This window comes from Ahaetulla prasina, chromosome 1 (genome assembly GCF_028640845.1).
Source record: "Ahaetulla prasina isolate Xishuangbanna chromosome 1, ASM2864084v1, whole genome shotgun sequence".
Classification (NCBI taxonomy): Eukaryota; Metazoa; Chordata; class Lepidosauria; order Squamata; family Colubridae; genus Ahaetulla; species Ahaetulla prasina.
The window spans coordinates 307,058,800-307,165,134 of NC_080539.1; the positions used below are offsets into that span (position 1 = coordinate 307,058,800).

The following is a 106,335-nucleotide window of genomic DNA, read 5'->3' on the forward strand; positions in this document are numbered from 1 at the left end:
TCACAAAAAGGCAACTGCCATTGTTAAGTGCACCGATGAAAATGTAAGGTGTTAGACATTTTATCAGCAAACCCAGCATTGAGCACAAAGTAAACTTCATCAGGAATGGCATTGTAACCTGAAAATGTCAGACAAAAGCATTCAGCAAAACCCAGGGCTGACCTTGGACCTCTTTGCTGCTCTTGCTAAGACTCTGCCCTTTCTTTGAGGAAGTTCATGGCCCCGAGCTTCTTAATAAGGGAATTCCTATTTTAGTGTATTTCTGCTTCATTAAGCAACCTATTATACACCAGACAAGCCACATAGAGGATAGCTTGTTAAAGGTTTAATGAGTAAACACAATCCCACCCCCCAACCCCTTCAGCCTTATCTACAGGCATTCAGCCTTAAAGGAGACTCTGGTAGGAAGCTGAAGGATCTCCTGTTCTTGTTTCTAACGTACAAGAGAGACTCTGATGAATCTTGCTCTTTGAACTGGAACGGCCTCAAGGAGACTTTGTGATTTTATGCATGTGACAATCAGTCAGCCAAAGTCAAATGAACTCATTACAACAAACAGAATTGAGAGTGTGTTATATAGCCATGTGAGTTCATCATATGAAAATGGCATCTGCCATAACATCATTGTGAAGGGAACCAGTAGCTTTTCTCCCCCACAAAGCCTTTCCCTTACTACTACCACCGCTATTTTTTTTTTTTAAGAATAGAACTGCTCCTATAGGACACACTTTGCTTTTGTGCAGTCCCTTCATGTAAGAAGCTGCTCTTTTGGAAACTCTTTGACTTCATACAATTGTTCCTAAAAACAAGCCATCAAGGCAGTGGTGAAATCCAAATGTTTTTACTACCGGTTCTGTGGGTGTGGCTTGGTGGGTGCAGTCTGGCTTGGTAGGTGTGGCTTGGTGGGCGTGGCAGGGGAAGGATACTGCAAAATCTCCACTCCCACCCCACTCCAGGGGAAGGATACTGTAAAATCTCCATTCCAGGGGGAAGGATATTGCAAAATCTCCATTCCCACCCACCTCTGGGGCCAGCCGATTTTTCAAACTACTCAAAATTTCCGCTACCGGTTTTCCAGACCCTGTCAGAACCTGCTGGATTTCACCCCTGCATCAAGGTAATATCTGAGTGCTATTGATTGGGATCTTAAGGAAAACTCCATTCATCTCTAAAATCTTGCCCTTTCTTTCTTCAAGTCACACTGTCATCCTTGCAATGAATCCGCCCATTACACACAAATTTGATTAATAAGTAATGCGTAAATATTACTTAAATATACAAGAATGTAAAAATCCCAGAAATATTTTCAACTCCAGATTGTTTTCTAAATATTGGATGTTGATTGTTTTGCTACTAGTTATCTGTAGATGTCTAAGTGTAATCCAAGGTACTGGTTATCATTTATAAAGTGATAGTCTCTGTTCTGGAATTTCTGATTCTGGATATTGTTCTTTCCCAAACTGATATGCTCTTTTTAAATGCCCTCTTCTTGTTGGACTTGATTTAATAACAAAGCATTATTTCTCTGTTTTCAAATTTTATATATTTGTAGTGGGTAAACAACTTTTCTTCCAGTATCCTGCAGTTATTGCCCCTGGTTGTTCAGCCAACAGTAGCACACTTGTCACCAAAGATCCAAGAACTTCAACACCAAGAGGTGGCCTTATTGAACTGGGCAATAAATGATCCAGTATGTCTTACCTTATTGTTTATGTGGGAGACATTCTTTGTCTGGCTCCTCTGATGAAACATCTCCAGTATGGTTGAACTCTGGCATAGCTTTCATCTTCTTTAGAACACACAAGCTCCACAACCACATCAAAGTAAGGCCTCCCTGGAGATTTTATTATTTTGGTTTGTTGCACAGTCAGCCAGATGTTTATATATATATAAAAAGTTTTTATTGGTCAAAAAAGATTTATGCAAATACATATCAGGTATGGTAAATTTTCATTTTTCTTATACATGATAAGAATTTTACTCAAAATTTTAAACACATACAACAGCCATATGGCAAGCAGGTGATACGAAGTAGCTAAGTTTCAATCTTACATACACAATAAGGAAGGGTCAAGAATAATCAGAATATCATACAAAAGAGAATAAGGAAAACCAACACAATACCAAATATCTTTGTCACTTCCTAGTTTTGGATCTCAGAACTCTGGGTTCAGCCTGACCCAACTCCAGGGCCGCAACAGCGGCAGCCGCCTCCGCCCCATGGTCTATAACCTCCCCTTCTTCAATTCCTGGGTCATCTAAATCCAGGAGGGCTTTGTGTTCCTCCACGTAGGCCGCAGCCTCCGCAATTGTACTAATTTTTTTCGTAATGCCCTCCCGGAAAATCATCAATCCCTCTGGCATCAGCCATCTGAAGCCCACTCCCTTCTGGTACAATTTGCTTGATAAAAAGTAATATTTCTTTCTCATTTCACGTACCTGTCTGGGAATCTGCCTCAGAATGGCTATCTCCCTGCCCCTATAAGTCAGTGCCCCACTCCTATGTTTTCTAAGAATTTCATCTCGCCTCTTTTCACAAATTTGACATGAACCTCTCTAGGAACTGCATGCGTGCGTGCATATTGTGAATTAACTCTATAAACTCGATCCACATCCCAATTCATAAAATCAACACCTCTCCCAAGAAATTCTCCCAACAGTTTAGTCACAACATCTCTCAAGTCTTCTTGGTCCACTTCTTCCAAATTTTGAAACCTAAGGAAATAAGACATTTTATCCATCTGTAGTCCAAGCACAGCATTGCTTGTCGTCTCCCCTCTTTTCTGCACTGCCGCATCTCACCCTCCAGACCTTCCACTTTCTGCTTATTTTCTGCTGAGACTTGTTGAGTATCCTTTAAATCCTTTTGGATAGTCACAATTTCTGCTCTTATTTCATCCAGTTTCTTGTCCATATTAGATAACTTTTCCAGAATTCTCTCCATTTCTCCAGCAGTTGGTCTCTGACCTTTTGCCATTTAAAAAAATTTTTTCAAAATCCTCAGGCAAGCACAGTATCCTTATAATTTCCTCCGGATCCACCAGGGGGCACTCACAGGAGCAACGAGTCCAGAGTACAGTTAATCAACCAGGAAGTCGAAGGGAAGTGATGTCATCAAGATTCTCATAGTGAAGGCGGAAGCTGGACGCCACCATTGTTCCCCAGAGGAGGGGCCTCAAACCTCCCTCCTAAATTTCTCCATCACCTCTTCTCTCCAGAGCTCCACAAAACCGTAATCTTGTTATTTTAAGTTCTCCTCTCTCCAGAGTGATTCGTACTCCTTCCAGTCGCAGGGGAGAAAAAACCCCCCCGCACTCCGGAATACTCCACTCACGATTGCCGATATTCCCTTCCCTTCTTCATTCCTCAATTCTCCTCCGTTCCCTGTTCACCACCAGGCTGCTGCAATTATAAATCCAAAGCCCCGGTGTCACCGGGCACAGCGGCCCAGGCGACGACCAAATTAATGGCCGCGGCCTGTAGCCTCCGAACCCCGCCGAGCCTAGGACGCGCCAGCATCGGTCCCCCCAGTCCTGTATATCGGCTGGGAGACCCCTGGCGAGCCGTCCGTGCGGCAGGTGTCCTTTTCGGAACACCTGGCCCCTAAGGGCCTCGGCGGAGTCAGCCAGATGTTTAGACCAGATTTGATATTTTTATCCACATATCGGGTCTCTCCCAAGTACCTGGAATCAGCAGAGGGAGGTGTTCTTGGTATTAAAGATATTGTTGCAGGTAAAACTGCATTTTTCAATTGACTGGTGGTGATTTTTGTCGATGCTGATGGTGTTCAAGTAGTGTTTCAGTTGTTTTGGGATTGTCACTATTTCTACTTTCTTTTGCAACCATCATTCTATCACTACTTGTAGGTCTTTGTATTTTGTGATTTTCTCCTTTTTTCTTCTGCTGTCTTCAGGTATTGCCATGACTACTGTTGAGACTTTTTAATCTTTCACATTGTCAATTGTTATTATTATCATTATTTGTGTGTATCCCTTTATTTTGTACAATATGGGACAGTGTACTTAACATTCCCTACTCCCATTTCCCCCCCCAAACAACCATCTTATGATGTGAGAGAGAATGGCTATAATCTGGGAGAGAATGGTTAGTCCCAAGTCACCCAGATGGTTTCTGTCTCCATAAACTGGAACTTATGGTTTTCCAGTTTCTCGTCCAGCACTTTAACTATTGCACTAAATAACTTTAACAGCACTTTAACTATTGTACTAAATAATAACTGAATTGGGGACTGGATTTTAAGAAAAGACTTTCAAAGTAAAGCCACCTATCTAGTTACAAAATTTGCTTCTGAATCAAACATAAACTTGATCCTCAAAATCATTATATTTTACAGCATAGTCTAACCATGGTTTCAGTTCACAAAAATCTAGCTTAAAATTTTACTTAAAATAAAAAGGCAAAAAAAGAAAGGGAAGCTTTAGAAAAGAGTATATTAAGGCAGGTTTGCAAAGAAGCAGGGCATCCATCTCAAAGGTTCATACCCTTCCTGAGACTAAGCTTCCATTCTAAACACCGCTCTATTGACCACTCAGATGTAGGAGAGTATTCATATCCCAGAGGTGTCATTAATTTCCTTTCCTCCTTAAACCATGCACATGATCTCATTTTAAAGAGGAATGTCTAGTCTAATGAAGAGAAGGACTGAAGTGATATGACAGCAGTCTTCCAATATTCAAGGGGCTGCCACAGAGATGAAGAGGTCAACCTATTCTCAAAAGTACCTGAAGGCAAGACAAAAAGTAATGGATGGAAGCCTAACAAAGAGAGATCCAACCTAGAATTAATGAGAAAATTCCTGTTAGAGAGAACAGTTAATCAGTGGAACAGCTTGCCTCCAGAAGTTATGGGTGCTCCAACAGTGGAAGTTTTTAAGAAGAAATTGGACCATCATTTTTCTAGAATGATATAGGGCAGTGATGGCTAACCTTTTTGCCATCACGTGCCAGGAGCAGGGGCGGGGAGAGGGATCGTGCATGCGCATGTCCACATCCATAAATCTATGTACCCTGCCCCACACATGTGCATGCAACCCCTCCCCCCCGCTCCTGGCAGTCTCCTAGAGAGGCTCTGGAGGCTGGGGACAGCAAAAAAAATCACTTCCTATGCAACCAGAAGTCGGTAAATGGGCTGTTTCTGGCCTCCGGAGGGCCTGGAGTGGGTGGGATGGGGAAGGCCATTTTTGCCCTCCCCAGACTCATAGAGAGGCTCTGGAGCCAGGTGAGAGAGAAAAATGGGCCTTCCCCACCACCACCCAGGCCCTCCAGAGGCAGGAAACAGCCTGTTTCCCTACTTCTGGTGGGCCCAAAAATCAGCTGGCCAGCGTGCACATGGGCGCCAGTGCCATAGGTTCGCCATCACGGATATAGGGTCTTCTGCTTGAGCAGGAGGTTGGACTAGAAGACCTCCAAGGTGCCTTCCAATGCTATTATTCTGTAAAGCTTGGCCATCCCAATCTCATTTGCTGCAGCCTTGAGTTGGGTTAAGGGGAACAGTTTGTTCCCCACGAACAAGGAAGCCCCACCTCACAAAGCACCCCATCTTTGGAAGTTCTTTGTCGATTACAATGAAACGGGCTTGCAAATTTAGTACCTTTCAACACAGTCCCAATGTTTCTTTATAAATGATAGTAAAGCATCTACAATCTCAACAACACAATAATCTTTTATCATTTGCAGTGAAAAAGGACCATGAGTTAAGCATCTGCACGACTTTGGTATGCGACATGGTAAGATTTATTATGGTATGAGATTTATTAGAGTCACAGATTGATGGGGTAGGTGAAAAGTGTGACAACCAGATGGTGGCTTGCCTGCCTTGTCCAAAAATTTGAACAGCCTAGTAGATAGTCCTAGGGAACAACTATTGGTTGTGGTGCAAATTGGCATCAATAATGTGAAGAAAATTGATTGAGAGTTTCTGAAAACAAAATTTAAGTTGCAGAGAGGGTTCCTGATACTTAGGGCTGACAAACTAAGAAACTCAGGCAAACAGAGCCGAGTAATCGTGCCAGAAGGAGATAGAGGTGCCAGATGAAGGGGTTTAGATTTGTGAGGTTTAGGCAAATGTGTGTAGCCAATTAAGAAAGCCACAAGGATTTTAGCACATGCCAGAGAAAATCCAAAGATTAAACTGTGCAAAGGTGTTTATATGTAAATGTCAGGAATCTTTAAACCAAAATGAGCAATTTGGTGTTCTCATTATTAGAAGAAATCATAGATATAGCAAGCTTTGCAGAAACCTAGCGGAATGGAAATAACCAATGAGATTCAGTTGATTCTGGAAGGAAAGTTGCCATTTATAGCAAAAAGAACATAGGGCCCCATGAAGTAGAATTTAAAAATGAAACCAAATCTTTTACTAAATCGGAGTAGGTTATATGTCAGCTCTAGAAAGCAAGTTAAGACTAGAGCTGTGCTATTGCTCCCTGATCAAGAAACTAAAGCTGGTGTACATATGGAAACATTTATGTATTTATTTAACAGCGAGGCATCTAAAAAGGAAACAATACCAAAGGATGGTATTGGTCATCTTCATTTAGAATGGAAAAATGCATATCCTGATGATAGATAAATGATAGATAGATAGATAGATAGATAGATCAAATTTGAATAAATTTGAATAAATAAATAAATAGATAGATAGATAGATAGATAGATAGATAGATAGATAGATAGATAGATAGATAGATAGATAGATAGATAGATAATAGAGGTAGAGGTGAAAAGAAGGAACATTTCAGGCTAAAAATTATTCAAAAGTAAAATTATAGAATCTCAGAAAGTATAACTCAGTTCAGGAAATATACTATAAGATTCAAAAGGAATAATCGGCAGAACTAGATATTAAAGGCAAGAGGGTTTGTTTGGTGTTTTTTTAAAAAATTGAAGTTCTAATAATATGATAAACAACATAAACCCTGTTAAAAAATGTAAGCAGATTCTGTGAGTGACATGGGCAGTATCTGAATTTGACAAATTAATAAAAAACTGACAATAAAATACAAAAAAAAAATCTTCAAGGTATACACTACATCATAAAGAACATTAAGACAAGCCATAAAAATATCTTTAAAGGTAGGTAGAATAGAAAATTGATTACATTTTTGAGGAGAAAGATTGAATATATTGACACAAACACGGGCAATAGAAAATGAAATTATAAGGCAAATAAAAAATAATTAAATACATAAACAAATCGCTGTTCTGATGGATTCATCCAAGAATTCTCAAGTTATAAACGAAAATGTCAGACTTTTAAACAAAATCATGCAGGTTGTCTTTAACATCAACGTCAATACTATATTCAAAAATAGCCAGGGTGACCCTGATTTTTAAAGGATTGTGAGAGAATAAAGAAAATCATAAGCCAGCTTCACATTTCCTTCAGTGAAAATGGTTGCAAATATTTTAAAGAGAAAATAAGCAAGGATAATCCCTGCTGAATAAAGAAACAAGATGATTCTCTTACTATATATTTAGGAGGTCAACAATAGAGACAATTCCCCAGCCAGCAATGGGTCCCAAACAAAATTTAAGTCATTATTATAATATGCTATTGTAACACAGAAGAAGAAATGGAAGTCTTAATACAGGTAGTCCTCGACTTACAACAGTTCATTTAGTGACTGCTCGAAGTTACAATGGCACTGAAAAAAGTGACATGACTGATCAAAATTCAGACACTTGGCAGCCTACATATTTTATGACGGTTGCAGTGTCCCAGGTTCATGTAATCACCTTTTGCAACCCTCTGACAAGCAAAGTCAATGTGGAAGCCAAGTTCACTTAACAACCATGTTACTAACATAACAGCTGCAGTGATTCACTTAACAAATGTGTCAAGAAAGATCACAAAATGGGGCAAAACTCACTTCACAGATGTCTCGCTTAGCAATAGAAATTCTGGGGTCAGTTATGGCCATAAGTCGAGGACTACCTGTAATACGGGAGTTCAGATGAAGCAATGGCTCAATTGAAGGGATGGTCTTTGTCGTGCAAAGTAACCAATGAACTGCTGACTTTAGCCTACAGCCATCTCTGATGCTCTGGAGCCAGCATAGGTAAGAAAGTTGTGACTTGGCAGCAGAGCCGAGCAGAGGAGAGGAGACGAGGCGCAATGGGTGTAAAGGCTGTGCTCAGGGGAAGCAAAGATTTGATAGACAGGCAGATAGTCTCTTTCTGCCTTCCAGAAATAGTTGCCTGTGGAGCAAAAAAATATAAGGGAGAAATGTCCAGCTCTATAAAATATTAATCTCTTTGGTTCTAAAACAAAACAAAAGCACAGCATGATGCTGTGCCAGCTGCTCCAAGATTGATAGAGCTGCTGGTTGCTGACTGATAAGCCTGGCTGGCTAGCTGAATGTGAGTTGCCACAACTGGGGTACACCAACCACCATCCTGCACATGCTTTGCACTAAGTCTAGCTTAATATGGCAGGCAAAGATTTATTTATTTATTTATTTGTCACAACAATATATGTAACTATCATACAGAAAGGTTATATAGTATATAAAGATATAAGTATATATATATATATATATGTATGTATATATATGAAGAAGAAAAGAAAAACAATAGGACAGGAACGGTAGGCACGTTTGTGCGCTTATGCACGCCCCTTATGGTCCTCTTAGGAATGGGGTGAGGTCAATAGTAGAAAGTTTTTGGTTAAAGCTTTTAGGATTATGAGAAGAGACCACAGAGTCAGGTAAAGTATTCCAAGCACTGATGATTCTGTTACAGAAGTCATATTTTCTGCAATCTAGATTAAAGCGGTTGACATTAAGTTTAAATCTATTGGTTGCTCTTGTATTATTGCAATTAAAGCTGAAGTAGTCTTTGACAGGAAGGACATTACAATAGATGATTCTATGAGTTAAACTTAGATCTTGTCGAAGGCGACGGAGTTCCAAGTTTTCCAAGCCCAGGATTTCAAGTCTAGATGTCTCTTGTGTGATTAAGGCAGGCTTCCCCAAAAATCTTGGGGATGAAGGTTTGCCTGCTGTGTAGTGACTACTAGTGCAGTTAATGTTTAATATTACCTCATCTTCCTGGAGAGACCTTTGCAGAATAACAAACTGATGACAGGCCCCTGATACTTCTGAAGAGATAGGAACCCAAGCCTGAGGTAATGGATGGATGTAACTTCCCTTCCCCCTTTGTTTTGATTTCCTACTCATTACTCCAGAGCTTAGGCTGGGCATGACCTCTGGCTGCTTTTTCCGTCATTCTACTCCTGCCAGATTTTATGTGGAAGTTAATGTCTGTTGCAGCCAAGTCAGCCTTTGCTGCTACATCTAGACATTAACCCCTGCCTTCCATGAGAGGCTGATGCCACAGGCCGGGCCAGGAGATAGCCTGGAGGAGAAAGAGTCAAGACAAAGTTGTTATATCATTGACAAAGGTGGTGCTGAAGTGTTGCTGACACTTCTGTGAAGGGGATTACTGAGTAATTGCATGCTGAAGACTCTTTTCCAAAGATTAAAATCACATGAAGTATTAGTACCACTTTATAAAGCCTTAATATGACCACACCTGGAATACTGCATCCAGTTTTGGTCACCACATTACAAAAAAGATGTTGAGACTTTGGAAAAAGTGCAGAGAAGAGCAACTAAGATGATTAAAGGCCTGGAGGCTAAAACATATGAAGAACGGTTGGAGGATTTGGATTTGGCTAGTCTAGAGAAAAGAAGGACCGGAAGAGGGGCACAATAGAAGTATTTCAGTAGGCTGCAGAAAGAAGAGGGGGTCAATTTAGTTTCCAAAGCACCAGAGGGCAGGACAAGAAACAATGGATGGAAACTAATCAAGGAGAGAAGCAACCTGGAATTGAGGAGAAACTTCCTAACAGTAAGGAGAATTAACCAATGGAATAGCTTGCCTTCAGATGTTGTGGGTGCTTCATCACTGGATGTTTTTAAGAAGAGACTGGACAGTCACTCGTCTGAAATGTTATAGGATCTTCCGCTTGAGCAGGGGTCTGGACTAGAAGACCTCCAAGGTCTCTTCCAGCTCTATTCTGATTCTGGTTATGATTCTGAATCGCAATATCCCAAGTAATGATCAGAATGGTTGGAAACAAAGAACAAAACTTGATATTTCAAATCAGTGGACTCTATTATTCCCCGTATCACATTTGTGTGAAGTTGCTTTCCAAAATGCTAACTACACCACAACAATTTTCTTCTAACTGATGAAAAAGCCCTCACTCTGCTAAACAAATAATTCTCTCAACACTGTCAAACTATTTATTAAATCTGCACTACTATAATCTTCTCATCATTCCCATCACCCATCACCCATCTCCTCCCACTTATGACTGTATGACTGTAACTTTGTTGTTTGTATCCTTATGATTTATATTGATATTGATTGTTTCCTGATTACTTATTTGTACCCTATGATTATCATTGTTGTTTGTTCCAAGAACCAGGTCTTTGGGGGATAGAGTGGTTGGGGCCAACTGAAAAAAATTGGAAGAATGAGGTTCCATAAGGCAGGTTTTCAACAGAGAAGACATGGCTCCTTGGACCCATAAAATGATACTGTTTCAAGGAAGTAATCCAAAATGTCCACACTTCTGCTTGATCTCTGTTAGATGAGAGACAGATACAGGTGGTACTAAAAATAGTAAAAATAACATAGCCCTAGGCCATGAAGGACTTCAGAGATGATAATCTGCACCTTGAATGCAATTGTGGTGCATTCATGTCTACTTGTGCCAATACATTATGGACCAAGTGTAGCTTTGGATCATTTTCGAGAACATTATCATGTATAGTGTGCTGCAGTAGTGTAGATGGTAGATGAGCAAGGCAGGATTCATTGTGAATAGAGTCTCATAATCCAGAATAGGCACAATTGGCATGATAGATTTGTGTAAAGACCCTCCTCGATTTGGTGGCCATTCACTCTTCTAACAGCATCTGAGACTCTGGATCTCCAAATTGCACACCAGTATAACCCCGTCCAGAATCAAAGATAGACCCCATACGTATGAGCTGGGGTAGTGTGGTGGTTAGAATGCAGTATTGCAGACTATCTCTGCCCATAGCCTGGAATTCAATCCTGATGGGCTCAAGGTTGACTCAGCCTTCCATCCTTCCAAATTTGGTAAAATGGGGACCTAGATTGTTGGGGACAATATGATGACAGTGTAAACTGCCCAGAGAATGCTGTAAAGCACTATGGGGCAGTATATAAGTCTAAGTGTTATTGCTATTATTGACCTCACCCAGAGATATCATGTAGGCATTAAATAGGCATGGAGAGAGAAAAGAGCTGCAGAATAGAGGCCTTAGGCTAAATCTATTTCCTTCATTCTCCCAAAATTGATTTGAAATTACTATAGAAAAAGATAAAAGATCCTCCACTCCTAAACCTCAAAGCCAATCCAGAAGTATATTATGATTGATGTATTGAAAACAGTTTCAAGATCAAGATGATAATACGGTTCTTTGTCCATACAGAACATTTTAGATAGTGCTTTATGATATTTATATATTGTCCAAGTAGATAAAGTTCTCTGGACAATTCCAAATTTTACTAGTAATTATTACCCGCATGTACCAAAATAATTTCTAAAATGAAGCTGGCTTTGTAAACTCAAAAAGCTCACATTCTATTGCAAAGCTTTTTTTTGGTAGGATTTCTTTCTTTAAGTGAGGCACTAAAAATGACCCAGTGATAAGGTTAAAGATGTTTGCTAGAAATAAAGGCTTTTGGAAGTTTATGATGTTAATTTTTGATCCTGAGCTTACATTCAGAGGTTGATTTGAGAAATATATTAGTTTTGATTCTCTTGTGATTGTTATAAACAAAGGCAGTGACTTATACTAGAGGCACTAAACATGATTTAAATGATTTTGTCTGGGCATCAAGCCAACTAACAACTTGGTAGTGGAGCACTCTCCTCCTTCTCCTGGTGAAAGAAATATTATCATGTAAGATTCTTAAAAGTTACCAATTTGGTTTCCTTTCACTTTTATAACAAGCCACAGCTCCAAATGGACAGTTGACCATTGCTTCCTTTGATGTCACTTTTTATCTTCTGGGCTGTGGTGGGTTTTTTTCCCTCTCTCTCTCTTTCTTTCTCTCTCCCTTGCCTAAGGCAATATTCCGTGGAGTCTCTAGGGAAATTTGTCTTTCACATGCATTTAAAAAGGATTGGAAGGCTGGTACAATGGCTCTACTGTTTGATCTTTCACCTTTCCCAATTATGAGAGGCAGTAAAATGCAGAATGCAAGAAACAAGGTTGGTGTCTAGGGCAGATCACAGCACTAGACACAGATCAAGTTTCTTGGGATTATTTTCATCAAATGTAGGCAAGAGATTGGATGAATTGATATCTTCGTTGCTTTTGGCATTATCACCCCTTGTAGTTGATGAAAATGGTGACAGTATAAGTAAACTCTTCTTTGTTATGTGTGGTGGACATGGTGTTCTTTTATCCTGGACCCCTTTAAGACTCCTTAAATAAGTTTGTGTGAGCAAGGACAACAAAATCATCAATTCCAGACAAAATTTTGTTTACATTTGGAGGGGGCATAAAAGTTGGATTTGAAATCCATAATCTAACCCGCTTAGTGAGGTCATATTTATCATTAGCATTTCTAGGTTGCCTGGTCTGCATACCGTATAATAAAATCATACACATCAAGAAAAACTAGAAATGAAAATAGAATATATACATTGTTCAAAATCTAAACTTTAAAATAAATCTCACATACACCTATGGCCAATCTAACTTAAACTACACTAAACCTATGACTAAAGTAACTGTTTACTACTGAACAGGACTGCCACCTCCTGTGCCCCAGGAGTCTGGCTGGTACATTTATACCAGATGAATTTCTAGGTTATCTCCAAGGCTGTATCATGTGGAATAAGTAATTCAGCCAAGTGAAGCATTATGACATGGTATTTGACAGGACATCTTGATCCTGCTAAAGTCAAAACTGGTAAATCAACCATGTGCCAAGTTAGAAATTCTTAGAGAGAACATGATCCTGTGCAGTGTCAGTATTACTAGATTACCTCAATATCTTTTGACAACCTGTTCTCCATCTTGGATGGACAATCTGTTTAACTTTTGCAGAAAATAATTTAGGTTCTCAACATCATCTATCTCTGTCTTTATCTTTTATCTCCATCTACACACACACACACACACACACGTACCCACACACATTTATATGCATATACTCTTGACTTCAGCAACCTTTGACTCCATATGTGCACAGAACATTCCATAATTTAATTGAATTAACTTTATCATGTGCTTTCACTAAATCAAAATTTCTCACATTTTTTCATGAACTGCTAAGGAAATAGTATGTCAGCAATTCTCTGTCCAGCATTGTACTTCCCAAATTTTCAAGAGGTCACCTTTTACAGCTTTCAGTTAAAATTCTGCCAAATGCCTTCCCAAGCACACCTAACAATCTAATCCTCCTATAGGTTTTGCACTCATTCTTTCTATCTCCCTCATTATAGTGGGACAATAATAGTATTCTTCCAATTATCCGGCACAGATGCAGTCTTCACACACGCAGTAGAATAAGTTGCACAAGTGGTTCCATAGCAAGGTTCTATCCAGATTTAAACTCTTCACTTAAACTATTTACTCCTGAAGCCTTATTATTTTTAGACATTCCCCCTATATTTATGTCTTCTTTTTCATCATTTCAAGGGGGCCACGTTTATATTTTTTCAACTCCTTTTTGGAAAGTTCATTCTTACATTGAGCTCTAAATCAGGGGTCTCCAACCTTGGCAACTTTAAGACTTGTGGACTTCAACGTCCTAGAAGTCCACAAGTCTTAAAGTTGCCAAGGTTGGAGACCCCTGCTCTAAATCACTATTTCCAGCACTTCCTCATATCAATATAATTGTTATTATATTATTTATTCCACTATTTATTTATTTTTTAATTCTACTTATTCTACTTTTATTCTATTTATTCTACTCCTTGGGCTAGGTATTATTTATTCTACTCCCTATTATTTATTCAGCTATTATGATATAACTTTACAGAAATAAGTTAACATGTAATTGTACTTATAACTGCTGTGAAGGAGATCAGAAGCCACTTCTCTATAGTTTTCTCTTTTTTCTACTCTTTTATTATTGCACTTCAGCATTTTCTCTCTTTCTCTTTCATTTTCGTTGTTCTATTTGTATTAGTTATTGTTCCTATTAAAACCTTCAATAATATATATATATTTATAAAAAAAATAAAAGGAAATATTTGTTAAAGAGACAATCCTGTTCATGCATCTTTACAATATTTAGTTTAGCCTTCTCCAACTTGCTACTTTCCACATGTTTTGACTGTGCCTCCCTATATACTGCACGAATCAAGAAGAGGGCCGTGAAAATATTTGCAGATCCCTCGCATCCTGGACATAAACTGTTTCAACTCCTACCCTCAAAACGACGCTATAGAGCACTGCACACCAGAACAACTAGACACAAGAACAGTTTTTTCCCGAAGGCCATCACTCTGCTAAACAAATAATTCCCTCAACACTGTCAGACTATTTACTGAATCTGCACTACTATTAATCGTTTCATAGTTCCCATCACCAATCTCTTTCCACTTATGACTGTATGACTATAACTTGTTGCTGGCAATCCTTATGATTTATATTGATATATTGATCATCAATTGTGTTGTAAATGTTGTACCTTGATGAACGTATCTTTTCTTTTATGTACACTGAGAGCATATGCACCAAGACAAATTCCTTGTGTGTCCAATCACACTTGGCCAATAAAAAATTCTATTCTATTCTATTCTATTCTATTCTAGATTCCTCTACAGCATGATTAGTAGTAGTCACATCTGAAATATACCACAGCAGGGAAAACTAGTTTAGCTTGATTTTTATGTGTCTTCAAAATGCCACTGGTTAGTCTCAAAACAAAATATTACTTTTCAAGATTCTTAGTGTACTTGTAACCGACTTGCAAACATGTCTGGGCAACATCTCTTTTCTGCCATGTCCCCATGATGTGGTCTTCATTTCTTTCCCAGTTCCTTGGTTATACTTATCTTAAACTAGTGTTTGACCTCTTAAGTGGCATTTTCACTCTTATTTAGACACAGGGCAGCCTTAGGGAACATAAAACCGGTTAGACTTTGTCACCCATCATCTTGAAGTCAAGTAGTCAGCAGTGACTGAAAACAGAAGCAGTAGGAACAGCAAATGTCACGCTAATATAGTTTTCTGCTGGCTAAAAATATCGGTGAAGAATTGTTCATTCAACAATGAGGAAATGTCCAGTATGACATTTGGCGCACATTTGGTATGGAGGGCACCAAACAATGAGAAGAGTAGTCTAGTGCTGTAACATAGAATGCCAGTTTGAAGAAATAACTTACTACTCCTTGCATGCACTAGAAGAAAAAGGAGAAAAAAGTGATAGGAAACACTATTCTCCCCATTTTTGTGAGGTAAAAAGGACTGGGCCCAGAAGAGGCTGGGAGGGGACAGAACACGTCTTTTTTTCCATAGCAGCCATATAGAGTGTGTGAAAGGGAAGAATATATAGCCATATAGTGTGAAAGGAAAGAATATATAGCCATATATTCTTCCCTTTCACACTAGGTTGGTTACAGCCTTCTGGAAATTGGTTAAAACTGAAGGGTTTTTTAGAGGATGATAGAGTTGGATTCATCTGTAATTTATAGTTATTGGTTGATGGTTTGACTGTTCATGCTTTTATGAGTTTTATATGCCTTGGTCTTGTTTGTTTATGATTCTACAATTTAAACACCAGGAGGCTGTCACTGGTTATGGTAATATACATAACTAATTTTTATACTATTTTTTATTTCCTGATCACTGTTTTTCACCAATGTGTCCCAAAGCTATCCTTCCTAGCTGACTCTTCTCCATCGTTCCATAGATAGATAGATAGATAGATAGATAGATAGATAGATAGATAGATAGATAGATAGATAGATAGATAGATAGATAGATAGATGGATGGATGGATGGATAGAGTTATATAGACAGAGTGCTATAGATAGAGCTATGGTAGAAACAAGTAGTCCTTGTTTAATGCATGTTCACGATTATGATGATGATGAAAAATCTTCACATTTATGAACTCCACAGGTTTGTAAACCAAAGGAAAGTTGAAATAAGATTATAAGCATCAATGTGGTTTCACTTAACAACCTTTTTGCTTAATTACTGAGTCGCCCCTCCCAATTGTGGTCTCTAAATGAGGAGTAGTATAAATAACTGATAGGCAATCGAGCTGTTGATCAAAGAACTAGCCCAATAATTAACTCTAAAAAGGAATAAATAAAACTTTACTAAAATACTGCATCTTGTTCATTTCCTGGTATAATACATGTGCCCTCTTAGTTTGCAGGATGCCAGCAATCGTGGTGGTTTGCAAGGTAGCCTCTATTTTAGAGATCTTAACTTGTATAATTTAATGTGAGCATGTAAGATAAAACTTTATCCCAAAAGGGAATAGCATGATGGCTATGTATGTTTGTAAAAGATTCTGGTATCATCTAGTCAATAAAGATCTGCGGGGTGGTTGAGAGGAAATATATTCTGTTCTTAAATGGAAATGTTTTCTTTGTGGCCAGTAGTTTGATAAGATCTGAGAAGTGTATTTTAGTCAAAATGACTAAAATGTACAAAACTTCGTTTCTGTGATGACAGAGGTTTCTCCCCCCATCCACCCCACTATAGGAATTAGCCTTTAGGCATTTTAGCACTAGAGTGTCATGTCATAAACTTCTATTTAGAGTTCTACTCCCTGTCTGTCACCTGCAGAATCACAGATGTGTTTGGCAAAAGAAACTACACACCACAAATGTGCAGGTGTGCCTGGGCCCTGTGGGGAAGAATATTCCCATTAAACTGAACATAGACACACAATTCCAATACAAGGACAAAGTTTGCAGGAAACCCTACTTTGGAGTGGTCTTTTATTTTCCCAGCATCCTGTAATGTGTTAGAACTACTTTATGGTGACCTAAAATTCTGGGAATTATAGTCCAAACACATCTGGCGAGAGTACCAATTGGAGGAAGTGTTGTAAAGCCATGAGGCCATATTTCAAACTTTTAGGGAGGCAATAATTCCAATAATTCGGAAGTGCCAACAAAGACATTACAGGCTGAGTTGATTGCCCTCATTATAAGGCAGATATTTAAGGGATGTCCCATTTATGGAGGATATTGGCTTATACTCATTCTGAATTTAAAAATAAATACTCTGAGCACGTGCCATTATACATGGTAATCTTACTTAAATGGGAGAATAAACATGACCACAGAAATAAAATGAAGTTTGCATCTGCTTCCTCGATGCTAAATATATGCATTTCAGAATAAGAAATATTTAAAGAAAATTGTATAGTTTAAAGTGAAAAATAGTAAGTGTTTGTATCTGGGTTTTATTTTTGGACTGCTTGTTCTGACTAGAGGAGCATGCGGCCATAGGGCTGAAGCCTCTCTCGTGCCTTTTTAATTTTAATTATTATATTCTTGTTTTTAATTGTTTTTGTTTTATTTACATCTGACTTTTATGTTTTTATGTCTATTTGTGTATCACTCAAAATTGCTCTGTGAGAGAGAGAGGTGGTTTATAAATATAACATAACATAACATAACAACAGAGTTGGAAGGGACCTTGGAGGCCTTCTAGTCCAACCCCCTGCCTAGGCAGGAACCCTACACCATCTCAGTCAGATGGTTATCCAACATTTTCTTAAAAATTTCCAGTGTTGGAGCATTCACAACTTCTGCAGGCAAGTCGTTCCACTTATTAATTGTTCTAACTGTCAGGAAATTTCTCCTTAGTTCTAAGTTGCTTCTTTCTTTGATCAGTTTCCACCCATTGCTTCTTGTTCTACCCTCAGGTGCTTTGGAGAACAGCCCGACTCCCTCTTCTTTGTGGCAACCCCTGATGTTAAGTTTGGGCAGTAACGAGGCTGGAGACCAGGGTAGTGACAACAGCTCTTTAATATAGGGTGAACCCAGCAACCGGGCTGGGGAAAAACCTCTCCTTATATACAGTTTAACCGGCGGCTTCAACCAATCAGCAACGTGCTTGTTTCCCGCCAAAACATTTAAAGATACATTACACTCCTTCCCTCCCAGAAAACACTTTACCAATATTTACATGATATTTACATATTATTTTTCAACGTAATCACGCAAATAGACTGGGCGTCTCCTGACTCTTTCGGACCTGCGCAGTTCATTCCCTGGGAGTGGGTCGAGCTGACCGGAGGGGCTGTTTGCTCCTCTCAGCTCCTCCTCTAGGCCATCCGGCCCTGGATTATTTGCAGAGTCGTCCCTGCTGTTTTCTAATGGAACCTGTTGGCGTCGCTGGACCTCCGGGAATTCAGATAAGTCCTGCGATTTTCCCGGGTTTGAGTCAGCTGTGGGTTCAAACATTGTATAGTCAGGGCCTGTTTCGTCTAACTCGGATTGTTCGGCTATTCGTTTTCTTATTTGATCTATGTGGCGCCTCCATACTCGGCCGTCCTCTAACTCCACCAAGTATGATTTTGGACCTGTTATGTTTAGGATTTTTCCTGCTACCCAGATCGGGCCTTCACCATAGTTGTGTGCCCACACTCGGTCGCCTATTTCCATCCCTCTTGTTTTTTCGAGTCCCCCCTTGTAACCCTCCGGTGTATAGTTTGGATTTAAACGGTCTAGTGGGCACCTGAGCTTTCGGCCCATTAATAATTCTGCTGGGCTTCTGCCGGTTGTGGCACAGGGGGTTCTGTGTTGGACGGCCAGGAAAACATCTATTTTTGTTTGCCAGTCGCCTGGCTTGAGTCTGGACAATGCCTCTTTTGCGCTCCGGACGAAACGCTCTGCAAGGCCATTCGTCGCAGGGTGGAAAGGCGCCGAGAGGGCATGCCGGATGCCCTCTTCTGCCAAGTATTCCTCAAACTGGGTTGCCGTGAATTGCGGGCCGTTATCGGATACTAACGTGTCGGGCAACCCATGGGTTACAAATAGGTGCCGTAGGACTGAGATCACGGCCTCGGCTGTCATGGATCTCATGAGAATGATTTCCAGCCATTTGGAGTAGGCATCGACTACTACCAGGAAGGTTTGGCCGTGGAAGGGGCCGGCAAAATCAATGTGGATTCTAGACCAGGGCCCTTGGGGTCTTTCCCATTCCCGAACCGGGGCCGTTGGGGGTAGAGGTCTGGACTCCTGGCAGGCCTGGCATTTCCCTACCCTTTCAGCAATTTCTGAGTCCATTAAGGGCCACCACACATAGCTTCTCGCTAGACCCTTCATCCTAACGATCCCTGGGTGACCCTCGTGGAGGAGGTCCAACACCCTTTTCCTCAATTTTTCTGGGATCACCACTCGATCCCCCCATAGCAGGCACCCCCCTTGAGCCGAAAGTTCCCCACGTTTCTTTACAAATTCTTTAAAACGCTCGCCCGGCGCAGCGGGCCACCCTCTTTGTACCCAACCAAGTACAGTTCTCAAAGTAATGTCCCGGTATGACGCCCGAGCCACCTCCTTAGACGTGACTGGGCCAGAGTCCAGAGAGTCAATTAACAGTATGGGCGTCCCCGGAGTGGGGTCCTCGATCGCCCCTGGTAGTGGGCATCTGCTTAATGCGTCCGCATGCCCCAACTCTTTTCCTGGCCGATGCTGCAGTTTGTAGGAGTAGGCGGCTAAAAAGATAGTCCATCGGGTCAATCGGGGCGAAAGTGCCACAGGCGTTGGGCGGTCGCCAGCCAGTAACCCTAACAGTGGTCTATGGTCTGTCACAATTTCAAAGTCTCTACCAAAGACGTATTCGTGAAACTTTTTTACCCCTGACACTATAGCTAGAGCTTCCTTATCCAACTGGCTATAGTTCCTCTCTGTCGAGGACATCGTTCTGGAGTAGAAGGCTATTGGGGCTTCTGTGCCATTTGGAAGCCTGTGGCTGAGCACAGCCCCCACCCCGTAAGGGGAAGCATCGCAAACTAATACCAATGGCATTTTGCTATGATACTGAATCAGTAAGCTATCGCTCGAGAGTAGGTTTTTTACTGCTTCGAAAGCCCTAGCTTCCGACTTTCCCCAAGACCAAGCAGTATTCTTTCCCAGTAACTTATGTAGCGGCTCGGCAACGGTTGCCTTATTTTTCAAAAAGACCGCGTAAAAATTCACTAGACCCAGGAATGCCTGTAGCTCTGTTTTGTTTTTGGGCGCTGGAGCCTTTCTTATTGCCTTGACCTTGCTCTCAGTGGGGTGAATTCCCTCCTTGTCTATTCTGTAGCCCAAGAACTCTACGGATTCTACCCCTATTTGGCATTTGTTCACTTTAACCTTTAGACCGGCTGACCGGAAAATGCCCAGAACTTTTCTCAAACGCTCCCCCAATTCTTCTAAATTTTCGGCTGATACCAACACATCATCAAAATAGGGGACTACCCCCGGGAGCCCTTGCAGAAGTCGCTCCATTAAATTTTGGAATAGACCAGGTGCCACGCTCACCCCAAACTGTAACTGGGTACACTTGAAAGCACCTCTGTGAGTCACAATTGTCTGGGCTTCGGCTGTGTTGGCGTCTACAGGCAGTTGTTGATAGGCTTGGGCCAAATCTAATTTGGCAAAAACATGCCCTTGCCCCAGCGAGTGCAGCAAGTGTTGTACCACGGGGACCGGGTAAGCGCTTTTTTGCAAGGCTTTGTTTAACGTTGCCTTGTAGTCAGCGCAGATTCTAACTGACCCATCTGATTTCACTGGGGTGACGATTGGCGTCTCCCACTTTGCATGATCGACTGGCACTAGTATCCCCTGACTGATGAGCTTGTCTATCTCCTTGTCAATCTTGGGTTTAAGGGCAAAAGGGACCCTCCTTGCTTTTAACCGTATGGGGGCTACCTGGGGGTCTAAATTGAAGGAAATAGGGGTCCCCTTGTACTTGCCCAGGCAGTCCTTGAACACATCTTCGAATTCGTCCATGAGTGTGTCCTTTAGGTTAAAGTCATTTCTGTAGATGCCAGTCACTCCCATGCCCAACGCACGGAACCAGTCTAGTCCCAACAAACTTGGCAGGGTCCCTTCGACTATCGTGATGGGCAGGGTCTTCTTGTGTGGTCCGTACTCGACGCGGACGGAGGTGGTCCCTCGAACAGGGATGCGATTCCCTTGGTAGTCGTGAACTCTTAGCCGCTGTGTTTGCAGTTTGCGTTTGGCGATTTTCGGCAAAGCTTTCGCAAGAGTGTCCCAGGACATGATTGTGATCGCTGACCCTGTGTCCACTTCTAGTCGGCACGGCACTCCTTCGATTTTCGGTTTTGTGAAGATTTTCTTCTCTACACGGGTTGCTGCACGGCCTACTATCACGGTCGTTCGATTTGAGTTCGCGCCCTTTTTGTTTTGACCAATCACGGGTCGCCTAGCCGATCCCGCGCTCTGATTGGTTGGTTTGAATTTTCGGCGGGAAGGTTGGGGTGCTCGACAGACTTGAGCCAGGTGCCCCTTCTTCTCGCACCGCCGACATGTAGCGTCCTTGAACTTGCATTGTTGACGCTGGTGTTGCCCTCCGCAACTTCCGCATTCATCCCGGTCTTCTTTGCCCCTTCTCCCGGTGAGGCAAACTCCTTCCTCATCCTCGCCGTCTGATTCGGTCTGGATTTCTTCGTTGTGGACCGGGGTTGATTTCGTGCTCGCCGTTGGCGTGAGTGGCTTTTGTAGGGTTTCCGCCGCTTGGGTGGACATCTCATGAGCTCTGGCTTCGTCCAGAGCGTTTGCCAGCGTTAGATTGCTTTTTGATAGCAGCCGCCTCCGCAAACGAATGTCTCTGACCCCACGGATGAGTTGCTCTAACAGCTCCTCATCCAAGTCTCGGTACCCACAATCTTTGGAGGCTTTCCTCAGGGCGGCCATGTAATCGCTGATGGATTCGCCCTCTTGCTGTCTGCGCTCTCCAAATTCAAAACGCCGTACATATTTGGACGGTGTTGGCGCGAAATGGTTCTTCAATAGATTTTGCAGAGTTTGCCACGATACCGATTGTACCGGCGTTGGCTCTGCCAGGGCTTCCGCAATGTCGATGACCTCGGGACCGCAGTGGCTCAGGAAATACGCCCTTTTGCGGTTGTCTGGAACTCCTTGCAGTTCGTTTGCCTCGAGGAAGCTCTCGAAACGGGTCATGTACGTTCCCCATTTCTCCCTGGATGGGTCAAACGGCGCGGGCGGAGTGTAGCTGGCCATCGCTGCGTTTCTGCCCTGAGCTTTGCTGGGTTCGGTTCTTTCGTGCGTTCAGCTCGTTCCTGGTGCTCTTAACCTCGAAATCCCACCTTCGTCGCCAGTGTTAAGTTTGGGCAGTAACGAGGCTGGAGACCAGGGTAGTGACAACAGCTCTTTAATATAGGGTGAACCCAGCAACCGGGCTGGGGAAAAACCTCTCCTTATATACAGTTTAACCGGCGGCTTCAACCAATCAGCAACGTGCTTGTTTCCCGCCAAAACATTTAAAGATACATTATACCTGATATGATTAAAAGCAGGGCTGAAATCTAGCAGGTTCTGACAGGTTCTGGAGAACCGACAGTGGAAATTTTGACTAGTTTGGAGAACTGGCAAATATCACCTCTGGCTGGCCCCAGAGTGGGCTGGGAATGGTGATCTTGCAATATACCCTCCCCAGGAGTGGGGTGGAAATGGGGATTTTGCAGTATCCTTCCCCTGCCACGCCGACCAAGCCACACCACACCCACCAAGCCACACCCATAGAACCAGCAATAAAAAAGTTTGGATTTCACCACTGATTAAAAGTAAATAAAATATATAAGAGGAGGGAACCTGTGACGACCACTGTTAACTTTGGTGATCCTAGCACACATGTTAACTTAGAAGTGGCTACTACTCTTTTTTCTTTATTATTTCTGAAGATTTATTTGAATGTCTATTTAAAGACTATGACTTATGTCACCCTGAACTTTGACACAAAAATCACCTTCTGATAACACTGCTGGTTTCAAAGTGAGCTGAAAAAAAGCAGGTAGAATGAGGTGGCCAAACTCAGTTGAAAAAAAAAATGGAATAATTATAGGTTCTGCCTGTAAAAACCGTGGAGTGACCACTCCATTCCACCTGGAGCACTACAAGTAAATAAGAATGAGCTAAGATTCACAGGAATATTTTGTCTAGAACACTGTATGTGTTTGACAGCTGTATATAAACACCTCATTGACCTTCTCTAATTTGTTTGTTCAGCATAATATCTTGCTGGAATTGGAAGCCATGGCTGTTTCTCTTGGTTTGTTTAACTGACAAGTGGGAGAGGCAGAAATATAGCAGGTGAAGCTTTTCCTGGCATAGAGACAAGAAAAATTAAAGCTAAAAGTTTCACCTGCTAAATTTCTTCTTATTAGGTTGAGACAACTATAAAAGGGCAGAAGCCAGCCAGTTGGCAGCTTTAGCTTGGGCAAACTCTGATGTCATGATGGCACTGACAAAATGGCTCATTTGATAAATAATAGAGGGCCACATTTTCAGTAAATGGCTTGTGTTTACATTTAGCTGACAAACTGTTTTGTTAACTGAGACTATCCAGGATTCTGGTCTTAGCTCACAGGCTTGGCAAATGGTATGTGTGACATAAACAGATAAAATATTTGCCTTCTGGGGGTTATTTCTTGGCTATGGACAGGCTCTAAGGGCGATTCATGATGAGGCTTATATCACGTAATCCCTCTGCTTTCTTCATAGAATTTTATAGGTAGCCCAGACAATGTTATTTTCCACTAGCAATCCTATCCTCTTCCCTCCATTGCTTGAGTTGTCTTTCCATGCCAAAAAAAAAAAAGTTAGAACATATATGTCACTTTGACTGAAAGTACAAAGAACTGGGCACACCCTCAATCTGCAGCTGCAGAAGACATTTTTACTTTCCAAGGTAGAGGAGGCTTCTAAGCAGCTTCTCCTGCCATTCAAAAAGCCCAGTGCAGCTGTTGTAGCTTATCTTCCTCAATAGATGTTAACCTTTTTTTTAAAAAAAAGAACTAGTGGGAAAACACAGGCAGATTAGATATGGAATACAGCAACATCTGGATCTCCCAAAATTTTGTGCATTGGGCAGGGTAATTATACAAATTTTGTTTGCAACTATCTAAAAGATATATATTCAATAAGGACAATATAATAAACTGTTAATACAGCAATAGAGTCAAGAATATGCATGAAGTGAACTTCCATTAGTACCACATTCTGAAGATTGGATAATCAGGCATCACTTTTCTTAACTGAGGTCCCCAGGAAAGATACTAATTTCTGGAGAAAATTTCCTTTATCTTTCTGTGTGTTGTACAATATTTTAAAACTAAGCTGCATATCTACATGTGTTGGAATAATTCAACTGATCACCTGTTCACTGAATGTAATTTCTAACCTCTTTAATTGGAGTTCACAATGAATACACATGTCTACCAAATACTCTTTAAGTAGTTTTCAGAATAGAAACAGGTGAAAAAGCTTAATTACATATCCAAAGATCCACTCATTGAAAATGCACATTACTCAGATTAGTCTATTCTGTTCCTGTATAGAGATTATATAGTGATTGTAATTTGGAAACAAGAAAAATAATCATTTTTTTAAAAAAATAGTATTGATTGTAGCCAAGTTGCCCTGTCCTCTGATATATTTTGTGGTTCATTCTCCCTTGATGTTGTTACATTTAATGCAGAGGTCAGCACCTTCTCAAGTGCCTGGTACCACCTCAAACAGGTGAAATTCTTCCAGTAGGCAAATAGAGTTTTCAGTGATTTCACCCATAAAATCTTCCCTTGTATAATATCTGGCCTGCTTTTAATAACATTCAATCAGGTGAGCTGTAGAAGAAACTCTTAAAAAGCATATTTTAAAAAGTTTTCAGAGCTTTGTTTTGCTATTCTGTGAATTTTTAAAGGAGTATATGTACAAGAATAAAATGAGGTCCTCAGGATGCAACATGTAATTGTTTACTAATTTTGCTAAAATGGAACTGAACGCTATCATCTTTCTCTGATCAAAATACATGTATACAAAGATAGAAATCAAATTTACCTTGTTTGTACAAGCCTTTTGAGGGATGCAAATTAAAAGTGGTTTTCTTGAACCAAATTTGCTTGATGTCATTCTTCTTTAGATCTATTTCCAAGTACAGGTTTTTAAACTAGAAAATTAAACCTTTAAAAATAGCTTAAATACCCCACCCCTGTTCTTTGGGGTGGGGGAGGCCAGGAGAAATACAATGTAGATGAAATGAAGCATTTGGTGAAGCATTTCCCATCTTTTCCATGAGAAATATGGGACAGGAAAGATAACTCTCAAAGATCCATCTAAGTGAATACAGCATCTCACAAGCTGGGATGATGTCAATATTACAGCATACATGTCATGACAACATCGTGCAAATAATGCATTAAAGTAATGATGTGATGACATCTGATGCAACTACACAAGTCACATCAGTTGCATGATAAGTTGCATGATAGGTCATTCTTTGCTCTTTCTTCCTTCTGTGCAAATATCTATCCCAGGGGAGCTCCGAGCACCCATTGTTCATCTTGAAAAATAGGAGCTTGCAGATGGGAAAAGGCACGGTTCCCACCCCTAAAATACAGCCTACCCATTAGCTTTGCAGAATGGTAGTGATCTAAACCAGGGGTCTCCAACCTTGGTCCCTTTAAGACTTGTGGACTTCAATTCCCAGAGTCCCTCAGCCAGCAAAGCTGGCTGAGGAACTCTGGGAGTTGAAGTCCACAAGTCTTAAAGGGACCAAGTTTGGAGACCCCTGATCTAAACAAATTCCTCTGCAGTAATTTCAAACATGGTGCTTCTGGGACAGAAATTAATGGATGAGATCAGTTCTCAAACACATCTGATATCATCAGATCTTTTGCACCAGTCCAGAATGAGCTCTATGTCTTGCACAAAAAAAATCCCAGACACCTGCTGGCTGCCACGGGAGGCAGACATTTAATCTAAATAGGAGTGGGGGAGACCTTTGGTCCTCCAGATGTTGTTGGACTAAATTCCCATGACCCCTTGCCATTACTAAAATGGCTGGGGCTGATGGGAATTGATGTCCAACACAGCACAGGGGACAACGCTTCCAGGGAGGTTCCTTTAAATAAGGTAGAAATAAGGAGGGAAAAAGCAATTGGTTATAAACACAGTCATAAAACCCTTTTGAAAGAACAGTTGTCCTGGATCTCTCAGCTGTACGCTCTGCTCTTTCACCTTTCTGTAACAGTAAACTCTTGACAAAGTTTAGAGAGCTTTCTCTTTAAGAAGGGGTATACCATGCCTAGCTGTTGACTTGCCTGAAGGTGAGACCTCTGCTTAAATTCATGGCTTCAGCTGTCAAAAGCAAAGAAAAGCAGCTTTTCCTTGGCGGCTCATTGCTTTGGGTAGAGTTTGACATCTTCCTCTGTCAGCAGAATTTAATCAGCAGTGAGTACCCACAGCCTCTGAGCTCCACCACAATTCATTTGCAAAGGGGTGGAGGTTGGGGACAAATGCACGGGTAATAGAAGGGGAAGGGAACTCGAGGCACAATATGCCTGAAGGCACATGATCTCACCAGAGCCTGGAGGAAATCTCAAGCTTTGTCAGCCTCATTACACTGTTTGACTCAGGGATTTCTGTTTTTATTAACCGCAAAGCTGAACTCCTGTCTCTTTTAAAGGTACCTGTCTCTTGCAAGGAACTGGTGAGGTTTTGATCTCCGCTTTAAGTGGTTCACATAATAGTGTTTTAGTTTGCAGATTCTGATGATAATAATTCAGCTATTATAAAAGTCTTCTTAGAACAAAGGGCTGTAGAAGAAGAACAAGGCATAATATATCTGATTTCTAAAAGCTGGATGAATCTCTGAAGGAGTCCTCCTTATAACCAACTAAGTTAAGGAAAGGACTTTCCCTTACTACTTTCCCTCACTCGGTGTGAATGATCTCATTTTTCACCCTTTCTCCCCTCCTCCTCTTCTTTCTTATCAACTCACGTAAGTAGGGGAGTATATTACCCGAGTTTAAATAATTCACAGTAAGCATTTGTTCATTTATAGAATTTGCTCCTGTTCTAATTTGATCATAAGTAAGGAATCCTCTGCAGCTCGATGGACTAGTGATCATAGGATTCGCTCTTTTGTCTGTAGCACATCTGGTGGCTTATGGTTTCACTTGTACAATGACGCTGTTCTATAAACAATATCCCTAGTTAGTTAGTTTGATTTAGGGCTATGTGCTCCAAATGCTTCCACATTGTGTGTTTTGGTGTAAAATTGTTCTATTTTATTCATTCATTTTCTACAGGGGCTTCTTGCAATCCAGTAATAGAAGCTCCCCCCCCCCGCATTGATTCTTTTATTTTATTTTTCTCAAACAGCAGAAACAATTGACTTTTCCTTTTTCCTTTGGAACAAATGGAAAAATAAGATAAACTTTTACTATATTTCTGTAATATTTCTGATATTTTAACAGCTACATTTTTTGCTATGGGCAGTGTGCATTGTTGTACACTATATATTTATTGTGAGAGATTGAAACAGCATTGCATGGATAGCCTGTGAAAAACTAATGAATAAAATGGCAATTTCAGAATAAATACCTAATGTGGAAGCACTCTCCAAAATCCAATTTTTCTTAATATGAAAAGGTAAAGACGTAAAGTTCAATATTTATTGGGTAATTCCGTGCCAGTGTTATTTAAAATAGTTTTAATTTCACCTGAATAAAAAATGATTTTGAACAATTTGCTTGATAAAGCAAGAACTGGTCCACTCTCTGAATGGATTGTAAAGTCATCAGTTTACAATATATCTTCTCAAACTTGTAATGATTGATGTAAACAAGCTACTTTTCTGCTACGGTCTATTATATAAGGATACCAGCCACTTTATGGGGCTGTTATAAACCCTATATTTTGTGTAAAATGTTTTCCATTAAATATGGAAAGTGCTATATGGTACATACCTACAAGTAGCCCTCGATTTACAACAATGGCGCTGAAAAAGGGACTTATGACCATTTTTCACACTTATGACTGTTGCAGCATCCCTGTGGTCATGTGATCAAAATTCAGACACTTGGCAATTGGCTTATATTTATGACAGTGATAGTGTCCCAGGGTCATGGGATCAACTTTTGCAGCCTTCTGACAGGCAAAGTCAATGGGGAAGCCAGATTCACTTAACAACCGTGTTACTAATTTAACTACTGCAGTGATTCACTTAACAACTGCGGCAAGAAAGTTCCTAGAATGGGGAAAACTCACTTGACTGTCTTGTTTAGCAACATAAATGTTGGACTTAATTGTAGGCGTAAGTCGAGGACTTCCTGTATTATCATTTGGACCCGACTGGCAGTTTTAATAGAATGGATGGGATAAACTAGGTCTGAAGATGATTGGGTGGCTGTTGATCAAAACCAAGGGACAAATTGAATGCACCCAAACAATAACCTGATACTGTAATGACTGATGAGTCATATGTATGCCTGGGAGATACTATAGATTACATCCTAAAGATCTGTACAGTATTGGAAGATACGCTATTATTTACTTACAGCATGATATATACACTAAAGCCAACATCTGGATGTATATTTAAATCTCTCAGGCCATCAATTATATAATATAGGGGGGATATACCATAATCAGCTCAATTCCATTAGACCCCCTTCTGACTCATCTGCAGCTGTCCTTCTTCCTTCCTGGAGCAACAGTGTTCTGCAGCATACTAGTCTTGGCAGGAGCAGTCACCATAAAGTAAGCTTCAACTTGCTCATGAGTTATACTGTCAGCCAAAGTGCTCTTCACTCCAACCCACGAGAGACAAATGCAGCTTGTTAAATACATAGAACAGACACGAGCCACAAGAGTTCTACCGCGATTCCAAGCAACACCCCGTAAAAGAATTATATGCAGGGGGCTCTCATGAATCAAGTCTTATGCTTCAAGTGCAGTTGCAAATATATGTAGCATATAGCAAGCAAGATTTTGTTAATGTTGAGAAAAAATAGACTTGAGCCTGGCAAGAGTTTTGCCTGCATCTTGTTCTCTCCACAAGGAACTAACTAGCGGAAAAGGCCCTGCTAGATATTTTTTACCTTCCCTTTCTGGAGGGAATGAGGAGATTTTGCTGCAACCAAATCTCACAGCAGCATAGAGCAGGATGGTGTTTTTATTTCCTTGTTTTTGGCGCTTTGCCTGCTGGCTGGTCTCCTGCAGAACGAAACAGGGAAGTTAACAAACTCCGCCATGCTGGTTTTTTAATGAGCCTAACTAAGGAAGACCTGCTAGGAGGCAGGATTGAGTTGGGTCAGATTCTGGCAATCCTAGGAGGACTTCTGGACTAGAGTGGAAGTTGAGGGTTTTGTGAAAATTATTTGCAAAACATTGAATGCATTTGCAAAAATTTAAAATAATGTCACTTTTCCCCTTATTATTTTTATTTCTTAAAAATGTAAAGTTAAAAATGAAAAGTATTTAATGGGTTTAACATTGTTTTTAACATGATTCAGTAAATATTCTCTGAATGCATCGATTTTAATTTTTAATGTGGTATCAATACATATAACTTATACCCGTGATGGCAAACCTATGGCACACGTGCCACAGGTGGCACACGGAGCCATATAGTCGGGCACACAAGCTCAGCTCCGGCGTGCATGTGAGTGCTGGCCAGCTGATTTTCGGGCCTTCTGGGCCCACCGAAAGTCAGGAAACAGGCTGTTTCCGGCCTCTGGAGAGCCTCCAGTGGGGTGGGGAAGGCTCATTTTTCGCTCTCCCCAGGCTCCAGAGCCTTTCTAGGAGCCTGGGGAGGGCAAAAACAGCCTTCCCCACCCCCCCTTGGAGGTCCTTCAGAGGCTGGAAATGGCCCATTTGCCGACTTTCGGTGGGATCGGAAGGCCTGTGTTTTGCTCTCCCCCAGGCTCTAGAGCCTTTCTAGGAGCCTGGGGAGGGCAAAAACTACCTTCCCCACCCCCTGGAGGCCCTCAGGAAGCCAGACACAGCCCATTTTACCCCAAAATTGTGAACAAACTCTGAAGGGAGAATATAACTCTGAATCGAAAATGGCATTTCCTGGAATAGTTTGCCTCACCAACCCAAAACTATTCTTCTTCCTTCCCTCAGAAAATCTGTCAGTCCCTAGGCACTGAGTCAGCATTTATGTTAAATTTACTGTTTGGCTTGAGATTGAGATGCATAGCTAGGTATCCTGAATATCTGTAATAATGTGGGGAACAGAAGATCCAAAACCAAGACAATGATTCAAATAAAATCTGACTCCAAAGCAGAAATATAATTTGAGACAATTTCTCAGATCTGACCCTCCCTGGATCCCTTGAAGATAAAGGTGGGGAAGAGAGAGGCGCATTCAGACTTATAATAACATATAAAACATGCTCGGGTAAAACAGGAGAGCAACAATAGGTAGTGCCACATGAGTTCTTTAAAAGATTGGTGTGCAATAATTAAAATGACTCTGCCCACAAGGTGCCTTTTAATGCAAAAACTTTTCCCACCATGATAAAATCCTACAATTGGAAAGGCCATTAGAGCCCAATTCCCTGTTTTGTGTAGGAAACTAAATGGATGGCAGTTTAATCTTTGCTTTGATGCAACCAATATAAGGCAGCCTGAGTGATTGGTTCCACTATTAAACAATTCTTATTATTAGGATTTTTGTCATATAAACATTTGGAATCTATCTTCCTGCAACTTGAATCTATTGTTTTCTGTCCTGCACTCTGGAACAGTGAAGGCCTTTCAAATCATAAGGGATATATGTGGAAGATAATTTACCTGCCCATATCGGCCACAGCAGCCACTTTGTGACTGCATCCATCACATATTCTTACAATTCCAAAGAAACTCCTCACAATGAAAAGTAACAAATTTTTATGGAACCCTAAGGATCACTGCAACTTGATCCCTAGAAGTTATTCTGAAAAATAACAGCAAGGTTGTAAAATTTTGAAATTCTTTCATGTATTAAGCTTATTTTATTACATACTCCTATCATTTCTTTACATATGCAAAACAGAGTATTGTATTTAATGATAATATAACCCCAGTAAAAAAAAAGTATATTATTTTGGATCTAAAGCCAAATGTATAAAAGTTGAAAGGCGTCATGGCGGCATGATATGGAAATTTGGATACAGGTAATTGTACTGAGCAATGAGGAACAGCAGCACTTTAAAGAGGAATCTTTGATGGCCTTTCCTGTTGCACTCTAACATCTATAGCAACTTTCCCCAAATGGGGTGTTTGCCAACTCTGTGGATTCAACTTCCAAGATTCTTGGTAATATTAAGGGCTCCCAACTGGGGAAAACAAACACAGAAGTTTTTTTTTGTTTTGTTTTTTTTGTGGTAAGAATGTATGTGAAGTCATGTTAGACTCTGGTTTGTGGTAGGCACGCAAATCAAGAACCAGCCATCTGACACAGAGACTTGAGAAAATCATGGGATATGAACAGGTTTTATGATTCCTGTTTACAAACCAAAACTTGGACAGACTTAAAACTAATAGATTGGGTATGAGTCAGCCTGTCCTTGACATGGTCTTTTTCTTCCCTTGTTGTGTCACTTTAACCTAAGCCAAAGAGCTCTGAGAATATCAGGACTATCTGCCTTCTCTGCAGTTTGGCATTCCTGTTCCATCATGACGTAACACCTTCTCAGTTTCTACAAGAGAATAAGAGGTTGCGCAAGATGAATATAAGCCAAACAGAATATTTGTAGTGATGCTTAGTTGCTTTATTGGGAATATTTGAAAAATTAAATTACTCTTACAATCGTGGCCTTACCTTTTAACTTTTGTAAATAGAAATGATTTAGGTACTCTTTAAATTGCAGGTTGGATAATAGTCTACGCTATGAAATAGTCTACGCTATAAGAATTTTCAAATTCTTGGATATCTTTTTCTGTCTGATACATATTTATGAAATATATTCAATAAAGCTAAGGTGTTATTAAAAGGAAATGCACAGAGTTAACAAATAAATCATCTTCCTATGTATCTATGTATGTTTGCTTTTGTAAATCCATAGTTTTGATAATAAGAGTGGCACTATTATAATTGCTACCAACCTGCCTTCCATTGAGGACCTGTATACTGCACGAATCAAGAAGAGGGCCGTGAAAATATTTACAGATCCCTCACATCCAGGACATAAACTGTTTCAACTCCTACCCTCAAAACAATGCTATAGAGCACTGCACACCAGAACAACTAGACACAAGAACAGCTTTTTCCCGAAGGCCATCAATCTGCTAAACAAATAATTCCTTCAACACTGTCAAACTATTTACTAAATCTGCACTACTATTAATCTTTTCATCGTTCCCATCACCAATCTCCTTCCACTTATGACTGTATGACTGTAACTTTGTTGCTGGCAATCCTTATGATTTATATTGATATATTGACCATCAATTGTGTTGTAAATGTTGTACCTTGATGAACGTATCTTTTCTTTTATGTACACTGAGAGAATATGCACCAAGACAAATTCCTTGTGTGTCCAATCACACTTGGCCAATAAAAAATACTATTCTATTCTATTCTATTCTATTCTATTCTATTCTATTCTATTCTATTCTATTCTATTCTATTCTATTCTATTAGCATTAACAGAATAACAGAATTGGAAGGGACCTCAGAGGTCTTCTAGTCTAACCTTCTAAATGTCTGATAGACATTGACCACCTCCCAAAAATCACATTAGCCAGTCAGCCACTAGCTTATTCACCACACTGTGTGAAAAATGACCATTCCGGGAACAGAAACCCTACCCAATTTCCCCAGAGTTGGCCTAATATCCCACAAGCTGTTGCACTGGAAAAATACTGACATTATTCGAATACTGTATAGGCGTTCACTGTCAGTATCTGATCAGTAGAGTTGGCTTCAGGGTGGACTGCAATCTGGATGACAGATTTCCTGATATTACACAGGTGTCCTGATGAGAGCATCATTAGCGCTTCTCCATAACCAGAGAGTACAGTACTGTAGGTGTGATTTCTGCTTTCAGTCCTTGACACTGCATTTTGTAACAGGCTTGACTCTTCAGCTGCTCTTTTGCTTCATTTCTTTTTCTGAGAGACGAGCTCTGCACTGTGAGTCAGTGGACTGGGTTAAGTATTCCCACTGAAGAATCTCCCTGGAATCCTTTTTCTGAGGGTGGGCGGGGGGGGGATGCAAAAGGCAGCTGCTTGGGAAGAAGGTTCTTATTTTATTTGGGTCAGAAACGGTACACCGCTTGTTTCTGGGACAGCTGACAACACACTGGCACATCAGTAAGGTTTATATACAATTTTTAGCCTTTGGTGTGAGTGAAATGTGCTTTTATGAGGATGAGAAAGCAGGAAATACAGCTTTTATGATTAGAGTAAATATTCTGTTTATCTTCTTTATCAGCAGAGATCTTCCTGGCTAGGCAGAGGTGTAAGAGCATGGGTACAAGTATTAAAACTCCCTTGCCTTTTAAATCAGTGGTGGGTTGCTCCTAGTTCGGTCCGGTTCTATAGAACTGGTAGTAAAACTGGCAGGAGGCTCTGCCTACCCGCCACGTCATAATGGGTGATCTGCGCATGCGTGCGCACTCCTGCTGCGAAACGGTAGTAAAGGTAAGTAGAACCCACCCGTTTTAAATATTGATTGATTCCAAGTCTGCCTGTCAGCATTCTATTGCCTTTAAGAAAACACTGTATTTTATTAGTGGAGATGGGTTTCTCTCATTCAGATCAGAAGGCTGTCAAAAGAGGGGGGTGCAGATCAAAGGCTATCCCCACAATACGATTGACTGGTGGGGTTAATTTAACTATGGCTGCAAGAACCAGGCTGCAAACATTCCAATGACCACTGTATGACAATTCTGAATTAAAAATTTATGTTACCATCTTTTTTACAGCCTTCTTGTGGTCACTGTTGCAACTCAGATCTGGTAGTATAATGACAGTGAAGAAGACCATTGTTATTCCAAGGCGTTTAATGACATGTTTTTATTTCTCTTTCGTATTAAGAAAAGTCTAGAAGTTTAGAGCTCATTCTGAAGAAAACATAACTGAATTTCTCCATTTTTTTAAACAAATGTAGACTGGTATTGAATTTGCCAATCCAGGCCCTTCAACTGTATGATCATTGTAGTCAATAGACTTGTCATATGTTTCTATTGTAAAATTTAAAAAGTTCATTGTGGATTCTATATTATCACTAGGATATGTTCTTGAAAATATTTATTGGAAAAGTATTTTGATTGAAAAATCGTCTTTCTGATACTGGAAAAAATTACACACACACACACACACATACCTCTAATGATGTTTTTTTCAGATTTTTGCTGTAATGTTTGTTGATCCAAAATATTTCTGGATCTGTCTTCCTTCCCTTTCCCCCACACTTTTCCTTTTTTAAAGAAATTGCTGTGGGCTGACTTCCTTGGGATTGTGTGGTATAAAAAGTGTTTAGATCAGTTTCCTCCAGTAGAAGTTCCTAATACTGATGTGTAAGGCAGATCTCAATGAGGTCTTCTTTCTCACGAGCCTGGGTCTCAATCTATATCTGCTGTTTAATGTCAGAATGTTCCATGAAAATCATAATATCTCATTTAATTTGAACCTCATAATCTATTATGATTGACTTTGCTTTCCTCCCATCCAGTTTCTTCATAATAGTGTCTTGTTCCTGGACATAATGATCAAAGAGCTTTACTCAAATGAGTCATGAACTACGAGCCATTATCTGTTATTAACTCATATAATATTCTGGCAAGCAATCCATGAGCTCTGATGCTTTATAGTCTGTCCAATGCTATACTCTCCCTTTGAAAAAGAGTCCGTGACCCAGTTTGAAAAAATAATTTTCTACCATTCAATCTTCACATTTTTAGAAATATTAATTGACTTTTTACTTGATTATTTTTAGAAACTTGAACTTTCATGTTGCATAATATATATATATATACAGAGAGAGAGAGAGAGATTCTCATGTTATCAGTATGAGGATGGTATGTAATGCGTCCTTGTCCTTTTTAAAGATAATCCCGACACTGAATATGTTGGAAGGAATTTCCATAATTATTTGATTATTTGACTATCTCCCATGGCTCAACCTATTTTACCCTGCAGGGTTGGTGTGCTCTGCAAATCTTTGATTAAACAATGTGATTTCTCATGACCCTAAAAGCCCGCCTTCTCTGTAGCAGCCCTGATCTTGTTGGATCATGCTTATTGTCATCTTTTATTTGTTTATGTTGCATATTTTATTGCAGTTTCTTTGATTGTTTTGAGCCACCCAAAGTTGTTGAGAGTCGGTGGCAATCAAACCAACTAACGTATACCATGGCTGCAGATGTCATTGAATATATTGAATGCCAAATCAACCAACAAGAAAAAAAGACAAACAACGCATCACCAAAATGGAACATCAGGCTGGAAAATGAGTCAGAATACTAAGATAAGATGCAAGCAAGCTACAAATAAAGGAAGATGAAGAACAAGAATACCCCAAGCAAAAAAGATCCTCAATCTTTTTAGCAATTGCTTCAGAGTCTTTTAAAGGACGCTAAGTTCATAAACCTCACTTTCTAATCACATTTGGAAATTACCCATTAACTATTTTTAAACTATTATAATTCTCAGAATAATATGTTTGAAAACACCAGGTTAGTGTGTCTTCAATGAATGAATGAAAGAAGAAAATAATAATCATAAGCTTAAGGGTTTAAAGAATCTAAAATGAACAGCAAAATGCTAAATAAGATTTTGATCTTATAAAATTATAAATGAGCTAAGGGTTCAGATAAAATTGTGATATTGACATTTTTACTGTAAGATTTTGGAATTAAGAACAAATAGCTTCTTGTGGGAAATAGATTTATTATTATTATTATTATTATTATTATTATTATTATTATTATTATTATTATTATTATTATTATTATTATTATTATTTATTCGATTTTTATACCGCCCTTCTCCCGAAGGACTCAGGGCGGTGTACAGCCAAAAGTAAAAACAGATAATACAATATACAATTAAAATACAAATTAAAAAACTTATTTTATAATTGGCCTAAAAAAACTTTAAAATATATAAAACTAAAACCCCTTAAAATTAATAATAGAAAATTTAAAATCAATAAAATTTAAGCCAGCCCCGCACGAATGAAAAGATATGTCTTCAGTTCGCAGCGGAAGGTCCGAAGGTCAGGTATTTGGCGTAAACCCAGGGGAAGCTCGTTCCAGAGTGTGGGAGCCCCCACAGAGAAGGACCTTCCCCTGGGGGCCGCCAGCCGACATTGCTTGGCGGACGGCACCCTGAGAAGTCCCTCTCTGTGAGAGCGTACGGGTCGGTGGGAGGCATGCGGTAACAGCAGGCGGTCCCGTAAGTACCCAGGCCCTAAGCCATGGAGCGCTTTAAAGGTAGTGACCAAAACCTTAAAGTGCACTCGAAAGGCCACAGGTAGCCAGTGCAGTCTGCGCAGGAGCGGTGTTACATGGGAGCTACGCAAAGCTCCCTCTATCACCCGCGCAGCTGCATTCTGGACTAACTGAAGCCTCCGAGTGCACCTCAAGGGGAGCCCCATGTAGAGAGCATTACAATAATCCAAGCGAGAGGTAACGAGCGCATGAGTGACTGTGCACAAGGCATCCCGATCAAGGAAGGGGTGCAACTGCCGAACCAGGCGAACCTGGTGGAAGGCCCTCCTGGAGACGGCCGTCAAATGATCTTCAAACGACAGCCTCTCATCCAGGAGGACACCTAAGTTGCGCACCCTATCCTTTGGGGCCAGTAACTCGCCTCCAACAGTCAGCTGCGGCTGCAGCTGACTGAATCGGGGTGCCGGCATCCACAGCCACTCCGTCTTGGAGGGATTAAGCTTGAGCCTGTTTCTCCCCATCCAGACCCATACGGCTTCCAAACACCGGGACAGCACTTCAACAGCTTCATTGGGGTGGCCTGGGGTGGAAAAGTACAGCTGGGTGTCATCAGCGTACAGCTGGTATCTTACCCCAAAGCCACTGATGATCTCACCCAACGGCTTCATATAGATGTTGAACAGAAGGGGCGAGAGGATCGACCCCTGCGGCACCCCACAAGTGAGGCACCTCGCGGTCGACCTCTGCCCCCCTGTCAACACCGTCTGCGACCGGTCAGAGAGATAGGAGGAGAACCACCGATACACGGTGCCTCCCACTCCCAATCCCCCCAACCGGCGCAGCAAGATACCATGGTCGATGGTATCAAAAGCCGCTGAGAGGTCTAATAGGACCAGGGCAGAGGAATAACCCCTGTCCCTGGCCCTCCAGAGATCATCCACCAATGCGACCAAAGCTGTTTCCGTGCTGTATCCGGGTCGGAAGCCGGACTGGAACGGGTCTAGATAGACGGCTTCATCCAGGTATTGGGGTAGCTGTCGCGTCACAGCACTCTCTACAACCTTTGCAACGAAGCGAAGGTTGGAGACTGGACGATAATTACCCAAAATAGCTGGGTCCAGAGAGGGCTTCTTGAGGAGGGGTCTCGCCACCGCCTCTTTCAAGGCGGCAGGGAAAACCCCTTCCAACAAAGAAGCGTTGATAATCCCCTGGAGCCAGCCTCGTGTCACCTCCTGAGTGGCCAGTACCAGCCAGGAAGGACACGGGTCCAGTAAACATGTAGTGGCGTGAAGCCTCCCCAACAACCTGTCCACGTCCTCGGGAGCCACAGGGTCAAACTCATCCCAAACAGACTCGACAAGACGTGCCTCCTCTCCCTCGCTTGGATCATCCCAATTTCGGTCCAGACCATCCGGAGCTGAGCGATTTTATCGTATAGATAACCACTAAACTCCTCGGCATGTCCCTGCAAAGGGTCATCCCGCACCTCCTGATGAAGGAGGGAGCGGGTCACCCGAAACAGGGCGGCCGGGCGGTTATCTGCCGACGCAATGAGGGTGGAAGCGTAGGAGCGCCTCGCCTCCCTCATTGCCACTAGGTAGGTCCTAGAATAGGACCTAACTAGTGTCCAATCAGCTTCGGAACGACTAGACCTCCAGGTGCTCTCTAGGCGTCTTCTCCGGCGTTTCATCTCCCTCAGCCCCTCGGAGAACCAAGGGGCCGGGCAAGACCTGCGCCGGGTCAGAGGCCGCAAAGGCACGACCCGGTCCATGGCCCCAGCCGTGGCCTGTTCCCAGGCCGTAACTAGTTCCTCAGTCGAGCCGTGGGCCAGATCCTCAGGAAATGGCCCAAGCTCCGTCAGGAAATGGCCCAAGCTCCGTCAGGAACCTCTCAGGGTCCATCAGGCGCCTGGGACGGAACCACTGTATAGGTTCTGTCTCCCTGCGATGGTGGGTGGCGGTTTTGTTTTGGTTTTTATAAGACAAAAGATTTGTTTTGGTTTTTATAAGACAAAACAAAGATAAGCATTTTATGCTTTCAAAAACTGGACACTAAAGAACACTGAATTTTTTAGGCAGAGGGTAGATTTACAATCTGGAAAACTGCTGTAAATTTTATAGCAATAAAAATATTGATGGAGTCTTTTAAAGAATAGAATCAGTAAATAGTAACCACAGTATTATTATATTCTTACTTTTCTCTGTCTTTTCATTTTTTTCTTGCAGTTTTTACTCCTTTTCCATTGCCATCATGGAAAGTTGCTGTTGCTGAACAAGAACTACTTGTATTAGCTGTTTTTAGAATAGAATAGAATAGAATAGAATAGAATAGAATAGAATAGAATAGAATAGAATAGAATAGAATTCTTTAATGGCCAAGTGTGATTGTACACACAAGGAATTTGTCTTGGTGCATATACTCTCAGTGTACATAAAAGAAAAGATACATTCGTCAAGAATCATAAGGCACAATACTTAATGATAATCATAGGGAAACAGTCAATATAAATCTTAAGGATACCAGCAACAAGTTTACAGTCATACAGTCATAAGTGGGTGGAGATGGGTGATAGGAATGATGAGAAGATTGATAGTAATGCAGACTTAGTAACTAGTTTGACAGTGTTGAGGGAATTATTTGTTTAGGAGAGTCATGGCGTTTGGGAAAAAACTGTTCTTGTGTCTAGTTGTTCTGGTGTGCAGTGCTCTATAGCATCGTTTTGAGGGTAGGAGTTGAAACAGTTTATGTCCAGGATGTGAGGGGTCTGTAAATATTTTCACAGCCCTCTTTTTGACTAGTGCTGTTGTGTCTTGTCCGCTCTCACCGCAGCCGGGGAGCTTATCTGCTCCCGAACACGGAGGAATGTATGCCTCCTGGCCCCAGTCCTGGCTCCATGCCCAGACAAGCTGCAGAGGAGGGGGCACCTCCCGGTCCCAGCCCTGGCTCCATGCCCAAGCAGGCTGCAGAGGAGGGAGCATCCCCCGGCCTCAGCCCTGGCTCCATGCCCAGGCAAACGGAGCAGCTAGATCCCTCCCCCTCCTCCACAGCATGTGAGCCTGAGGAAAGTTTACTTCCAACAGCTGATTGGAGTGACCCTCGCATCAGAAGATTGGATAGGCGGAGGCAACAGAAGGAAGGGAGGGGCAGGCCTTAATGAGTGCTGAGTCATGGAGCCACACCCCATGGCCTATATAAAGGATCTGCTTTCTGGCAGTCTCTGAGTCAGGCAAAGTCGAACTTATCTTGCTGAAGTCACTTACTGGTCTCCTGCCTGCTCTGAGGACTTTGCTAGGACTTTGGGCAGAGCTGCAGAGGCAAGCCTGATTCGGATTTCCCTGACCCGGCCGTCAGCGGAGGAGTGGGACACGACAAGTGCAGTATACAGGTCCTCAATGGAAGGTAGGTTGGTAGTAATTGTTTTTTCTGCAGTTCTAATTATCCTCTGAAGTCTGTGTCTGTCTTGTTGGGTTGCAGAACCAAACCAGACAATTATAGAGGTGCAGATGACAGACTAAATAATTCCTCTGTAGAACTGGATCAGCAGCTCCTTGGGCAGTTTGAGCTTTCTGAGTTGGCGCAGAAAGAACATTCTTTGTTGTGCTTTTTTGATGCTGTTTTGATGTTAGTTGTCTATTTTAGATCTTCCAATATGGTAGAACCTAGAAATTTGAAAGTCTCTACTGTTGATACTGTGTTGTCTAGTATTGTAAGAGGTGGAAGTATGGAAGGGTTTCTCCTGAAGTTTACTACCATTTCTACGGTTTTAAGTGTGTTCAGTTCCAGATTGTTCTGGTCGCAACACGAGGCTAGTTGTTCAACTTCCCATCTGTATGCGGATTCATCATTGTCTCCGAATGAGACCTATCACTGTTGTGTCATCTGCAAACTTCAGTAGTTTAACAGACTTGATTGTCATTGGTATATAGAGAGAAGTGGAGAGAGCACACAGCCTTGTGGGGCCAATGTGCTAATTGTACAGGTTTCTGATGTGATTCTGCTTAGTTTCACCTGCTGCTTCCTGTCTGTTAAGAAGCTTATGATCCACTTACAAGTGTGTTCAGGTACCGCTAGCTGGTTTAGCTTAGTTAGAAGAATGTCTGGAATGATGGTGTTGAATGCTGAACTAAAGTCTACAAAGAGGACCCTTGTGTAGGTCTTTGGAGATTCAAGGTGTTGTAGAATGTAGTGCAAAGCCATATTAACAGTATCATCTGTTGATCTATTTGCTCAGTATGCAAATTGCAGGGGGTCTAACAGTGGATCTGTGATGGTTTTCAAGTGGGACAGCACTAACCTTTCAAAGGTTTTCATAACTACAGATGTTAGAGCAACTGGTCTGTAGTCATTCAGTTCCTTGATGGTGGGCTTCTTTGGCATTGGGATGATAGTAGAGCATTTGAAGCAAGAAGGAACATCGCACATCTCTAGTGATTTACTGAAGATACAGGTGAAGATGGGGGCCAATTGGTCAGCACAGACTTTTAAGCAAGAAGGAGTTATCTTGTCTGGTCCTGGAGCGTTTCCTGGCTTTTGTCTGTGAACTAGGTTTTGCACTTCCTTTTCTGTGATCACTAGGGATTGTAAACTAAGGGTGAAATGCTTCTGGTTCGGACCGGATCGCCTGATCCAGTAGTGATGGCGGTTCGGAGAACCGGTAGCAAAAATCCCCACCCCCACCCCAGCTGAGCCGTGCGATCATCAGAGGGGTTTTTTGGCCAGAAAAATGCTTTTAAAAGTAAAAAAAAAAAGCCTCTGATGATCGTGCAGCTCACCTGGGATTGTCAGAACTCTTTAAAAGGCCGAAGAGGTTGTAAAAAAAAAGCTTTTAAAAGGTTTCTCTGGTGATCCCAGCTGAGTTTCCTGATCATCAAAACCTTTTAAAAGCATGTTTTCTACAAACTCTTTGGTCAAAGAGGTTGTAGAAAAGATGTTTTTAAAAGGTTCTGGCAATCAGGCAACTTAGCTGGGATTGTCAGAACCCTTTAAAAGCTTTTTTTCCTCTGGCGATCCCAGCTGAATTGGCTGATCATCACAGGCTTTTAAAAACATTTTTTTACAACCTCTTCAGCCGAAGAGGTTGTAGAAAAAATGCTTTTAAACGTAAAAAAAAAAAAAAGTTGGCCACGCCCACAGAACCAGTAGTAACAAATTTTACATTTCACCCCTGTTGTGAACCCAATGGGATGGGGTCAGTTTTAGGAGGTTTGGCTGTTGCTGGTGTGTCTCAGATGGGATTTAATTTCTGCTTCAGTTAAAATAACCTTGTCTTTAATGCTGAATAATTTTACAGTCTAATCCTGCAGCGGTATATTGAAATGGAGGGAAATCAGTTTGTCACCTCTGTTTTAAGGTTGCACTGTGAGAAATTCAGGCCTTAGTGGAAACACAATATACATCTATAAATTTATAATACGCATGGAATAAATAAATAAAATGTCATTTCTTGAATCTTCTACAGATTTTCTCTTAAGCTGTGGGTTAAGAAATTTTGCTGCCTGTCACAAAAATAAAGAGAATGTCCAAGCAAGTCAACTAGACTTGTTTCATTTTTGGCGATAGAATATCAGCTTCTGTTACAGCAGAAGGCAGGCTAATTCAGGGGACACTGAGCATGTATGATGCAGAGAGTTCTGCCTTCTCAAACCTCACATCTGTTCCCTTCCACATATCTACATGCTGAGAGGCCAATTCACAGTCACGCTCATTGATGGGGCCAGCCAGACTTGTTTATCTTCTTTTCAGTAGCAAAAACTACAACTATTTGGATTTGCCCAGTGTTATATTGGATGCAGTTCCTGCAATCTTTTATTTTCTCAGGAGCTTGTGAGAACAACAGTCTCCAAATATCTGTCTCTCACGAACCAAAGAATTCTGGCTTTTCTAGGATCCATTACAAAGAGTGACCTAGAAATACTCTTTGCTGCTTTGTATTATGCAATTCCCCAGTGTAAACTTCTAATTCAGTCTTGCCAGTTGACCTACAAAACTTTTGATTTGTTTGCCAACTGTTTTTCTTTTTGTCTTGCAAGATTTTTAACACTTTTGTAGCAAGGAGAAATTAATTAGCTGAAGCAAGAAAAACACTCTATTTGTGAAATCTATAACTCTAACAAAATTATTAAAGGCTCAACAGTCTTATTTTTTTTTTAAAAAGCCTTTCTTATTTTAAGGCAAACTTGTAGTTTATAGTCTCCACTCAGATTCATAATATTGAACAGCTTTGAAAAGAAATGAACTATAAAGTTAATTAAGAATGTGATGTGCTTTTCTTGATTCTAGACACCATATGAGAAGCAAATAAAATGGACAAATAAATGATAAAAATCTTGTTCCTGTAGAACTGATTATTATTTAAATACTTTCCACTAAAAACAGCATATCCTTAACAACCATAGGAAATAGCTCTGCTCTGTAAAACAATTCTATTACATATAATTCCAGAAATATGAATGCTGCCCTTGGAAAAGAAAGTTCATAAAATTTGTATTTAAATAAAAATATTTTTGGTTGTAATGGTTCTCCTTAAACTATTTCAAAAAATGATGGTTGTTTAGCACTGAGCTTCCTATGATAGGACTAATTTACTGTGAAATGGAATTTTTGCAATAAAGAACTAATGTTAACTTCTTTTCATCATTCCCGGGTCCCCAACAAAGTACAGTAGTAACTCTCATTTTGCTGTAAAGCCACAGCGCCTCCCCAAGTTACAATGGCAAAATGCATTTCTACCCATTTCTGCTTTATTTCACACTACGTTTTAAAGAAAAAAAATGAATGTAAAGAAAAAAAATGAATGTATTCAAATAATGCTCACAGCTGGAACTACTTTTCAAACTTGTTTCTTATGTTATGAACCTGTGATAGCTCATATTAATTAGTAATAAAAATAAATAAAATATATAATAATATAATTAATACAGTATAATTAATATAATATAATATAAATACCATAACAAAGACTTTGATTATATGGGTTTCAATATTGCTCTTCGCCATCCACCTGTTGATGGTAACTTTCCATAGTTGTCAAAATGTGGCAATTATACACCACAACTAAGGATTTACTGGGTTGTCAAAAGTTACTGACAGCGAAGAGATACTAAAAAAAAAAGAAGAAAAAAGGAAAAGAAAGAATTTGTCACTATATTTGTCGTGCATAAGAGCACCAGCGTGCCTACCGTCCCTGTCCTAATGTTTCCTCTATTTGTATCTATTTTATGTATCCAATCCATGCTTATACTTATTACCTAATACGTTCTTGACAAAATAAATAAATAAATAAAATAAATCTTGTGGCCATACAGATTTTTTGGGCAGCCCAGTTTCAGCACTCCCAGCATCTTGGGAAAGGCGGCGGCGGGGGGGGGGAGCTTTTTGTATACTTGTTCAAAGCACTGCTGAATTTTCTATCAGAAACTCTTACTATATACCACGACCAGGATTCTTCTCTTTTTAAAATGGATTGGAGCGCAGATCTCTCTGTGCTAAGCAAGTGCCGCCCGACAGACTTCAGCCTCCACTGGGTGAGCAATGGAAAAGCCCTGAAAAATCTTCTCGATCGAGGGACGCCTTCGCGGCTGACCCACGCAAGCGACCTCGGATTCAGAGAACAGTTCTGCGTGCAATTCCGCCTGGAGCCCTGAGGGGGGCAGCAGAGAGAGAGAGAGAGAGAGCGAGAGCGCGAGAGAGAGAGGGGGGTGAGAAGGTTCTTTCTAGTTTCCGCCTCTCGTATACTACTTCCGTTTCCTGGCCGGGTGTCCGTCCGTTCGGCGGCAGTTGGGAGTTGGCTGCGTTTGCATCAGCTGTTGGGAAGAAGCGTGTGGGGCGATGGTGCTGCTGGAGAGCGAGCAGGTGCGGCCGCCTAACGCTCCGTCCTCGGGGGTGCCTATTAGGGAAGGGCCCGCTCTTTGACTTCGCAACGCCCCGTTGCTGTGAGCGGAAATGTCCTCCGACGTGACACCTTTATGGTGCATAAAGCGATTGGACAGCCAGGGAGGGGCGCCCATCACTTCCCCCTTATAGTATTATAGTATCTTGAAAGTTGTTAAGCTCCCTCCCCCCTCCGGTATTCGTTTGCACTGGGGTCGCTTAATGCCCAGTGAATGCCAGAAGCTCCAATCCATGGCATCAATTCTTTGCTACGTGCCACTTCGTTTTCTGGCCCCACCTATTTTAACAACTGTCAACATACTTGTTTTTTTTTGTTTACATTTATATCCCGCCCTTCTCTGAAGACTCAGGGCGGCTTACAATGTATAAGGCAATAGTCTCATTCTATTTGTATATTTTTTTTTACAAAGTCAACTTATTGCCCCCCCCCCCAACAATCTGGGTCCTCATTTTACCTACCTTATAAAGGGTGGAAGGCTGAGTCAACCTTGGGCCGGGCTCGAACCTGCAGTAATTGCAGGCTCTGTGTTCTAATAACAGGCTTCTCTATTGCCTGAGCTATCCCGGCCCTTGTCGTGGAGAATTAATGATTACATGGGGCACATTTGAAATGGTTTAGACTACATTGCATCTTAAGAGGTCTAGCTTAATGCAAGTTAAAAACTTTGATAGGGGAGTAAGGAGGAATGCAAGCTGTAGATTTAGTGTGTTTCTAGCTCCATGAATAGATTATAATGTTATGGTTCAATAGTCAGGGGTAGCTGTTTCAACATTCGATGCCACTAAAAGCCTTAGGATAGGATTGTTCACTAGCTGGAAAAAGAAAAACAAAATTGTGATCTTTGTAACAATTAGATGCTTTCTTTGTTTTTGCAGTTCTTGACAGAGCTAACTAGGCTTTTTCAGAAATGCAGGACCACAGGCAGTGTCTATATAACGTTAAAGAAATGTAAGTATTACATTCTTTTTCGTCTTACATTAGTTTATCTCATAACAAATCAAATGAAGATTCTGCTGTGCCGAGTACTGGAACCGCAGTTCAGTTAGAAAGTGGGTAAGTAGCCACTTCAGTAATCTCAGTAATAATATAGGAGTTGATTAATTCAAACTTAATCTATGAAAAAAACCTGATTTAGACCTGTACTGAGTGTTTAATGCTTCTTAAGCATATTTTTCCTTAATCTGAATATTTTCTGCTTATTGTTTAGAAACGTCCAACTTTTTCCTGACAGTTCTGACAGAGATAGGTGATGGTGTGCACCCGTCATTGATAATAGCCTTTAGCTGGGAAATTCTAGAGCAGAACTCCCAAGTTGCTACAATTGAGAAACACTGGAATAGAGTGGGAGAAAAGAAGAACATAACAATAATGGGTTTTCTGTCCTTCTAGGGTATTTTGCCTCCAATTCATCTGGTATTGGGGTAACCAAAAAAAAGAGCAGGCCAATTTTTATTCCCCCCCTTGCTTCAATCCTAAACATTATGAAAAGGTAATAAATTCTCTAAGAAAAAATGTTGTTTTTGATCTTGTAGCATGGGAGGAAAAATGTTTGCTTCCAAATGAGCAATCTGTAATGGCATTGCCATTACAGTTAGGAAGTGAGTTGGTGGATCCTTTAAATGTTAAAGAACAGCTTCACATGTGCTTAATATTGTGCAACCTTATTATTGTGCCCAGCTTAATATAATAACCAGCATTCTAACAAAATTCTTGCCTCCCAATCTGCATTTTTAGATTTCTAATATATGAAGCAGAATTCAAAAATGAAGAAATTTATTTTATTAAAACATTCTCTTGCCATCTTTGGATGTTATATAATTTAATTTGCTAGTTTTGCTAAATACGATATATAACTTTGATGCTTCTGTTTAATGTAGATGATGGCCGGACAAGACCAATTCCACGGAAGGGTCATCTTGAGAGTTTTGAGCCTGTAGACAACAAATGTCTTCTTAGAGCCACAGATGGGAAGAAAAAAATAAGCACAGTGGTAGGTGTTATTCTTTTATGAAAGGATGTTTTTTATCATTGCATTTTTATCTAAGTGGGGGAGAAAGACCTTATATAAAATGGTAATGAGTTTTTTTATGTATTTAAAGTTACACTCTGACTTTCACCCCCAGGGTAGCTAATATTTTAAAATTAAATGTAGGCAATTACCAAAAATGGAGTAATCATGTTCAAAGGAATTAAAAAGTCTAGAAAGAGAAATGCTTTCAACGCTTCCTGAAAGCAGGATGAGCGGAGGATATACAGCTTATTCAGTAAATGAACCTGTGGAGCACAAGTATCTTTAAGAGGCTTGTTATTGACTATAGTAATTAAGATCAATACAAAGAAAGATGGGGTTCAGATAATTGGAACTTACACCAGCCCTGTGTAGCATGCAGTCACATATTATTCTATTATTTTGTACACCTCTCAGTTAGATACATTATGTTCTTACTTCCTGTTTTCTCTGTGGTCCTGTTAGGTGGATTGGACTGAGAAAATATGATTTACCAAGATGACTTTTATACCTAAGGGAGACCTAATATTCACTTTCCTGGTTTTTAGTCCAGCACTTAACCAATGTACCAAAGCTAGTACATAATGTATCAATTCTTATCTGAATTTTGTGATCAGCAGAACCAGCTGTTTTTTAATATATTGGTTCATCATCCCATAATTCTATCATGAAATTTATTTCTTATAGGTGAGTTCAAGGGAAGTTAACAAATTCCAGATGGTAAGTTTGTATCTATTCACTTAAGATTTCAAATTTTTAATCAAATAATTTTAATTTTTACACTGAATGCATGACTAACTGAAACCTTATAGAAATGTGTAGCTGCTTTCTCTCTGCAAATATCTTGAGACAAATATTAGCAGTTTCCTGAAACTTGGTTTTTTTTTAAAAAAAAATCTTGTTTTTGATTGCAGGCATATTCAAATTTGATTAGAGCCAATATGGATGGTTTAAAGAAGAAAGACAAGAAAAGCAAAAACAAGAAAAGCAAAGCAACACAATGATACAAAAAACATTTCTTCAAAGAATGGACCCATGTTTTAGCCCACATTTTTTCTTTATGTAACCACTTATCTTTTGACTAGTACCTGAACTTAGCAGCTAGTAACTGAACAGTAAGCTTCTTATACAAACAGAGAATGCTCTCAGGATTGTGATACATAAAAATAAATATCTCTAATGCATAAATTTGAGCATCTCATTTGTTTCAAACCTTTGACTTATTTCAGTAAGTAAATTAATGGAATATCTTTACTCAGAAAAATAATTTTGATTTAACTGTTTAGTATCTGCAAAAGCTTTATGAGTGAAATGAAGATTGAGAATGAATTTCAGTTCTAGCTTTGCTTTAGTGTATTTCACGTGACCTTTAGTAAACTTTATTTTCTCAGTAAGCAAAGTCAAGGATTGTTCTTGCCTACAAGTTCAAGTTGAGGCAGGACTGACAAAAATTGTTCAATAGCCAATCAGGAAGAGGAAGATTTCCTTCTCAGATATGCTTTTAAAACTTGTGTTACAACTGGAAATAGATTGTCAATGCTTTATGGATCTGAGCTTCTAAGGAGCATTTACTATGCTTGTGCTTAACGTAGTTTTTTTATATAGTGAACTGATGAGCACATCTGTTGCTTTTGTTAAGCATGGCACAAAGTAAGTTTTCTATAATTTTAAAATATTACTTTATGGTGGCAGGACAAGTAAACTAACTAACCTTAAGAAGCAAGTTTTACACTTGAAACAATTCTGGAATCAGATTAAAATAGTTATATGCAAGTTTCAATTGCTGCTGTGGGATTTAGTAGAGCAAACTCAGAACTAAAGATGGTAAAGTTTGCTAGGTAAAATCATTGAAGTAACTTTCAATTACTAGTATGTTGATTCTTAAATATTTGCGCTTAGTATACCAACTGTTGAAACAGTTTCATTCAATGGGACTTGTGTGGAAACGAGAGGATTATAATTAGAAATATGCATCTTATCATAGTTACAGAAGTGAATTTGGTCCACAGCTATAGATTATATTTTTCTTTCATTAAAATGTTACTGTTTGACTATAGTCCTGTACAGGTTTTTTCCAACTAAACAGAACTTGGCAACTAAAATATTGGGAAAATATGATATTCAGGGAATCCCTTCATGCAAATACATCAATGGAAACTTGGTCAGCAGAAGAACCATTTTATAGAACCTAACTGGTTAAGAAAACTCACACTCATGGCTAGGTGCACTTAACCCCTATGATCAATAAGTACAAATGATTGATGCTCCGATAGAAGTATCTTTATACTTAGTAATTCTGTAGTTTTATGTTAAAACTGTAGTTTTATGTTAAATTCTGTAGTTTTATGTTAAAACTATGTTATGTTGTATGAATAATGAACTAGCCTGTGCCTTTACACTGAATGGAGAAAAATCTCATCTAAAAAACTTTAGGCTGAAAGGTATGGTATTTAAAATTCTATATCTGAGGTATCAGACCTACATATAATCAATCTAGTATTAAGCAAAGACAATCAAAATACAAGAAAAATTGTCAAAACTGCCACCTCATGCCTGCACTCAGTGATCATCCAGTTCCAGTCTGCCATGAACCTTTTGGGGAGGGTGAGAGGGAGGAGGATTGCCTAGGGGGAAAGTGAAAGTTAAGAAAGTTTCAAAGTCTCTGCTATGAGAAGAATGCAGCTGCAAGCCAGCCTACCATCAGAGTGAACAATTCAAAAATACCTTGGAAATTGATTGGACAATGGAGGGGCCCAGCAAGGGGAAGTGCCTAAGGTTCAAATTGAGGCAGGACTGACAAAAATTGTTAAATAGCCAATCAGGAAAAGGAAGATTTCCTTCTCAGACAGGCTTTTAAAAAGTAGAAGGAGTTCCATTCCATTTTTTTCATTGGCAGAAGAAACGGAATACCCTTGCCCAGTGGCAGTTTGGAGATCCAGGAAAAATACAGCAATCTTGGGACTAATTGTTGTTTCTTTATGAAAAACAATATGCAATGCTGCCTTTCCTATACTTCAGTTTACTTGTTCTGCTGTGTGTATGTGCATATAACTGAAGGAACAACAGCTGGGATTACCACTTTAGAAGTACTTGTTTTTCTTTTCCTTCTTTCAGTTCTTATCGGATTTCCTTAATCTTGACATACTGTACATAATAAACTTTTAAATGTTTAATGATTCAGCACTGTCATTCTGAGAAAAAAAATTACCTTAGCACCAGCTCGTTTGGTTAAGCTACCCCCCCACACCCACCCAATGCTGGCAGGGGAAAGGTTGCCACTGTACCGATGTCTGAATAATTTGGGCATGCTTGCATTCGTGTACAGGCATCCCTTTTACAAATGTATAAATTACAATATTCCCTTTTGGGGAAGCAGTGCTATGCAGAGTGCAGAAAAATGATAAGCCAAAAAATTAGAGACACAAGTAAAATTAAACCTAACTAAAACCAGTTATTTCCCAAATTCCAGATTTACAAAAGCAGAGGAACCACTTCCCGCCTAAAAAATAGGATGTCCTAGAGAAAATCTTAGCTAATTCCACTGAAAAATACAGATATCCAAGTGTCAGCCTCTTCCTTATAAATTCCTTTCAGTTCACAATAGGGGGATTACTGGAGATTATTGTTTTTCTGCTTAGCCTTCCTTCCCAATTTCAAAAGATGTGGAAGGAGATTCATGGACTGAACAATGAAAATTGCAGTTACTTGACTTTTTCATAACCAAATGCCACAATTTGTCAATTTTACTTTAGGCAAAAACAACTAGATCCTAAGGTACCAGAAGTTTATTTTATTTTAAAAAAGATATGTACAATATATTTTGAAAAGATTTACACCTTTAAAGATGCCAACTATGGCACATGAGCTCAACATAATACTAAAAAGGCAACGATTGTCCAAGGAGTCATTGGGGAATCAGCAACAACAAAGTGCAAGTTTTCTTATATTAACATAATTGGAAGCACACATTTTGTCCCCTTCATTATCCTGACTTTAATCCTGATTTATAACTAAAACAGGATTTTGTAGTAGTCGTCTTTGTAACTGTAGAGAACAAGAATAGGCACTCTGCAAGAAATAAAACAGGCAGAAAGTTGAGAAAACAGTCAATTTTGGTAAAAGACGCTATTGTATTTCAAATTTGTGTTAGGCTTCCTCATCAGGAGACCAAATAAATTTGTCCAACAGCTATTGGACAAATTTATCTTGGTTCTACAAGATCTTCTATCCCAACTGAAATCATAGTGCCATATGATTCAGGACTTCACATTATAATGGTTCCAGACTGCAGTTCCTTTATTGAATTTCACAAAGGGGGAATTTAGTGGCCTTTTAACACTAGAGTCTAATGTCAGTCTTTGATACTACTGAACTCTTGCAGTGTTTATACCAGGGGTGTCAAACTGGCCTCATGCACAGGCCACACCCATCCCAGCTCTGCGAACAGGAAACACGTTGCAAGAACGTCACGTGACAGCAATGTGACACAGTGAGTTTGACACACGTGGTTTACAATCACCTAAAATCTGCAAAATGATCCAGATTCAAAATGATCTTCCAGATTCTTATACTATATTGCTAGTATGCATAGGAATACTTACTTTTTTTCTATTTTGATGGTATAGATTTCATCACAAACTTGTTTAATATATCTTTGCTTCGGCAGTCGAGACATCAATTGTTTCACAGTTGTATAGAAAGCTTGGTCATCAAACTGAAAAGATGGAAAACATTCAAACCAATATCTTAGTCTGAAACGGATTGTGAAAAAAGTAATGCTGAGAACATCAGGATGCTTTTACTTTTATTTTTGGGGAGGGGATGTAAATAGAGATTATAATCTTTGATTTCTTGGAAAAGCAATTTACAAAAATGGGTACATTAAATTTCTTCTATGCCAGGAATGAGATTTTGCTTACTGTATATAATGAATGTTCAACTTTATTTAAGCTTTTTAAAAGCTCAAGTTATTAATTAAATTCACCAGTAAAGGCCAGTAACTTAATTCCTAGGTTTACCTCTAATGATAAGAAGTGTATTATAGTTTCCTTTGGTAGATCAACCTGCAAAAAACAAAACACTGAATCAGTATGATGATATAAACTATGAGATAGAGTTACATTTGTTTCATTTAGTTCATGTTAAATTGGGTATTGCAGAAGGCTAGATCTATAAGACATCCAAATTTTGGACTGTTTACCGGCACAAAAATTATTTAGATTAAATATCCTCCAATTCTACTCAATTACTGCAAGAAAGATTAAAAATATCAGAAGCCCGAATCTGTAGTCACACAGATTCATACTCATTCATACCAGATTCTGATGACCAATAAATAAATTCCCAAACCCCAATCAGAACAGAGCTTGAAATTCTGAACTCTGATATTACAGGGGTTCTAAAAGAGGTTTTGGATGCCCTTCAGAATATTCTGGCCCAGGCTTAGTTAAGAAATTAATAGGTCAATGACGTCCCTAATACTGTCACTCCTTTCCCACACTCAATGCTCCGTATGTCCAATATTACCTTTTGTTGTGGGCAAATTATTATAGGCAATTGTTTAAAGGTTTTGTAAAGAGTCAGAACAAAGTAAGTGATTTCAATGGATTCCATATAAATGAACAGGAAATTTACCACCAATGAAACAAAGTGATTCCTGGAAATTACATCTATCTCTGAGTAAAGTAAAGTAAAGCCTACTTACGGCTTTAAATTGAGAGTTGTAATGCAACGACATTTCATTTTAATGTATGACGATTAGTGTACATTCAAAATGACAATAAAATTATTCTAAGTTCTAATTACTGGTTTCTTATCCAGTTATTATGTCAGGGTTATCCAGTTATTCAGGCTGACAGATACAATTGGCTTGTTGTAAAAAAAGCAAAGTAACTTACAGCTAAAATTTCAACTTCATTCAGCTTCAGCGGGAAATTAGTAAAGCAAGCTTGGAGTTTGGTTTGTACCTGGAAGTCACATTGGATTGAAATAATTAACAAACCCAGACACAAACACACAGAGAATATTTTATTTTTAAATTAAACAAATATACCTGTTAACTGGTCTTAACGCAAAAGCGACATGCAGGGATTTATCTTCACATTTACTGAGATAAATGGCGGAAGAAAGGGAGTGCACTCTCAATTCCATTTTTGAAATCCCTACAGTCATGGATTGTCATCTTTCCATCTCCTTTTCCAGCTTAATGAGGGGAAGCCACACCTGGTCTTTCTCCAGTATATCCTCCTGGAGTGATTTCATACAGTGGCCAACTTATTCCTGGATTTAACCAAGAAATATCTTTCGAAAGCTACGGCAAAGGGCAGTGAATCTGTCTTTCCCCAAAAGGAAAATCAATTCCAGGTTCTCTTCTTTTATCCAATTGTCCCCTGCCCCTCCCAACCCAACTCTTGATTATGTAATCTTCTTCCAACTGTATTAGAGAAATTCTTACTTAAAATCAATGAAGGAAAAGTGCTAGACAGGAAACTTAACTTGCTTGAGGGAGAGAGAACCATTTGACTAGGAAGGAAAGCAACTGTTAGAAGTTAAGAAATGCATTAAGATATGCATCATGTGGCCGTGTCATTTAATCTCTCTCTCGCTCCAAATATAGGACTGGAGTTAAATAAAAGTTTCGTAGAGGAAAGTTTCCTGGCTCAATCTTTGGAATTCTAGATAAAATCTGACTCATATCCTAAGGTGTCACTGGCAGAAAGGGTACAAAATAATGAAAAATAATGAATTAAAGGGACTAGAATTCTGCTTGTCTATTCACTATTTCTTACATTTCTTTCTGCTTCTATACCATCTTTGTGGTATAATTTCAAAGTTACAAGTCATATTGCAATGCAATTATTGAGAGAAGAGATACATCTAGAATACCTGAGCTTCATAACGTCGTCTGACACTTGTTGACAACTTTTCTGGTGGAATAATGCACACATTTGGTATTACTACTGTTCCGTGTGATTCAGACAAACCTGAAATGCAGAACGATTCAGTTAAAAGTTCCAGTATTTCTCATAAGTGCACACTAGAACTGAGACTATAAAAAGGTTTGTTTGAAAATGTATGTACCCTCATTTAGATTTTTGATGCTGGACCATACACAAATATTTTAAAGGTTTAATCAGAAGTGTCTTTGTTGTTGTTGTTGTTGTTATTATTATTATTATTCCTTTCCTTTTAAACTACCCCACATATGTTGTATGATGAAAGACCTTATAAGAATACTAATCAAAATAAAACAGTTACACATTCATTTATTTCCTTCATTCTATTTAACGACCTTGGAGGAGGATTGCTTTCCCATTTTAATCTCCACCTCTGCTACATAATTAACAAGATTTCTGAAAATACAACATACATACCTGAATTACTGGAAAACGATCCTTTTAGATTTTGTGTTGCGACATTATCAGAAATTTCTCTAAAATAGGATTCAAAAATCAAAGTTTGTTATTCAATACTGTTTTCAAAATAACAGATTAGGACAGAAATTGATATTTTATTAATAATTGAAAACATTTGTACATTTATTTGTGAATTATCAAGAACTGCTAGATAGTGGTAAAAATATAATAAATAGATTACTTTTCAGCATATATTAATTCAGTATCTTTTTAACATTCACAGAGCTAAGATCCTTTGTGGGAGGTAGTCATTTTTCAGCATTTTCCAGCCCTAATACCAATTGTTTCAAAAGACCTCTCAAACAGTCTACTTTATGGAAGTCTCTAATTCGGTGTATATTACAATAAATAATTTGAATTCCATCCAATATTTACACAGGGAAGATTTTTGCACCCCGCAAGCCTACAGCCCCAACTTTTATAACATTTCAATTTAAGACAGGGGTCTCCAACCTTGGCAACTTTAAGACTTGTGGACTTCAACTCTGGGAGTTGAAGTCCACAAGTCTTAAAGTTGCCAAGGTTGGAGACCCCTAGTTTAAGACAAATTAAAATAAAGCCAAATTACTGTAAGATGCACTGTTTATAGTCTTTGAGGTAAATCACTGCAAAAGCAGTGGTATGGTATTTCATTTTCCTCCTGCAAATAATCTTTGGTCTTCAAATTATAGTACTTGTTGCTACCTGCTATTCCTTTCGTCATAGAATTTGGTCCTCAGTTTCTGGGCCAGATGATCGACTACATCAGACTCCAAAATTCTTTTTTCTGTCTGCCTTTCTCTTTCAAATGATTTTACCTGCAAAATAGCCCCACGAAGAGTTTTAGCCTTTATATTGCTAAATCTAAAGAATGAATTATCAGATTTAAATCAGGAAATGGATGAGATGCAAGTAAATGACCCCTTTAAAAAACAGCAGCCTTAAGGAATGAAACTAGCACTGACAAGTAAGGCCTCTGTAAGACCTTCCTTCATGGCTGATATCTGCCCCAGTTATATTCATTCTAAACTTTAAAATAGACATGGAAGCTGGCTGGGTGACTTTGGGCCAGTCACTCTTTTTCAGCCCAACTTACCTCAAAGACTTTATGTTGTGGGGGAAATAGGAGGAGGAAGGAGAATTAGATATGATCTCCTTGGGTTATTTATAAAAATAAAGGTGAGATAAAATTCTAGTAAATAAATAAATGTACTGAGTGGACAGAGATAAGAAAGGAAGTATGGCATGATGCCACCATCACATTTACCTTAACATGATTTCCTTCTTTATCATAAATGAGGGCCACATAGGTGATTCCAGAACATCTGCAATACTCCTGTAATTCTTCTTGGGACTAGCACGTTTAAAAGAAATAAAATTACTTTTAAATGGCTAAAGAGATTCTCTTCCCCAAAGACATTTGAGTAGTACTTGTCAACTGAACAGAAATAGATTCAAATCTCTTTCTATTTAATAGCTTCTTTGAGGCCAATCATTATGTTATAGACCTGTGCTGGCGAACCTATAGAACGCGTGTTCTCCAGAGCCCCACAGTTTCCAACATGGAGGCAGGATGACTACAGTCTTGTTCAATGCTATTTTAAAGACCTTTGCCCTAGAGCAGGGACGTCAAATTCTAGAGCAGGAATGTCATTGAGGGCTGCATCAGGGTTGTGTTTGACCTGGGGGTGGGGTGGGGCAGGGGGGGTATGCCCAGTTTTACATCATTTGTATCAGGGCGCCTGTGGTAGCCTGTATGCTTGCCAGTGAAAAGGGAAGGCGGCACTAGCAAAGGGTTGCAGGTGGTCGCCACAGCCGACAACAGAGATTGGGAGCCCATTTTCACTGGCAGAGGCACCACGGGCCAGTCGTTCGCTGTTTCCAGGGTTAGATCTAAGCACCCTGCAGTCCAGATCTGGCCCACGGGCCTTGCCTTTGACACTCCTGCTCTAGAGCAATTACTCGGAGCTGTGGTAAGCCTCTAGGATGCCATACTTTTAAAAAAAAACCTTACAAAATTCCCAACATCTTGTAATAATAGACCAATCTGTGATTGGTGGTTTTCAAAGGCACAGACAAGAAGTTCACAAGTGAATTTTCTGGTAGTTTAAATTTTTCCTCCTTTAACGATAACCCTCTTTAACTTACTTTTGCTTACTGTTCTATTCCTGATGCGTTTGGAAAAAGGAATGCACATAAGCCCAGAAAAAACAATAATTAACATGTATAATAAATGACCACTTACCTGGAACCAGTCATACATAATTTCAGCTGCAATTCCTGCAGCCCAGACCTTCTGAACAACATTTATGGCTCTTTCCATTGATTTCTGTCCAACACTAACAACTAACAAATCACAAGAGCTCACTGTAAACTAGAAGAAAAGAGAAATGGAAAACAGAATGTTACTTAATTGAATGGATTGTTCTGAAATTACTTAAACTAGAAAGGCAGGCAATGTTATTCTAAGGTTAAGGTAGTCTTGGTCACTTAATACGATTCATATTACAATTATGTTCATGTTTTTTGAGATACATGAGGACCCCCACCCCCAAAACAGCATTTTGGCTCTTCTGCAGAGATATATTAAGCAGTTTGAAGTTAACCATATTCTGCACTGTCCTCTTTTATTTGTAATTGCAATTAGGTACAATTACCTAATGGAATTAGTAATCTCAATCTGAAACTGTGTCATCTCATTTCATTATTTAGATTGCTTGAGAAAGATCTATATTTCCTACCCTTTATGGAGTCTACCTGAAATATACAAAGTAGAAAGACAAACATACTGGCTCTTCCATATTCAAAACTGTGGAACTTATTCTATCCACAGCTATGCTGACTCCAACAGCTGAAGGAACCAAACCAACTGCATCTGGGCCTCTGAATTGTGAAATCTGCAGAAACCCAGAAAAAGAAATACGCTAGAAATTGATCAGAGTCTTTTCTTACACCAAATAGGACAAATTTGTAACACTTACCATATGATCATATCTACCTCCAGCAGCAAGAATGTCAGTAACTGTCCTTTGTCTCCGTTTAATGTATGCAATAAACTGAAATATAATTCCACTGTGTTGCTGTATTTTATAAACCAAGCCCAAATTTATAGATATCTGCAAGAGAAAATTCTTATTTCATTATTTTAATCACACCTCAGAGGTGGCCAAGCCTCAAGCTACATGTGAGCCGCAGGGACCTGTTTTCAACCTCCTGAAATTCCTAGAGTGAGCTAAGCTAAATTTTTTGGATACACTATTTGTTTTTCTGCTGTTTCAGGCACCAGTGCTGAGTTTGTGGCTACCACTTTGACTTTTTTGACTGGCCCACCTCTGTGTGGTAAACAAGTGACAATATGTCTTTGCAATGACATATTTACTGACTCTGAAACAGAGTCAAATAATGTAGTTAAACCTGGAACTTAAGTTATTTTTTGTAAAACAATACTGCCTCCTTAAAAGCTTCCAAACTTACACTATGAAAAATTTTACACTCAGGTCCCTCTTTCTCTATGATGTTTGAATATTCTTTATACAGCTGACTGACCTAAAGCCCTGTAAGAAATACTAATGATACAATCCATTTTGTTTTACAAACCTGGAATTTTACGCCAAGCTTTTTTAACAGACCCACTGTTTCCTCCAGGTCTTTCATGCCAAGTTTCACTAACGAGGCAACTCCTGCCTTTTGCTTCACCATAGTATTCAACAACGGGGTTAGATCTTGCAGCTCCCCTTTTTGCTCGATAAATCTGTAAAGTCGAACAAGCTGAAAAGACACATAAATATGAACGGCTGCATGCTGGAGTTCTGAACTAAAAGTTTAACTGCTTTGGCCTCTGTTTTTTTTAAAAACTGTGAAATATACAGGTAGTCCTTGACTTACATCAGTTCATTTAGTGATCATTCAAAGTTACAATGGCACTGAAAAAAGTGACATATGACCATTTTTTACACTTATGTCAGTTGTAGCATCCCCATGGTCATGTGATCAAAATTCAGACACTTGGCAATGATTTATACTTACGACAGCTGCAGGCTCCCAGACTGCTTGTGATCACCTTTTGCAATCTTTTGACAAGCATTAGTTAACTAGATAACCCATGATTTATTGGCCATTCTTTCAATGGGGAAGCCAGATTCACTTAACAACTGTGGGCAGAAAGGTCATAAAATGGGCAAAATTCTTTTAATAAATGCCTCACTTTATTTATTTGTTCACACAAAATAGCTATGAATTCTATCTGTACTCTCCCCATTCATCCATCTCAGCTGAGACATCAGAAGTGCTGCACCTCATCTGACAATGGAGAAAAATACAAAGAAAAAGTTAACTATGTTTTCAGACGAATAAGAATATTTGGCCAATTTAACCTTTTGATACTGTGTGTGGAAGACAAAACAATGAAAACATTGGGTTTAGTAATTAACTAGCTAACCCATGATTTGTTAGGTCATTCTTTCAGGAGTATTTCTTTACTATATTCCTCGATGCCCTCAACAAAGACGGAACTTCTAATATACCGTACTTTTTGGAGTATAAGACGCACTCCCCCCTGCCCCCCTAAAAGAAGGTGGAAATGTTGGTGCGTCTTATACACCGAATACAGCCATTTTTGGCCTTCTGAAACCCCACCCCGCGTGTCCCATTTTCACCCCAAACAGGCCCATTTTTCACAAAAACAGGATGCACAGAGGGTTTGGAGGCCTGCAGAGTGCTCCTGGGGGCTGGGGAGGGCAAAAACGTGACATGTGGAGTGCTTGGGAGGCCAAAAATGGGCCCATTTTTTGCAAAAACAGGATATGCAGAGGGTTTAGGAGGGTTGCAGAGTGTTCCTGAGGGCTGGGGAGGGCAAAAACGTGACATGTGGGGGGTTTGGGCCCGTTTTTGGCCTCCCAAACCCCCATGAGTCACATTTTTTGTGCAGAGAATTTGGGAAGCCTGCAGAGTGCTCCTGGGGCCAGGGACGGCAAAAACCAGACACACAGAGGTCAAGAACTATTTTTTTTTGTTTTCCTCTCCAAAATCTTAGTGCATTTTATACTCTGGTGCGTCTTATAGTCCAAAAAATATGGTAACTGCCTTCACTGGAAATGGTGGGATACTTGAGAGATGTATCTGGGCCTTGAAAGTAGTCCAGGTTGAATTGTATAACACAGTCGATCATCAGCATAGGCAATGTTGTATGACATTTTGTATCATCTCATAAACTGTTTGATGATAATTTTAATGTTTACAATTATAAAATGTTTCACAAAACTCACCGAATTTGAATTCCATGGGAGACATGGATCCCAGATTTTGGACACATTCTGTAAATTAGCCCATCTGAGGTAATTTGGTTTAAAAATTGTTACCCTATTATGCACCATTTTGCCCAGTTAAGGTAAAGGTAAAGGTTCCCTCGCACATACGTGCTAGTCGTTCCCAACTCTAGGGGGCAGTGCTCATCTCCGTTTTAAAGCTGAAGAGCCAGCGCTGTCCAAAGACGTCTCCGTAGTCATTTGGCCGGCATGACTAAATGCCAAAGGCGCACGGAACGCTGTTACCCTTCCAGCAAAGGTGATCCCTATTTTTTCTACTTGCATTTTTTACGTGCTTTCGAACTGCTAGGTTGATAGTAACTGGGACAAGTAAACAGAGCTCACTCCGTTATGCGGTGCTAGGGATTCGAACCACTGAACTGCCGACCTTTTAATCGACAAGCTCAGCGTCTTAGCCCCTGAGCCATCGCGTCCCTGTACCCAGTTAAAAGTTACGGGAATAAGAGTTTTAGTAGTGTATGGACTAATCAAAGAAAGATTGAAAGACTGATGAATGGAACATAAACAATGTATAAATGAAACAATAAAATTAAATTTCAAATTACTTACATTGTTTGATGAAAGGGAAAGATTGCAGAACTTGGCCTCTACTTCTCTTTTAGTTAGCTTTTCAGTCTGCAGTAACACAAATAATTGTAGCAGGTTAATTGATATTCCTTTATTCCTGATTTTTTTTAAAAAAATCCTGCAAATGTTAAAGTGGTTTCCATTCTAACACCTACCTGTTCACCAACTGCAGGTTAATCAGTAGTGAAATTATAGGTAAATATGGTTAATGCTACTAATTACCATAAATTTCATTTCATGTAAGATCTCCCAACTTTATCTTGACCTTGGAGCAATGTCAAAATAAATACCTCCACTTGATACTATTTGTCAACTATCATGAAACTTTAAAAATTAATATATAACTATTTATATGGGAAGGCGTGCATGTTCAAGCATTCATTGCAGTAGAAGAAACGCAGTAGAAATGCAAGCAATCTATGTCTGAGTCTGCTTAGCAGCGGACATATTAAAATCTAGGAATCCCCAAGAACAGTACTCTCTACAGGGCCAAACACAGTTCAGGATGCATCACCCTACTTCTGGTTCTTCTTTTATTTCCCCTATATCCTCAACTATCCCTATTATTCTTCCTGGCACCAAATCCACCTTATGAGATGGTTGCACTGACATGTCTGCCATCCATTCCCTTTAACTCTTAAAAGATTTTGAAAGCTACAGAACAAAGAAGTCACATGCAATATTTCCATTTCTCCTGTAGTGAAGAAAAAGGTAATTTTATTTCTGCCTCTATCAGCTTACAACAAGCTCCCTTAATGTTTAAGGGGCAATTCTTTCTATCCATCATCTCTTCTCCTCTTTAGTGTTTCAATTTTTATCCGTTTTTTTACTTACTTCCCACCATAGCTTTTTAGTAAGCTCATGACAAGTAGAATGACTGCACCATTGCCTAATTGCAATTTAAATATTTTACTCAGTATTCAACAGGGTTGTTGAATACTGAATAAAAATTGAAATGTTTCTCTTAGAATGCCCTATGAGACAACGGATGCATGATCGTTTTTTTCAAAGTTTGCCTTCATTTCCACCTTTTGTCCACCTTTTCGTTTTGCTTTTTTATTCCCTTCCTACGATTCTCTTCCCTTAGCTACAAAAATCTAAACAAGCAACAGATGCCGATAAAGAGCTAGACGTTTCTGTATCTCTTTGCTATCATTTAATGGGTATCCAGTTTTTTTCAGTCCAGTTATAGGATGGAACTTGGAGGCAGTCAAAGTGCATGCAGGAATAAGACCAACTCTGCTGTTCTTCAAAGAGTCTATGTGATGGTGAGGCATTATGGGGAAGGAAGATGTAGGTAAGGCAAAACAAATACTGCAGCAGCAGCCTGAGGTAACTTTCCAAGCATTTTCTCTTTATTTACAGAGAAGCTAACGCTGCCATGACCTGCTAGTTAAAAAAAAAAAGTCTGTGTATGTATGGGGAGGAAAATAAATATATGTGAGAGAACACCTATTGTCCATATAGGTGTTGTGTCTCGTCCGCTTTCACCACAGCCGAGGCCTTCTTATCTGCTTCCGAACGCTGAGGAATGTCCTAGTATGCCTCCCGGCCCCAGCCCTGGCTCCATGCCCAGACAGGCTGAGGAAGAGGAAGTACCTCCAGCCCCCAGCTCTGGCTCCATGCCCAGGCAAACGGAGCAACTAGACCCCTCCCCCTCCCCCACAGCATGTGAGCCTGAGGGAGGTCAATTACCAACAGCTGCAGACTGGAGTGACCCTCGCTTCAGAAGAATTGATAGGCGGCGGCGACAGAAGGAAGGGAGGGGCAGGCCTGGATAAGTGCTGAGTCATGGAGCCACACCCCATGGCCTATATAAAGGATCTGCTTTCTGGCATTCTCTGAGTCAGGCAAAGTCTAACATATCTTGCTGAAGTCACTTTCTGGTCTCCTGCCTGCCTTGAGAACTTTGCTAGGACTTTGGCAGAACTGCAGAGGCACGCTCGGATTTCCCTGACCCGGCCGTCAGCGGAGGAGTGGGACACGACAATAGGTGAGAGAAAGTGCATGTGTACTTGGAGGGACAATATGTATTTCATTACTGAGTATTCATTTTTTACTGTTATAGAGGCTTTTTAGTTTGAAGTGCGTTTCATTGTAAAAGAAATAGATCTTTGCTTCTTTTTTGTTGTTGTTGTCATAGCTTACTTTTTTTGGGTCATTGTCCTTCTAAAGCAGGGGTGTCAAACTGGCAGTCCATGGGCTGGATGCGTCACAAACAGGCAACGCCCACCCCAGCTCCGTGAAGGGAAAAAACATCATGATAAATCCTGTGATGGCAATATGACGCCGCAACCTTGACACCCATATTCTAAAGGTATTTTAATGGCCACACATTTTTTTCCTCTTTTCTAACAGCCTAATGAACAGCTACTCTTCCTGTTCTGTTTAAACATCCTTCCTTCATTGACAGAGGTACCCTGTCAGCCCATCCTGTAATCCATAATGTAAAAGTGCAATTCAAGAACAATATAATGCCTTACCACAGCATCGTACAGGATTGTGTAAACTTGATTGAGCTTATCTTCAGGGATCCCACAATGCAGAAGGATCGCTTTCAGCAAGGCAGTATGATTTAAGTAGATACTATAGTTTCTTTCCTAACAAACACAAATGAATTTCAGTTGCATTTCCATTACTTTTTCATGACAACTAAACTTAAATTTCAGTATCAAATATTTCTTTTCCTATCCCATCTCTTTTGTGTTATATCATTATTGAGACTACCTATACTGAGAGAATCTTACTTGACAATGAATTTAATTCCTAAATGAAGAATCGGAAGACCCATGAACCCACAGAGGCTCTTCTGGAATAGAAGCTTCCCTCTCAAGAATATTCTGGAATAACACAAAGCTTCTGAATTGGATTTGATTAATGTATTTTATTTAATTCAATTTAACTGGATATCATTAATGAAAAATATCCTGTTATGGCCGGATAAGAGTTATCAAGTCAAGCATCTCCTATATTAATAATTATAAGTCACCAACAAATCACTACTTTTTGGAGTAATATTGTATAAAATTGTATTATATCAATATTGGAGCCTTTATTATACAATTATAGCACTCACTTTACTAGTCAAATCAATGTATTTTCTGTTTTTTTCCTTGATTGTTTTATTGTTTTATTATTTTATTTTTGTTTTAACTTTCTTTTTATTTCTTTATTTTTTAAATACTTGTGAGCCACCTAGAGTCGCCCCCATGGTGAGATAGGCAGCAAATAAATTTAATAATAATAATGATTCATTTGCATCTACTCAGAATAGTAACAGAAAAGGAACCAGGTCATATGTTTACTAGTCTTAGCAAGGAGGAGGAGTTAAATTCTGGATTCTCACATAGCAACAACATTCCCACCTCTGACCCTATACCTTTTGGAAAGGTCATGGCAGAAAAACACCTACTTGCAGCACAGGAAATTCCTGGATTATTTCACAGATTGTGTAGATTGTTTCTGCAATAGGTAAAAAACTATTTCCAGCAGGTGTGATTATATCAAATGCACACTCTAAGAGTTCTCTTGGATGACAACGATCTAATTTCCGAGGCCTGAAAACTCGCTCAATGCAGTATCTAGAGAGATAAATGTTTGCAGTTGAAACATCTGAAACTATCTTCTGTGGTAATATACATTAATCAATTTATCCAGTTTTACATACTCCAATTGGCCACGATTTTCAAAAGCATATTTCCCATTGTTTAGACATGTTAAGCTACGCTCCCATAATTTCCCTATATTTAGGGGATATGATGTACTGTATTTTTCAGAGTATATTTTTTGGAGTATGTACCTTCTTTCCTCAAAAAAGAGGGTGAAAATCTGGGTGCGTCTTATACTCTGAATGTAGCCCTGCCCAGCTTCTCAAACAGAGATTTCAGAGGCTGAAAAAAGCATCAGAAACAAAGTTTCAGAAAAGAAGCCCCCAGAGATTCAGAGGCTTTTTTCCTGAAGCTGTTTCAGAGGCTTTCAGAGGCAGAAAAAAAGCGGGGAAAAAGGAAGGCACAGAGCTCACAACCAAGGAACCTGTTGCTAAAATTCACCTCTGGGAACAGCTGACTGGGGATATTCCAGGAGGCCGATCCACCTGCCAATCAGCTTTTTTCCTATTTTCCTCCCCAAAAACTAAGGTGCGTCTTATACTCTGAAAAATACGGTAATTATCAAACTTTGGCTCCAAATTTATGCAGCTTGGCTCTCAATTCTGGATGATTTATATGAAGGATGTTACAAAAACATCAATTTAAAAAAGAAGATAAAAGGTAAGATTGACAGAAAGGATGAGTATGAAGCGAAGGTTCTCACTCTCCCTTGGAAAAAGCCTGAGCAAAGAGGCAGGACTTTCTAAACAACAGCTCTGTGTGTGTGTGTGTGTGTGTGTGTGTGTGTGTGACCTAGAACTTGAAAGAACCTCCTTCCAAAAGGCATGTGCTGCTACAGAGAATGTATGTTTCTGGGATCCCAATAGATGACATAGTTTAATTGAAGAATCCTGGAGTGCACCAACCATGTAAGATCAAATAACTCAGATAGATACTACAGGAGACAGGTAGCCACTCAAGTAACCAGGTCCTATGCCTAATACCTGTAGCGCTTTACAGGTAATGTTCAGCATCTTGAATAATAATATAATAATAATAATATTTTAATTTGTATACCGCCCTTCTCCCGAAGGACACAGGGCGGTGAACAACCAAATAAAATACAAACTCAAACACATAGAATATTAAAAACAATTCTTAAAAAACTTATTCAATTGGCCAAAAAATTTAAAATACAAATTACACCCTATAAAATTACAGAAATTTAAAACCCATTAAATTAAATTAAAATTTTAACAATCAAGCCAGTCCAGCCATGCGAAATAAATAGGTTTTAAGTTCGCAGCGAAAGGTCCTAAGGTCAGGTAATTGTCGAAGTCCAGGGGGAAGCTCGTTCCACAGGGTAGGAGCCCCCACAGAGAAAGCCCTCCCCCTGGGGGCCGCCAGCCGACATTGTTTGGCTGACGGCACCCTAAGGAGTCTCTCTCTGTGGGAACGCACCGGTCGCTGGGAGGTAGAGGACGGCAGTAGATGGTCCCGTAAGTATCCCGGTCCTAAGGCATGGAGCGCTTTGAAGGTGGTAACCAATACCTTGAAGTGCACCCGGAAGACAACAGGTAGCCAGTGCAGTCTGTGCATGTTACATGGGAGCTCCGAACCGCTCCCTCAATAACCCCCGCAGCCGCATTCTGGACTAGCTGGAGTCTCCGAGTGCTCTTCAAGGGGAGCCCCATGTAGAGAGCATTGCAGTAGTCCAAGCGAGAGGTAACGAGAGCATGAGTGACCGTGCATAGGGCATCCCGGTCCAGGAAGGGACGCAACTGGCGGATCAGGCGAACCTGATAGAAAGCTCCCCTGGAGACGGTTGTCAAATGTTCTTCAAAAGACAACCGCCCATCCAGGAGCACGCCCAAGTTGTGCACCCTCTCCATCGGGGCCAACAACTCACCCCCAACAGACAGCCGCATCTGCAGCTGACTGTACCGGGGTGCCGGCATCCACAGCCACTCCATCTTGGAGGGATTAAGTTTGAGCCTGTTCCTCCCCATCCAGACCCATACGGCTTCCAAACACTGGGACAGTACTTCGACAGCTTCGCTGGGATGGCCTGGGGTGGAAAAGTACAGCTGCGCGTCATCAGCGTACAGTTGGTATCTCACCCCAAAACCACTGATGATCTCACCCAGCGGCTTCATATAGATGTTGAACAGGAGGGGTGAGAGAATCGATCCCTGCGGCACCCCACACATGAGGCGCCTTGGAGTCGATCTCTGCCCCCCTGTCAACACCGTCTGCGTCCGGTCAGAGAGGTAGGAGGAGAACCACCGATAAACAGTGCCTCCCACTCCCAACCCCTCCAACCGGCGCAGCAGGATACCATGGTCGATGGTATCAAAAGCTGCTGAGAGGTCTAATAGGACCAGGGCAGAGGAATAACCCTTATCCCTGGCCCTCCAGAGATCAACCACCAATGCGACCAAAGCCGTCTCCGTACTGTATCCGGGCCGAAAGCCGGACTGGAACGGGTCTAGATAGACAGTTTCATCCAGGTACTGGGGTAGCTGACATGCCACTGCACTCTCTACAACCTTCGCCGTAAAGCGAAGATTGGGCGGTAATTTCCTAAAACAGCTGGGTCCAGGGAAGGCTTCTTGAGGAGAGGTCTCACCACCGCCTCTTTCAAGGCAGTGGGAAAGACCCCCTCCCGCAAAGAAGCATTTGTAATCTCCCGGAGCCAGCCTCGTGTCACCTCCTGCGTGGCCAGCACCAGCCAGGAGGGGCACGGATCCAATAAACATGTGGTGGCATTCAACCTACCCAGCAACCTGTCCATGTCCTCAGGAGTCACAGGGTCAAAGTTATCCCAAACCACCTCAACAAGACGGGTCTCGGAACTCTCGCCTGGATCTACCCAATTTTGAGCCAATCCGTCCCGAAGCTGAACGATTTTATCGTATAGATAACCGTTAAACTCCTCGGTACACCCTTGTAAGGGGTCCTCCTGCCTCTCCTGTTGAAGGAGAGAGCGGGTCAACCGAAACAGGGTGGCCGGGCGGTTATCTGCGGACGCAATGAGGGAGGAAATGTAAGAGCGCTTCGCATCCCTCAATGCCACTAGGTAGGTCCTGCTATAGGACCTAACTAGTGTCCGGTCAGCCTCAGAACGGCTGGATCTCCAGACACTCTCTAGGCGTCTTCTCCGGCGTTTCATCTCCCTCAGCTCCTCGGAAAACCAAGGAGCTGGTTGAGACCGACGCCGGGTCAGAGGCCGCAAAGGCACAACACGGTCCAAAGCTCCAGCCTGTTCCCAGGCCGCGACTAATTCTTCAGTCATGTCGTGGGCCAGATTCTCGGGAAACGGCCCAAGCTCTGTCAGGAACCTCTCTGGGTCCATCAGGCGCCTGGGACGGAACCAACGCATTGGCTCCGTCTCCCTGCGGTGGTGGGTAGCGGTCAGAAGTCCAGACGAAGGAGATAATGATCTGACCATGACAAAGGTTCAACAACTAAATCATTTAAAATCAGATCATTCAACCACTGGCCAGAGATAAAAATCAGGTCTAGGGTGCCTCCCCCAATGTGAGTAGGGCCATCAACTAATTGAGTCAGGTCCATGGCCGTCATGGAAGCCATGAACTCCCGAGCAGTCGAGGATGCCGCGCCAGTTGATGGCAGATTGAAATCCCCCATGACCAACAATCTAGGGGTTTCAACTGCCAACCCAGCCAGCAACTCCAACAGCTCGGGCAGGGCTGTTGTCACGCAGCAGGGAGCCAAGTACGTGATCAACAAGCCCACCTGAGTCCTACGACCCTACTTCACATAGAGGGATTCACACCCAGCTATCTGAGGCACAGTGGTCTCCCTCGGGTCCAGACTCTCCTTAATAATAACCGCCACCCCGCCACCCCTACCTTGGGCCCTCGGCTGATGGAATGCTCGGAAACCTGGTGGGCACATCTCTACTAGGGCACCCCCCCTTCAGTGCCCAACCAGGTTTCCGTAATGCCCATAACGTCCGTGGTCCCCTTCTGAATTAGGTCTGAAATCAGGGGGGCTTTGTTAACCACGGACCTTGCATTATATAACATCAGCCGGAGGCCCAAGTCCCGAGTACTCTGGCCACTCGGGGAACGGGAAAATTCTGGGGGGCTGGAGAACGCGATCGCTCTTAAATAGCGTGGGCGTACCCCCGAAACCTGATGTGTCCCCCCTTCCGCCATATCTGCCTCTTCCACTTACCGTATTGATAACACAACCCTGGTAAACCGGAACAAAACCCTCCCCCGCCACCTTCGGACCTGTTAAATTACCGCCGCGAACACTTGCTGGACTTGGCTCCCTATCCGACGGGTTCCCCCCACCCACCCATCCTCCCCCCCAAACCCGACCCGTCAATTCCCGTCCTCCCCCTAAAATTCCCATTAAAACTCCCCTTAAAAAAACAATTAAAACAGTGTGTTAAAAATCCCCTAAGCCTCCTAGATTTAGCATGCCAACTCTCGGGGTTCCAAAACCCGTCCTCAAGATGGGCCCTCGATAATGTGGACGGCCAAACCTGCGAGAGAGGGGAATCTCGCAGGGCAAGAAGGTCCGCTGTTGAGAATATCCGCATGACAAAAGTAAGAGAATGGCAAAGTCCAATTCTAGTCAGATTCAGAACAAAGATGGTATCTCCTCCACCGGGCCTAAGGGTTAGATGACCGGGATGTTAACGGTCAATAGATGGAAAATGACCTAGGACAGCCAACATTTCTGTGGCCATCCTTAAGTTCGGTCATCTAAGTCTCCAAGGGCTCCTAACAGGGAGCCTTCGCTGTCTGATGGAAATAACGGCTACGGCCCCCCAAGGTCTCAAAAAAGGGTCTCTTGGAGAAGTTTCACTATAGCAACAAGTCTTCCCAGCTGGCAAGATGGATGTGGACTTCCGGGGCTCCATGGGGCCACTACTCCTCCAACCAACACCAAATCGGCCACCACTCGCCACACGTCCTAAATGAAGCCAGCCGTTCTCCTCTGAGCTGACCCGATAAAACTTGATGGTAAGTCTTGATGGTAAGTCCAGTCTGATTTGATTTGGGCCAGGCACCAAACACCAGGCACCGCAGAACCAACGGTCGGGCATTCTGACCCAATCCAGCCACAGAGAGGCCCACGACGATGCTAATGCCGCCAGCGAAAATCTATCGCCAGCGCCGTCAACGCTGCCGCCGACATCATCCGAGGACGGGGCCGGGAAGAGGGCTAGCACATGCCACCACCCCACTCTCTGGCAAGCGGCACCCTCCAGATTGACTTCTCCGAATCCCTGGTTCCTCCAGAGCCGCCCGGTGAAAAAAGGAACATCGGAAACTTCGGAAACTTCGGCGGCCCCGGTCCAGACCCACCAGGAAGAAGGCCCCGATCCAGGCCCACCAGGAAGAGGGCCGCTGTGCTGGCACCGCCACCACAAGTCCGTGCCGCTGCCGCCACCGCCGTCCTGGACCAAGGGGCAATAAGACGGCCAGCCTTAAACCTCCAACCCACTCCCTAATAGGCTGAACCCTCCTGATGACTCGCCCCACCCATGGCTCCAGCAACGTCAAGATGAAAAGTCTTGGCAGCCACAATCCGGGCCTGCCAGGAGAGGCCTCCGCGCCGCCGGCGGAAGTCTGCACCGCAGCGGCGGCGATTCCTGGGCCGAAAACCACCATCCTGGGCCGGAGGACCACGCCGTGAACGCCGTGAATCATGTTCAGAAGCAAACAGCAATCAGTGCAGCTTGCAAAGCAGAGATTTTACATGGTCTTATTGAGGCACTTATCACTGCCTGCATCACCAGTTGAAGTTTTTGGGTGATGTCTAAAGGCAGCCTCAAGTAGACCATACTGCAGTAGTCAAGCCATGAGGTAACCAGGTATGAGTAACTATCTGAAAGGCCCACAATGACAATGAATGATGGGGATTGTGCTCCAACATACCTAAGATGCATTTTTTTTTATTTGAATTTATATCCCGCCCTTCTCCAAAGACTCAGGGCGGCTTACATTGTGTTAAGCAATAGTCTTCATCCATTTGTATATTATATACAAAGTCAACTTTTTTATTGCCCCCAACAATCTGGGTCCTCATTTTACCTACCTTATAAAGGATAGAAGGCTGAGTCAACCTTGGGCCTGGTGGGACTTGAACTCGCAGTAATTGCAAGCAGCTGGGTTAATAACAGACAGACTTAGTCTGCTGAGCCACCAGAGGCCCTTATGTTGGGAATAGTTCTTTCAAGGGCCCTAAATAAGGAGATATTACTGAAGATTCCTTTTAACTGCAGATGCCAGGAAGCTACATTCAAAATATATGGTTTTCAGTAAATTTTGGTTCCTCTTCTAAGCCAGCTTTATTTTACAGAAGTATAATATATAATCAATCTATCTTTGTCCAGTTTTGAAAACAATAAAAATATACCTGGGAGATTTCCCTTACCTTTTCAAGTTTGTTATGTTATTTCTAGCTACAAATCTTGCAAATGGAATCTGAAAAGAGGTATAAAAACAGGTTATAAACTGAAAAAAAGCAGTATAAAGCAAAATATAATTTTCATGGTTATCAGCAGCAATCTTTAAGTGAAAATATAGTTTATAACATAAAGAAACCAAGATGTTCTACTCTACACGTAAACTTATCTTCCTATCAAACACAGAATTATACTGACATTTCTTTTCTTCCTTCCTAATGCATCCCCTTGTGTAAATTCTTTAAATCAGTTTCTAATCCACAGTATTTGGCCATAGTGCCTGAGAACTTCAGAAAGTGTACTCTAAAAAATCCACCAAACTAGGCAAGGCTGGTCCAAGATCCTTGAAGATGATATTCCTACTCACTCTGAGATCATAAGGAAGCATCACCAGCATTCCACTGTGGTCCATCAAATATGAAGCTTCATTGTGCTCATACAGTTTTCTATTCCTAGGCATCAGCAGGGGAGTATGCATCTTGACAGCTCCTGTGCAAAAATTATCATTCCAGTATAATTCCATAGTATAAATATAAAATATTCTTTAAAGAAATTGTTTGAGAAACTATTCACTTAACGTTCTCATTCTCACTTTTCAAATGTTTACAACTTGTTTCAAGTAGAGACACTTGAACTTCTGTACATATTTCTTCATTCAATGTTTCAATAAATGTAATTATCTGATAGCTGAAAACTCCACCTATTAGTCATATACTGTAAATATAATACTGAATATGTCTGAAATTAATTCAAGAACAAGGTATTAAGGGTACAGAACAGGGGTGAAATGTAAAATTTGTTACCACCAGTTCTGTGGGCATGGCTTGGTGTGTGTGTGGGGTAATATGACTGGGTGGGTATGGCCAACATTTTTTTTTCTTTTAAAAGCATTTTTTCTACAACCTCTTCGGCCGAAGAGGTTGTAAAAAAATGCTTTCAAAAGCCTGTGATGATCAGGCAACTCAGCTGGGATTGCCAGAGGAGCCTTTTAAAAGCTTTTTTTTACAACCTCTTCAGCCGAAGAGATTGTAGAAAAAAATGCTTTTAAAGGGTTCTGACAATCCCAGCTGAGCCGCACGATCATCAGAGACTTTTTTTTAGTTTTAAAAGCATTTTATTGGGCAAAGAAAAAATGCTTTTAAAAGTTTTTTAAAAAACCCTCTGATGATCGTGCGGCTCAGCTGGAGGGGGGCAGGGATTTTTGCTACCGGTTCTCTGAAACACCTGCCACCATCGCTACCGGATTGGGCGATCAGGTCCGAACCGGGAGCATCTCACCCCTGGTACAGAAGTACAGTATTTCTTCTGCTGTCAGAATAATAATGCTGCATACCTCTCTTATGAAAATATCTCAATCTAATTCAAGAATATCCAGTATAAGCATACATACCATGTCTTTTAAAAATTCGGCTAATTGTCTCACACACATGTTGTTGAATCTTGGTTGACCAAACAGAAAAGCTACCCTAAAATTAACAATGATCAGAGGTAAGCAATGCATTTTTTCCTTCAGTTACAAAAATACAGAGTGCCTCTAAACCATGAGCAGCAGATTTATATTCATTCAGCTTAACATACTGTACTAATCAGCAAATATGTTTTCAGTAAATATTTGCAGTTTCAAATTATCAAATGAGTTTTCAATTCCCAAAAAGGGAATATTGAGTAATGTTTATTTGTTTCTTTCACTTCATTAGCCTCTGAGAGTTTGTATGCTTGAAATCTGGTTCTTATGTCTGCAATTTACTCCCACATTCCACCTTAGCTCACAAATTAATACAGATGACTTTGAAGACAGTGCCTAACTAGGCATTTCAATGCTTGCATTTTATTTGCACGTGTTAAACTATGTTGGTCCTGGTATGCAGGAAATAGATCCTAGGATTTTTTTATTAACTTTTTTGTTTTGTTTTTTAAATGTAAAACATGTTTCTGCGATGAATGTGTGCCATATTTTTATTTTATTTTTTAAAAATGCTATTACCTATAATAATGGGAAGTATAATGCTTAAATATACCTCAGAAATTCTGCCTTGAAAGAACTCAGATTGAAAAGGAAGCACCATCTACTGTTTGTGAGTTTGGCCGCGTACAAATCTAATGAATTATTATTAAGCAATAATAGATCAGATTGGCCACAATTTTGTCAATCTTCTGTAAGGCTTTAAAACATGGTTTGTCACTAAGCCTAAGGTGGGTTGAGCATTGGTTATGTTAATTGTTGTGTGTGGGTCTGTTTTTATTCTGGCTATTGTTGTATGCATTTTTTCTTTTTATATTTTTAACATGGTTATAGTCATTTAATTTGGCAGCCTTATTAATTGATTAATAAAAAAATTATTATTATGGCTTCAAAAATAAATATCACTACCAATGTAAGACATAATGGGAAGTCACAAGGCAGCAACCAAAACAATCACTAACATCTTCTTCCCCTGCCAATTTTCATACTTTGTGTATGAAATTCCTATACTGGAAGCATTGTTGTTGTTTTTTGTTGTTAGTTGTGAAGTCGTGTCCAACCCATCGCGACCCCATGGACAACGTTCCTCCAGGCCTTCCTGTCCTCTACCATCCTTTGGAGTCCATTTAAGCTTACGCCTACTGCTTCAGTAGAAGTAGTCAAAGCAATTTTTACCAATGCTTTTCACTTTTCTTTCCCATTAGTTTTTCCCTTTTCCTCTTCTGTTTATTGTTGCTTGTTCCGTTATTATTTTAAAAGCAGTAATATAAGATTCCAATCATATTTAACTTGCTGTATCTTTTCAATGCAGACTTAAGAACACACCTTAAGGATATCACTGTCATAGGTATAATCTATTGCGGGAGAAATGCGTTGGGAGAATATTTGGCCCATCATGGTCCGGTACGCTTTTCCGTCCACATTTGCTAAAGTATGATGAAGGACTTCATGAAGTTCAGATTCTTCCAATTGAGGAGGTGGAAGATGTTCACTTTTTAAGAGCTCCATAGCTGTTGGCCGTTTTGAAGGATCGTGGTTCAATAGCCAAGCAATCACCAATTTCTAGAAAGCCAAAATATATAGTGACATTTTAAATTTATAAATTGAAGAGTTTTCTTTCTAACTTCTATCTATAGATATGTCTTCCTGGTTACACGCAATCAATATATATCATATTTGCAGCTAATGTCAGAAAATATAAAAATATTGAATAATCTTTCAGCCATACTAATAAAATCTGTAAACTGTATAATATTTAAGTCATTGTTAAAAAATATTACTTCAATATTACTTTCTAAACATTCATTTTGCTTCTAGGAACTAGATTACTTTGATACGTATTATTTAATCCTAATGGGGCAAACAGACATTGATTATTTATTATTAACTACCAATAACAGAAAATATTTGTAGCTCAGAGTGCAACTATGGCATCCTTGGTCCTCTCTGAACTAGGTTGTATTCTTGCAGGTGTTTCATTACCTAAATTAGATAACATCATCAGTGACTATCATTGTTATTTACTTCATGTTATTTATTCTGGGTAATGAAACTGGTATTTATTTATTTATTTATTTATTTATTATTCAAATTTATATACCGCCCTATCTCCCAAAGGACTCAGGGCGGTTCACAGGCATATAAAACATCAATATCAATATACAAATTAAAATAATCCTTAAAAAACTTATTCTAGCGCCCGAATTATTAAAAATAGAAATATAAATATAAAATATAAATATTAAAATCAATTTAAAACCCCTCTAAATTTAAAAATCTAAGCCAGTCCTGCACAGATGAATAAATGTGTCTTGAGCTCGCGACGGAAGGTTCGAAGGTCAGGAAGTTGACGGAGTCCTGGGGGGAGTTCGTTCCAGAGGGTGGGAGCCCCCACAGAGAAGGCCCTTCCCCTGGGCGTCGCCAAACGACACTGCCTAGCTGACGGCACCCTGAGGAGTCCCTCTCTGTGAGAGCGCACGGGTCGGTGAGAGGTATCTGGTCGCAGTAGGCGGTCCCGTAGATAACCCGGCCCTATGCCATGGAGCGCTTTAAAGGTGGTCACCAAAACCTTGAAGCGCACCCGGAAGGCCACAGGTAGCCAGTGCAGCCTGCGCAGGATGGGTGTTATGCGGGAGCCACGAGGAGCTCCCTCTATCACCCGCAGCCGCATTCTGAACTAACTGCAGCCTCCGGATGCCCTTCAAGGAAGCCCCATGTAGAGGCGTTGCAGTAATCCAGGCGAGACGTCACAAGGGCGTGAGTGACCGTGCAAAGGCCTCCCGGTCCAGAAAGGCGCAACTGGCGCACCAGGCGAACCTGGTAGAACGCTCTCCTGGAGACGGCCGTCAAATGATCTTCTAGAGACAGCCGTTCATCCAGGAGGACGCCTAAGTTGCGCACCCTCTCCATCGGGGCCAATGACTCGCCACCGATGGTCAGCCGCGGATTTAGCTGACTGTACCGGGATGCCGCGATCCACAGCCACTCTGTCTTGGAGGATTGAGCTTGAGCCTGTTTCTCCCCATCCAGACCCGACGGCCTCCAGGCACCGGGACAGCACTTGATAACCGTTGGGGTGGTCCGGTGTGGAAAAGTACAGCTGGGTGTCATCCGCGTACAGCTGGTACCTCACACCGAACCCACTGATGATCTCACCCAGCGGCTTCATGTAGATGTTGAACAGAAGGGGCGAGAGGATCGATCCCTGCGGCACCCCACAAGTGAGGGGCCTCGGGGCCGACCTCTGCCCCCCTGTCAACACCGACTGCGACCGGTCGGAGAGATAGGAGGAGAACCACCGATAAACGGTGCCTCCCACTCCCAATCCCTCCAACCGGCGCAGCAGGATACCATGGTCGATGGTATCGAAAGCCGCTGAGAGGTCTAATAGGACCAGGGCAGAGGAACAACCCCTATCCCTGGCCCTCCAGAGATCATCCACCAACGCGACCAAAGCCGTCTCCGTGCTGTAACCGGGCCGGAAACCGGACTGGAACGGGTCTAGATAGACAGTTTCATCCAGGTGTAAGGGAAACTGATATGCCACCATACTCTCAACAACCTTCGCGCGGCGGGTTGGAGACCGGACGATAATTACCTAAAACAGCCGGGTCCAGGAAGGCTTCTTGAGGAGGGCCTCACCACCGCCTCTTTCAAGGCGGCCGGAAAGACACCTCCACCAAAGAAGCGCCAGAATCGCCTGGAGCCAGCCTCGGGTCACCTCCTGCGTGGCCAGCACCAACCAGGAGGGGCACGGGTCCAGTAAACATGTGGTGGCATTCAGCCTCCCCAACAACCTGTCCATGTCCTCGGGAGCAACAGGGTCAAACTCATCCCATAAAATGTCACCAAGACCACCCTCAGCCGTCTCACCCGTATCACCGCAATCTTATATAAATGAACAATCAAGCTCAGAGAGCACCAAGGACCCCTCATTATTATTAATAATTATTTTCATATTTATTTATTTATTGGGTATGTATTAGATAATATATATAAGAATAAGCATGAATTGAATACATAAAATGAATACAATTAAAGGAAACATTAGGACAGGAACGGAAGGCACGCTGGTGCTCTTATGCACGCCCCTTACAAACCTCTTAGGAATGGGGTGAGGTCAACAGTAGACAGTCTTTGGTTAAAGCTTTGGGGATTTTGGGATGAAACCACAGAGTCAGGTAGTGCATTCCAGGCATTGACCACTCTGTTGCTGAAGTCATATTTTCTGCAATTGAGTTTGAAGTAGTTCACTTTAAGTTGACTTTGTATATAATATACAAATGGATGAAGACTATTGCTTAACATAGTGTAAGCTGCCCTGAGTCTTCGGAGAAGGGCGGGGTATAAATGCAACTTTAAAAAAAAAAGTTTCTCTCTATTGTTTGCTCGTGTATTGTTGTGGTTGAAGCTGAAGTACTCATTGACAGGTAAGGACACTGTAGCGGATGATTTTATGAGTTATGCTCAGGTCATACCGAAGGTGGCGTAGTTCTAAATTTTCTAAGCCCAAAATTTCAAGTCTGGTGGCATAAGGCTTTGGCACTTAAATCATTTGATATGAGTACTCCAAGGCCCTGACAGAGTGAGAGTCATCTACAAGGTCATGTCCACTCAGTTTGTAATTTGTGTTCTGATTCCTTTTGCCAATGTGTAAGACAGAGCATTTGTTGTTGAGATTTGGAATTAAATTAGGAAACACACCAGAATTAATCTCAATGGAAGAAACAGATACTACCCAGAGTTGCTCTGGCAATGAAATGGGCAGTCTCTAAATTTGATAAACAAATAAATTAACTTGTTAACACACAATATAACAATTACTTTTTTTTGAAAAAAGTGAATACCTGTTTTGCATTTTTCACTTCATCAAAGTCTTCTGGAAATTCAATAAATGGCTGGAAAAAAAAACACATTAGAATAACGTGTTCATCTTAAAAGTTATGTGTATCAAAATGAAAATATCTTTGCCATTTATAATTATGTAGGGTAGCCTTACCCAATCTAATGATTTTCAGGAGAGTTAGACCTCAATTTTTTTAGTTCCCAAATAGCAGATCCAAGGGTCATACTAGCTAGGCATTATGAAAGCTGAAATCCATCGTATTTAGAGGGTACCAAATTGGATATTTCTCACCTGTCTTTCTACTGTGCCCTACAATACTTAATAAAAACAATTGTACAACATAAATCCTGTATCTTTTTATACTATTACACAGTTAATGCAAACTAGAGCTAAGCAAAGTGTTTGAAAGAAAGAAGTGTTTCACAAAATACATTAAGTGGAGACAAAGCATCTGTCTTTAAAGTGCTAAAGCAGCCATCTCTTTCAGAAGGTTCAAGTGCCAGCTTCAAAGGCTGCTTCCATCCATGTCCATATATACATACATGCCCAGCTACATTGTCCATATAGGCACAGGCATGAAGCAGCTAAACATCCCTTGCAAAAGATGTGGCTGCTTAAATAATCCGAAGAGAAATTCTTCATTTAAGCTAACATGTTTTATGACACACCTCTTATTAATGCTTTGCACTGTCCTAATATAGGTAGTCGCTAAGTGAGATAATTGTTAAGCAAGTCAGATCTGCTTTTATGAACTTTTTTCCCATGGTCATTAAGCAAAGCAACAAGGTTCTTAAATGAATCATATGGTCATTAATAGAATCCAGCTCCCCCCATTGATTATACAGTAGCAAATGATGACCATGTGACCATGTTTTTATATATTTATATATAATATATAAAATGTGTGTGTGTGTGTGCGCGCGTGCACACACACACACACACAGTTTGTTAGCAACTGAGTTAGTCTTATATGAACTAGAGAGCAATTGCCATGAAATGTGTGTGTTTTTTTAAAAAAAACCCTGCCTTATCAAATAAGTTGTTGCTGGACAAATCATAAATGAAATTTATACATACAAGCCTTAACTGACTGAGAACAAAGATTCTTTCCGATGCAGTCATCATTGGGTGATAGGACATCTCAAAGAATATTATACCCAAACTGAAGAGGTCCACTTTCTAGAAAAAGAAAACTGGAAGTCAGTATACTTGCAAGAAATAAATGTGAATGTGCAATCTAAACAGTCCGGGTAGGCCCGTTAAATAAAAATCTTGTGGAGGAAAGTGCATAGAACGTCTGACTGCAAATTGAATTCTAGGGCAGTTGACAAAATAACAATGACACTGTACAATTGCTGCCATTATATTTTTATATAATACTAATATTTGAAGTACCGTATATACTCGAGTATAAGCCGAGTTTTTCAGCACGTTTTTTGTGCTGAAAAACGTCCCCTCGGCTTATACTCGAGTATATACGGCTTATACTCGAGTTTTTTTCTTCTTCTTTTTTTCACATTATACCGGATGGTGCAAACTTGGCGGGCTTTTGCATTAGCGCGGGGAAGCCCTGCCGGTGCAGTGAGAGGGCGGGGCGGGGGAGCCGCCAGCCTTCTCGGCTGAGGGAGGGAGGCTTTCCCTGACCGGTAGCTGCCTCATTTCCCTCCCTCGGCTTATACTCGAGTCCCCAGTTTACCCCAGTTTTTTGGGGTAAAATTGGGGACCTCGGCTTATACTCGGATCGGCTTATATTCGAGTATATACGGTAAACAAAATATAGTATACAAATATTACACTAAGCAACAGAAAAATGTAAATAGTCAATATGTAAAATTAATCCTCTTTTAAAACTTCTATATATTAGCAAATGCTATTCTAAAGGCTTTTCCCTATGAATAATAAAAGATTATTAAAATTGTTATTGTTTTTATATCCTCTTTTTCTGCCTATAAATCAGTGTTTCTCAACCATAACAACTTTAAGAGGTGTTGACTTCAACTCCAAGATTTCTGGGAGTTGAAGTCCATACTTGCCAAGCTTAAGACACACTGCTATAAACCATGCAGGGAACTTCAGTAAAGCAAAACCAATTCACAAGAACTCTTAATAGAGAGTCGTAATGTCATAATGTCGTAATAGAAATAAATATCAATCTTTGGATCGTAATAGAAATAAATATCAATCTTTGGATCTAAGCAAGAAACCTGGATCCAAAAACCCTTCTGCAGATTTCACATGAGGCAACTGGGGCAATTTCCCTGATAAAAATGTGAGTCTTTTTTACCTGATTATATGTAGATTTAGTACTTCCTTGGACTTCTGGACTCACATAAAGAGCAGTGCCAATCATTCCTGTTAAGTTTCCTGTTAAAAAACCAAAGATTTAATTATTGAACTTTATTAACTGCTTTACTGTCTTTTGAATGCTTAGAAAGTAACCCACACATTTTACATTATTATTATTTTAATAATAATAATAATATTATAATGTTTATTTATTGCGAATTGTTCAATCAACAGTGAGAACACCCACCCTTCCCCCCCAGCCCATTTTTTATAGCTTGAAAATGCAATTATTCTTCAGTCAGATTGCAAATACGAATACAAGTAGAGATATTGCTGAGACATTGAGCTTGTTGATCAGAAAGGTTGGCAGTTCGGTAGTTCGAATCCCTAGTACAGGTCTCCTGTGTGAGCAGGGGTTGGACTAGATGACCTCCAAGGTCCCTTCCAACTCTGTTACTGTTATTATTTGCCTAAATATTTTGTCGAATCAGACTTTTTGTATCTCCTTTGCTTTGTAATCTGAGCTGTGATGTGTGGTTATGTGTTCTTTTAAAATCCAAGCTTTCAGTGTTTATTGAAACTCTTTATATTACAGATGTTCACTGTATTTTTACCAATATCAGAATCCCTGTTTCATTACAAAATGATTAGGGAAATGTTGAAGAAAAGTCCTTGATCAGAAGCAGAGTAAAAGTTAATAAGAAAAGGCAAGAGGGGTTCAAACTGCTAATGTATTCAATGGAGCTGCTATTGTTCACAACAGAATGCTAGAAACACTTGTTAGAACAAAGAAAGTCATAAATATGAACATTTCTTAGTGTTCAAATATGAAAACTATTCATACAGGAAATGGTAGGGCATTATTGGGACTTGCCGGGAACTGACATAAAGTTGCTTAAAAATTAAGCTTGATCAGCATTTGAGGGACAAATGTTCTCTCTGATCCTGTAATTTGAAAGGTATTAATTCATTTCAATCTTGGAAATCTGCATTTCAAAATGATATGTTTAAAGAAGCAGAAAAACATGCTGCTTATATCTACCCGATGGATCATTTGTAACCACATTTTGGTTGGAAACTTCTTCTCCAGGTTTAGAGTCTATCTGAAAAAGAAAACCCACAATATCTGGTTATTTAATTCACACTCTTAGATATGAACAATGGCTGGAAAGCAAAAACAGTGTTGTTTGAAAATGTATGCAAACGGCAATGCATTAGACTTCAGTCTCTGTTCAGTTATGGAACTCATTAGCTGGATCTTGAGCTACTCAGTGAGGATACAAATATTTATTTATTTTATTTATTTATTTTATTAGATTTTTATACCGCCCTTCTCCCGAAGGACACAGGGCGGTATACAGCCAAATGATAAAAATATGATGTTGACAAGTATGTAAACCATAATATGATGCACAATGTAAGAAGAATTAACATCTCTCCTAAAGATTTATTACCCATATAAGCTAAAATTAAAACATAAGTAATAATATATCATAAATTATATATTACAGCATTCATCTTTTCTTATAAACACTTACTGTATTTGCTGGGTGATCTGTTGCCAAACCAAAGTCACCAATTTTCACATGATCTTCTGAATCTAAAAAAATGTTGACAGGTTTCAGATCTCGGTGAATCATTCCCTTTAATAAAATCAAATAAAGTTTGATATTAAACAGTTTGTATACGAATCACACCTCAAACAGAATATAAGATTGGACCCTCCAGCATGAGTCAGCTCAGCTTTTAAGAGTAGTGGGGCAAACATTGTTTACATTTCTCTATTGGATGATGATTATCAGAAGTGATGGTCAAGATGATAAGATGATGATTATATGGGCACAATTTTTGAAAACTGCCCAGAATACTATGTTATAAATATTAATGTTACTTGTGAGCCTCCTTGGTAGGACTTATATTTTAAAACAGGATATACTAATATCTTGCATTAATAACATTGAAAGCTAGTTTGTTGTGGTTAAGGCATCAAGTTAGAAACTGGGAGACTGTGAATTCTAGTTTGGTCTTAAATACAAAGCCAGCTGGGTGAACTTGGCAAGTCACACTCTCTCAGCCTTAAGAACCTATCACTGGCAAGCCTAGCCAAGAAAACTGTAGCGTTTAGTCTAGGTAGTCACCAGGAGTCAAAAACTGACTTAAAGGTACCTTCCCCTAAAACCGTCTGGCATTACTACTACTGTTTATAATTTCATTATTAACAGTAGCATAGCACACAAAGTAATTTCAAAGATATACGTGCACAACTTCAATTCAATATTACTACAATAAAGATAATATTGCAAACCAGCCAGAGATAACTAAATACCCAAAAAATGTTAGAACATGGGGAAAAACTGGGAATGGATAAAGAAAAATTATATCATAATAGTATTAATAGCAAATCAACAATATCCCAAACTTGAGATATCAACAATAACCTATCTTGCCTGGAGTTTTTGGAGAGGCTGTTACCAGAAGACCTCCACAGGCGAACTGTGCATGCACAATTGGCACTGAAGCTTTACCCTGCAAAACTGCACTGAAGCTGGATTTAAACTCAAACACTGTCATCCGAAAGTAGCACTTGCTTGAAAATGGTGCGTATCTTCCCAGAATCAGTTATTTTCCAAGAGGATGGGAAAAGAGAGGAAAATCAGCTAAAACCTGTCCCATTCTATTATATTGTCCATAGCTTTGCTAGCTCAGCCAATAGCATCAACATAAGCATGCCCAGAATATTAAGTACCGTATATACTCGAGTATAAGCCGAGTTTTTCAGCACGTTTTTTGTGCTGAAAAGCGCCCCCTCGGCTTATACTCGAGCCAAGCCGTTCAGCCCTTCCTCTTGCAGCGAGTCCTTTCTACCGCAGGCAGCTAGCTCTCGTTAGTGCGCGCGCATGCGTACTTATTCCTATGTGGACACACGCGCACACCCCCTCACGCACAATTACCCGCGCGTTAGTTATAATTGTTGACAGCGTTGACAGAGAGGGCACGAGGGAGAGGCGAGGCAAGGCAAGGGACCCCAATCAAGAGTTATAATTGTTGACAAATACACACGCAGGGAGCGAAGAGTGAAACCTCCCGGTTTCAAGCGAAGGAAGGAGGCGCCTGGCTACACCCGCCTTCAAAGAAATAGCTGGCATTCCTCGCGGACGGGCGCAGACACACACACACACACACACACACACACACACACACACGCCGCCTCCTAAATTCATTTCCCCCACCCCACCCCACCCCTTTTTTCTTGGCTGCTTCTTCTTTTTCTCCCTCCCCCCCCCCGGCGCCGCCGGCCGTGTAGGGCTCTCCCTTCCCCGCCCCTGCACGGGCGGTCAGCTGCCCAATCGCACGGTTCCTCTCCTCCCACTGAGGAGGTTTCAAGCTCTGGATTTAAATACAACCGAAAGGGGACGCTGGGGCTACAAACAAGACAGGGAGGGGGGAGGGGGAAGGGGGGGGGGGGGGGGGGGGGAGGGGGAGGGGAAGCGCAAGAAACTTGTCAGGTAAAACTCAACAGGCAAGGGCGGAAAAAAAACAGGGAACTGGGAAAACGCCCCCAACTAGGGAGAAAAGGGGAAGGTGGTGTTTTTAAAAAACAAAAGTCCCAAACCCAGCGACGGAACCTTTTTCAAAACCGCTGCCGAGCCGAAGTGACGGACGGACGGACGGCCGACTGCGAGGCCAGAAGGTAGCCCAGCCGCCTCGCCAGGCTTTTCTCAGTTACTGCGGCCCGCTCTCCTCCCTTCCAGAAGCGGTTTAGCAGGGCTGCTTTGGAAGAGCCTTAAACGAGCCCGTCCTCAGCCACCCCTCCCCTTCCCCTTCCTTCGAGCCTCCAGCTCCAGCAGCAGTCTATCCCGGTGGACGGACGCCTCCCGGTTTGCCTTCCCCGAGCCTAGCCGGCCCCGCCTCCCTCCCTCCGTAGCGGTTCAGCAGGGCTGCTTTGGAAGAGCCTTAAACGAGCCCGCCCTCAGCCACCCCTCCCCTTCCCCTTCCTTCGAGCCTCCAGCTCCAGCAGCAGTCTATCCCGAAGTAAGAATCCGGCCCGTCTACCTTCCCGGAGACTGGCCGGCCCGATCTCCTCCCTTCTCTAGCGGGCAGGTGTCTAGGGCTAAAGAACCTTGAGCTCCACCACCCCTCTCCCTTCCTTCCTTGAGCCTCCAGCTCCAGCAGCAGTCTATCCCGTGGATCCCAGCAGTCTATCCCGTGACGAACGCCCTGCTTTGCCTTCCAGGAGCCTAGCCGGCCCGCTCTCCCTCCCTCCGTAGCGGCTCAGCTGGGCTGCGAGCCCGTCTCGGTCACCCTTCGCCCGGCCCTTTGCTGGCCTCGCCTGGGCAGGGCTGGGCAGAGCCGTGACATCACCTCCACCGCCCACCGTTGCCGTCCGCCGTCCGCCGCCCGCCGCCGCCGCCGCTGCTCGCCTCCGTCCCTCCCTCCGCCTCCTCCAGCAGCCAGCAGCGTGGCGGGCGCTCGGCGCGGCAGGGCCGGGCTGGCGACGGCCTCTCCTGGCGGCAGCAACGGCGGCGGCAGCAGCATCAACAGCACCAGCAGCACCAGCGGCTCCCGCAGCAGCCCCGCAGCCGCCTCCTTCCCGGGCGCCACCTGCATGAGCCACCGCAAAGGCGACAAGCCGCCCATCAGCATCCAGGAGCACATGGCCATCGACGCCTGCCCAGGTCCCATCCGCCCCATCAAGCAGATCTCCGACTACTTCCCGCGTTTCCCCGCGGCCTCCCGCCGCCGCTTTGCTCAGCGGCCTCCTCTCTCTCTCTCTCTCTCTCACACACACACACACACACAGAGACTTCTAAAGTGGGTTTAATGATATTAGAGACCCTTATTGCCCTGCCAAAAAAAAAAAAAAAGAGCCACCCCAACGTCTATGAAAATTAACCTTCTCTTCCAAGAGACACTGTGCAGGGTATTTTCACTGTTGGTGTGCATACAGGCTTAGATTTGTGCTGGGTTCTTAGTACTTAGAGCACTGACCTTCAGAGGCACCCTGGTCCCTTGGAAGCTAAAGGAGGACTCATTTTCATGCTTGCAGTGTTCAATTTGGGAAGGGCATCCAAAGAAGTGGTAGATCCTTGTGTGTCCAATCACACTTAGCCAATAAAAATTCTATTCTATTCTATTCTATTCTATTCTATTCTATTCTATTCTATTCTATTCTATTCTATTCTATTCTATTCTATTCACTCATTCATTCATTCATTCATTCCTTGTGTGTCCAATCACACTTGGCCAATAAAAATTCTATTCTATTCTATTCTATTCTATTCTATTCTATTCTATTCTATTCACTCACTCATTCATTCATTCATTCATTCCTTGTGTGTCCAATCACACTTGGCCAATAAAAATTCTATTCTATTCTATTCTATTCTATTCTATTCTATTCTATTCTATTCTATTCTATTCTATTCTATTCATTTTATTTTGTCAAATACATATTAAATAATTATATAAATATAAGCATGAATTGAATACATAAAAGGAATACAACTAAAGGGAACATTAGGACAGGGACGGTAGGCACGCTGGTGCTCTTATGCACGCCTTACAGACCTCTTAGGAATGGGGTGAGGTCAATACTAGATAGTCTTTGGTTAAGGCTTTGGGGATTTTGGGAAGAGACCACAGAGTCAGGTAGCACATTCAGGCATTAACAACTCTGTTACTGAAGTCACATTTTCTGCAATCTAGATTGGAGAGGTTCACTTTAAGTTTGAATCTATTGTGTTCTCGTGTATTGTTGTGGTTGAAGCTGAAGTAGTCATTGATAGGAAGTACATTGTAGCAGATAATTTTATGAGCTATGCTCAGGTCATACCAAAGGCGGCGTAGTTCTAAATTTTCTAAAGCTGGGAATCCTCCTTCCCCCTTTTGCACTTTTATTGTTTTTCGTTCAAATAAATATTCATGTTATTTTACTTGGCTCTATCTTTATTTTTTACATTGACCAGTAGCTGCCTCATTTCCCACCCTCGGCTTATACTCGAGTCAATAGTTTTTCCCAGTTTTTGTGGTAAAATTAGGTACCTCGGCTTATATTCGGGTCGGCTTATACTCGAGTATATACGGTAATCAAATTTAAAAAAAATTAAGAAAAGGTTTTAAAATATCCCATAAAATCTAGTATTACAAGGTTAAGAAAATACAAAATACAGCTAGCATATAGCAAAATGGAACTGTGTGCCAAATTTTGTTGGTACGACCAGGAAGGACACCAGATTTGCAAAATAGGATTTAACAGGTTACCTATCTCTGACTAAGGAGATATATCAGGTGGTTTGTCAGATGGTTATCTTGCTGGCAAAAGCAAACATATATTGTTTTAGATTATTTAAACAGATAAGGAATTTTTGCTTAGGCTTAAAGCTGTGGCTTCTGATTCAGATATACTGGGAAGCACAAATGAAAACCGGATAGCAATGTAATAATTGAGACTTCCCCTGCCTTTATCAAGGCCAGGATGAACTTTTGGTAAATAATTAACTAAAACCCAACAAAGTACAAGAGATGTGCATGGGCTTGGCATGACCATCACTCACCTTTTCATGGATATAAGCTAAACCATCCAATATTTCCCGGAAAAGTCTCCAAAGACGATTGGTATCTTGGTATAAACCTTGATCAATGGTATCTCGTAATGTGCTCTTTTCACAATATTCCATCTTTAGATGCAAGATTAAGGAGGGAAAAAAAGTTGAAAACATTTGGGAAAGTCATCACGTATATAACTGTTACTATCCTACAACCCAGATTTGGGGTGATTAATCATGCAAATATTGGAGGCTTCTCTTTTTTTAAAAAATATTAAAGAAATGTATTCTGCTAATTTAATCCTTTTTTTGTGGGCAGACAACGGAAGGAGACAAAGAAGGAAAACTATAGGTTTGTTTGCCTGAATTTCATTTGCTTAGCTGCCTGACTGGAAAAATAATCAGTCCTTCAAAGAAATCAATATCTTTTCACCTTGTTATGCTAAGAAGAAAGAAGTTTATGTGATTCATAAGAATGCTCCTGCATACTTACATTGTTTGATCAATGCTAAGGGTGTATAACACCCAGCCATGGTAGCCATTATCCTTTTCAAAGGTACACATTATTTGATTAACCCAGATATAGCAATTTCGAATGTTTCATGCAATGGGATGAAGCAAATATAATACAAAGTGGTGTTGTGGCTCCAGCCCCCCCTGCACCTGGCCCCCTGCCAGAGAGTGACTCAGAGAGTGAGGGAGAAGGGCCGTCAGGGCTCCCTTCTGCAGGGCCGGCTTCCCTGGCTCAGCTCCAGGAGCCAGAGGCAGGCCAGGTGGAAGAGGTGATGAGGCCTCTGTCTCCTGTATCTCCCCCCGCCCAGGAAACGCTTCCAGACCCTGCTGAGGACAATCAGTCCTGGTTAGATCCCAGGTTTCGTAGACAAGAGAGACGGGATCAACAGAAGCAGGGATGGGGCAGGCCTAGAAAGCGCTGAGTCACAGAGCCACACCCCACAGGATATAAAAGCAAGAGGGGCTGCTATACTTCTTCGTGATGAACAAATCAAACTGCCTAGAGCAGTGCTTCTCAATTATTTTCTGTCATGCCCCCCTAGGAAGAAGAAAACATTTTTCGTGCCCCCCGCGCGACTGTAAACACGGGGCTTAGCTTGTTATGACAGTGTTTGCCGAGGTCAAACGCGCCCCCCTTTACGGAGCCTCGCGCCCCCCCTGGGGGGCCCGCCCCACTATTTGAGAAGCACTGGCCTAGAGAGAACTTGAGCTGAAGTGCTGTTTATTCCTGACTTCCTGGTTGACACGCCGGCATCAAGAAAGATAACAGAAAAACCTTGGCAGACGCTCGCTGGGTTGCTGCCAGAGCTGATAGCTGCCGTGGACTCAATTGCCGGCTAATTGAGTCATTTCTCGTGCTTCACGGACTGAGGTGGGGGGGACAGAACAAGTGGTTTGTTTTAAAGATCAGCCAAAGCTTTTGACACCTGTTCTGCTTGTGGATTATTTCTCACATCAGGTGCAACAACAGGTAGACATGTTATCCTCCCACAGTGGGGGGCAGTATCTGGCTGACTTTTAAGAAGCTGACAAGATTAATACATGGAGGGGAGACCATCTAGAAATCATAAAGCTTTAACCTAGAGTTGAAAATCCCACAGCAGGGACTGGTCCAAATTGGGTAATCAAAACACATCCCAGCACAACATGTCCATATTGAAAACAGCATGCATCTATCCATGTCGTTATTAGGAGCTGAGCTTGAGCTGAGAGAGATTTCGCTATTTTAAGCATGCTCTGAAATCATAAATTGTTTGCTTCTAAAACTTGTAAGGCTGAAAAAAAATTACTTCTCACTGATTTCTTAGACGGCTTCAGGTTCTGGATACTGACTATAATGTTTCTTCTATCTCAGAAACAGAAAATGTTCATTTTATTTTGAATACATTTATTCTGGCTGTACCAAATGGTAATTTCCAACCTGAATATAAAGATGGTGCACAGTCTGAATCACTGATGTTTTGTTTTCTTCACTGGAACTATCTTTTTCCTTGTAGTCTTCATCCTAGATCACAAAAATTCAGAAGTACAATATGAGCAAACCTAATTCTTCACTACGTATATTTAATTGGTCCATTAATCCACTGATAACATTTCTTTCATTTAAAAACAACATTCTTATGTGCTGAAATGCCAAATAAACCTGTTTTGTTTGTATTCTACTATGCATCATCACAACATGATGCTGGGTACAAATACTCTTATCAATAAAGCAAATAGCAACATTGTTGTGGCTTTTAACTGTAAGCAGAATCATATCATAATACATGCTGTAGAGCTTTTGATTATCAGACTATCAATCCACAGATTTGAAAGAAGAGGCTTAAAGATGTATTTTCAATAGAATATTTACCATCATCTGATTTCTACTATTGTCTTCTTCGTGATCAAAAATAATATCACTTTCAGAATCTGCTGCTGGCCTAAATCAGGAAACAAGAGCTTTTAAATATCCAAATCTTTACAGAAGGTACTTTTTAAATTTTTCCTCACATGTTCCACAGAGGTAATTCATTAGGTTAAAAAAATTACTCTATTGCTGTAATACTTAATTCTAGTTTCATTTATTAATTTAATTATGAGTTTTTATTGCTTTAATTACCCTGTACACTAGAATAGATATGACCTATTTAATTAAATGCAATGTATAATCACTTTAAAATAAAAAATGACAATAAAGATTATCGCATCTCAACTCATCTCATCCCACAGGCAAAAATCCTAAAAGATTTATTTATTATTATTTATTTATTATTTATTATTTAAATTTGTATACGCCCTTCTCCCGAAGGACTCAGGGCGGTTCACAGCCAGGTAAAAAATACACAATACACTATAAATACGATTAAAATACAGTTAAAAAACTTATTAAATTGGCCACAATTAAAATTTAAAAATAAAAACCCATTAAAAACCCATAGACTTAAAAAACTAACCCAGTCCAGCGCAGATGAATAAGTGAGTTTTAAGCTCGCGGCGAAAGGTTCGGAGGTCCGGAAGTTGATGGAGTCCTGGGGGGAGTTCGTTCCAGAGGGCGGGAGCCCCCACAGAGAAGGCCCTTCCCCTGGGCGTCGCCAGACGACACTGTCGCGCCGACGGCACCCTGAGGAGTCCCTCTCTGTGAGAGTGCACAGGTCGGTGAGAGGTATTCGGTAGCAGCAGGCGGTCCCGTAAATAACCCGGCCCTATGCCATGGAGCGCTTATCTTATCTTAAAGATGGCTTATCTTCCATTTCAGATGCTGTACACCAGGGGTGTCCAAACTTGGCCCCTTGAAGAGTGGTGGACTTCAACTCCCAGAATTCTCCAACTAGCAACTTGCTTAAATTTATAGCTCATGCTGGCTGGGGAATTCTGGGAGTTGAAGTCCACCACTCTCCAAAGGGCCAAGTTTGGACACCCCTGCTGTACACAGTTTAAGCACTGCTAGTCAAGATGCATGTTTCAATGAATCTGTTGGTGAACAGGAAAGTGGCGTAACTCCAACATAACACAAACTTAACAAAGCAAATAGCCAACATGGGTATCAAACTCGTGGCCCATGGCCCGGATGCGTCACATGCTAGCCACACCCACTAGTTTAGCAAAGGTGGGGGGAAGTTGCACTATGTCACGTGACAACGTGTCACCACAAGTTTGACACCCCTGGTCTAGTGCTTAAAGCACCAGGAGGCTGTGAGTTCAAGTCCCACAGGAAAGCTGACCATAGGCAAAAATCATCTTCCATTTTCACAGCTGCTTCCAAGCATCAAATAAAATAATCCCTTCCATGAACGAACAACCTAATCTATTGATGGTAAACAAGCAAAAGGAAAGCAAGAAACTACTTACAAGAAGGACTGCGAAAAGACTCCTTCCCCTTCATCATCATCATCGTCGTCGTCATCACTGGATTCCTGATCAGCTCCACTGAACCTGGCACTGCTGGACCTTTCACAGGAGGTGCTCCATTCCACCGAACTGGTCAGGATAGGAGGAGGGGCGTTTGCTTCTATGTCATCCACAAACGCCTGCTCACCTTTCCTGTTCTCAGCCAGCTTCTCAGCCAGTTTCTTCTCTTCTGTGCTTTCTGATGCAGAATTATTAAGCAGAGGACCCTCATATTTCTCTATCCAGGCATTGTAATATCGCACAATGTTCTCATGGTTTAGCCGTGACAAAAGTGTTACTTCCCCTTTGATTCTTCGAAACTGCTTGCTTGTGGGATTTATACGAATACGCTTCACAGCATAACAGCAGCCATCTAGTTTGTTCTGGACCTGCCGATTGAAAAATGTTACAAAACAGATGCTTCAATGGACGTCATATAAAAACAATTCCTTCTGGGCACCCACTCATTTCTTTTTACCCGAAATAAATTCTATTTTTTTCTCTTTATTCTTTGCACAACTGGATAAGGTCAGCATTTGTTACATAATCCCTGTTTTATTTAGCAACAGCAATAGCACTTAGACTTATATACCACTTCACAGTACTTTACAGCCCTCTCTAAGCGGTTTACAGAGTTAGCATATTGCCCCCAACAATCTGGGTCCTCATTTTGCCAACCTTGGAAGGATGGAAGGCTTGAGCCTGGTGAGAATCGAACTGCCGAATTGCAGAAGCAGTTGGCAGCCAGCAGAAGCAGCCTGCAGTACTGCACTTTAACCACTGTGCCATCACACTTACACTCAAAGAGATTCAACAGAGTAAAATTTGTTTCGCGTTGAACACTGCTTTACCTTGATGACCGCTCCAAAGGCTCCTTTTCCAAGCAACTGTAGTTCTTCAAATTCATTGTAATAACGGGAAAGTTGCCTCTGTGTTTCTGTGACATGAACATCACTAGCGATCTGACTGCTAGAAATAACAGTTTCAATATCATCTATTGCTGATGAATCTGAAATTAAATATATATATATATAATAGAAAGGGAATGATTTGTATACAACCTGAATATTTAAAACTAACAAAAGCTGGTGTGACCTTCAGCGCGGGAGTTTAAAGCCTCTACTGGATTGCAGTCTAAAGTGCTGATTACTACAAAGTTGTATTGGCAGGTGCCTCAAAGTCACCCAGCCAGCTTTCAAGCCTAAGGGAAGCCCAGAACTTCACATGATGAGGATATTTATATCAAGAATACTCCCTATCTGAAAAATATAAGATAGGAACATTTTGTGACACTTCAGGCATATATAATGGTTTAGAATTGTTTTATTGCCTATTGATTCTAACTGGTGTTAGAAATTATGATATTGGACATCTGAAATTCTCTCAAACAAAACGTTTAAATAAACGTCTACCAAAAACCAGAAAACCACCTCATTACTTTGACAGGCATTTTATATTTAAATATGCAACTCTCTTTAACACAATCTAAAGATATATGCCATGCATTTTTAAAACACAGTTATATGTTTACCTAAAAGGTTAGCACATTAGAAACATTGAAATATTTTACCATCTGGGCTTTCTTCCAATATGGGTGCTTTTACTTGTGGTGGATTTATAAAGCTATGCTGTAGTAGCTGCTGAGGACTCCATCTTTCTTTATCTTCCAAGCAAACACACCTGAATGCGATCCAGACAAATAGAGGGTTAAAGTTGCTAATTAGGTTGTAACTACATAAATCTTTGACATTTTTGCAATTAAAGCGGCAAACCTTAAGTATAGATAGTCCTCGACTTACAACAGTTCATTAGTGACCATTTATAAAAGTTACAACAGCACTGAAAAAAGTGACTTATGACCATTTTTCAGTTACAACAGAAAAAAATCCAGAGGAAAAAATTTTAAGTGTAGAACCAAAACTAACAACAACCCTCCCAAATTAGTTAACATAGCATTATAAAATCTATATAAGGTTTTAATTATTAATAATTATTTTAATTATTCACCAACATTTGATTTTAGAGTAACACATGCTTTTTATTGTCTTCAGCAAATAGGGGAAAACTTAAAAAAAAAAACACCACCATATTTCTGCATGCATAAATTCCACTTGCACACCTAAATAATTATCTTGGTTTGTCATCCTTGAATCATGTTAAAAATCACAAAGAGCAATTATTATTAAATTATTTAAATGGTTAAGATCCCACCTGTATCCTAAATTATAATTATGCATTATGCATGTTCAATAATGGTTAAACATTATGGGTAATTTACATACTTTTTCAAAAAGTCTTGAAAATCATCAGGCAAATCACTTGGAATTGTGATTGGATATTCCTTGGTTAGCCATCCTTGGCTGAGAGCAAGCAACATCAAACCCAATCTCCATACATCTCCTTTTTTCCCTGGTTTGTTGGGTAAGGCGTCCTCACTAAATCGGACTTTGATTTGCTCAAAAACATCCTCCTTACAGATTTCTGCTAACCGTTTGGAAATACTGTAGTCGGTCATCTTGATGTTTCCTTCAGTATCTACCAGAATGCTGGATGCACTCAAAACTTTGTGGACCACTGAATTACTATGTAAATAGTCCAGAGCTGACAAAAGCTGAGTTGCGTAATGGCGCAACTGATCAACGGGAAGCGGGATGTCTCTGTCCAAGTACACAGAAAGGTTAGATCCATTGATGTGTTCCACCAATATGTGTACTACAATTGAGTCACTGTGCTCTTTAAAGGTCATAGATAGGTAACGCACTATGTTAGGATGGTTTAATTTCATCAGAGAACTGAATTCTGTTTCTGCTCCCTGTATCTGTTGAAAGGAAACAAACATTTCAATTAGTATTGAATTGCAGAAGGAATATGCTCGCTCACAATATTTTCTGTACAAAGCACTGAACCTTGGTCAACTGAACCCTGGTCAACTGAAGAAGCTAGATAAAAGACATTTGTAAGCTTTTAATCATGTGTCCAACCTATTTTTTTCTGTTTTTGCACAGAACGTTTCATTAAGATCTGAATCATAGAAGAAAAGGATTATAGGAATGATCTTTAGGGCTGTGCAATTATTATTCAAAATTATTTACCTGTTTTTTACACTTTTCAAGCTTTTCCTTTTCTTGAGTTGTGAGAAATTTTCCCATTTTCTTTTGCCACTGAAGTACCCATTCATGCACTTGGACAAAATTGCCAGAACAAATATCTAAAGCATTGTAGACTGATTTACCAAGTTCTTCATCTTTGCCTTTAGATAAAGGTAGATAAAGATATCGGTTATTAATGCAGATATTTGGTAGATTCCAAGTTCATATTAAATTAGACATTAGTTCTATTTGATATGTCCTCTCTCCTTTTGTTGCCATTGTTTTAGATACACTGGGTTGGATTTAGGGTTGCATTCAAAATTAATATAAAACTGTCAATATTTTTGGTGAACTTAAACTGTGGCATTTTGATCCTCTCTCATATGGAAGGAGAAATAATAAAAAGATGTTGATATTCACAATTGCCCAAATAGACCACACATTCATGGTAGAGAGACAATCATTCTCACAATTATTATTGCCATAAAAGCCATCATATTATTATTCAACTTCAGAAGCGGCTTGCTGCTTCAGCAGAATGACCAGCGCAGCCTTCGCCACACCCTAGGGTTTTACTTTCATAGGCATCTGATATCACAGATATTCCATACCCAGCGGAGATTCCATTGGGTGGAAAAATCATAGCCTTTTTGGCCCTAATTTGATGCAAACGATGATAAAAGCACAATGTCAGAACTGGAAAAAATGTAATATTTGGCTGGTAACATTTAACAATGCTTAAAGATAAAAAATGAATAGATTGGATCCTTTGAACTGTCAAATACTGTCAACACTGGATCACAAAAAGGGGGGTTAGCTTTCCTTTTTCACAAAATATATATACGTACATATGTTTTTACCTCGAAGGAAATGGACAAACCTACATGATATGTATTTGCATTTCTAATATATTGATGTTCAACTTACTGATACATTTTCCTTTGTGTACTTTAAGCTGACCATTTGCACTGCTATGAAAGTTCAAAATTTCACATGCTCCTGGAGATTCTTCACTGCTGCAGCTAGAGTACTGACGTTCTCTCCTATACAACCAACATCAATATTATTTTCTTTGAGAAACACACACACACACACAGATATCTCTCCCCCCCACCCCTGTATATATATAACAGCCACACAATTCACTGAGAAGATTGCCAAAATACTAGTTTAAGTGCGTGGTGCTAATGGCAAATTAATGTATTTCCATAGAACTTGGTTCATTTCTAATTTCAATTAAACTATTATAAAACAGAAGAGAACTGTTCATTTGCAACAGCAGAAAGCAAGTCATTATCTTGTTCTTTAGAAAATGTGTATTATTTTCAAAGAAAAAGATAATCAAGGAAGAATTTTTTTTATATGCTCCTATTATACCATATAATTCATTTATTTATGTAGTACACCCTCAGCTTCAGGAACTTCCTGTGAAGGAGTCAATTATAAGTGAATGACTATGAACTCTGAATTTACATAATGAACTAAAAGTTAACAATTTATATAGCTTTTGCATAAATTAGAAGCGGGTTACATATTTGCATTAAATATGAATAATTTGCAAGTCTATTGTTTGATGATATTGTCTGAAATTAGATTTTGTTTCTTGCATCCAAAGTCCACTATTGAGTTAAAGATAGTTTACTGTATTTATCCAACTTATCTACAGTAAGTGGGAAATTAAACATATATAATGGTATAAGCAAATTTCTAAAAGGTCTAAGTCTCCTGGCACTAGAATAATCTGACAAAGACAGATGGAAAACAAATATTTGTCCAGCCTTACAAATATTTTTTTTTGTAATTATAATGCATGTAGTATTCATTATTTTTGTTCTTTTGTTAATCTTCACAGATTTGTATACCATTCAAAATGACATGAGCTTCTACAAAACCCAAGACGTTTCATGAGCAAAAGCAATTACTTCTCTTAAAATATCTTATAACCCATTGTGATAAATACATACTTCGAACGTCCTGCGGAATTTGCACGATATTTATTATTCCCTACATGGTCTGTTGCACCAGTTGTTATGGTGACAGTCGTTTTGCTCCCTGCAACATCTTGAACAGTAGAAGGATCCTGCTTTGTCAGAGTAGTGTTACTCAAGCGTTCCTGGAAAGACAGTGTGAAAGTAAATCACATGAGTGCACCAAAATCTTTTAAGTAATTACTTTTAAAATCTTTTAAGTAACTAACTTGTAGCCAGAATTGGGATGAGAAACTTGATTGTAAATCATTATGGTCATAAATTGAGGCACTCACATGAAAGAAAGTAATTTTGGGTAAATAATTCTTTTTTGCAGTGGTTATTAAGTGAACGCCATGATCATTAAGCTGGCCCTTTCATTTGAATGGGTATTTTTTGTCAGAAACAAACAAATTAAAATGCAAATTGCATTCACGTGACCACAGGATGCCCTGACCAGTTGTAAAGCTGACCCACCCTACATACAGTCATGTGATCGGGGGGGGGGGGGAAGGGGCAGTACAATAATTTATGATGGCTGAGAGTGCTTCACAGGCCATAAATCACCCATTCTGGGCTGTTATGACTTTGAAAGGTTGTAAAACAATAAGTCAAGGACTATTGTAGATGGGCTCCTGATTACAGCTCCCTTTGGGGGGAGGGCATTACAGAATGATGTGCTTTCTTAACTGAATATTATTTTCCTTGCTATTCAAGAAGTCAGTGTTGACAATGTAAGTTTGTGACCTGAGGCAACAGGCAGAGACATTTATTCTATGCTGCTTTTACATACAAAATCTCTATTAAATCCCAAGTGCAAATGTAAGCATCAGGGTAATCTAGGTGAAACATATTTGTAGCATTAGGAAAGGGGAGGATTTTGCATTGGTAAAACCCACCATTCTATGTTTGGTACATATATACCTATGGCAAGAATACCGCACCAACCTTCTCTCGCTATCCTCAATCCCTTTTATTCCCCTCTGCTTATTCCTCCGCTGTCTTAAAGAGAGAGATGAACAGCAAATAAGTAAATGGCTCCCAAGTCCACAGAGAATTTAGATCAGTGTTTTTCAAACTTGGCAACTAAGATATTTGGACTTCAATACCCAGAATTCCACAGCCGACATTCCTAAACCCATCATGAGAGAAATTCTGATCTTAAACCTCTCTGGGAGATGTTTTCAATTTGGGAGAATGAACTGCTTCACAAAAGCCTTGGCAGGGCGTAAAGCAAATGAAAGGGCCTCTGGTGGCTCAACAGACTAATGCAGTCTGTTATTAACACAGCTGCTTGCAATTACTGCAAGTTCAAGTCCCACCAGGCCCAAGGTTGACTCAGCCTTCCATCCTTTATAAGGTAGGTAAAATGAGGACCCAGATTGTTGGGGGCAATAAAAGTTGACTTTGTATATAATATACAAATGGATGAAGACTATTGCTTAACACAGTGTAAGCCACCCTGAGTCTTCGGAGAAGGGCGGGATATAAATTCAAATAATAAAAAAAAAAGGCCTGCTTCCAATCTTTCTAAAGAATACTGTTGTTTATGGCCTGGACTCTCCAAATCTGGATCAAGGGATTTTGAAGCAATTCGCAATGAATTCTGCTAAAGAAAAAACTGGCTGATGCACATATTTCCTATTCTTTGGCAATACAGAAAATATTTTTGTAATACCTGTTTTGCTATTTCCTTCCTTTTTCTTTCTTCTCTTTTTTCTTCCTCCCTTCTCTGAATTTCATCAAGAATTTCACGTTGCTGAAATACATTCGTTGATATGCCATAGAACAGTATCTTATTTTACTAAGCAGGAGTTTGTAAGATTAACAACAGATAAACAATCAAGCAGAAAACAATATAGTAATCAAGGAATTACCAAGAAGGAAATCACACCCTCATCAACATTGGCAGGGCTTTGCTTTACTATATAAACAGGAAGCAAACTCCACATTCACTGACATTAATGATGTTACCTAGCTGGATAATAAAACATCTGCAAACAAACAAGCTCAGAGAGCACCAAGGACTCCATTCTGAGCTACAATATTCTCTTCTATTGGAAAGACAGACTGATTTATTGATTTGTACAGTTCTTCATCGTTTGGAAGAGAAGTATAAAATATATTAGTAATAATACTCATATAAATGAATAATTCAGATTGTGGGCATGGGCTTTTTTTCTGCTCGGATAAACAGAAATGAAATGAATAAGATGGGGAGGATAGAAATACTGCAATGTTCTCACCATCTGTTCTTCTTTTTTCTTCAGGTCTTGAATTCGTTGTTGTTCTTCTTTGGCTAGTCTTTCTTGTTCCTTTTGCTGATTCTTTAGCATTTCTTCATGGAAAGATTTTGAAGGAGGTTTATTGTAATCACTGAGAAATGACTGTATGAATTCTGCCAGCTCAAATATCATCACCTAGGAAGGAAAGTTATAACAATTGATCAGTGGAACAACTTGCCTCCAGAAGTTGTAAATGCCCCAACTGGCATAATAGTTTGATTTTAAATTGGGGTTTTATTAATATTTTTAAATATTTTAAATTTAATTTTAATTATCAGCCGATTTCGTAATTTTGCTATGTTTTAATTTGTTTTTAACTGTACATATTTTGTATTTTATTTCTGGCTGTACACCGCCCTGAGTCCTTCGGGAGAAGGGCAGTATAAAAATGTAATAAATAAATAAATAAACACTGGAAGTTTTTAAGAAGAGATTGGACAATGATTTGTCTGAAGTGGTGTAGGGTTTCCTGCCTGAGCAGGGGTTGGACTAGAAGACCTCCAAGGTCCTATTCTATTCTATTCTATTCTATTCTAGTCTAGTCTAGTCTAGTCTAGTCTATTCTAGTCTAGTCTACTGACACAACTGTTTAAATGCTTGCACTGGCTGCACTTATATATACAACAGCACATCCTTCAATGAAACACAACTGATTTTGACTTTTTTCTTTTAAGCTAAATAACTAAACCAGCACAAGACTCAACTAAACTTGACTTCAGAAGATCCTGTCCTATTTCAACAATGAGTATCATAAGCATTTTTATTGAATGCATACCTTGGTGGTAAGGCATAACAAATTGTCTTTAAAAGTATTACAGTTCTAAATCCTACTAGTTAAAGCAGAATCAAAATAATTTCTCAAAAGTGATTCAGGATGAAACTATATACCGTATTTTTTGCACTATAAGCCGCTCCGGACTATAAGATGCACATTAGCGTTAGGGGAGAAAAACAAGAAAAAAAATCTGCTTCTGCCTCCCAGCATTCATCCAGTATTCATCTGGCTAGCGTCCTTGCAACAAACAGCAAACAGCCTGCCTCTTCTGTGTCTGCTGCCTCTGACAGGAAAAGCTGGAGCCTTTGCTGCTGAGCAGCTGATTGGCGGTTGGATTGGCTTCTTGGAATACCACCAATCAGCTGTTCTAGCTGGCGGAGATCACTGCTGCCTCTGCCTATCACCACCGGCACCTGTTTGCTGCCCCCCATTTGCCGCTGCTGCCAATCGCCACCACCCATTCACCACTGTCCAATCACCACCACCTGTTTATAACCCAATCAGTGGCGATAAGTGGTGAACGGGCAATGGCAATTGGGCAGCAGCGAATAGGCGGTGGTGATTGGCCGCAGCGGCAATCAGTGGCAGCGAACGGGTACCACTACCTAGAACAGCTGATTGGTGGTATTCTGGGAGGCCAATCCAACTGCCAATCAACTGCTTGAAGGCTGCAGTGTTCCCCAGCAACAGTGTTGTATGCTGCCGCCACACCAACCCCCTCCCCTCCCCGCTGCAATATTTGCTCTATGAGACACACAGAATTTCCACCCACTTTTGGAGGGTGGGTGGAAAACTGCGTCTTATAGTGCAAAAAATACAGTATATGTATTAAAAAGTCATTAGTAATTTGCATTTGACAGTATTTGTATGCATTAACATTATTCTGTCTCTACAGATATTTAAAGAGATATTAATCATTTTTAACATTTACACTTAACAATAATCATAACAGTAAAAAAGAGAACTTTGTATTGATCTGTCCCATTAATTTACTTATCCAGTTCACCTTGATGAAATATGATTGCACATTCATATCCTTCTAAAGATATCATTTCTGCTTTGAATAGATAATCAAAATGTTCCAAGTTCAAAATTAATGCTTTTGTTTTTTTTGGCAGAAAAATATCATAGACATTATTGCTGTAGATATGTAGCCTTCATTCTTCTCAAGCCTAAATTGCATTTGAAACTTTGGAAATTGGCAATGCAACTTTGTTATGTTTAATTGGCTGCAAAAAAAGGGGGGGTATTAATCACTTCATTTATTCATGCCAATTTCTGCTCTAGAGCCAAGTTGGTATAGTGGTTATGGCACCGAGTGAGTTTGATCTTAGGCATAAAGCCAGCTGGGTGACCTTGGGCCAGTCATTCTCTCTTTCAACCCTACTAAGGAAGCAATGACATAGGACTTCCAAAATCTTGCCAAGAAAGCTGAAGGGACTATGTCCAGGAATCAACACTGACTCAAAGAAAAAACAGAATAGAGCTGGAAGGGACCTTGGAGATCTTCTAGTCCAACCCCCTGCTCAACAAGAGGTTCCTATAGAATTTCAGACAACGGGCTATCCAATCTCTTCTTAAAAACCTCTAGTGATGAAGCGCCCACGATTTCTGAAAGTAACCTATTCCACTGGTTAATTGTTCTTGCTGTTAGGAAGTTTCTCCTTAATTCCAGGTTGCTTCTCTCCTTGATTAGTTTCTACCCATCATTTCTTGTCCTTCCCTCTGATGCTTTGGAGAATAATTTGACCCCCTCTTCTTTGTGGCAGCCCCTCAAATATTGGAATACTGCTATCATGTCACCTTTAGTTGTTCTTTTCTCTAGACTAGCCAAACCCAAATCCTGCAATTGTTCTTTATATGTTTTAGTCTCAAGGTCTTTGATCACATGAACACACACATTTCTGCTCTATTTTATTAGGCACACTGTTATTGGAAAGTAATATATAATATGTAGCTCCATCAAACAATAGAACAGGATTTCCTAGTTTGGGAAAACAGGAACTATTCAGATAATTAGAAAAGTTTCCTCCACATTCTGTAGCAACATTCTAGAACCCATTTGTATCGATGCATTCTCACTTGTTGAAGGAGGATTACAAATTATTATCTTATGGTGTGTTGCAATGCATAAAAACAAGATAAAGCAAAAAAATTGCAAATAAAAGTACTAAATTACTTCAAAACACATACTAACATAAGTAACACTGAAAAGCAAGCATTTATGAGAGAGATGACATGACTTGGCTACAATTAAATCTCACTAAGAGAGTAAAAGTCATTTCTCCCTTGATAAAGAGGGGCAGGTAACAATAGCATATAGTGCTAGGAGGCAGTCCATTCAGAAATCCTTAATTCTAAAGAGTTATTTAGCCTTAAAGAGAAGGCTCACCAACATGATGTTTCAAGAGAAGCCTAATTTCTGGTGACTTCGCAGGTATATTTGTGTATTTTGGGAAACATTATTTGTGTGATGCACCACTGCTTCTTCTGGGATGTTTTTCCCCCCAACTTTCTGTGTAACCTACAGCTTTTGTGGTGTGTGTGTGTGTGTGCTGTGCAAGTGCACCATTCAATCTACCTCACTGAGCTTATTAAAGGTAACTAGATATTACTATCTCTCTCAGCATTAATGGTGTACTGTCAACGCTAATGAAAGCCTGTTAATATTCTGCAAGAATATTATAATAAACACTCATATAGCTATCTCTGCTAAATAATGAAAATTCACAAAGTAATCAAAAAGATTTTTAAAATCCTCTAATCAAGCATGATAAAAAGTAACACAAGGCTATATAAAAAAAGTAATGTATAAGTTAATTAATAATTATAAAACGCCTCCTTCCATAGGTTGGTCCGTATACTAACTTCGTTCCCCGAGGCTGTTAAAACAGAATTTTTATTTAGTGCCTTTTCAACTGTAAAGTTGCTTTTATTACAATGGGTTTGATACCTGTGCTTGTCTATTTTTATCTTTATTTAATTATGGATCTTCATTTCATTACTGTTTTGTTTTTATTATAATAGTATTGCAATGGTATGGTTCTTTGTATTTTCACTGATTACCACTGAGTTATTGTTATTATTATTACTACAGCAGTACAGAAGTGCAATAAAAAAATTAGTAAACAAAAATAAAACACACAGCACTAAAAAGGACATTCTAGCAAGACGACACATATCTGGAAATGATTTAAAGAAAGAAATGGAAAGGTCTCAAGATCACAGTATTACAGAAGTAGCTATTAGAAGCAAAACTAATCTCAGATTGCTTACAGAGTAAAGATAAAGATGTTAGCGCATATGGTGTGAAGGACCACCAATGCATAATCTGCAACATATATGGTGAATGCTTCTGGTATAAACTTTTCAGCTAATAGAAATTACTGGAGAAAAAATCTATTTTGCTCAAAACTGAAGGTCATATTTACAAAACACACATGTGCATGCACACACAATTTGCCATATTCATTTGAAATCTCAAATATTATACCAACAATGTCGCTCAACATCTAGAGTTAAATTTACACACTTACCTCTCCACAACGCTCTTTTGCTAATACCTCTAGTTTGGATTTTAACAAGTTTATATTTTCATTTGATAAGCCTTTCACATTTTTAAGTTCTATTTCTGGAACACTAGAGGGAAGAAAAAGAAATCACTAGAACAGGAGTTTTACAAGGAGTTACCCAAGTTATACCACAGTACTATTATTTCCAATAAATCATGAAAACATGTTATTGACCTATTTAAAAGACTAGTCGACCACCTTTTATTGTAAGGTCCTTACCTAAACACAATAGAACATAATTGTAATAAAAGATTATAAAAGTGTATTTACACATTTCAAAAGAACCAATTAATTTAAACAGCTATTAAATAATATAAAACATTTAAAAATAATTTTAAATCAAAGAAGTCTAGATTAAATAGTTTCTAAAGAACCATTGTAAAACCAGCCATTTCTTGTGTCCTAAAAATATTAAGCAACACTGAGAAAGCAGAATTGCTGAGATTTACCAGCAAATATTTTAAAAGTTGCCTCACAAGTTTTTTTAAGCCAGAAGTCCCAGGCAGAGTTATATAAACACATACGTTTTTACATGCAAATTGATTCACAAATGTTGAGTTCTGAAAGCCATTAGAGCATCTACCCATATAGTACAAAAGCTCTCCTGTTTGTAACTTTCAACTGGGTGAAATGGTGCATCATACGGCAGCAATTTTTGAATTAAGCTATCTCAAATAGGTTAACTTTAAAAATGCATCCAGAATCCAGGATCTTTTACTCCTATAACTGAAATTTCAAGGACCTTTACATCAGTTGTATTCCCAAAGTTATGCATTGCCAGTTAGCTGCAGTCACGTGATTGTGCCCTTCAACTATACTTTCTAGAAACCTGTAGGTTGTGTGATACAAGGAGAAATGGATTGCTGTCCTCTTGCCCATTTCTATTGACGGCTTTGGGATCAGGCCGGAATCTGAAATCTGTTAACGGCAGTAGGTAGTGAGGGATGGATGATTTGGATGCCTGCTGGTGAGTAGAGCTGGCTGAGGTGCACAGGTGGTTAATGTATGAAGTTTGTTCCTTCCAAAAGGGAGATGACCCCTGGGAACATACCAGGATGGAGGATGGGGGTACAGTTTTCCACACAGTCGGTGACTCCCTTTATTCCCCTTCCTCCCCAGAAAAGTAGCAGGCAGTTCTGTGGGTCAGTCAAGAAAAAGGAAGCAGCTTCACAGGGGCTCTACTGAGGATTGTAAAGTGAGGGGAAACAGTGCCAGATTATATTATATGTGGAAAGAAAGATAATCCAACAGACCTATTTTTTAATTAAATCTGGAAATGTACCAGTAAAAGTGATACATATCAATATCAGAAGCTTCAAGCAAATAAATGGGTTTATACCATTCTGGAGGTCACTGGTTTATGAATAATTGAAGCAAAAATACCTTCTCTGATTTGGGCTGCAGATGACATATACCATCTTAATCTGATAAAAGGTACTCTGAGCTACTGGTACTGATACACATTGCATGCATACAACAAAAGGAATTTTCAGGTAGAAAACATCTGGTTTGTCTAAATGTTTTGGATTGAGGCCCTGTTTACAAGAACAATGAGCAAGGGCAGTAAGAAATGTACTCCAAATTATCTGTGAAGGCACAGAACATTTGCCCCAATCCAGTCTGCTTCCCATCCCAATGCATGCTTCCTCAATCCTTTCATTCATTCATATCCATTGTTACGTTATGTCCAGATTTTTCAGGAAAAATTGTTTTCTTTTTTTAATTTTATAAAAAGTATAAAATAGATTTTTTTAATTTACTCACATATCGGGATAGGTTTGGGGACACTTGACCCATAAATCAACTTTGGCATAGACTTCATGGTCACCAGTTAATCCCTGAGGTCTCAAGACCAGATTGAGTTCAGGAGACTCCCGTATCTGCAACATTAAAAAAATAATCTGAATGTGCTCAACAAACCCTCAAAGACTTTTGATCTGACCACAAGAACCAATTCAAAGTTTTTATTTTTCTGGTAAGCGGAATTTTTTCTCAAGGGAAATTGCAAACTAAATATGTGAAAGAGCTTTTAATAAGGAAAGATTGTATCAAGAGTCATATAAATGTCTTGGGGAAAACCATAGTCTTTGGGGAAGTAATAACCTTGCTAATTATGTTTAAGTAAAACATAATTACTTATTGAAAGTAAGTTGTTGATGGTTTTCACATTCACAACACATTCACAAAACAGCAACAACACTTGGGAAAAGAAAAAAAAAATCCCTTTCATACTTTTTATCCTAATTGCTCATTTTGATATACAGTCATATTAAGAAATCATTTTATCAGGTAGCAGGTTGGGTGTACATGTTCAGTCTTTTAATTGTTACTACTTGAAACAGTAGGACTTGTTATTAACAATAACAGATGTGTATATGATGAACATATATTTTTAGGAATCCACGGAAATATATAAGTGAGAAATTCTATAGTATAGGGTCTTCATTTTTTCTTTGGTTGTGAATGAATCCTGACTGAATTTCAAGCGGACAATCTTAGGAAAGGACAGGTGAAAACAAGGATTGGGGCGACTCAGGCAAACAAAACCAAAAGTTCAGTCTCAAAAAAAGAACTTCCAGCCACCTTTAAACCCGTTTAACGCAGACATCAATAAATCTACATCTACACCAGCTTCTGCTTGGATTCCCAACTTGCAAACACTGGACATCATCTGCACCAGGAGTCTCCAACCTTGGAGCAAAGCTGGCTGAGGAACTCTGGGAGTTGAAGTCCACAAGTCTTAAAGGGACCAAGGTTGGAGACCCCTGATCTGCACAACACCGACAAACTGGAAACCCGGCCAGCCTTTTCGTATTACCTTCCACGGCCGGCCAAGACGCAGGTCTTGAAAGTCCCGCCCGTAGATGGACTCCAGCACCTGCAGCTCGTTCTCTTGCCTCAGCTGGTAGCTCTCCGGTTGCTCCGCGGTCACTTCGGCCGTCTCGGCTCGCGGCTGCAAGACCCCGTTCGAATGGGCCATCTCAGCGCCAGCTATTAAAGCCCGGCGGGCAGAAGGCCGGGCCCTTGCCTAGTCGCCACGGTGGTGGGCGGGATAGCGCCGCTCTTCCGCCTTGCTTGCAGGCCCCGCCGAAGGCCGGTGCTGCCCCTTGCGTCGACGGGGAAGCAGGAACCTAGAGTGGAGTTGGCGCTGCTTTGCGGATGAAGCTGTGTCCGTGGCTTTCTATCCAAGACGTCCCTCCCCTCCCCTCCCCGTGGCTCTTTATTATTTATTTATTTATTTATTTATTTATTTATTTATTTATTTATTTATTTATTTATTTATTTATTTATTTATTTATTTAGTCAAATACATATTAAATAATATATATAAGTATAAGCATGAATTGAATACATAAAATGAATACAACTAAAGGGAACATTAGGACAGGGACAGTAGGCACGCTGGTGCTCTTATGCACGCCTCTTATATATATATATAGGAGGGGATTATCTCACCCCAAATATATGGTCAACTTTCCCTCCCCAGCTGTATAAGGTCTTTGTGGCTGAAGAAGGGCAGACTTACCTTCCTCAATCTTCTATGACAGCCTAGGCCAGGGGTCTCCAACCTGGGAGTTGAAGTCCACAAGTCTTAAAGTTGCCAAGGTTAGAGACCCTGCCTAGGTTATCTCTTTAGCTTAATCCTCCCTACAGAGGCTGTCTGGCCTGTGCTTTCTAGATATTCTACTTCCTAAACGAAGTTCAAGCTGTTTTCTAGTTTGAATGGTTTGGTTGTTGAGAGAGGGTGCTGAGGCTTGTGGATTTCATGAAGCCAATTTGGGTCCCACCAGGCACTTTCCCTCCATTTGCTTTCTCTGGTGGCAGCTGCTGGCTTCAATTAGCAGCTTCGGCTCCCAGTTGTAGGCGCTTGCCTTCTGGGATGTGTCTTGGCAAGCAGAAGAGGAGAGACTGAGAACTCATTAAGCCAAAATGAAACCTATCCACAATGGTTTTGTAAACCATTATTTATGGTCCTCCCATTGTATGAACCCAGACCATGTATAGTCAAGCAAGCTGGGGATTGTGTGCTGTGTGAGGATGTAAGCATGCAAACTATACTTGTTTAAAAATTCCTTTTGTTTGCATACAGGCAAGGTGTATCAATGGCTCAGAATACCTTTTATCAAGTTAAGATGGGATGTCATCTACAATCCAAATTAGAGAAGGTGGTTTTTGGTTCAATTATTCATAGACTATGTAGTTACACAGATGTTTGAAGCTACTAATATTGATGTGTATTATTTTTATTCCTGCTTGACTGCTTTATTCTACTTTAACAGAACTCCAAAATGTATCCTTATCTTTAAATACAGTAACTGCACCTATTCTCATTGAAGTGATTCAGAAAATGAAAGACTTTGAAACAGCAATAACAATAGCAATAACACTTTGACTTATATACTGCCCCATAATGCTTTTTGGAACTACAGAAATGGGGTTTTGATATTTATTTGCAATTTCCCTATGTTTGCCAGATTTAGTTACTTTTTCCATATCTCATAACTTAAATATTTTAATACTTTGCTTTGGCCAAGGATATGAAATTGAAATTGCTTTCAAATGTTAAAAACATCTAAATAATAAAAATGCATTATAAAACATATATTACTATAATAAAACAGATAATATAAAAGCAGTAGGAGACAAATTGTTGCAGCTATTGAGGAATGTGGATGAACTGTTCTGTTGGCAACTCTTTCTCTCTCCTTTTGGTGCCCTTGAATCAGCGTTGCATAGACAAGTCTGCAGTTCTTTTGGCAAGATTTCAGAAGTGGTTGTCATTGCCTGATTCCTAGGGCTGACAGAGAATGACTAGCCTAATGTCATCTTGTTGGCATCATGCCTAAGGCAGGATCAGAACTCACAGTCTCCCAATTTCTAGCCTAGTGCCTTAACTCAGTGGTCCCCAACCTCACACAAATGGAGCTGCATGCAAGTAGAATAGAATAGAATAGAATTTTATTGGCCAAGTGTGATTGGACACACAAGGTACCCACCCCTCATGCGAATTAAGCTACATATACATATTCACCCACCACTTGCATGGCCTGATTCCAAACGGACCCCTGCCTTAAGCAATAAAAATTTTCTATCTTATTAGATTTAACACACTACCTGTCAACAAATAACAAAAAATTCTTATTTCAAAAATCCAGGAGCACGGGGGAACTGGAAAAGAGCTAATGTAGTTCCCATCTTCATAAAAGGAGAAATGAACCAAGGAAACTACAGACCAATCAGCCTAACATCAATACCCGGAAAGATATTGGAAAAGATAATAAAAAAACAGGTCTGCCAACATCTAGAAACAAGTAAAGTAGTAACTAGACGTCAGCACAGGTTTGTTAAAAACAGATCATGCCAAACCAATCTTTTTATTCTTCAACATAGTGACTAAATGACTATCATTAAATGTTGTACCTTATGATTCTTGATGAATGTATTTTTTCTTTTATGTACACTGGGAGCATTTGTACCAAGACAAATTCCTTGTGTGTCCAATCACACTTGGCCAATAAAAAATTCTATTCTATTCTATTCTAAATTAGTAGACCAGGGAAATACTGGGGACATAATATACTTAGACTTCAGCAAGGCATTCAACAAAATAGACCACAACCTACATCTTGGTAAGTTAGAAAAAAGTGGGATAGCATCACCATGACCCCCCCTCCCCTTGCCCCATTTTGGCCCATAGGATGCTGCAGGAGGCATTCATTCCATCTCCTCCCCCACAGCCAGCCCATGGACAAGAACTACAATGCTGATCCAGCCCTGAAAAAAATCCAGTTTGACACGCCTGCCCTAAATGATAGGCTCAAGGTCCAGATGGATCTTGACAGACTTGAACATTGGGCCCTATCTAACAAAATGAAATTCAATGTATAGAAGAATAAAGTCTTACACTTAGGCAAGACAAAGCAAAAGTACAGATATAGACTGGGTGAAACCAGGCTTAATAGCAGTAACTGTGAGAGGGATCTTGGAGTCTTA

At 40.4% G+C, this 106,335-nt stretch overlaps 3 protein-coding genes across 5 annotated transcripts; 1 reads left to right on the forward strand and 2 right to left on the reverse strand.

Moving 5' to 3' along the window:
* Positions 1-18,570: 18,570 nt before the first annotated feature.
* On the reverse strand, positions 18,571-33,006 carry LOC131187707 (uncharacterized protein K02A2.6-like; the record flags this gene model as incomplete). Its single annotated transcript, XM_058162231.1, has 3 exons — positions 32,896-33,006; positions 29,127-29,241; positions 18,571-19,772 (listed from the first exon to the last, which is right to left on the reverse strand). Coding segments are annotated over exons 1-3 (1,428 nt in total), but the record flags the coding sequence as incomplete, so codon positions are not given.
* Positions 33,007-44,118: 11,112 nt separating this feature from the next.
* SRP14 (signal recognition particle 14) lies at positions 44,119-47,508 on the forward strand. Its single transcript, XM_058162126.1, has 5 exons — positions 44,119-44,261; positions 45,177-45,249; positions 46,179-46,291; positions 46,997-47,029; positions 47,224-47,508. Exons 1-5 carry the CDS (start codon positions 44,238-44,240, stop codon positions 47,311-47,313), a joined length of 333 nt encoding a protein of 110 aa, XP_058018109.1. The 5' UTR covers positions 44,119-44,237; the 3' UTR covers positions 47,314-47,508.
* Positions 47,509-47,967: 459 nt separating this feature from the next.
* On the reverse strand, positions 47,968-103,497 carry EIF2AK4 (eukaryotic translation initiation factor 2 alpha kinase 4). Of its 3 annotated transcripts, none has more exons than XM_058162124.1 (39): positions 103,160-103,495; positions 102,106-102,221; positions 100,306-100,408; positions 95,956-96,129; positions 95,388-95,468; positions 93,707-93,855; positions 92,670-92,785; positions 91,746-91,903; positions 90,936-91,471; positions 90,224-90,333; positions 89,505-89,662; positions 88,615-89,042; positions 87,137-87,206; positions 86,705-86,788; positions 84,781-84,903; positions 79,765-79,869; positions 79,269-79,329; positions 78,225-78,304; positions 77,018-77,119; positions 75,942-75,992; positions 72,421-72,657; positions 71,023-71,098; positions 70,000-70,121; positions 69,602-69,651; positions 63,007-63,175; positions 62,078-62,194; positions 59,577-59,642; positions 57,301-57,471; positions 56,685-56,819; positions 56,493-56,600; positions 55,949-56,077; positions 54,971-55,057; positions 54,409-54,521; positions 53,683-53,741; positions 53,195-53,292; positions 52,207-52,275; positions 51,328-51,372; positions 50,911-51,023; positions 47,968-48,933 (listed from the first exon to the last, which is right to left on the reverse strand). In XM_058162124.1, the coding sequence occupies exons 1-39, from the start codon at positions 103,319-103,321 to the stop codon at positions 48,876-48,878; spliced, it is 4,989 nt and encodes a 1,662-aa protein (XP_058018107.1). In that variant the 5' UTR covers positions 103,322-103,495; the 3' UTR covers positions 47,968-48,875. The 3 variants fall into 3 exon arrangements, with proteins under 3 accessions (XP_058018107.1, XP_058018106.1, XP_058018108.1); XM_058162123.1 differs by lacking the exon at positions 47,968-48,933 and adding an exon at positions 50,085-50,377 and having other exon boundaries at positions 103,160-103,494; XM_058162125.1 differs by lacking the exons at positions 47,968-48,933; positions 50,911-51,023; positions 51,328-51,372; ... (3 more) ...; positions 54,409-54,521; positions 54,971-55,057 and having other exon boundaries at positions 56,445-56,600; positions 103,160-103,497.
* Positions 103,498-106,335: the final 2,838 nt, after the last annotated feature.

What these genes read in the sequence shown, in the direction of transcription:
- SRP14 (XM_058162126.1), top strand. Translation starts at nt 44,238, where the DNA reads ATGGTGCTGCTGGAGAGCGAGCAG. An exon ending in CTATATAACGTTAAAGAAAT is followed by an intron (nt 45,250 to 46,178) that starts GTAAGTATTACA and finishes TGTTTAATGTAG; the next exon opens with ATGATGGCCGGACAAGACCA. An exon ending in AGAAAAAAATAAGCACAGTG is followed by an intron (nt 46,292 to 46,996) that starts GTAGGTGTTATT and finishes TATTTCTTATAG; the next exon opens with GTGAGTTCAAGGGAAGTTAA.
- EIF2AK4 (XM_058162124.1), bottom strand. Translation starts at nt 103,321, where the DNA reads ATGGCCCATTCGAACGGGGTCTTGCAGCCGCGAGCCGAGACGGCCGAA. An exon ending in CTAAATCTACATATAATCAG is followed by an intron (nt 77,120 to 78,224) that starts GTAAAAAAGACT and finishes TTCTTTTTCTAG; the next exon opens with AAAGTGGACCTCTTCAGTTT. An exon ending in AGCTTGGCGTAAAATTCCAG is followed by an intron (nt 56,820 to 57,300) that starts GTTTGTAAAACA and finishes TTTCTCTTGCAG; the next exon opens with ATATCTATAAATTTGGGCTT.